This window comes from Rhinoderma darwinii, chromosome 2 (genome assembly GCF_050947455.1).
Source record: "Rhinoderma darwinii isolate aRhiDar2 chromosome 2, aRhiDar2.hap1, whole genome shotgun sequence".
In the NCBI taxonomy this organism is placed as follows: Eukaryota; Metazoa; Chordata; class Amphibia; order Anura; family Rhinodermatidae; genus Rhinoderma; species Rhinoderma darwinii.
This window is the reverse complement of record NC_134688.1, coordinates 366,586,793-366,730,971: the sequence shown is the minus strand read 5'-3', so window position 1 is coordinate 366,730,971 and position 144,179 is coordinate 366,586,793. Positions and strand designations below refer to the sequence as shown.

Here is a 144,179-nt window from a genome sequence, read left to right as displayed (position 1 = left end):
TCGTCAACTAGACATGAGCCATTGTTACCGTAGGTTACCATCAGATCCTACGCTAGCCTTTAAAGCAGAACTAGATAGTCTATTGCAACGAGGTGTGGATTCCAATATTATCAACTCCAAACTAAGAGATGGTCTTTCCGTGGACTTTCCCATCAAGCCCACTTTTTATTTACTGCCTAAAGTGCATAAAAATGTCATCTGCCCTCCCGGGCGCCCAATAGTGTCAGGGATTGGAGGCCTATGTGAGAACATCTGCAGATTCGTGGATTTTTATCTACAGAAATGTGTGGAAACCCTGCCGTCATATATCAGGGATACCACGGATATGTTACAACGTCTTGATGGGCTGTATCTTGAGGATGACATGCTTCTTGTTACATGTGACGTGGAGTCCCTGTATACATCTATATGCCATGACCACGGGATCCGAGCATCTAGACATTTTTTACAGATGACTAATCATGACCCGGATCTTGTTGAGTTTATTCTATGCCTTCTCGACTTTGCACTAACACACAATTTCTTTGTATTCAAGGACCGTCTCTTCCTACAGCTCCAGGGCACAGCAATGGGGGCCACTTGTGCGCCCTCATATGCTAATTTGTTCCTGGGGCTGTGGGAGTGGGAGACTGTGCAGCAGACTCCGGGTCATGATTCAGTGCTCCTGTGGTCACGGTATATAGATGATATTCTATTCATCTGGCAGGGCTCCACGTCTAGCTTGGAATCTTTCCTTGATTCCCTTAATAGGAATGATATCAACATCAAATTGACATGGAAGTTTAGCTTAACATGCGTTGATTTTCTGGATATCAAGATTTGCAGAGATAATAGCGGTTTTATTTCTACCGATATTTTCAGGAAAAAAACTTCCACAAATGCCCTCCTCCATGCTACGTCTGCCCACTACTCGAAGGTTACAACATCCATACCCGTGGGCCAGTTTTTGAGGGCAAAGCGTATCTGCTCCAGTGACAGCAACTTTGAGCGTCAAGCTTTGGATCTTACAGCAAGATTCAAGAGTCGTGGGTACAGTCAGAGGGTCATTAAGAAAGGCTATCTAAGAGCTAAAAACTCAACTCGCGATGGACTTCTGGTGAGTAGACCCAAGAGACACAAAATAGATCAGAATGTCAGATTTATCACTACTTTCAACCCTCATTGGACTGAGATTCGTGATATTTTGCAAAAGCACTGGCGGGTCCTCCTCACTGATCGCGACTTGGCAGGGGTCTTACCCAGTTACCCCTCCATTACCTGGAGGCGGTCTAAAAATCTTAAGGACCTTCTGACTGCGAGTCACTATATTCCTAGTGCTGCCCCCAACCCGTTTGGGAGTAGAGGCCCTCCTTGGGGCTCGTATAACTGCGGTCATTGTTCTGCCTGTAAATACATTCTACGTACCTCTAACTTTCATAGCTCAAGCGGAAGGAAAGATTATAAAATTGTCTACCACATCACGTGTAATACCGTAGCTGTGGTGTACTTTGCAACCTGTCCGTGTGGGCTCATTTATGTTGGTATGACTACCAGGCAATTGAAGGTGCGGGTGCTGGAACACGTGAGTAAGATCAAATCGGCACTCAATGTCGTGGATATTGATAAACTCCAGCCTGTTGCACGGCATTTTCGCGAGTTCCACTCCTGTAATCCAAAGGGGTTTGAGGTACGTGGAATTGATAAGATCTCTTTGGGTTGTAGAGGTGGGGATGTACGTGTGGCGTTATTGAGAAAAGAGATGAAGTGGATCACGTTACTTAATACTGTAGCTCCATCTGGCTTAAACGAAGCCACTAGTTTCAGGCCTTTTTTGTAAATTCTAACCATGCGTGAATTTTATTTTCTCTAGGGTTCTTTTCTTGTGTTTTATATCTACTTTTGTATATTGCAGTTTATCTTGTCCAGTGAGTGGGTTTATTTCTCTACATATCTACGATGATCGTATATGGCCTTTACCGCAAACCAGAAGTGGAGAAGTTATACACATATTGTAATTTTAATGTATTGTATATTTTGTGTATTTTTTCTGTCAATGTGTGTATTTTTCTAAATTTCTGGAGCGATTGCTGCGTTTTTCAACTAACTATATAATAACTATGTATTTTTCTAATATACATTGTGTAGTACTCTATATTTATTTATTGTATATTTGATGTTGCAGCATTTTGTACATCCACTAATGTATCTATATGTGTGTATTTATTGCCGATACTGTGGATTTCATTGTACTATATTTTGGGTTTCACATTATCGGCTTCCTATTTGCTGTATATAATAGGATATATGGGATGGAGTATATTGATTTATTTTAAACACACATTTTGGTGTATTCCACTTTTTGTTTCATGTATATCTATTTATATATATATATATATATATATGTACTCACTTGTCACTACTTTATTATTTATTTATTTATTTATTTTTTGTATTATATATATTTACTCTTATAGGATGTTTAGGAATTGCCCATTCACATTAATGTATATCACTTTTCATATTATATATTATATTCATTATTATATTAACATGCCCCTCCTTTTCTTCACTTGTTTCATATATTTATTGGATTATAGCTCATTTATTTTTCCATCTTTCTATTATTATTATTTTTTCTTTTGTGCACAGTCCTGTCATATGTGCACTTCCTCCGTTTTTCTTATCATATTTCATTACTTTTATTTTATTTTTTATATATCCTGCTCTATCTGCATTTAACCTCTATTACTAGATTCCGCTGTATGTATTCCATTCTCGTAGTTACGTCCCACTCCTAAACTGCCATTGTGTTAGTCCTGTCTTCTGTTGTCTCCCCTGTGGTGTCCACACAGACGCTCGGTTGCGCATGCGCAGTGGGGCCTACATCCGGGAGTGCCGCTTAGCGTCTTACGTCGCTATGGTGATTTTTCACCATGCGGCGTCTCCTCCATCTGACGCGCGGCGCGTCCCGTGATGTGGGCGTCACTGGGCATGTGTTCCGAGCGCCGATTTGCGCTCATCACAGGTGAGCCTAATTTTATGTTCTTTATTTATAACCCTGGAGTACCATTTTAAATTAGCCTCCTGACGAAGCCGGTCTATCGGGCGAAACGCGCGTCGAGGCGCTTGTTCACCCTGATCTTCTGATCCTCCACGCTCTCTCAACATGTCTCAGGGTATGTGTCTGTGTTTTTGCTAAACTTGTACTGACCTTTGGGCTACACTGTTCAACTATGGCAGCTGCCTCTTTCTATGGCTATCTTAGCTACACTATCTTTTGATATACGTCAACAGCTACACTCTTTTTTTGTGCTGACTTCTACCCAGCGGTATATGTGTATCTATTGAGTTATACTGCGCTGTCTTTAAACGCATTATTTTATGCATATCTATTTAGCTGCACCTTTTTTGTGTTGGCTCTGACGTATTATCATTATATGGATATCGCCATAAGTTATTCTGCCCTTCCCTATTTTGTATAGGCTTTGATATTATACAGGCCACCTTTACACTGTTTTGGCTACATGTGGGATTTATATTACACACCCCTGGGCTTGTGTCATTATTGGATATTATTTGAGCGTGTGAGCGATCATTAGTATATGGTTGATTCTGTTTGTCTTGGTCTTTTCTATCTGACCCTGCTGTACATGTCTCCGTATATGCTGTATTATTTCTCTTTTTCTATTATTGTGCTATTTTGTCATTATATTTAATAAAGATATTTTTTGTGCTTTTTATATTGAGTACAATATTCTCTTTAGGGATATGTCCCATTTGGTTCGTTTTTAGGTTTTATTAAAAGGATGAATGTAAACAGAAAAGCACCACGTGCTTTTCTGTTTCCGAACATCCAAACGGAGTGTCTTTGCGATGAGCGAAGCCGGACAAGCGAACCGAACTTCACCGGGTTCGGCCGAACTCGTTTTGGCCAAACCCGGCAAAAAAATTATCGGTACGCAACGTCAGGAGATAGTCACTGTCCATGGTGCTGAAAGAGTTAAACTGTTTCAGCACCATGGACAGTGACTTCCGATCCCAATATACATGAACCTGTAGAAAAAAAAACGAAGTTCTGACTTACCGATAACTCCCGGCTTCTTCCTCCAGTCTGACCTCCCGGGATGACAATTCAGTCCAAGTGAAAGCTCCAGCCAATCACAGGCCAAGCACAGGCTGCAGCGGTCACATGGACTGGCGCGTCATCCAGGGAGGTGGGCCCGATGTCGAGAGGCGCGTCACCAAGGACGCGTCACCAAGGACGCATCACCAAGGCAACGGCCGGGAAGTTCTCGGTAAGTACGAACTTTTTCTTTTTTTTCAACAGGTTTTTCGATATTGTGTTCGGCATTCACTGACACATGCAGCTGTCAAATGGTTTTTGCGCGCGCAAAACGCCGCGTTGTTTGCGCGCGCAAAAACGCAACGTCCGTCTGTATCTGCCCTAATAGAGTGGCCAGCACAGTCACCAGATCTCAACCCCATAGAGCTGTTGTGGGAGCAGCTTGACCGTATGGTACGCAAAAAGTGCCCATCAAGCCAATCCACCTTGTGGGACGGGCTTCTGAAAGCATGGGGTGAAATTTCTCCCGATTACCTCAGCAAATTAACAGCTAGAATGCCAAAGGTCTGCAATGCTGTAATTGCTGCAAATGGAGCATTCTTTGACGAAAGCAAAGTTTGAAGGAGAAAATTATTATTTGAAATAAAAATCATTATTTCTAACCTTATCAATGTCTTGACTATATTTTCTAGTCATTTTGCAACTCATTTGATAAATATAAGTGTGAGTTTTCATGGAAAACACAAAATTGTCTGGGTGACTCCAAACTTTTGAACGGTAGTGTACGTCTGAAAAAATGCGCCTAATGTGCCTACAAACATCTGCCCATTGCTTTCAATGAGAATTACGATGTTCTGTTCCCACAAGCCTTTATTTTACGTGTCACTGTCAAAATACGGCGCGTAAAATGACGGCTCGTCAAAAGAAGTGCAGGACACTTCTTGGGAGGTTTTTGGAGGTGTTTTTCATTGACGCCATTGAAAAACAGCTCCAAAAACGGCCGTAAATGACGTCGCAAAAAACGCGAGTTGTTACAAAAGCGTCTGAAAATCAGGAGCTGTTTTCACCTGAAAACAGCTCCGTATTTTCAGAAGTTTTTGGTCACTGCGTGTGAACATACCTTTAGTGTGTTTGTGTATATATATATATCTTAGCACCTGCAGTGTGCATCTGCATTTTCTTGTTACTGGTAATACATTAGTCATGGCAGATTAGCACCTGCATATCTATTTCTTGTTTTAGGAGGAGCTGACCAACTCTTTTTGTTTGTACTATATAATGTACCATCATTTTTTGTGGGGTGAAATTGAAAATTCCTCCATTGTTTTTCGGGTTTTAATTTTTACGGCATTCACTGTAAGGTAAAAATGACATGTTAACATTATGCTGCGGGTCAGTACGATTTCATCAATACCAATTTTAGATTGTTTTTTTATGTTTTATACTTACAAAATCAAAACAATTTGTAAAAAAATACTTTTGTGTCGCCATATTCTGAGACCTATAGCTTTTATTTATATATGGATAGAGCTGTGTGATGGCTTGTTTTTTGCAGGGCAAGCTGTAGTTTTTACTGATATTATTTTGGGTTACATATGAGTTTTTTATCACTTTTTATTTCATTTTATTTGGGCGTCATGGTGACAAAACCAGCAATTTTAGAATTTTTATTTTTGTGCTGTTCACAGTGCGGAATAAATAACATTATATTATAATAATTTGGAACGTTACAGACATGGGATACCAATTGTGTTTAATGTTTTTATTGATTTTATTATTTGACATAAAAAAAATGGGAAAAGGTTTTTTGTTTCTTTCTTCTAATGTTTTTCTTTTATATTTTCTTGAAAATTTTATCAACCTTCTTTTTAGATTTTATTTTTAGCCTCACAGGGGTACTTGAACATGTAATAGTTTGATAGCTTGGATAATATGCGCAATATTTCTGTATGGTATTATATTGTCCTTTGCGGAGACGAGTTAGGGATGCACGGAAGCCCCCCTCTCTGTCTAATGGCTTAGATACTATGGTCACTATTGACCTTGGCAGCTAAGAAGTTAAACAGCCAGGGTCAAAGCTATCTCAGATCCGGCCGTTAGATTAGGGTGTCAGCTATAATATATAGCCCACTCCATACTTAACCTTCCGCCTTACTGAGAAGGGGTTAAAAGTAATTTCATTATATTCATTTAACTTTATCCAAAGTCTTTTTTGTTGGGTGGCAACAGACTTTAATGTACATCTCCTGTTTAAAATAAAAAAATAAGTTTAGTCAGTGATTTTGCATTTTATTTATTATTTATTTTTATATTTATTTACTATACTTGGTAGTGAGATTCTTCTTTATTTATTAGATATTACTGCCAGACTGCTAATGCTGTGCCGTATAGGAAATCAGTAAAAATATAAACAGAGCCCACTGTTTTTGATGCGGAAACCACGCCAAAAAATGGTCAAAATTGCATCCCATTGATTTCAATGGGAAGCGGTGGCGTTTTTTCCCGTGAGCAAAAGAAAATGGTCACAGCAAAAAGAAGTGTCATGCTCTTTCTTCAGACATTTCCATCTCTGGCCTCCCACTGATATCAATGGGAGGCAGAGAAAGCAGTTTTTGTTGCGTTTTTTGCCCACGGTGCTCAATGACCGCAACCGAAAAACGCTGCAAAAAACGCCGCAAACGGAGTGCAAAAAACTCTATTTGAACATACCCTTATACTTGCATCAGAAACACAAATGGAGGAGGCAGGTGGAGGAGGTGTGGGACGGGGATGCCACTGGCATCAGCAGCAAGAGTTAATAAAATTTTAATTATAACAGGCAGAAATCGAATTTTGTCAGCAAACTTTCCTTTCATGCTGGTGGAGATCACCTAGCAGTAGCAGTGCCATAGCAGGGCAAACTGATAATTGCGCAATTGCATGTATTTAACTTGAAAGAACATGGGAGTACATGGGTGGGAGGGATGCCAAACTGAGTGTTTTCCTGTGTTGAAAGAAAGCATAAGTTCATCCATGACTTACATTGGTACAGTAGGTACCTCTTGAATCTACTAGGAGCCTTATAACTGTTTCTGAACAATATGATGTCATTTAGCAATGTGTTGTAATGTTGCGACTACCAGTCTAGAATGCAGTCCTGTATTTTCTGGTTTTATACAGAGGCAGGGCTGATCTATTTGGTAATATGGGCAATGCTGTATAGTCATTTTGGACAAATTATTTCTTCATTAAATGGTCATCATTTAGTGGATCATGCTAACATCACGAATCTCCATGAGGTTCTGTAATAATTCCAGAGATGAATAACAGTAAATCTATAACATCTCATTAAAACTTATCAACGATGATATAATGTGTCTTTAGGCCCCATGTACACGACCGTAGGTTTCATCCGTGATTACGGACCACAATTACGGATGAAATTGCGGACCCATTTATTTCTATGGGCCACGGACACCTTTCCGTATAGTTACGGATGGGTGTCCGTGTCCTGGAAATGTAACACAAATTATAGAACATGTCCTATTCTTGTCCGCAATTGCGGCACAACCTCCCCCATATTAGACTATGGGGGAATCAAATTTTCGGATAACTATGGAGGTGCATCCGTAACCGTCCATAATTGCGGATTTGTTGCTAAGCGACACAAGGGGATTTCCCAAAGTGCAGGCCACACACCAGAAACAACAGCACTTCAAGCAACATGCCTCTCACAAAATTACAAGTGGAACAGCTCATTTTGGCCCTCCAGGATCGCCCAGTCATATGGGACAAGCGTGTTGAAGACTACAAAGACACAATTTTGAAGAAGACCTGGATTGAAGTGGTCAAGGACCTTCACCCAAGGGAGTGGGATACAGCCTCAAAAAAACAGCGGAGCAAGTTTACACCCCACCCAAACTTTATTACCTTCAACAACCCTCATACCCTCCCTTAATTAATTTTTAATTGTAATCGTATTTTTTTTCTTTTTCTATAGGCAACGATGCAAAAATTCGATGGAAAACTTACAGAGACCAGTTCAGTAGGGAGCTTAAGTCAAAGGGCCACAGTGGGGATGGTCGTCTGAAGAAAAAGCCATATCTCTATAAAGAGCAACTGCGCTTCTTAAAAGACATTATAGATATTAGGCCGTAAGTATAAATGCATATTTTTAATAATTGTTTGGTTCTTTATGACACATAGGGCTATGCTATGTTGCACAGATACCTGTGCGACATCGCATACTTCCATGCGTCACACAATTCTTCGTAGTTAGGTGTGTAAGTAAGCCTCATGTGGACACATGTGGATACCTGTACAACATTGCATACTTCCATGCGTCACACAAATCTACGTAGTTAGATGTTTATGTAAGGCTCATGTGGACACATGGGTCTATGCTATGTTGCACAGATACCTGTGCAACATCGCATATTTCCATGCGTCACACAATTCTTCGTAGTTAGGTGTGTAAGTAAGCCTCATGTGGACACATGAGGCTATGCTATGTTACACAGATACCCATGCGACATCGCATACTTCCATGGATCCCACAATTCTACGTAGCTAGGTGTGTATATAGGGCTCATGTGGACACATAGGGCTATGCTATGTTACACAGATACCTGTGCGACATCTCATACTTCCATGCGTTCCACAATTCTATATAGCTAGGTGTGTATGTAGAGCTCATGTGGACACATGGGGCTATGATATGTTGCACAGATACCTGTGTGACATCGCATACTTTCATGCGTCAAACAATTCATTGTAGCTAGGTGTGTACGTAGGCCTCATGTGAACACATGGGGCTATGCTGTGTTGCACAGATACCTGTATGACATCACATACTTCCATGCGTCACACAATTCATTGTAGCTAGGTGTGTAAGTGGGCCTCATGTGGACACATGGGGCTATGCTGTGTTGCACAGATACCTGTGCAACATCGCATACTTCCATGCATCTCACATTCTTCGTAGCTGGGTGTGTAAGTACGCCTCATGTGGACACATGGGGCTATGCTGTGTTGCACAGATACCTGTGCGACATTGCATACTTCCATGTGTCACACAATAATACATAGCTAGGTGTGTATGTAGGGCTCATGTGAACACCTGGGGCTATGCTATGTTGAACAGATACCTGTGCGACATCACATACTTCCATGCGTCACACAACTCTACGTAGCTAGGTGTGTATGTAGGGCTCATGTGGACACATGGGGCTATGCTATGCTGCACAGATACCTGTGCGACATCACATACTTCCATGCTTCACACTATTCTAAGTAGCTAGGTGTGTAAGTAGGCCTCATGTGGACATATGGGGCTATGCTACGTTGCACAGATACCTGTGCGACATCACATACTTCCATGCGTTACACAATTCTACATAGCTAGGTGTGCTTGTAGGCCTCATGTTGGTGTGTATCAAGGAATATTTTTTTAATGATTTCTAAGTATATATCCAAATAGAGTCTCCAGATGTAAGACCCTCCCAAGCTACGCCGGATCTGGTAGCACAGAACCCAGAAGGCCCAGTTGACCCTCCTTCGGAACGACAACCATTGAGATGAAGAGGGCACAAGTATGGTCATGGAAAGGAGGACACCAGGGCCATTATTGACACCCACGTGCTGGTGCATTTGACAAGGCGTCAAGAGGAGAGCATGGAGGACACATTTACCTAGCTATGGCAACACATTTGAAGCAGGTGCCCCAGGAAACCTTTATTCAAGTGCGAGTCGGCCATTCTGGGGGTGATGGAGGCGTTTGCCAACAGTGCTAATCTGATGGAATTCTATAATGCCATAGAGTTCCATCGGAGCAGGCTGGGTGTATAAACACCATCCCCACTGCCAACCCCACCACGAGGCCTCCTCAATAGGTATGTTTGTTAATTATGGGTATTTGTTATGTATGTAGAATGTATGGATATGTGTGTTGTATGTTCAATCTATTGGTATGTGTGATGAATCTATAATGCATCGGTACGTGTTATGTATGTAGAATGTATGGGTAAGGGTTGGTTCACATGTAGCGTAAGTACTGCGGATTTTCCGCAATGGAATTCGTTGTGGAAAATCCTCAGGAAATACAGTAGCAGCAGAGAGGATGAGATAGAAGAAATCTCATCCACACTTGCGTAAATACTGAGCGGAAAAAATGCTCAGAATTTGACATGCGGTGCTGAGTTTCATTCAGCAGTATGTCAATAGTATTTGCGTAAATGCTGCTTGTTTGTTGCAGGATTTCCCCATTGAATTCAATGGGGAGGTAAAACGCACAACAAATAGAAGTTGTTGCGTATTTTGTGGCGGGATCGCAGCAATTCCGCCGCCAAAAATGCATTTCAGAAAAAATATATATATACGTACCCTGAAGTCTGTGTTTCTTCCTCCAGGGCATCCTCCTTGGATGACTATTCTACCCATGTGACCGCTGCAGGCAATCACAGTCTGTAGAGACGATCACATGGGATAAAAAGTAATCCCAGGAGGCCGGCCTGGATGACATCAGCAGGCCGGCCTGGATGACGTCAGCAGGCCGGCCTGGATGACGTCAGCAGGCCGGCCTGGATGACGTCAGCAGGCCGGCCTCCTGGGATGATGTTTCATCCCATGTGACCGCCACTGCAGCTCACAGGCTGCAGCGGCCTTCTCGGATGAAACGTCACCCCAGGAGGCCGGCCTGCTAGCAGGCAGGCTAAATGCTGACGTTTTACGCGGCGGACATTCTGGCTGAGAAACTGCACCACAGTTTGGTGCGGTTTTTCACCCTTAATTCCCTGTGGCGCATAGGGCAGATACGCTGCGTACTTTTACGCAGCGTATCCGCCCCGTGTGAACTCAGCCTATGTGTTATATATGTAGAATGTATGGGTATATCTTATGTATGTGTATGTGTGTTGTATGTACAAGCTGTTGGTTTCTGTGCTGTATGTAGGATGTATGCAGTCATGAACGTAAGTAAAACACACACAGATTTTTTTATTATAGTTAATATAATATATAGTTAGTATAATAAGGTATTTTTTGTATTTCTGCACAAAACATCTTTGTATTTTAAGGCTAAAAATTTTTGGGCCCATTTTAATAAAAAAAATATTTAAAAAAAATGTACAAATATTTAAAAAAAATGTTACATTTAGATCAAAACATTTAAAAAAAAGTATTTAGGTAGAAATACATTAGCTCACAACCCACGTCAAGGGTCCTCATTCTCTTGCGAGTCCCTAACTAATAACTAAAACCAGGAACAACTAACTAGCAAAAAGCAACAGTCCAGAACAAACACTGGAAAGACAATTGTCCGAATCCCACTATCTACCACCATGGATTGCATCCTTCTGCCAAGGTAGCGCCACAGCAGTGGAAACAAAGTAGTCCGCATAGAATTCCCGAGGTCTTCCATGCATGGAGTGGTCCACAGGGATGGTAGTAGTGGTAGGAAACTGCTACAGGTCACTGTCTTGCATAGACTCATGAATCCAGCAGAAATTGTGTAGAATGACACTGGATTGGATAACCAGCATCACATCACGTTCTGTGCATCCATTTGAAGAGGGCTCTGGAAAACCCACCATTTGCTGCTCAGAATTTCGAAGGCACACTCAACATACCATCACGCACAGGTGAGCCAGTAATTAAAAGTATGCCCCTTCTCATCCAAACCACCCTGGGGGAATGCTCGCAACACATGGGGGAAAAGTCCAAAATGTTCATTTGCCACGATGACAAATGGCGCTGTAGGTCCAGAAGATTCGGGGAGTTGTCTTGGTTCTGGAAGGGCGAGCTGGTTGGACTGAAACCGTGCACTCATTCTGGAAGCCCTAAATATGTCACCATCCGAAGAGCTCCCATAGGCCCCTATATCTACAATAACAAACCGGTGGTCGCTGTCAGCCAAGGCCAACAGCACCACCAAGAAATACTGCTTGTAATTGAAATATACGGACCCTGAGTGAGGCGGCTTCTTCACATGAATGTGTTTCCCATCCAGCATGCCGACACAAATGAGAAACTGTGCAGATTGGTAAAAGTCAATAGTAGACAATTTTCTGTCTTGGACTGTGGCATCACCGCCGCTCTCAAACGCTGCCAAATAAATTCGCAGGTCAGAAGGATGATCTGCGAAATGGTGGAGCAAACCAGCAAAAACTCAAAATGCAGTGATTCTAATGAGTTGCCGGTTGCAGGGAACCGGTAAAGAAAAAAACAATATTATTACTGCTGGCACAGGGTTGTAGGACAGCAGTAGACACAGGGGACAATTACGGTTATACTACTTGTAGCAGGGTGACATGGCAGAAATGGACACAGGGAACAACTATGGTTTTACTACCTGAAGCAGGGTGATATGGTGCCAAGGGGCACAGGGGAAAACTACGGTTATACCACCTGTAGCAGGGTGACATGGCAGCAATGGGCACTGGGAACAACTACGGTTATCCTACCTATAGCAGGGTGAAATGGCAGCAATGGGCACAGGGAACAACTACGGTTATACTACCTATAGCAGGGTGACATGGCGCAATGGGCACAGGGGACAACTACGGTTATACTACCTGTAGCAGGGTGTAACATGCCAGCAATGGGCACAAGGGACAACTACGGTTATACTACCTGTAGCAGGGTGTGACATGGCAGCAATGGGCACAGGGGACAAGTACGGTTATACTAGCGGTAGCAGGGTGACATTGCAGCAAGGGGCAAAGGGGATATTATGTGTTCTCACCTCAGGGTGACGATGAGCCTTCCTCCAGAGATATGCACAGTCGCATGTTGGTGTCCTGGAAGTTGATCCCGGGATGGAGGTCCGAGAGCAGACAGTCAAAGCTATGAAACTTCTCCGGGTGCTGCCACAGGTCAGCGTAGAGAGTGTGGAAATGCCCCTTCCTGGGCCGTTGGGAGACAATGGGGTGAAGCCAGTACCTCCTCCTCTTCCTCAACGGTTCTTTATCCAGCATAGCTTGTTGTCCGAATCGACGAGAAAGTAGTCAGTCCAGAAGAGCTTGATCCACACGTCTATAGGGCATCCTTGCAATAAAAGAAACGCCAGAAATCAAAGCTATATCAGCCGAGAAATCCAACAGAGATCTCACAAAGTACAAATGCCAGAGAAAATTGCTCCAGAGCGATCATGTAACCTTTTTAAGAGATTGTGACATGTTTGTGACATCATTTGCCGCCTCCCTCTTTTTTGGTGGATCCATATACACGAATGCATTACGGATGCACTACGGACCGTATTAGCGGACACAGTGCCGTATATGCGGATAATTTGCTGAGAACTTGCGGATGACTATGGATGACTACAGATCTGCAGTTGCAGACAGTAAAAATCACCACGGTCGTGTGCATGAGGCCTGAGGCCCCCTTCACATGGCCATGCCCATAATCACGTAACGTGATTACGGTCACTGCCGGCCGCAGACAGACGTCCGCATTTGCGGGCCGTGCTCCCATTATAAAGTATGGGAGCACGGTCCGTAAAAGCGGAGCCTTTCTACGGCATGGACACCTTCTTGCAAATATACGGGAAGGTGTACCTGGGCAATAGAAATAAATGGGTCCGTAATTACGGACGAATTCTACGGTCGTGTGCATGGGGCCTAACAGAGTGCAGTTGTTCACATACAGACCACCTAGATAAAACAATATGCTCTAAAATCAGTTGGAAATATTCCAGTAGTCTGAGCTGGACTGCCACTTGCTGGAGAATAATTGCACTTAACCTGTTTTAAAAATGAATATCACATCTCCTATTCCAGATATAGTAACACCACATTTGTCATCTTGGCATGCCTTCCATGTAGAAACATTCTTTAGAAAATATGCCATCAAATTATTGTATTTCCACCCTTCTTTGCACAAGAGGTATGTTTGGGAAAAATGCAGCCTCCCCCACACTGTGCTGTGTTCATCACTTATTGGACAATTGCTTTGGAATGATAACTAGATATGTAAGTATCTCACAGTAAAGGTCACGCTAAACACACAGAGAAATACCTTTCTTCTTTAGATGGTTTTAAAACATATTGTCTTCCACTCACAGTTGTGTTCTTTATCACAGCCCGAATGTATTCCACAGTCAGCTTGTTTTAGACTGACACCTTTAAATACACCAACAAAATTTTTCATTTGTGCGAAAAAAAATGTGCATACAGAGATTTGCTGGTGTTATTCCGTTTGAATTATTTTGTTACCTTAGCAGGAATTTATATTCACTTAGATGTGAGAAAGATCTATGATCAAGGGAAAGTGTTCACATGTCTGTGAAACCGCACTACTATATATGAACTGCACTACTATCTATGGTCCTTCTTCGTCAGGCTTGAGGGCTTTCTGACATAGACATCTAACCTGATGAAGGATCAGCTGTAGCTTGAAATGCATCATATTTGTTCTTTTGCAATGATCACTAAAGATTTCAATAAAAAAAAAAGTGACTGCATTTTCCTTGAGGTCTTGGAACATTAATTCATTGCATTGATATACTTGGTAACTCATTACTGGTTACAAGTTTACTGCTAGACTATGGAGGGTCAACTGGTCCACAATAGGGTACAAGAGGATCCTCCAGTAGGCTCAGGCTCTGACACAAAAGTGGGCACCAAGGGTCCAGAAGAAAACACCTCTTTAGAGCTGTCATGGAGCCAAACACTTGTCGCCAATGTGTGTGTTCAATGATAACAAATATTACAAAGCAGTGAAAAGTGGACACGCACATGTTCTGTATAGATGGACAGTGGGTGTTCAGAATTATTTTCTCTTGTGGGCCCGAGGAACCTCAGTTTGACACTGAGCCTAAGTCTTTAATAGTCTATTAAGAAGGAAAGTCATGAGAATATATGCTACACAGTACACTCACATTTTAGGATGTAAGTACATTCAAGATAGCAATTTGCCTTAAGCATATAATTGTAAGAGGGCCTTTGACCCTGACACGGGTCCACACCAAGGATGGTGCCGTAATGGAGTTGGACACGGTGGTTGACAACAGTAACGTAACTTTTACTCCACTTGGGGGCACTAATCTTAATGGTTACAGACAAAAATGTCTCTTAGTGGGCACAGGAGTTGGTGGTTACTGTCTCTTAACAGGCACAGCACTTGGCGGTTACAGAACTCTACAGTGGCGTAACTATAGGGGTCGCAGCGGTCGCAATTGCGACCGGGCCCCGAAGCCAGGGGGCCCGTGGCCACACCGCACCACATCAATGAAAAGTTACTATAGTAATAAATGACAAGGGCCCCCATTACTATAGTAACTGACAGTACTTACATTCTTCTTTCTGGAACGCTGCGCACAACATCCCGACCCTGGATGGAGTCAGGACCTCCGCTGCGGCCAAAGAGGAGGATAAGCTTAATATTACTGTCTGGAGCATATGTGTCAGGGTCCGACTCCCGGGACCCGCACCAATCAGCTGTTTTGAAGGGGGTGCAGAGCTTGTACGAGCGCTGCTTCGCCTTCATTCCGGTCACTTTCTCAAACTGAATCGCCGACACAGACGTGTCAGCGATTCAAAGTGTAAGAAAGTAAGGAACTTGAAGGGGAAGCAGCGCTCGTACGAGCAATGCACCCCCTTCAAAACAGCTGATTTGCTATCAGCTATTGATGGCCTATCGTGAGGATAGGCCATCAATGTTTAGGGACTGGGCAACCCCTTTTAAGCCTGCCATGTGGTAGGCTTAGATACAGGGCCCCAGCAGACAGTAATCTTATACTGTATAAGATTACTGTCTGCTGGACCCGATATCTAAGCCTACCTTAGGCTTAGATACAGGATCTAACAAACAGTATCACACATGCACTTGGGCCCTGTATCTAAGCCTACCACATGTATTAGGCTGTGTTCACATCAGTGTTACCCTTCCGTTGAGGGGATCTATCGGAGGTTTCTGTCGGGTAACTCCTCAATGGAACGGCAAACTGAATCCTCAGCTTCCGTTTCCCTCACCATTGATCTACATGGTGACGGAAACGTTGCTAAAGGTTTCCGTTTGTCAACTTTTTGACAGGGTTCCATTGTTCTTGACACAACCAACAGCGCAGTCGACTGCGCTATTGATTCCATCAAAACAACGGAACCCTGTCACGACAGTGACAGACAGAAACCTTTAGCAACGTTTCCGTCACAGTGATGTGAACAGGCCCTTACTAAGGTTTTTTTTTGTGTTTGTGTTTTTTTAAAGGTTCGGTCGTTGGACTACGTTGGATTCGAGGACTACTTCGATCAATAAAATGGTTAATGAGGGTTGCATGTTTTTTTTTATTTCAATATAATATTTTTCCTATGACCTTGTATTTATATTAACCCCTTTACAAAGAAGGATGGATATATCCACCCTGTGCAGTAGTTAGTTCCCGCAAAAGTCTTCTGATTGCGTGGGTACTGCCAGTGTAGCCACGCGATCAGCGGCAGGAGCACGGCTGTTATACACAGCCTGGCTCCTGCCGCAACTGCCGGAATCCAAACGCGCTCCGATTACAGCAGTTTAACCCATTAGATGCAGCTGTCAATAGCGACAGCAACATCTAATCTGTTTGACAGAGGGAGGGAGCTCTCTCTGTCACCCCATCAGCGCCCCCGCAAAGAAATCGCGGGGGCGCCGTCAGGTTTCCATGGCAGCCGGGGGCCTAACAAAGGCGCCCAGGTCTGCCTTCAGCAAATGCCTGTTAGGCAATAATGACAGGCAATAATGCTTTGGTATACTAAGTATACCAAAGCATTATATATGCGATCAGCAGATCGCAGAGTGAAGTCCCCTGGTGGGACTGAAAAAAATAAAATGTAAACCAGTTAAATAAAGTTAGTGAAAAAAAACAAACAAAAAAAACATTTACAGTCAAAATAAAATAAAACAAATAACACATACACGTATATGGTATCGCCGCGATAGTAACGACTTCAACAATAAGATTAACACATTAATTAAACCGCCGGATGAACGGCGTCCAAAAAAAACCAAAAAACAACGGTAAAATTCTCTCTTTTCTACCATTCCCCCCCATAAAAAAATTAAATAAAAGTTAATCTATAAGTTCTATGTACCCCAAAATAGTACTAATGAAAACTACACCTTGGCCCGCAAAAATAAGGCCACATACGGCCACTTTGACGGAAAAAAAAAAAGTTATGGCTCTTGGAATGCGGTGAATCAAAAACAAGTAATTTTTTTCTAAAAGGGTTTTTATTGTGCAAACGTAGGAAAACATATAAAACCTTTACATATTTTGTATCCTGGTAATCGTGCCAACCCATAGAATAAAGTTAACATGTTATTTACGCTGCATAGAAAACAGCGTGAAAATCAATGCTCGAATAGCTGCTTATTTTCAATTCTCTCCTAAAATAAAGTTAATAAAAGTTAATATATATATTATAAGCATCTAAAAATGGTGCAATTACAAAATACAACTCATCCTGCAAAAAACAAGCCCTTATACGGCTAAGTCGACGGAATAAAAAAAAAGTTACGACTCTTGGAATGTGACCGTGAAAAAACAAAAAATAATCCTTGGTCATTAACGCGCAAAATGGCCTGGTCATTAAGGGGTTAAACTTTATTACTACTGCCTTATTAATAGCTGCCGGCTGATTTACAGCGTCCATTACTAAGGCGGGGCTTAGTGTTAGCCGGTGCAGAGGCTAACAATAACCCCCATTATTACCCCGGTACCCACCTCCACTAGGGGTGACGGGAAGTGCCGGGTACGATCCAGTACCCGACCATCTGCAGTGATGGTCGGGCACTGGGGCGGCAGCAGGCTGGTATTATTGGGCTAGGGAAGGCCAAATGGACTGACCCTTTCCATCCTGGTAATGCTGGGCTGCTGCTACTGTGTTGTATCTGGCTGGTTATGAAAAATGGGGGGGACCCCACGTCATCTAAAAAAAAAATTATAATAATTGGAAAGAACGATGTGGGCTTCCCCTATTTTTATAACCAGGCAGATATAACATAGCAGCAGCCTAGCATTACCAGGGTGGGAAAGGCCATGGTTCCGAGCCTAATAATACCAGCCTGCGGCCACCCCAGTGCCCAACCATCACTACAGATGGTCATGTACCCGGTTGGGTACCGGGAAGAGCGTACCCAGCTCTTCCCGGTACCCCTGGTGGTAGTGGGTACCGGGGCAATAATGGGGGTTAGTGTTAGCCTCTTCATGTCTAACATTAAGCCTCGCCTAGTAATGGATGTTGTCAATCAGCCAGCAGCCATTACTAAGGTGGTAGTAATAAAGTTTAGAAAAATACAAAGATATAGGAAAAATATTTTATTGAAATAAAAATCCCTCACACAACCCTCGTTATCAATTTTATTGAGAATAAAAAAAAACCCCGCCATCGAAGTAGTCCTCGAATCTGACGTAGTCCAACAACCAAACCTGTAAAAAAACAAACACACAAAATAATTAGTAACTCATAAAAAGAAAAACAATTATTATTCTTACCTTTCCTGGGTCCAGCGCTGGAGCCGCATTGTCAGCGAGCTGAGCCCTGTATCTAATCCTATAATGTGTGATACTGTCTGCTGAGCCACAGTATCTAATCTTATCATGTGTGATACTGTCTGCTGAGCCACGGTATCTAATCCTATCCATAGCTATAGGGTTATAGTGCTATAGATATGCTGTCTCATATATATACACTACCTTTTAAAAGTTTGGGGTCACCCAGACAATTTTGTGTTTTCCATAAAAACTCACACTTATATTTATCAAATGAGTTGCAAAATGACTAGAAAATATAGTCAAGACAATGACAAGGTTAGAAATAATGATTTTTATTTGAAATATTAATTTTCTCCTTCAAACTTTGCTTTCGTCAAAGAATGCTCCATTTGCAGCAATTACAGCATTGCAGACCTTTGGCATTCTAGCTGTTAATTTGCTGAGGTAATCGGGAGAAATTTCATCTCATGCTACCAGAAGCCCCTCCCACAAGTTGGATTGGCTTGATGGGCACTTCTTGCGTACCATACGGTCAAGCTGCTCCCACAACAGCTCTATGGGGTTGAGATCTGGTGACTGCGCTGGCCACTCCATTACAGATAGAATACCAGCTGCCTGCTTCTTCCCTAAATAGTTCTTGCATAATTTGGAGGTGTGCTTTGGGTCATTGTCCTGTTGTAGGATGAAATTGGCTCCAATCAAGCGCTGTCCACAGGGTATGGCATGGTGTTGCAAAATGGAGTGATAGCCTTCCTTATTCAAAATCCCTTTTACCTTGTACAAATCTCCCACTTTACCAAAGCAACCCCAGACCATCACATTACCTCCACCATGCTTGACAGATGGCGTCAGGCACTCTTCCAGCATCTTTTCAGTTGTTCTGCGTCTCACAAATGTTCTTCTGTGTGATCCAAACACCTCAAACTTCGATTCGTCTGTCCATAACACTTTTTTCCAATCTTCCTCTGTCCAATGTCTGTGTGCTTTTGCCCATATTAATCTTTTCCTTTTATTAGCCAGTCTCAGATATGTCATTTTCTTTGCCACTCTGCCCTGAAGGCCAGCATCCCGGAGTCGCCTCTTCACTGTACATAATTGCACAAGGGTTTTCAAGTGTTTTCTAATCATCCATTAGCCTTCTAACACAGTTAGCAAACACATTGTACCATTAGAACACTGGAGTGATGGTTGCTGGAAATGGGCCTCTATACACCTATGTAGGTATTGCATTAAAAACCAGACGTTTGCAGCTAGAATAGTCATTTACCACATTAACAATGTATAGAATGTATTTCTGATTAATTTAATGTTATCTTCATTGAAAAAAACTGTGCTTTTCTTTACAAAAATAAGGAAATTTCTAAGTGACCCTAAACTTTTGAACGGTAGTGTATACACACACATATACATACAGGCACTCGCATTTTTGGCGGGGCATATGTATTGCGGCTATTTCCCCTGATGTTCCAAGACCTTAGTGATGCCCCTGTCTGCTAGTGTTGCATCGTTGGGTCACTCAGGAGACCCAGCAATGCAGCTGAAAGCTGCGGGTCATCGGCCATGAGAAGTTTGGGGAGGGGGGCCCAAGCAGAATCTTTGCATCGGGGCCCATGAGCCTTTAGCTACGCCCCTGGTATTCTAAACGTGTACAGCACAACTGAGGGCACTTTTTGTACATAGGGTCACATGTCTGTCCTTTGCTTAGGCTCTATTCACTCTTTCTGACAGGAATCCACAGCCTATACATGCCTCAATACAGGAGGTCTCTTCCTCTGGTAGTGGTCTATAACCACTTTGAGCAGACACTGTGCTTCCATCTCCTCCGAGCCAAAGTCACTTGCAACAGCTGTCTTTGGCAGTGGCGTAACTACCGCGGAAGCAGCCGTAGCGGCCGCTATGGGGCCCATGGCTTGAGTGGGCCCGTCCTGCCAGCCGACACGCCCCCCATATGCCCGTTATGGCTGATACAGTGGTAGAGCTGCTACTATGGGGCTCGCGCCGCCGAGTCTCCAACAAGTATGGGCCGGACGACAGGCCCACTCATGCCTGTAGGCGTCGCTAGCACCGGAGGGGGCCCCGATGCTAGCGACAGCCAAATACATGCATTAGCTCTGAATGCCCGACCATTCAGCGCCTTACAATAATGCTGATTGGCTAGCGGCACGTTGACGTCATCGCGCCGCTTCCGTGCTGGATAGGCGCTGATTGACGGAGCAAGTCATTCTTCCCCGCCAATCAGCGTCATTGGACGATGCTCGTTCAGCTCCAGCAGACCTACTCAGAAGAGAGCATGTCTGCATTGCCAGCGGACAGCGTGGGAATGGGATCATGTGAGTATGTTACGTTTTTGGGTTTTTTCTCATAAAACTGTGAGTGGCATTATCTATAGTGGGGGCTCTATCTACAGGGGGGGTCGTTTATATGTGGGCCACTATATACAGGGGGATCTATATGTGGGGATGTAGGGCACTAGCTACAGGGGTGGTCTGTATGTGGGGATGTGGGGTACAATCTACTGGGGGGTTTATATGTGGGGATGTGGGCCACTATATACAAGGGGGTCTATATTTGGGCCACTATATACAGGGGTGGTCTATATGTGGGCCACTATATACAGGGGGTCTATATGTGGGCCACTATCTACAGGGGGCGGTCTATATGTGGGAATGTGGGGCACTATCTACAGGGAAGTCTATATGTGGGGCACTATAGACAGGGGGAGCTATATGTGAGACACTATACAGGGGTGGGCTATATATAGAGCACTATCTATAGGGGAGCTATTTTTTAGGGCACTTTATATAGGGTGGGCTATATGTGGGACACTATATACAGGGGTGGGTTACCTGTGGGGCACTAGCTAAAGGGTGGCTATATGTAGGGCACTGTCTACAGCGGTGAACTATATGTGGGACACTATATACAGGGGGAGCTATATGTGAGACTATCTACAGAGGTGGGCTATACGTGGAGCACTGTCTATAGGGGAAGCTATACGTAGGGCAGCACGATGGCTCAGTGGTTAGCACTATTGCCGTGCAGCTCTGGAGTCCATGTGTGGCCTCTATCTACAGAGGGCTGTATGTGGGACACAATCCACAGGGGCTTCTATGTAGGTCACTATCCACAGAGGCTCTATGGTGGTCATTATCTACAGGGGGCTATGGGGGCACTATCTACAGGGGTCACGGTGTGTGTGTGTGTGTGACAGTGTATGGTACCATTATAATCAGGGACACAGTGTATGGCGCTTTATTATATTTAGAGGTGTTGAGAATTTTAACTTTGTTTATAGGTGCAGAAATGTTTTAAAAGTGAGAAGCTGAAGACATCTGAGCAGAAAACTGCAGAAATGGGTTGTGGCCGGAAGAAATCCATCATAGAGGTCTGGACCGGAGGGAGAAGAAAAGAACTAGAATCTCAGACGTCACCGGTGAGTCACTTAATGTAAATGTTTATTCTGTCTCTAATCAGCACTGTAGTCACTGTATGATCTGTAGCGAGATAATGGGTGGTATGATTTAGTTTTTTGTGAAACAGCATCTTCCAGCATATCCTTACCATTGTTCGGGCCATGCTGGGAGCTGCAGTTTTACGCCGTACAAACCTATACGGCAGGGGTTGCACTAAATTGAGCTGTATTTGTTCTGGTGTTGTATATATGTACTGATCTTTGTTCTGATGCTGTATGTAAGTACTGAGCTTGGTTCTGGTGCTGTATATACGTATGAGATTTGTTTTGGTGCTGTATATATGTAATGAGTTTTGTTCTGGTGCTGTATATATGTACTGAGCTTGGTTCTGGGTATGTATTTATGTACTGAGCTTGGTTTTAGTGCTGTATTTATGTACTGAGGTTGGTTCTGGTGCTGTATTTATGTACTGAGGTTGGTTCTGGTGCTGTATATATGTATGGGCTTGGTTCTAGCGCTGTATTTATGCACTGAGCTTTGTTTTAGTGCTGTATTTATGTGCTGAGCTTTGTTCTGGTACTGTATATATGACAGAGCTTGGTTCTGGATCTGTAATTATATAGGATATATTTATAATAACAAAATTGCAGTGCAGATGGAATTGTTCTCAATTCATTGTATATTTAATGGGAATCTGTCAGGTAGTTTTGACCCCTTGAACCGCCACCATGCAGTAAAAGACAGGACCTGACAATATTCCATTCTACGTTTTTTTCAGATGCAGCAAAATCCTTAAAATCCACTTTAAACGGCGCACTCTATATACTAATTACTCATTAGAGGGTCATGGGGCGGTGCCGCTATCCTGAAGAGTCACATAGTCCGGCCTCCAAACCCACATTTCCATGTTTGAGTGACATCTCCCTGGCTGATACAACTTTCTTGGATGCGCCATTGCCTTGTGGCACTATACACAAGGAGAGGCTGTATGGCACTATACATAAAGGGGGGCTGTGTGGCACTATACGCAAGGGGGAGCTGTGTGGCACTATACACAAGGTGGGCTGTGTGGCACTATACACATGGGGGAACTGTATGGAACTATTTACAAGGGAGAGGGCTGTGGCTCTATCTACAGGGGGCTGAGTGCGGCACTATACACAAGGGGGGGCTGTGTGGCACTATACATAAGGGGGAACTGTGTGGCACTATACACAAGGGTAAGCTGTGTGGCACTATACACAAGGGTAAGCTTTGTGGCAGTATACACATGGGGGAACTGTATGGAACTATTTACAAGGGGGAGGACTGTGGCTCTATCTACAGGGGGCTGAGTGTGGTGCAATCTACAGGGTTCTGTGTGTGCCACTTTCTACTAAGGGGGGCTGTGCTGCACTTTCTACTAAGGGGGGCTGTGTGGCACTATATACAAGGGAGGGGGGCTGTGTGGCACTATATACAGTGGGAGCTGTATAGGGCTATATACAGTGGGGGCTTTATTGCGATATCTACAGGGGGGCTGTATGGCACTATCTACAAGGGGGAGGTGGGGGCGCTATCTACAAATGACGTGTGACACTGTCTATAGGCGGCAGTGGCAGATTAAGTAGACCATGTGCCCTGGGCTGTTCCACACGCTTGGGCCCCCTTCTCCACCACCGCTCTGCCACGCCGTGTCTATATTAAACACCACCTTTCTGTGTGAGCATTGACAAATGAGTGCTACGATTCCCCTTATCAAAGGGCTGTGTCCCTATATTCTGACAAGTCTCCAACCATCACTGACAGTATCACACTGTGTAGGGACACATCCTCCTGACAAAGGGAATGGTAACACGCATTCGTCTATTAGTCCTGGGCACACATTAGTCCGATAACAGACATGTCAGGAGAGGTGACAGATCTATAAATGAAATGACTCACAGGTGATGTCTTCACTGATGGGTCGTTCTCTTTTCTTCTCCATCTGACATAGACCGTTATGGCGACTTCTCCTGATGACTGCAGAGTTTCCTAATGAGAAATCTTTTCCCCTCTATTCTGTAGCCATTTTCAGCGTCTATAGCAACATAAAAATTCAGAAATGAAACACCCTAAATTGTCTTATACCCCAGACCCCTAAGAAATTTAAGACCCCAGGCCCATACATTAACTCAACCCAATAAATTTAGTCCCCAAGGGGTAACTAAACTTTTAAAAAATATTTGGCATGTCATAGGGAGAGTGATATGTCAGAAGTTTTGATTGATGGGGGTCCCAGCATTGAGACCACCACCGATCACTAAAACAAAGCAGCAGGAGTGCTCGGGTGAGCGCTGTTCCACTTAATTTCTGATTGTCCTTTCTTGGCGCGGTGTACGGACTCATAGACTTTCTGTTGTGCCCATACACCGCTTACTCGGCTATCAGAGGACAGACGATCAGAAACAAAGTGGCACAGCACTCACCTAAGCACTTCTGCCACTTTGTTTCAGCGATTGGTGGGGTCTCAGTGCCCGGACCCCCACCAATTAGAACATTTGACATGTCACTATGACATGTAATTTTTTAAATAAGTTTATTTAGTTACCCTTTTAGCAGTCAGACACCCCTCCCCAGTGCATCTGACTGACTACTGAGTGCTCTATGGGAGGGTCTAAGCGTCTGACACTTATGGCTCTGGGAGGGGGGGGTTATCCCCCTATAGAACCCTCAGCAGTCAATTGGACGCTCTGACCCCCCCCCCCCTTGCAGTATAATAACTACTGAGGGATCTATGGGGGAGATTATAATGCAAGGGGGGGGGGAGTTCTGAGCATCTGACTTACTGCAGAGGGCTCTATGGGTGGGAAATAATTTACACACAAAAAATGTGAAACTAAACACCCTATGTACAATACACACTAACACCACACACTATATATTCAAACCACACACACTACACGCACACACTATATAGACTTACAATATAGACACTATAAACTCTATAGACAGAGCACACACTATATAGACTATACACACAGCACACACTATATACACAGCACACACTATATAGACTTACATTATGTTCCCTATATACACACACACACACACACACACACACACAAACACATACACATACACACACACACACACACACACACACACAGAAAAACACTTACCAGAACCTCTTCCTCTGCGGTGCTTGTGCTCTGGCAGCCTGCAGGACCTTAATCATGTGACTGTGACGTCACCACAGGTCCTTCACCTTCTAGTTGCAGTTTTGCCGTTATCAGGCAGCTGCTGGAGGTTTAGACAGGAGTGACAGTGTACAGCTGCACAGAGGAGCAGACTGTCATGGAGACTCCAGTACCTGCCCATCACTCTCTCTGACAGTCTGCTCTCTACAGCTGATGTGCTGTGCCCCTGTTCCCTGGCCACAATTGACTCCCCCTCCTCCTCTTCATCAGCACGTGGGACCGATGGCCGCTAGAATGCGGCCGGCAGCAGCCCTGGATAGTTTTTTTTAACTTGTGTGTGGTTTGGACGGCTATGGGCCCCCTGGGAGCCTTGGGCCCCGGGCGGCCACCCAAACCGCCCATATGAAGATCCGCCACTGATAGGCGTGGCTCTATAGCGCTGTCTAAAGGGGGGCTGTATGGCACATCCTACAGGGGGGCACTATTTATAAGGGGGGCTGCTTGTGGCACCCGGGGGGGGCCCCGGTCAAGAGTTTGCTATGGGGCCCAGTCATTCTTAGATACGCCCCTGGTCTTTGGTCAAGGTTACTAATAACTATCACCCGACAGGATCCACAGGGTCTGCTTAAGCAGCGACGAGCGCAAGCTCAACTCACTCCTCTCCCCAGACCTTCCATTAGTTTAAACTGCACTACCAGTTCTGTGTGGAATCTCTTCCTAGAAATCTGACAGCTTGCTCCACTGTACTCTCACGCTGTCTCACGGATCGTGACTCTCAAGTCAAGTGCTCTCTCTAAGCTAAAAGCGAACCACAGCACCTCTTTAAATAGAACCAGCTTTGCCTACTTACTTAACATGTGCGGTGCCATGCACCATAACCATAACTTGCCAACAACTCCAACATGCCCACCGTTTTGCCAACATATTCACATCATAACATATGCAAACATGTAAATACAGTGACACACAAGGCAGTCCTAAGTGCACTTTTTTTGTAAGGTGTGCTTGTCACAGTCCAAGTCCACTTTTGCGGAAGAACATCCTTACATAATCATTCACCTACGTTATCCATTACGGTGCCCGCAGCCAAATACAATATCTGAATAACTACAATCCAATATCTGTTGGATAAAAACTGTCCATAGCTTTATTAAATAACTATATCATATAATGCTGGTCACAGTACGCCTGCAAGCTTTGCTGGGCTAAACCTGTAGGATAATAGCCCTTGATTTGTTGTGACAGCTATGATCCAAATCATGCATAAAGTTTTACAATTTTTTAAATATAAATCAGATAAGAATCAGCAGAAGTACATACAATTAAAAATTATACCTACAATGATAGGGCAGATGGAACAATGTCTCTGTGATAGCATGTGATACGTAAGGTGGTAATGACTAAGTCATAACCTAGCCTTCTACATTACACCAAACACTCTTTAGTTGCTGGCCAGTCATCATACACCTGCCGACCATTACATATGTATGTGTTTTTTAATAGCTTATTTCCGCCAGTAGATGATTACCCATCTTTGTCATCTAGTGCTGTGGCCCTCAGCCCCATACTCTTTAAATAAATACACTCAAACATATATTGGTTGAGAAATTGGTCACAGCTTTTTTAATTAAGTTTGAGGGTCAAGTGCAGAATGTCTTTACATTTCAAACACTTTCTACCTGTAACCAAAGGGAAGAGCAATATCACTATAATGTTATCTGGGATGGTAGAAAGTGTGTTACCTGCTGTACCAAACATTCTTCTAGGAAATAACCAAGCAATTCATTACCAAACCAATCAGCCATTAAAGATTGGGTAGTCTTGGTAGGAATTATGGTTAACAGATATTTTTCTCATATTGTTGCATAATTACAAGAACAGTCTTTTCACTAGGATTTGGAGGGCTGTGTTTGCTTTTTTTTGTTTGTTTGTTTTTTCATATCAAAACACCCTAAGACCCCCTGATTTCCTGTTACACCACATATACTGCTATTTTTGCCTTTTATTTTGGTGCCTGAATGTATTGTCTTCACCTTTTAGTCCTTGAATAGACTTAGGAAATATCTAAAAAAAAAAATAGTACTCTTTAACTTTACAATCCCTTTCATGGGTAGTTCAGTGCTGGTTGTACCGATGGCACTGGTACCTATCTCGTGTCTGGCAAAGGCAGAGTTTACTATTGAGCACTAGATTGATGGTGGCACTAGATAAGCATGAGATCAGATGTGAACGTGTAATAGATACTGAATGCAACCGCGAATTAGTCATGTATTAATCATGTCCCAACTATTAGTTCACCTGTTTTATTGATGAAAAAAATATTATACTTTTATAAACTTTTTATTTTTTTACAAATTATCCTACTTGACCCACCTGAATCTATACTTACATGGGGTTTCTGATTCAATCTCTTTATACATACATACATACATACATACATATGAATAGGGAATGTTCTTTAGGTGTCTCTACTCGGCCATCAGAAATGTTAAAATATAGGCATTAAGCATAGGTCTTTTCCTGAGTCAGCAAATCAGCTGTGTATAGCCCTGAAACCTGAATCCGTCAGGTCAGCTGCACTGATGGGTTCAGTGTCAGCGGGTCCTGCGTGTCTCTGACATGCAGGATCCATTGGTTATCGATCACATCTAAGTTATGAACTTAGTTGTGATTGGTAACAGCTTGATTCTGAGACCCGCTGTCATGGAACCCGCCAGTGTCGCTGACCTGGCGGATATAGGTTTCAGCACTAGATACAGCTGCTCTGTATATAGAATACAAAGCAGCTGTATCTCAAAAAGTAAAAATAATTTGTAATAAAAAGTAGTTAGAAGGTTGCACCAAACACACTGATACACATTTTTATTAAAAAAAATTAAAAAAATTCAAAGGTGTACATAGCTTTTAAGTTTACATTGATGTTATATGACACATAAAATGTGTACTTCCTGTTTTTACTGTAATTTTATTTGAATTCAGTTTGCATATGTTTCGAAAATAAATCACTTTCAAGACATAACTGTATGGAAAAGTTAGTTAATGAATACTAAACTGCACACCCTTTTACAAATCCCATAAACGTGCCCCCTTATAACATTTTCAAGCTCTCTTATGGTCTCTTTAGTAAGTTATTACACCTAATTGAAAACTACACACCCCACCCATCTGCCTCTTGTGGTCAGCTTCCAAATATACCGCTAAGCCACAAAACTCAGTGATGTACAGTACAGTAAAACAACCAACCTCAGTTGATATTAAAAGCACATCCTGATGTATCAGTGTCACTGGGAATGTGAGACCATGTCCACAGGTTCCATTAGCAAACTCTTATGGTATTTTTTGTAAATTGCCCTAACCAGATCTCCTCAGATCTTATTAGAGATGGCACGTCATTCTGAGACATCTGAAATTTGGTTACCAGGTGCTGCTTGCATAAGCGAAATACAGTAATGTAATTTTGCATACAAAATTCAAAATATAAAATAAAACAGACCATCTCCTACAGCCAATTCCTATTAACATGCAAGGCATTAGGTTTCTCTTGAGCTTTTAGTGGTATGGTAAGAAGAGACAAGTACAAGAGATTAATCATAGGTCAATATTAGTAATACTCTATAATTACAGGGTGAGAATGCATTACTTTGAATACATTTCACATACATCACCATGATTTTATGAGAATGCACAAGATCACCGGAGAGTAAAAACATAACATGAAATAAATATTTCACTCTCTAAGCACTTCAACTCACTTAGTCTTTGCAGAAGGCTTCCCTTGGTTTGGAAATACGTGAAACCAAAAATCTTTATACTGAAAATAATGAAAAATCGAGTGTAGGGATAATATAAACTCTTGTTAAGCCTATATAGTACATGACCATAAATATAAATCAAATATATTTTATAGTAGCGCTAATTATATTGATAAGTGACTAGTTTAACCCCTTAAGGAGCATGCCATGTTTGGCCTTCAGGATCACACAACTTTTTTCTTTGTTGATGCTACCAGTGTTTCAACAGCCATAACTTTTTTTTTTGTTAAAAATTGCTACAATATTATTTTCTTACTTTTTATTTGTAATACCATATCCTGTTCACATAAAAAAAATATTCTAAATGTGTTGTACAGGTTGTTACAGTTTCAGGGATACCAAATATGTACAGACATAGCAAAGCTTAACTTGTTGCATCGTAATATCACACATCATAAACCATTAAAAATCCATTGAAGTTTCTTGCCACTTTGTTTTTAACGCGTTAAATGTAAAGTTAAAGATTGTTACATCTGTATGTGTTTTTATATTTTTTGTAAAATTAATTTGGTTTCTTTATTAAAAATTGTGTTTATTCTTTTATTTAACTTTGATTATTTTTATTTAATTTTATTTAACTTTTTTTCTTTAGTAGGGGACAATAAGGTAGTAGTCAGTTCGGCAGTCAGAATAAAAACCAACAGCACCAGCAATTGCAATTCTTAGGCTAAAACAAAGGGACCACTCTGGTTCACGGTGCCAGAGGAATTAAACATTAATTTCTCAGTTATGTAACTTTCATGACCGAGACAAAAGGTATATTTACAATGACCTCTCCTTCCCCTACATCGCCCTGTCAGCAGTTTTGAGACCTCAAAACTGCTGATAGGTTACTTTTAATTTGTTTAGCTTGTAAACCTAGCAAACATAATTCTACCATCTACGTATCTCTTGTAGGCGTGGAATGTGAGCACCTTGTTGAAACTGCACTCCATTCAGCTCCTCAAACCAGAGCTGATCTATGCACTCTAGCCAGTCCTGATGTGCCCATACAGTCCTCAATCTAGTGAGTGAAATCTTCAATCGTTTACACTACGTGGATCGGTTCGATACTTTCTTAGAAGTCCCCTAGATACTGTGGCGAATTGTTTTTTCTGAAGGTACATCAGTAACATCCTCTGTACCAGACTGCTTTCTGTTCTTGCCCACCACATGTTTTCAAGTCAACCTGGTGGCCAGCACCATGATATTCCTATCACTTCACATAAGGCACTCTCCTGCTACACACCAGGTGATTAGAAATATATATTATATATAATATAAAGTAAAGCTATGTTCACATTACCCTCAACCCCTCTTAAGGCCCAATGCAAACGGCCATGCCCGTAACCACGGGCTACGATTGCGGGCACGGCCGACCACCGACGGCCGCGGGCAGCCGCCCACATTTTCGACTTGTGCTTCCAGACAATGTATGGGAGCACGGACCGTATAAAGCAAAATATAGGACATGTCCTATCTTTTGCGGTACACTTTTATGGCCCGGACACCTTCCGTAAATAAATGGGAAGGTGTCTGTGAATAATGGGTCCGTAATTGCGCAATTACGGACGGTTTTTATGGTCGTGTGCCTGGGGCCTCACTGAGCCTTGACAGCTTTGATGGATCTGTTTTCTTGCAAATTCTTGACAGATCTCATTGGCTGATAATAGGTCCATCAGGTTTCTGTTAAGTATATGTTTTTTATTTAACTAGCTCTTTAGACTATTCTTTTCTTGACATCAAAAGCAATGGAAACCCAACAGTAACCAGAGCCAGTGTGTACAGAGCCTTATAATTATGTACAGGCTTGTGCTCGAGGCTTGGTGGAAATGTGAAGCTACTTGTATCATGGACTGTGTAATGGACAGTGACTCTTACAAACATTTGTGTGACAAAAGATTCTTCTGGCATTTTTGGAGATTGGAAAGAACAAAGGTGGAATCTATATTTGCCTAAACGCCCCATGCAGTAAGGGAAGGGTGCTGCCTGAGGAGAATTTCTAATTTTTTCCTGTGAACAAATCATTTGGGGTTAAAGGGAATCTATTGTTTTTTTTGTGTTCTTTTCCATGTCACTATCTATAGTAAAACAAAATATAGCAAATTTCACACAGGCCTCTGAGGCTGGGTTCACACGACCTATTTTCAGACGTAAACGAGGCGTATTATGCCTCGTTTTACGTCTGAAAATAGGGCTACAATACGTCGGCAAACATCTGCCCATTCATTTGAATGGGTTTGCCGACGTACTGTGCAGACGACCTGTCATTTATGCGTCGTCGTTTGACAGCTTTCAAACGACGACGCGTAAAATTACAGCCTCGGCAAAAGAAGTGCAGGACACTTCTTTGAGACGTAATTTGAGCCGTACTTCATTGAACTCAATGAAGCACAGCTCAAAATTTACGGCTATCAGAGAAGCCTCGCAAAATGCGAGGAGGAGCTTTTACGTCTGAAACGAGGCAGCTGTTTTCTCCTGAAAACAGTCTGTCATTTCAGCCGTAAAAGCCTGCTACCGTGTGCACATACCCTAAGCCACAAAATAGGCTGCATAGTTTTGGAGCAGATAGCACAAGATCACACCATTGACAATAGGTGAATAAGAGAGCTCATATCCTCTTCTACCTGCAGAGAGACCTCTACACATGTCGCAGAGCATGCCCACAACACTCTCCTATAGAAGTTAATGAGTAATTCCCCTATGCCTAAACTGCTGTTGCAGAGCAAATCTCTGGAGCTGCTGTTCATAGCTCAGAGCAGCAGCTGAGGCATGATGGCTGCCACATAATCATTAGAAGAAAACATTTACACACGTGTTTTAAAAATGTTATAGTTTTTTTCTTAACAAAAAAATAATACGTTTATACTTTTCATTTAATGCTGGCAAATCTAATGTTTTAATGTGATCTGTTTGTCTTCACCAACAACTACCTCTATGGATTTCCAGGGTTAGAAATTTTTTTCTTCGAAGTTGACGAACACAATATGTATAAGTTAATAAATATGTACAAGTTATTATCTCTTGGATACTACTAACAGACTCATGAGCTTAGCTATCTGCCCTTGTGCAATGGGATATGTTGTAATGTGTTCCTGGTTAGTCTTAAAGGACCTTACCTTAATGATGTGTCATTATTTTGCATTTATTTTTTATGTCATTCTGCTTTTTGGTTTCTTGTAATATGAAAATATTATTTCAACTTTGTTTTTAAATGGGTTGTCTGATTTAGAAATCCCATTTTTAAATTTCCTTTTAGGGCATATTAAGATAATATCTGGTGGTGTTTACCTCATTAGGATCATGAGGAACAACATCAATTAGCAAAGGAAGAGAGTGGCTACAAAAAATGTCTCTGTCTCTGGAGAACCTGGCACAGCCATGCATTACACACAGATTATTCATTGATTTCAATTGGCACATGTAACACTTCAATTCCCCTGTGGTGGCGCTGCAGGGAAATTAAACACTTGCTGTTGGGATTTTCCACAGATTACAATTGATCAATAAGAGTCAGAATAAACTGTGTTCAGCTCGTTTTCAGTGCACCCTTATAACAAAAGGCAGGCTACCCCTTTAAACTATCCTTGGTTGAAATAATCCAAATACATGTTATTTGGCAAATCCATTCCTTTATATGATTGTAGTTGTATAGTTAAAGGGAATGTGTTGCCAGAAAAACATGTTTGTTTTTTTTAAATTAAACATTTAGTGTGTAGGTGATTAAACATTGTTAAAATTTTTTTTATTTTTTTCACGAGTCAGGAAATATTATAAATTAGATTCTAATTTATAATATTTCCCATTGCTGGTCACTAGATGGAGCTATTCCCAAAATTGCAGCATTGCATGTGGTAAAGCAACCACATTGCTTTATGCTGCAAAATTGGGTAAAAAGCACTCGCTCTAGTGAGCTCTCAGCATCCCCCCCTCCTTTATCCTGGCTAGTGCCGTGATAAACGAGGGGTTTGAACGGTCTAACCTCCTACACTGTGTGTCGCCATTTTTTGAGCTAACACACAGTGTAGTAGGTTTACATACAGTAGTAAACGTACACAAACACGAACATACATTGAAATCTCTTACCTGCTCCTGCCGCCGCGGCTCCCTCCGGCCCGTCCGCTCCGTCTGCTGCCGCTGGTCCAAGTGCACAAGTCCGGAAGCCGCGACCGGAAGTAGTAATCTTACTGTCCGGCCGCGACTTCCGGTCCACAGGAAAATGGCGCCGGACGGCGCCAATTTCAAATTGGACTGTGTGGGAGCGGCGCATGCGCAGTTCCCACACAGACGGCGTACACAGAAGTGGATGAGACGGGAGCCGTTCGCAGTCCCTATGGGACTGTGGCTGCCGTATTCCATGTCTGTATGTGTCGTTAATCGACACATACAGAAATGGAACATAAAATGGCAGCCCCCATAGGGAAGAAAAAGTGTAAAAATAAGAAAAAGTAAAACACAAACACACAAATAAATATAAACGTTTTTAATAAAGCACTAACATCTTTAACATATGAAAACATTTTTTGTGATGACACTGTTCCTTTAAGATGTTAAACAGAGTAAATGATAGTTTTGAAAGCCCAGAGCACTTGTTAGACACATTTCCAATGACGGATAGAAGGAAGAAGGTACTTTGGAATTGTAAAAAAAAGAAGAAAAAAAAAAAGAATAGATATCGTAATCATACTTGTAAAAGAGTGGAATGCCTCAGTAAGTGGCTCCATTCTGATAATGTTTCTATTGTAAACATATTGTAAGGACTATATTTCCTTGGCCTTCTTCATACCATAAGCTTATATATATATTTTTTATAAAGTGTTACACACAAAGGACACAATTTGCAGCTCGTTTATCAGTCTAATAGAAAAATTCTGTTTATAACAGTCTATCAAAGGGTATGTTTCCCTTTTGGTTACTGTGTTAAAACTCTTTTAATGATGTGTTAGATTCGGCCAAAGTGTCTAAAGTGGGATGAGCCCTAAAGACCAGGAAAAGAGGCTTTACACCTGATGAATAAACCAGAGCATCTAAAAATCACCTTTGTAATGGAAACACATTTTATTTTCGGTAATTTATCAGTTCACTTAACTAAATAAAATGTGTTTTACCTGCTTGGCTGTGGCAATTATTACACATTTATATTTGTCAAACGAACGCCCCATATGTACGCAACTATAAGCTTACACCGTTTTACATGTCTGCTATTGACTCCCATTGAAAAATACCTACAATGTGCTATATTCTTATTTTGCATTGTCTAGTTGTATTAAAAAGCATATGCGGCTACGCTTTTCAATACAGTAGAAAAAAAGGAGGCATACAGTCTAGACGTGTCCAGAAAGGACACTCTTTTGTCATAATCTGACCGATAGAACTTTATAGGCATGTTAGACATATATGTCAGTAGAATTTCATGATATATATACAGAACATTAAGCCTATAGTTGGTGTGAATCTGTATTTTAATATGTGCTAGTTATATGCTATGGTTTTTGCTTGTCTTCGTACATGAGGAAACTCTCACCTATATTTAAAGGGGTTTTTTCACAAATTAAATTTTTATCACCTATGCACAGAATAGGTGATAAATGATAGATCAACGAAACCCCCACCCATTACTGGTACGGAGGTCAGTTGTTTTCCTCACTCCCATAGGGTTATATAGAGATGCCGGGCATATGCTCAACCACCTCTTGATACAAACTCTTCACCAAAGACATGCTATTAAGGGGGAACAGGGATTTGGGACCCCTTTAACACCTATGTAAATAATAAATATTAAATGACTAGTAAATGTTGATTGTAGGTGTAAACACCCTTTAAAGGGGTATTCCTAGAATGGACAATTATCACCTAACCACAGGATAGGTGATAATTGTCTGATCGCTGGGGGCTCCACCGCTGGGACTTCCACCGATCGCGAGAACGGTGGTCCCGAATCTCCTGTTCTAAATCACTGATTGGCCGCAGTGAGGGGGACATTTTATAGAGCGGCTGTCGAGGATGTGCGCTGCCATTCCATTCAAAGTCTATGGGAATGATGTAAGCAGCCAGGTACACCACTCATAGACATTGAATGGAGTTGCGGGCGCAAGCTCAACCCCCGCTCCATTGAAGTAAGTACAACCTTTTTTTCCTTTTTTTTTTCCTTTTTAAAGGGTGACACATGTATTTACTGATTATATAAGATGATCATTGTACTATTCTGCTCTCTTGGCCTGATGAAGACGCTAGTCAGCGTAGCCTCTTGCTTTTACCAATAAAGCTGTCAATATTACTTACTTGGATTCCTCTTTGATGTTAGCAGCGCTATTCTATGGTCCATATTTTTCTTCACATTACAATTTATGCCTAGCAGTTACCTTTGTGCTGACTGGCTTGGGACCTAGCTGCAGCTTCATCATATCCATTTACTTACCTACACCAGTGTCATGCCTGCTTTTGCACAACCTCAATAGGCAATTATTATCTCACTGTTATGTTTTGCTCCATTACCTTGGGTAACCTGCACCATGTTGCGCCATGTTTTTCTTCCTTTCCTTTAGGCTATCTATAGGGGGGCTGTATGTGATGTGATCTACAGGGGGGCTGCGTGTGATGCTATCTATAGGGGGCTGTGTGTGCTGCTAGCTACAGGAGGCTGTGTGTGATGCTAGCTATACGGGGCTGTGTGTGATGCTAGCTACAGGGGGTGTGTGTGATGCTATCTACAGGGGGTGTGTGTGATGCTAGCTACACGGGGCTGTGTGTGATGCTAGCTACAGGGGGTGTGTGGTGCTATCTACAGGGGGTGTGTGTGATGCTGTCTACAGGGGGATGTGTGTAGCGCTATCTACAGGGGCTGTGTGTGGCGCTATCTACAGGGGGCTGTATGTGGCGCTATCTACAGGGGCTGTGTGTGGAGCTACCTACAGTGGGCTGTGTGTGGCGCTATCTACAGGGGTCTGTGTGTGGCGCTATCTGCAGGGGCTGTATGTGGCGCTATCTACAGGGGCTGTGTGTGGCGCTACGTATCTACAGGGGGCTGTGTGTGTATCTTCGTTTATAGTCGTAGAAATGTTGCAAAAGGGGGTGGCAAATTCTGCATGAATGGGTCACTTCCAGGAGAAGTAGTCATGAGGTCTGGACCGGAAAGAGAAGAAAAGAGGACAAAAACTACTAGAATCAGTCATCACCTGTGAGTCGCTGGATTTATAGGGAATCTGTCACCTCTCCTGACATGTTTATTATAGGAAATCATTTTATTTCACAAAAAGTCTTTGTGCAGTCCAGGACACAGACAAATGCGTTTTACCATTTCCTTTGTCGAGAGGATGTGTCCCTGCACAGTGTGATACTGTCATGGTTGGAGACTGTCATTATGTAGGGACACAGCCCTTTGACTTGGGGAATTGTAACACCCATTTGTTAATGCTTGCACAAAAAGGTTGTGTTAACAATAGTTACGGCGTGGCAGGGTGGCGGTGGAGAAGGGGTGCCCGAGTTTGGGTAAAAGACCAGGGCCTATGGTCTACTTAATCCGCCACTGTTAATCATCCTGGGGCTTCCTCTGACATCATGAAACCAGGCTATCAATGGATGCCAGGATATCCAGCCCCAATATACTAGCAGGTAAGTTAGTGATCCTGTATTTGTATATGAATACTTGTTTGTGTAGATGCCTGTATGTTATTTTTAGGGCAATATTATTTGAACAATGTATGTAGTAGTGCTTGTATATGTGTGTTTATATTAGTTCTATATTATATAATGTTTTGGGTAGATATAGCAGTTTTATACTGATTTACATAGCATTTAGGATAGCAGCTTTCCGCTTTTCTAATTGTTTTCCAGTCCCTTCCATGTGTCAGGGTTTGTTGACACATTTGATGAAAAATAAAAAAATTATGGGAATGTGATGTGAGACCACCCTTATTTGGTTATAGTATGGCAACATTATTTATTGTGGTATTTTTCCAGTAATACTATTTGTGTATGGTATTATTTGAGCAATACATGGTGATATTATCTGGGTATATTGTGACAGTATTATTTAATCAGTGAATGGTGCTATTATTTGAACAGCATATGGTTCCATTATGTGAATGGCGTTTTTTATTAGTACTGTGTAAGGCTGAACTCCGTTACTGGCACGTCAGTGAATTTATATCTATATATATATATATATATATATATATATATATATATATATATATATATATATATAGTGTGGAGGTGGGGGCCCCAAGCTGAAATGTTGCATCAGGGCCCATGAGACTTTAGATGCGCCTCTGAAGAAAGCTCATGGTCAGCACAAATATCCAGGTATGCTTGGCATTCTAAAAATTTTCAATTCATATTATGGGAACTAATGTATGCTAAGAAAACATTCCCCACACTGTTATATCCTCACGACTAGCCTGAACTATTGACACAACGTAGGATAACTTCTACCAACTGTAACCTTAGTGTTATGTTTTTAGCTGATAGGAGTTAAACCTGGTGTGGTCTGATTCTGCTGTCAGAGGTCGGACAAGTTCTCATAGTAAACACTGCCATATGATGTTCATTCTTTCAATTATGCATTTCCCACAACCGGAAACCACTGATTGGTTACAGTTATCTGTCCCACAGTGTAAGTCTATTAGTGGATGACAGGTTTTTCCTCACCAATGCTCTAAAGGGAAAGGCTCATCATAGTCTGACACCTACAGTCAAATCGGCAGCAGTAGACACAACATTCAATTGGTTGTATTTAGAGAGTATTTTCTTTTTGTTTTGTTTTTAAATCCATAAATTGCTCTTTAATGGTGCCCTAGGTGGCTGCCTACTCTGGTTGATATAGCCCATCTACTTCAAAGTTTGATGTGCTCAGCATTTAGTTATGAATACCTATCAACTACCGGTTTATCAATCCTCCCCCGTCCTTTTTTTTTTAAGGTATTTTTGAGCTCACTAGATACTTTTTTGAATTTCAAACATTTTCCCATAAACTCTAGGCTGCGAAGCATGAAAATCCCAGGAGATCAGTAATGTCTGATGCTCAAACCAAACTGTAATGGAATGGAGAAAGAGAAGGCTGGCACTGCCCTATTTCAGACACAACACAATCACTGCACAAAGTTCCTTGTTTGGTTAGCACACGTGGAGTACATCTGTCAAGTTTCTGCTCACGAGGTGCTAATCGCTAGAAAACAGCACGTAAATAACTTGAATGAAGATAGTAGAAGTACGAGGCACTCACCGTCTGTGGCAATAAAAAAGATTTATTGAAAAAATTATCTCGGTCTGTTAGATGTGGAAAAGCCTATGACCGTTTCACGCTACAAACGCTTTATCATGGCCTAGATAAAGCGCTTGTAGCGTGAACCGGTCGTAGGCTTTTCCACATCTAGCAGACCGAGATAATTTTTTCAATAAATCTTTTTTATTGCCACAGACGGTGAGTGCCTCGTACTTCTACTGTCTTCATTCAAACCAAACTGTGCTCTAGGCAGTCATTTTAAAATGTAAGTCACTGTGGTCCCATTTCTTCTGCATTCTGGTGATTGATCTTAATAACATGAATAGCTAAGAACACATTTGCTTCTTAAGACAGGTGTAACTTATGTGACCCATTTATCTGTAGTCAAAACTTAAGCATGTTGGGGTATACTTCCATAATGAATATACAGTATACGAAATCCATACAAGCATTTTCCTTTTGATTGACTTAGAAAAGAAAATATATTTATTGTAGTTGTGCTGCCACGGCAGTAGTAGTGTGTGTATATCTCCCTCCTATTTTGGTTTAGTCCCTCCAGCAGTGTAAAAGAGAATCTGTCAGCAGTATTTAGACCTTAAAACTGCTGACACGCAATATAGTGGAGGGGGAAATTTTAAACACACCTTTTGTCTCTGCCATGCAAGTTGCATAACCGAGAAATCTATATTTAGAAAGTGGTTATAAGTGCCACTGAGGCAGGCAATTGATGGGCAAGTGCTCCTTGGCTCTCCTCACTGCACATTGCCAGCCTCTCCCCTCTATTCTGAGTAACGGCTCTAGTGGTCTGATAGGCCATTACAGCCGTCACTCAGTGCAAAGAGTGGCATTTTGTGCAGAGAGTGTCACGTTGGTTTCAAGTTACATGACCGAGACAAAAGGTATGGTTACTCTACCCTCCCCCTCCCCATAAGGCTTCAAAACAGATTTTCTTTAAGCGTGGGAAGAGATAACCAGGCTATACAAGAACAGTTTTATGACCTTCAGGAAACAGAGTTTATCCATTGTTTTACCATATGAACAAGTTTGAACCTCGATCTGAGTCATCCTGGTGAGTTCAATTGAGGAGATTGTTAATTCAGCAAGGTTGCACATGCTCTATACAGACTGGTTGTTACATAGTTACATAGTTACATAGTACGGTTGAAAAAAGACACATGTCCATCAAGTTCAACCAAGGGACGGGAAAAGGGAAGGAAAAAAATTCTACACATAGGAGCTAATATTTTTTTGTTCTAGGAAATTATCTAAGCCTTTTTTAAAGCCATCTACTGTCCCTGCTGTGACCAGCTCCTGCGGTAGACTATTCCATAGATTCACAGTTCTCACAGTAAAGAAGACTTGTCGCCTTTGCAGGTTGAACCTTTTTTTCTCCAGACGGAGGGAGTGCCCCCTTGTTTTTTGAGGGGGTTTTACATGGAACAGGATTTCACCATATTTTTGTATGTGCCATTCATATATTTATATAAGTTAATCATGTCCCCCCTTAGTCGTCTTTTTTCAAGGCTAAATAGGTTTAATTCTTTTAATCTTTCTTCATAACTTAGATTCTCCATGCCCCTTATTAGCTTCGTTGCTCTTCTTTGTATTTTTTCCAATTCCAGGGCATCTTTTCTATGAACTGGAGCCCAGAACTGAACTGCATATTCTAGATGAGGGATCACTAATGCTTTGTAAAGTGGTAATATTATATCCCTGTCCCGCGAGTCCATGCCTCTTTTAATACACGACAATATCTTGCTGGCCTTTGAAGCAGCTGATTGACATTGCATGCTGTTATTTAATTTATGATCTACAAGTACACCCAGATCCTTCTCAACAAGTGACTCCCCCAGTGTAGCTCCACGTAGGACATATGATGCATGCAGGTTGTTAGTACCAAGATGCATAACTTTACATTTATCAACATTAAACTTAATTTGCCAAGTGGACGCCCAAAAACTTAGTTTGTTTAAATCAGCTTGCAATTCACGAATATCTTCCATAGACTGAACTATATTACATAGCTTGGTGTCATCCGCAAAAATAGAAATAGTGTTATTAATCGCATCCTCTATATCATTAATAAATAATTTAAATAATAGTGGTCCCAGCACGGAACCCTGTGGTACACCACTTATAACCGGGGACCATTCAGAGTCCTTGCGCCAATTCTCAATTCAATTACAAACTATGCTTTCTAAACCTATAGTCCTTAACCCCTTAATGACCAGCCTATTTTAGACGTTAATGACCAAGCTATTTTTTAAGTTTTTCCATCGTCGCATTCCAAGAGCTATAACCTTTATATTTTTGCGTCGACATACCTGTATAAGGTCTTGTTTTTTGCGGGACAAGTTGTATTTTTTAATAGCACCATTTTGAGGTACATATTATTTATTGATTAACTTTTATTAACTTTTTTTGGGGGGGGAATAGAAAAAAATCTGAACTTTCGCCACTCTTTTTTGCGTCCTAAATCTACGCAGTTTACCGTGTGCTATAAATAACACAATAACTTTATTCAGCGGGTTGTTACGATTGCAACGATACCAAATTTGTATAGTTTTTGTATGTTTTACTACTTTTACACAGTAAAAACGCTTTTTTTTCAAAATTATTTGTTTTTGTGTCTCCATATTTGAAGAGCCGTAACGTTTTTATTTTTTCGCCGATGCAGTTGTATGAGGGCTTTTTTTTGCGGGACGACTTGTAGTTTTTATTGGTACCATTTTGGAGTAGATGCAACTTTTTGATCACTTTTTAATCACATTTTTTTAAAGTCAGGATTCACAGAAAACAGCAATTTTTCCATCTTTTTTTATTTAATTTTTTACAGTGTTCATTGTGCAGGTTAAGTAATGTAATAGATTTATAGTCGGGGTCAATACGGACGCGGCGATACCAAATATGTGTAACTTTTTTACTTTATTTTGGTTTTTTAATACTAAAGCAGTTTGTAAGGGGAAAAAGTGGGTTTTTCATTTTTTTTTCACATTTTTTTTTATTAACTTTATTAAACTTTTTTTTTTACTTTTTTACTAGTCCCATTAGGGGACTTTAATATGCAATTCTGCAATCGCTATTATAATACACTGCAATACTTCTGTATTGCAGTGTATTATGCCTGTCCGTTTAAAACGGACAGGCATCTGCTAGGTCATGCCTGCGGCATGATCTAGCAGGCATTCTCTCCAGGCAGACCTGGGGGCCTTTATTAGGCCCCCGGCTGCCATGGGAGACACTGACACTCGGCGATCGTATCGCCGGGTGTCGGTGGGAGAGAGAGGGAGCTCCCTCCCTCTCTCCAAAACCACTCAGATGCGGTGCTCGCTATTGAGCACCGCATCTGAGGGGTTAAACGGGTGAGATCGATACTAATATCGATCTCACACGGCAGAGCAGGGACGCCCCCAGCCCTCAGCTGCCTCTAGCAGCTGAGAGCAGGGAGATTTGACAGCTCCCTGCTCTGTTTACTTATTCCGATGCCGCGACGTAAAAAGTCTATGGCATCGGAATAAGGCCCGTTAGTGACCGACGTAAAAACACGATGGGCCGGTCACTAACGGGTTAAAGGGGTTGTCCAAGATACCATCGTATTTTCAAAAAAAACCTTTAATGCATGTAAGTTCTAAATACAAATACTTTTGTAATATACTTACGTTTTCCAAAGTGGCCCCGTTTCCAGATCCTGCCGTCGGGAACTTGATTGTTGACGTCTCTCTCTGCTCCGGCTCTGCCGCTTTGTTGCTCTTGAATTCTTTGCCGGGTATACGACACGTCACTTGTGACGTGGTGTATATCGGCTTGTTCTGTTGTAATGCGCATGCGCGGCCCGTGCTGTTATCTCGAGAACAGCAGGGACCGCGAGAACAGCAGTGACAGCGCATGCGCGTTACAGGCTGGGAAGCAGAAGAAGCCGATATACAGCACGTGACAAGTGACGTGTCGTATACCATCCGAGGTCTCTCTGGTTCGAGATCATGTGATCGGGATACGACAGTGGAGGCGGCTGAAAAGGTGACGTCAGAGCTCATGTGACCAGAAGGAAGAAAGAAGCCAGAGCAGAGAACAGAAGCAAGATTGCACAGGTAAGTCTATTATGCAATTGTAAATATGTGTAATGTGGTTTTACATGTAAAAAAAAACAAAAAACTCGGACAACCCCTTTAATTTACCCACTAGACGTCTATGAGGGACAGTGTCAAATGCCTTTGCAAAGTCCAAAAAACACTATATCCACAGCAGCCCTCCTCTGTCAAGGCTTCTGCTTACCTCTTCATAAAAACAAATCAGGTTGTTTTGACAACTTTAGTCCTTAGTAAAACCGTGCTGGCTGTCACTTATAATACAATTTTTTGTCACATAATCCTGTATATAGTGCCTCAATAGCCCCTCAAACTTTTTCCCCACGATGGATGTTAAGCTTACTGGTCTATAATTACTCGGAGAAGACTTAGAGCCCTTTTTGAAAATAGGCACCACATTTGCCCTGCGCCAGTCCCTTGGCACTATACCAGTCACTAGAAAATCTCTAAATATTAATAACTGAACTAAGCTCTTTAAGAACTCTAGGGTGTAACCCATCTGGACCAGGGGCCTTGTGTACATTTATTTTATTTAATTTAGCTTGGACCATATCTACATTCAGCCAATTCAGTATATCAACTGATATATTAAAAGCACTGGCACTGGCTACATCAGCTGCTCTTATTTCTGTTGCATATACAGAGCTAAAGAACCCATTTAGTAACTCTGCCTTCTCTTGATCCCCTGTGACCAACTCTCCGTTACCACTATTTAGGGGTCCTACATGTTCAGACCTTGACTTTTTTGCATTTACATACTTGAAGAATGTTTAGGGATTTGTTTTACTATCCTTGACCACCTGCCTTTCATTTTGTATTTTTGCTGATTTTTTAAACTTTTTACAGATTTTAATAAGCTCTTTATAATTTACAAAGGCTACAGCTGTACCCTCAGATTTGTATTTTTCAAATGCCCTTTTTTTGTCTTGTATTGCTCTTATTACAGAAGGTGTAAGCTATGTGGGGTTTAATTTTAGTCGTTTATACTTGTTACCTATAGGAATACATTTTGCACTATAATTACCCAAAATAGATTTTACAATCTCCCATTTATCAGTTGTATCGTTATTTAACATTAGTTCTTCGCAGTTATATATCCGGAATTAGAGCCCTCATCCTGGGGAAATCGGCCTTCTTAAAATTAAGTGTTTTTGCCCTCCCAGCCTGTGTTTGTTTTTTACAGTATAGGTAAAATCTAACTATATTATGATCACTGTTACCAAGGTTTTCACAAACATGGACATTCCCAAAAAGCTCTGCATTATTAGATATGACCAGATCCAACAGAGCTTCACCTCTAGTCGGGTCTTCCACAAACTGGCCCATAAAATTTGTCTGCAACAGGTTGAGGAAATTTTTCCCCTTTGCAGTTGAAGCCGAACCATGACCCCAATTAATATCCTGGTAATTAAAATCTCCCATTATTACTACAGTACCAGCCTCTGGAGCCCGCTCCATTTGTTTATATATTTGACCTTCTGTCTCTATCTTATATGGGGGGGTCTATAGATTACACAAAAAGTAATTTTTTCAGTGTTTACCCCCCTTTGTAATTTCACCCACAAGGTTTCAACCTCTTCACAATCTTCACCCACTATTGTCTCTTTCACACTCGCCTTCATATCACTTCTCACATACATACAGACATACACCACCGCCTTTCCTATTTGTCCTGTCTTTCCCAAACAGTGTAAAACCCTGTAGATTTACAGCCCAGTCATGTGAAGAGACTAGCCATGTTTCAGCAACACCAACTATATCTATATTTTCCTCCAGTACCAAGGCCTCCAGCTCCCCCATTTTGCTTGCTAGACTTCTGGCATTTGTGAACATACACTTTAACTTGCCTTTCAATTTTTCACTTTCAGTATCAGAAATGTGATTATTTGACATTATTTCGGCATTTTTATTTTCATTGCGGTTTTGTAACAAAAGGATCTACTTATCCTGTTGTCTAGTCCTCTCCCCACAGTCTGTTTCGCCCCCCACCAATATAGTCCAACCCCTCTCTAACCTAACTACCCCTTTATTTTCTACATTGAACTCCCTCCTCAGCCCTAGTTTAAATACTCCGCCATCCCAGCTAGAATTCTCTCCCCCAGCACCGCAGACCCTCTTCCATTTAGTGCAAATCATCAGCAGAATACAGTTTTTTATCCCAATGAAAAGTCAGCCCAGTGCTCTAGGAACCCAAAGCCTTCTCCTCTACACCAAGTCTTAAGCCATGCAATTAACTCCCTGAGCTCCCGCTGTCTTTCCTGTGATGCACATGGCACAGGTAGTATTCCTGAGAATACTACTTTGGAGGTCCTTCCCTTTAGCTTGTAGCCTGGTTCTTTAAAATTATTCTTAAGGCTCTTCCAACTACCATGTATTCTATCATTGGTACCCACATGGACCACGACAGCCCCTCCCAGTAATTTATCCACCCGTTCCACCTAATGCCGAACCCTGGCACCAGGGAGACTGCAAACAATTCGGTTGAGGCGGTCTTGGCGACAAATTATTCTATCCGTCTTCCTGATTATAGAATCCCCTACAACTACCAATTGTCTTGCCTTACCTGCATTACCATCCCGCCGACTACTAGCTGGGCTGTTCTCTCGGCTGTTAGGGAGATCAGTATCCACTAGGGCTGCCATTTCTGAGACCGACACCATCGCATCATCACCCAACTTGGCAATTTTGCTTGGAATATCAGAAACAGGATTGGCCTTTCTTTTCTTGGACCCCTTTCTACTGCCCCTAACTACATTAACCCAGCTACTTGCCTGGTCCTGCTCACCCATGTCTTCACACTCCAGTTCTACCTCCCTAACTGCTTGCTAAGTGAGCAGCATGCTCAGCTCAAGATTGTCTATCGCCCTCAGTGTTGCATTTTGCTCCTCCAGATCTCTAATGCGAGCTTCTAGTTGAACAACATGCTCACATCTGCCATCGAGGTATTCACCCTGGAAATCCGGCTCCTGTCGTGCATATATATGGCAAACTGTGCACTGAAGAAAACCTCCAATCTTGTTATCTATTATCCCAGTTACAAAAAAACAGTGAACAATTGAAAAAGTAAAAGAAAAGAAGAAGAGTACTTACAGGGACTTTAACTCCTCTTTTTAACTCAGGTTTAATAACTCCACTTATTTCACAAGCCACTTAATTCAGCTAGACCAAAAACAGAGCAAGCTCAACAGAGGCCTGCAGGCTAACTTATATCCCCTGAGAGCAGTTAACCCCTCCCCTAGTCAGCTGCTCAGCAGGAAAGAAGCTGCAAAGAAAAAAAGGGTTTTAAATTGTGTCAGTTTTTGCTGTCTTCTATTTGTAAGTGCTCAATTCAGTTATCTCGCACAGTATCACACACAGGAACAAAGTAACACAATCCGGTTTAATAACTCCACTTATATTACAAGTCACATAATTCAGCTAAACCAAAAACAGAGCAATCTCAACTGAGGCCTGCAGGCTAATTTATATCACCCTGGTTGTTCAGGGGTGTACTTTTGAATAAAGCGATTATTGAAACAGAATAGCAGTCAACTGTAGGCCAACATTGGTAGGTCAACTGTCAGTAATTTTAGTTTTGGAGAGACAGAAATGATAGACAATCTTACATTCAGAGTCAATACTTACATAGTAAGAAAAAAAAAAGAGAAAGGCATTTGCGATTGAAGTCATCTTATGCTTAGTGTGTTCTATATGTCACACACCGTAATAAATGCTATGCTCTTCTGGTATTACAGAATAAAAGTCTTAACACAAAAAACATGTGAAAATAAAACAAAATAAAGAAACGTATAAACAGGAAAAAACAGGTGATCTTCACATTGTATTAGTAATGTTTCTGTAATCATATACCGTTAGAAACATATCTGGCAAGGACACAACTTTGTTTCTAATTATGTGAGGGCCTGTTCACATCAGCGTTAGGTTCTGTTGATGAGTCCGTCAGGCCTTTCCATCAGGGGAACTCAACAACGGAAAAGCAAACGTAAACCATAGCTTTCCGTTCGTATTACCATTGATTTCATTGGTAATGCTTGCGTTGGAAAAGGTTTTTGTTTGTCTCCGTTCCGTAAAGGTTTCCGTTTTTTTACAGAATCAGTAAAGGTCCGATGGAAAGGTCTGACGGAACCCATCAACAGAAACAGAACACTGATGTGAACAGGTCCTAATATGGTTTTGTTATCGGAGGAGGTTAGCCATATAGTCAATTTTTTGAATGAACTGAGAGTATTTGTTAAGGGAAAAGAAAAAAATATACAATATACCCCATAAGGTTTTTTATTTTTCAAATACCTACAAATTAGATATGCAGTGTCCTCCCAACATCTCCCAATTTCTTGCACTTTATCTCCTCTCTCTAAACTGCTGCACAACCCATCCCTGCAAACGAAAAGATTTACCTACAAGCCACCACATACTATTAGAACCTAATGTTTCTTCTAATGTCGTTCCCCAAAAAAAGAGAAAAGAGATTTAGGGACCTCCATTTCCCCTAACCAATGGTAAGTCATTTGAATAATATTTATAACCAGTTCTACGTAATTTATCATGTCAAATATGATAACACTTGAACGTTAAGCTAATATACCATTTACAGTAGTAAGCCAGGAGTTTGCAAGGTATTGAAATCTCCAAGACTTAACTAGAAAAACCCATCTTATGGAAAAGGTTCCCATATTTCAACTCACCGTACGCTTTTTTGCTTTAGGAATTTGCTGGAGAGGCTTAGATTGTGGAATTTGATACTAATTTCAGGCTCCTGACGTACAGAACCAGACAGTTAAAAATAACCATCTCTCACCCATAAACAAAACAACCAATGATCAATTACATTCTCTTTCTTTCCACTCACATGTAACCATGGCCCAATGCCAAGAGAGGATCAAGTTTGATGTTTATACACCTACTAAGGAAGAACATGTGATGTGGAAGAATTTCAGTATAAGCTTTATCTTATGAAAATGTAGAGTCAAAGCATTTCAAAGATGTTCGTTTTTGATCATCTCGGACCAGTGATAATTGATGTAGGCAAGTTCTCTGCTGGCAGCCATATAAGGCAGTAGGAGACATTGTGTGGTCACATGATATTCACAATTACAATTCTACAAATCCGCAAGATAAATTACCAGAACCATCATTTGAAAAAGTTAAATGAATTTACGTATGTAATATTTATGTTTCATTTGGATTTTATAAGGGGCAATATAAACAAATGAAACATCCCCATGCGATAGTAAAAGTGGTGAATAGTTATAACATGTGGTTCTTGTTATATTGATGTTATAAACAGATTATAACATTCTGAGAATATATACACGCAAAACATGAAATTAGAAATACATGGAAGTTATAATGTTGCAATATATTTTACGTGAAGATTGCTTCAATGTCAGTATTACATGTTGTTAGCAGTACAGTATAAATATCATTAGCAGCATGCAAGTTTATAGTGATACAATAATGGGGCTTTGATTATTATTAATTGTTTCAGAATATGTTTTTTATTGCCTATCTATGCTGATATTGTGAAGTGAATAGACATTGAAAGACTATAATAGTGGGAGAAATTTCTATTTTTATGTGATGTATCCAGTTTTGTTGGAAAAGACCCCATAGCGGATCACAGGATGTCCTGCGGCTAGGATCACCAGTGATCAGGCATGATCTGTGGAAGGACCTGGCAGTAAGTATTTAATTACCTTACAGCACCACCACAGGGGAAATGAAGCATTACACTATTACCATTGAAAGGACTATCTGTGTATTGCATGGACATGTTGGGTTCTCCAGAGTGAGAGTTGTTTTTTGTAGCAGCTTTCCACACTAGCTAATAGATGAGGATCCTGAACAGGGGACATCCATCAATTACCTAGGCATTATTGTAAAGTAGACACTATGCTCATACATTGCAGCAAACCTTCAGAACATGAAAGAGATTTGTGCTGCTCATATTTTTTTTTTTAGCCCACTATCAATTTCCAAATTACTTTCAGTTAATAGAGCATTTTTACACAAATAATTGACTGCTCTGGAAATGTGACTTTCAAATTGAGAATGAAGAAGCATCATTTCAGATATAAATATGAATGACGAAAGTTTTACCTAATTCCTATATCCTGCACATGTTACTTGTTGACAACTGATGAATATCACTCACGTAATGTCTGCACAGAGACCTATTGACTGAATAACTTTGAGCTTCAAATAATCCTTGTGTATGCCAGCTGTTATGAATGGGTTTAGATATGGAAACCCTTATTGTAGTATGCACACATAGTGCTATGAAATAGAATGTGATAAATATTTAAAAAGATATACACAGCTTTATTTGATTCAAGTAAAAAGTGACAATTAAAAAACATTTTTATTCACCTTTCATAAATTATATGACTGTAACTATTCAGCAATTACAGCAAATACGGTGATTTGTTATCTGACATTGGATTTTCCTGTATAATAACAGTAGAAAATAATGTGTTTAATAGATTGGATTTTTCCTCATCCTCCTCCACCATTATACCCAGATTATTTCTCTGGGGGACAACACTTTCAGTTTTCAGTTTCTTATTATTTATTTATGAGTTATTTTTAGTTTATTTTTAGTTTATTTGGCAATGTGTTTCCCTGTTTTAGTCTTTGCTGTAATTATTTGTCTTTTACACAACTTATTTTTTATACATACTGTATATAAAATATTTATATATTATAATTATTTAATGCCACGTCACGACGGTCTAGCTTTAGCAATTTGAACGCTTTATTTTTATCATTTATTGCCCCCTTACTGTTTTATTTAACCACATCGGTTTCATCCAGTTTCTAGCTTGTTTATTAGCCTATGAAAATTGGCCTTTCTGAAGTTTAGTGTTTTTGTAGGTACTTTACCAAATATATTATTAAAGAATACATGAAAACTTATTATATTGTGGTCACTATTACATAGGTGACCCCCAACCTGTACTGTTGATATCCAGTCTGGCCTATTGGTTAAAATTAGGTCTAGAAGTGCCCTCCCCCCTCTTGTTGATTCCTGCACCAGTTGTGTAATTGTCTTTTATTATTGTCATAAACCGATTTCCTTTCTTGAACCTGTTGCTTTCTGCCTCATAGTTTATATCAGGATAGTTAAAGTCCCTCATAATAATTACTTCATTATGATCCGCTGCCTCATCAATTTGCTTTTCTATTGGATTTTCTTCTGCTTGCATTATACTTGAAGATTTATGACAAACCCCTATCAGTATTTTATTATTCTTTCTCCCTCCCCTTATTTCCACCCATAGGGACTCCAGATATTAATTTCCCTCACAGACATCATCAAGCAGAGAGGGCTTTAGGCAGGATTAAACATATGAGCAAACTCCGCTCCCTCTCTTATTACTATGATCATTTCTAAACAGACTGTAACCCTGCAAATTACCAACCGAGTCATAGCTATCGTCCAGCCATGCCTCACTTATCCCCACTATGTCACAATTCTCTTCCAGCATTATCAGCTGTAATTCCTTGATTTTTTTAGTGAGGCTTCTGGCATTAGTATACATGCATTTTATATATTTATCTGTATCGCTTGTCCTCTTATTCCTATTAACCATTCCCTCTATTTCACCCTCATTTTCATTTCCCTCTAATCCATACTCATGTTCATTAGCTACGCTGTCTTCCCATCCTATGCTCCCTAGTTTAAACATTCCTCCAATTTTCTAGCTCCCCCGAGCAAAAGTGCTCCCCATTCAGATGCAGCTCATCCCTATTGTAGAGTCTGCAGCCAACAGAGAAGTCGGTCAAGTTCTAGAAGGAACCTTAACACTCCTTCCTGCATCAATTCTTTAGCCACTTGTTTACATTCATAATCTCCCTCCCGCTCTGGTGTGGCACGTGGTACTGGTAATATTTCTGAAATGACTACATTTGAAGTCCCTGAAATCATGTTTTAGGACCTTCCACCTACCTCTAACTTTGTCATTGGTGCCAATGTGGACCATGATCGCTGGGTCATGTCCAGCCCCTCCCAATAATCTGTCGACCCGATCCACAATTTCGACTTTAGGACAAAGCTTTGTTGAAATTACTCTTACTTAAAGAGATGTGTCATGCATTTAAATTTAGTTTCATTTTCCCTAGGCAGCCATATTGAAAACACACACTTCCTTCCTGCATTTTACAAACAATAAAGCATGGAGTGTGCGCTTAATAGCAACTTCAATAAATGGGAGTTAATAGACATAAAAGTGCTCATAGACTTATAGTCCCCAGGAAAGGATAAAGCATTGCCTTTCTCCAAGAGACTAGGGAGTGGCAGGAGAGCTGCATACAGTGTATAGTGTTCCTATTCTACAGTAGCTTATCTAGGCCTCCAGCTGTACATTAGAGCTATCATCTGTCATTAATCTGCCCTGTAATGATAATGAGATGACTCTGCTAAGGCTGTTCCAATCTAAATAGCAAAGCTGAAAACAGAAAACATATCTATTTATTTTCTATATAAATATTCACATTAACCTGTTGCTAACACAGGACGAGAATGCTAGTCCTGAGCGGCGGGTACTTTGCGCATTAGGACGAGCATTCTCCTCCTGTGTGACAGCCGTCTCTGCGCGCGATTGAGAGCGGGCCATCGGCTGTAATACACAGCCACGGCCCCGCTCTGACAGCGGAGAGAAGAGAAACATCCTCTCTCCGCCGTTAACCCTTTGAATGCCGCGATGAAAGCTGATCGCGGTGTTCAAGAAGAGGGGACTGCACTTTGATCACGTCACAGAAAATAACTGTGATGCGATCAAAGCCCATAACTTGTATGGCCAGACAGCCCAGGATCCATGGAAGGACCCCAGTGCTGTCTGAACATATTTCCTGTTGTTAGGGCATACTGAGGTATGCCCTAACAACTGCCTGTGTACAATCAGTACACAGGCTAGTATACTAGCATATAGATCTATGTTACAGTTAAAAAATCTAAATCAAAATGAAAAATCCCTTGATGGGATTAAAAAAAAAGTTAAATGAATGTAAACAAAATTAATGATAAGTAAATATATAAAAAGTAACAAAAATACACAGAAACTCATGTTTATATAATAAATAAACTTTTTAAAATATAAGTCCCAAAACATGAAATAATATAGACATATTTGGTATCGCCACAACCGCAACAACCTGTACAACAAATGTATAACATTATTTATTATGATCGGTGTATGGTGTAAAAAAATAAATATTAAAACTGCAGCAGAACTGCTTTTTGTCTTCATTTTTGCCAAAATAAAAATGTCTATAAATTGAACGATAATGTACTTGTACCAAAAAATGGTACCTGCATAAAGTAAAACTAGTCCCGCAAAAAACAAAGTCTCATACAACTACGTCGTACAAAAAATAAAAAAGTTATTGGTGTCGGGATGTAAAGAGGGAAATATAAAAAAATTGTTCTGTCCTCAAGGCCAAAATTGTCCGTGTCCTTAAGGGGTTAAAAAACACCCATAATCCTAACCCCTTCACGCACACTGATGTGCCATTATGTGCTGGTGGGGGGGCGCTTTATATGCTGTGGGTGTCAGCTGTGTTTTACAGCTGACACCCGGAACTAACTAAAGGAACAGTGATCGCGCTGTTCCTGGCAGTTTAACCCCTCAAATGCTGAGGTCAATCGCGATAGCAGCTTCTGAGGCATTGAAAAGTGGGGGGGTGGCCCCTTCAGACAACTCATCGTCTCCCCCGCAACGAGATCGGGGGATGGTGATGGTTGTCATGGCAGCCCAGGGGCCTCTGTTAAGTCCCTCTGGTTCAAGTCCCCTAGGGGAACTAATAAAATGTGCAGAAAAAAAAAAATTTAGATACATTTTCAGGAGTGTAAAAAAAATTTAAAAAAACAAAAAACATTTCCTATTTTTCCCCAAGCACAATGTAAAAATAAAAAAATAATAAAAATATTGGCATCGCTGCATCCGTAACGTAAGTCCGAAACTATTACAATATGGCATTAATTGACTCACACATTGAACAGTGTAAAAAATAAATAAATGGTGTTAATAAAAACTACAGCTCGTCCCGCAAAAACTAAGCCCTCACACCACTCAAACGATGGAAAAATATAAGTGCGACCATTATATCTCAGTCGTGCACGGGCCGGGAGGTTGACTAAGCACAAAAGCGTGCGAGCCGGCAGAAACAATTGAAATAACAATAATCCCTGAGGATGCACCACAGATATCGGTGGTGCAGAAACGCGTTGGATTAGCGCAAGTTTTATTCAGCAAGCTGGTATCAGCGAGTATATAATGGAGAGACTGGTCTAAGGGTGAACAACTATATCACTGCAATAGACCTGTCTCTGCTGCTGACCATCTGACTGAGCCTGTTCGAATTTGGCTTTATGAGCCCATTTTTAACAAATATTCAATAAAACTTATTTTAATCGTTCTATCCAGGCAGTAAATTAAAAAATATAAGTTATGGCTTTCAGAATGTGGTGAAACTGAACAAATTATTTTTTTTAACCAGTAGTTTTTTCTTTGTAAAAGTAGTAAAATATTACATTTTTTCCTATTTTCTGTTGTCTAAAAGCTGGGTGCGTCTTATACTCAGGTGCGTCTTATATTCCGAAAAATACGGTATATGGTACTTTAAATTCTAGCCATAGAAACAACAACTCCTCTTGCAAAAAAAAAGCCCTCAAACCACTCTTTTGACGGAAAAATGCAAAAGTTTTGGCTCTTGAATGGCGGGGAGTGAAAAATGAAAATCTATAATCCAAAAAATGGCTTAGTCCTGAAGGGGTTAAAAATATATTTGTAATAAAAACCTGATTTAAATAATATGTAATTTTTTAATGATAACTACTCTTTAAAGTGGATTTACATTATATGATTGTCAGTGCGATCTGATTTTGATTTTTATTGCATCAAAACTTTCTGAAAATATTTTCATCCTATAAAGAAAATCTCTACATAGTCGTTCTAAAATCTTATCATAATAATCAGTTCTAAAGTCAGATGTTTGCTTTTTACATGTGTATTATCATGGTATCACATTGCATTATCCATGGTATTCCCAAGTCTTACGCATTTAGAGCGCTAAAAAGCTCTTAGTCGTAGCCTACGACTAAAACCATTTTAGCGCTCGAAAAGCATGACTAGGGAACCCCCCCCCCTTGCGTTAATATGTTTCAATAAAATCTGAAGTTTTATTTTTCAAGTGCATGATTTAACTATTTCTCTATTGGAGTTGCCCTACACCAGCCAGTCCAGCAGGTTCATCCGTGCACTGAAGTCCGGCAGTCTCAACAATTCCTTGATGTTGGTCTGGGTGAGCTCTTCAATTACTCTGTTTTGTTACTTATATTTTGTTATATTTTAGTAATCCGCACTGCCCAAAATCATCATATTCTTAATAATGCTGCTACAGTATATAATGTACACACTAACAATGCAACCATATAGAGTATTCACATGAATAATGTTATATATATACTGTACACAAAATTTCCCAATATACTAGACACATGAATAATACAACATATACTGTGTACACTGTACACAAAAATAATACTGCTATATTTGCTATACATATAAATAATACCGCCATACATATACTAAGTATACCTATAAACCAAGGTCAATTAACACTCAGATAATTGATAGAAAAATTACAAAACTTTATTAGGACATAAATACACATATAATGAATAATAAAAATAGAACCATGCTATGCAGAGAGTGTCCTGCAGTTGGAAGCAATATAGGAAGACTAGGATCCAAAAAAAAAATGTCGTGCGGTGCAGAAATCCGGCGTTTTATAATATATATTAATAACAAGAGTCAAGTGACACATGTATTATCGCCCAGTGTTGCCTGCATGTACCATTGTGGAGTCTAAACATGGGCCAGATGTAAGGTCAAGAGAAGACTTACCCATGAGTGATTGCTCCTGCAACTGCAGAGACACCAACCCGACGCGCGTTTCGGCAGAAATGCCTTCGTCCGGGGGTCATATACTGTACACATGAATAATGCAGCCAAATATACTATACACATGAATAATGCTGATCTATACTAAACATAAATAAAGTCGCATTACAATATATACTGTACACATAAATAATAGCATGATATGATGTAGACATGAATAATGTTGCCATATATACTGTATACACGAATAATGCTGCTATATATACACTATATGTGTAAATAATGCCGCCATGTATTCTGTACACATAAATAACCCAGGACACAAGCTGCACACATGCCACTAAAACCTATTACATTGATTTACGATAACGTTTGTCGGGTTGTGGCACTGTGTCAGCTATTTTGACAGGAAGGTTTTGACAGGAAAAATAACGCAGCATGTAGCGCTATTTTTCCTGTCAAATCTGATGGAAACTGCAACAGAGGCTCCAAAACAGATGTGAACCGAGCCTAACGTCTCCGTAGCTACTGGGGGAGTTGAATTATTGCAGACTGTAATAGATAGAGTGGCACTGCTCAGCAGCTACTGTATGACAGGTACAGTGACTGCTTATTGGCTCAGAATACAGCAGCCGCTCATCAGTGCCGATCTCCCTTTCTCTTATTTAATGAGGTCTGTGAAATCTGCTGCAGCCCCACCCTTACAGACCAAACTGAACTAGCAATGCTGGACTTGACGGCAGGCTCCTTACTTCTGGGGAGATAAAGCACTGCTTCCTATCTGCCACTTGAATGTTGCTCGATTATACAGAGGCAGACGACCTCATCCCCCTTACCATCTCTCTGAATGTCTGATCAGCGGCGACATACAAATAAGCTTAATCAGACATAAAGAGAGAATAAGCTTCGGACTATAGCTACAATTAATAAGAACTGCGTGGGTAGCAGCCAACCAGCCCATTTTATGGTGTTAATATCTATGGTCTCTATAACAGTACTTTAAGCAGTAAACAATCAAAGCATAATCCATCTGCACATATATACAAATAATTGACTTGGGTGCAGAAACCAAAAAAGAAATGTCCAGTTCTCCAAAATGAAGGGATGGTAATATTTGGTGTGCTATACCGGTTTCTTGAAGCATCGTTGGAAGATTAGCCTATTATCCTCCAATCCATTCAAATAATCGATAGCTCTGGCGTTCAAGCGATGAAGTACGATATCATCATTATGATTCTCACGCTATTAAATACTCACAAACCAAGAAGTACGTATTGGATTATCAAACAATTCAAAACAACATCGATTCCGTGTTTCTCCAACTGTCCGACTCCAGTTTGGCCCATTTTCGGCTTTTTCTGGGGCATGAAGAAGCCAAAAATGTTTGAAATTCTAGTCAAGTGTTTGGAGGAACACAAATTTCATATAGTTTCAAATAGTTTGATAAGTGATTATTAATTTTATATGCGATTATCGATTACATGCTTCTTGGCTTGAGTATTATTAAACCAGGATATCACACTTTGGTTTCTATGATATGCTGCACTGTGTTCTCCCATTTAATAGCTAGAGAATTGTAATGGACAAATGCACTGCCTCGCCTGAACCACAGAGCTAACAATTGTTTGACTGGAGGAGAATAGGCTGATTGTCCCAATAGACTCCAGCATACTGGTTGAGCTTACCAAATCTTAACAGATATTATTAAAGCACTGTTTGATTACTATATTATTTCTTCTATGGGAAGGTATTATTTGAGCACTGTATTTCAGTAGTAATTCAGTTCTGTAGGGTGAAATTATTTCAGCATTGTTTTACGCTGTTATTTTGACATATTTGTCTTTCCAGTATTACATGGTGCTGTAGGGCACATTAATTTGAGCATTCTGTAACAGTATTAACCCCTTCCCTCTTTGGCCGCTTTTGACCTTCCTGACAGAGCCTCATTTTTCAAATCTGACATGTTTCACTTTATGTGGTAATAACTCCGGAATGCTTTTACCTATCCAAGCGATTCTGAGATTGTTTTCTCGTGACACATTGGACTTTATGTTACTGCCAAAATTTGCCCGATACATTCAGTATTTAATTGTGAAAAACACCAAAATTTAGCGAAAAATTGCAAAAATTAGCATTTTTCTCAATTTAAATGTATCTGCTTGTAAGACAGGCAGTTATACCACACAAAAATGTTGCTAACTAACATCCCCCATATGTCTACTTTAGATTGGCATCGTTTTTTGATCATCATTTTATTTTTCTAGGACGTTACAAGGCTTAGAACTTTAGCAGCAATTTCTCACATTTTCAAGAAAATTTCAAAATGATATTTTTACAGGGGCCAGTTCAGTTGTGAAGTGGCTTTGAGGTCCTTAGATATTAGAAACCCCCAGTAAGTCACACCATTTTAAAAACTGCACCCCTCAAAGTATTCAAAACAGCATTTAGAAAGTTTCTTAACCCTTTAGACATTGCACAGGAATTAAGGCAAAGTAGAGGTGAAATTTACAAAGTTCATTATTTTTTTCCAGAAATTCATTTTGAATCCATTTTTTTTGTACCACAGAATGTTTTACCCAAGAAATGCAACTCAATATTTATTGCCCAGGTTCTGCAGTTTTAGGAAATATCCCACATATGGCCCTAGTGTGCTACTGGACTGAAGCACTGGCCTCAGAAGCAAAGGAGCACCTAGTGGATTTTGGGCCTCCTTTTTATTAGAATATATTTTAGGCACCATGTCAGCTTTGAACAGGTCTAGTGGAACTAAAACAGTGGAAACCCCCCAAAAGTGACCCCATTTGGGAAACTACACCCCTCGAGGAATTTATCTAGGGGTGTAGCAAGCATTTTGACCGGCCAGTTTTTTTGCAAAGATTTTTGGAACTAGGCCATGAAAATGAAAATCTACATTTTTTCAAATAAAATGTAGGTTTAGCTAATTATTTTTCATTTCCAAAAGAACTAAAGTAGAAAAAGCACCACAACATTTGAAGAGCAATTTCTCCCGAGTAAAACAATACCCCACATGTGGTAATAAACGGTTGTTTGGACACACGGCAGGGCTTAGAACGGAAAGAGCGCCATTTGGCTCTTGGAGCTCAAATTTAGCAGGAATGGTTTGTGGAGGCCATGTCGCATTTGCAAAGCCCCTGAGGTGACAAAACAGTGGAAACCCCCAACAAGTGACCCCATTTTGGAAACTATACCCCTCGAGGAATTTATCTAGGGGTATAGCAAGCATTTTGACCATCCAGTTTTTTTGCAAAGATTTTTGGAACTAGGTCATGAAAATGAAAATCTACATTTTTTCAAATAAAATGTAGGTTTAGCTTTTTTTTTTTTCATTTCCAAGAGAACTAAAGTAGAAAAAGCACCACAACATTTGTAGAGCAATTTCTCCCGAGTAAAACAATACCCCACATGTGGTAATAAACGGTTGTTTGGACACACGGCAGGGTTTAGAAGGGAAAGAGCGCCATTTGGCTCTTGGAGCTCAAATTTAGCAGGAATGGTTTGCGGAGGCCATGTCACATTTGCAAAGCCCCTGAGGTGACAAAACAGTGGAAACCCCCAACAAGTGACCCCATTTTGGAAACTATACCCCTTGTGGAAATAATCTAGGGGTATAGTGAGCATTTTGACCCCACAGGTTTTTTGCAGAAATTTTTGCAAGTAGGCTGTGAAAATGAAAATCTACATTTTTTCAAATAAAATGTAGGTTTAGCTAATTTCTTTTCATTTCCACAAGGACTAAAGGAGAAAAAGCACCATAAAATTTGTAAAGAAATTTCTCCCGAGTAAAACAATACCCCACATGTGGTAATAAACGGCTGTTTGGACACACGACGAGGCTGAGAAGGGAAAGAGCGCCATTTGGCTGTTGGAACTCAAATTTAGCAGGAATTTTTTTGCGGAGGCCATGTCGCATTTGCAAAGCTCCTGAGGGGACAAAACAGTGGAAACCCCCAACAAGTGACCCAATTTTGGAAACTACACCCCATGAGGAAATTATCTAGGGGTACAGTGAGCAGTTTGACCCCACAGGTGTTTTACAGAACTTATTGTAAGTAGGCCGTAAAAATGAAAATCTACATTTTTTCAAAGAAAATGTAGGTTTAGGTATTTTTTTTTTCATTTCCACAAGGACTGAAGGAGAAAAAGCACCGCAACATTTGTAAAGCAACTTCTCCCGAGTAAAACAATACCCCACATGTGGTCACAAACATCTGTTTGGACACACGGTAGGGCTCAGAATGGAAGGAGCACCATTTGGATTTTGGAATGGTTTCTGGGTGTCATGTCATATTTGCTGAGCCCCTGTAGTACTAGAACAGTGGAAACACCCCAAAAGTGACTCCATTTGGGAAACTGCACCCCCTGAGGAATCATCTAGGGGTATAGTGAAAATTTTGATCCCAAAGGTTTTTTGCTGAATTAATTAGAATTAAGCCATGAAAATGAAAAATATTTTTTTTTTCCAACAAGATGTAGTTTTAGATACACATTTTTCATTTTTACAAGGAATAGAGAAGAAAAAGCACCCCAACATTTGTAAAGTAATTTCTCCCGAGTACGGTAACACGGTAATGTGGTTATAATCAGCTGTTTACATATATGGGAGCATTCAGAAGAAAAGGAGCGGTATTTATCTTTTGGAGCGTAGATTTTTCTGGAATGGTTTGCGGACGCCATGTTGCATTTGCAAAACCCCTGATGTACCAAACAAAAGTGACCCCGTTTTAGAAACTACACCCCTAAAGGCATTTATCAAGGGGTGTAGTGAGAATTTAGACTCCACAGGTGTTTTGCAGAAATTAATACGCAGTGGATTGTGCAAAGTGAAAATTGCAATTTCTCCACTGATCTGCCCATTCACCGCACAAGATGTTGTGCCCCTAGAGAATCTTACCCCATAAATTGTTAAGCGGGTTCTCCCGGGTATGGTAATGCCTTACTTGTGGCCATAAATTGCTGTTTGGGCACACTGTAGGGCTAAGAAGGGAAAGACCGCCATTTTGAGCATGGATTTTGCTTGGTAGTTTTGTTTGAGTTTTGCTGGTATTTCAGTTTATAATGTGGTGGCATATGTAATCTGTGCGGAGTACATCAGGGCATAATAAGAGGGTATAATAATGGGGTAAATAATACAATTATCCATAGAAGTGTGTTACGCTGTGAAGCAATCCGTTATGCGCAGGCCGGTGTCACACTGATAAACAGTTTTCTTTCTTATCCCCCTTTTGTAACGCTCTGCACCTTTTGGGGACTTTTTCTCCTTCGTAGTTTGGGAAATATTGCTGGGAAAGTTTTGCGCTGGTATAATACGGGCACCCTCGCTTCCAGCGGATGTGCTATGTCCCTTCCCTTTCCTAGTTCCTAAATACTAGGGCCCTGAAACTGAAGGAATGTTCCCCTCCGGCCTGCGCATTGAGATGTTTTTTCATCACCGCATTACTAGTGCCGTAACTTTTTTGTTTTTCAGTTGATTGAGTGGTGTGCGGGCTTGTTTTTTGCTAGATGGGCTGTAGATTTTATTGGTACCATTTTGGAACACATACGACTTTTTGATCACTTTTTATTTCATTTTTTGGTAAAGGAAATTACCAAAAACAAGCAATTCTGGAATAGTTTTTTATTGGTTTTTTTATCGGCATCCACAGTGTGCCCTAAATTACATGTTAGCTTTATTCTGCGGGTCGATACGATTACGGCGATACCAAATTTATATAGTTTTTTTTATGTATTGCAGCTTTTGCACAATAAAATCACTTTTTTTATCAAATCATTTGTTTTCTGTGTCGACATTCTAAGACCCATAACTTTATTATTTTTGCGTGCAGAAAGCGGTGTCAGGGATTATTTTTTGCGGCACGGATTGTAATTTTTTATTAGTACTATTTTGGAGTAAATGTGACTTTTTGATCACTTTTTATAGCATTTTTTGGAAGGAGATGTGACCTAAAAACAAAGATTCTGGCGTTGTTTTTCATGTTTTTTTTTACCGCGTTCACCGTGCGGAATAAATTACATAATAGTTTTGTAGTTTGGGTCGTTACGGACGCGGCGATACCAATTATGTATAGTTTTTTTTATTTTTACGGTTTTTCCCATAATAAAAGACTTACTATGGGAAAAAAGTCAGTTTAGCTTTATTTTTATTTGAAATGTGTGTGTTTTTATTGTTTTACCACATTTTTATTATCTTTTTTTTACTTTTCTGACTTGTCCCACTAGGGGACATGAGGGCCTGATGCCCCGATCACTACTCTAATACACTGCACTACATACGTAGTGCAGTGTATTAGCGCTGTCAGTTATTCACTGACAGCAAGCCTATGAGGACTCGCCGCAGGCGGGTCCTCATCGGCTCCCGTACAAGGCAGACTCGGACGCCATTTTCTGGCGTCCGATTGCCACAGCAACCCAGCGATTGCATCACTGGGTTGCCGATCGGGTGAAAACCTCTATTGAGCGCAGCATCTGAGGGCAGCATCTGAGGGCATCTGAGCGCAGTTACAGGAGGGTGCCAGCTGTATAATACAGCTGTCACCCCGCGGTGATGGTGCCGGCTCTGCTTCTGAGCCTGCACCATCACTGCGCCGTACATATACGGCGCTTTGCGGGAAGCACCTCCCGACAGCGCCGTATATATACGGCGGATGTCGGGAAGGGGTTAAGCACTATAAAGCAACATTTGTTGACATTGTATGGCGGGATTATTTATTAAAGTCACCTGTGTGCGTGTATGCATGTTGATGAGCCTTGTAAGGAAGAGCGTTTTACCTGGGCCACATAGCACTCATAATCCAGACTCTGTAAACACTGTGTGTCTCCACAATGTATAAACTAATTTTCTGGTAGCAGTATGTGCTTTTTACCTGGCTGCCGTATGACACCATTTATTAGTTAGTAGCTGTATACACAATGTAGATGTAATACATTATTAGAGTCAATTGATTATTATTTTTAAAAGTGAGCTCAAGGTTCCACATTCTGATACTGGGTGGTGGCACAACCACCCCTCCCCCTCCTCACCCAAGAGAGCGTGAGTAATATCATCTTTATGGTAATATGGTTATGGGGGTAGTTTTAGCAGTATGGTCAGGGGGGTGACCTTCTAAAAATGTTGGTGTGCTGTATACCTGTGAAATATTTCTCCCCATGTGGTTCTTGGTCAGTGCCAGATCAAGAGGTATGTATTTTGTGAGTGTGTGTATTTACTGTATGTATGTACTGAATGTGTTCATATAAATATGTGTAATGTAGTTATTGTGCACAGATATGAATATGCTTATGTAAAAATATAATGTGGCTAACATTTTTGTTTGGAAGGGGCCCACATTTTTCAAACAGCCCAGGGCCCATGGTGTTCTTTATCCGCCTCTGCATAGTTTCCCATAATACCGGCTGTAATTCCTCCAGCTACAGTGCTATTAACTTATCTCATCCACACTGTCTTCTGACGTATGACTTTCTCTATTCAGAATTTGGCACAGGAGGAAGAGGCATCCACAGCACTGTACAGGATCAATATAAAAATCAAATACTCATTTGTATAATGAAAAATTGCTATATAGCGGGATTATATAACTGTGCAAGTACCATGATATGTCATTGTATCACCAAGCCACACGCATACAGTGTTGGTATTCTCTTGCGTAGCATTAGCGACCTATTGGCACCCTAGGGGTATGGGTCTGGTTGTGACTGCAACCTTTGGACCCCCTATAGCTATGCTATGACTCAGGATTTTGCCAGAGCAACAAACACCACTAACACAATCCTGCAATTGCATGAGAAGCTTCTTACAAATTCCATATAACTCATTAACCTCACAACCATTCATTTGTTTTGCTCTCAGAGAAATAAACTATATACAAATGGATTAAAACATTGATGTTTTGGCATTGGACATCAGTTTAAGAATTAGATTTATTGGCTGAACAGCAGGAAAAACGCAGCTTTTCTCATTTCCACACAAAGTTGTGTATATTCTCTTGAGTTTAATGTACAATAAGGGATAACACTTCCTGCATGGACTCTACAGTGATCACTGACAACACGCAATCCATGAAGAGACAGTTAATAAGCTGAGCTCTAATATTAAGTAAGAAGGATTGACCAGGTCTGTGATAGATGTCACACTGATTGAGCTGCACACTGTGCGGAAAATGTGGAATGGTCCTACTGGATGCCAAAGAAAAACAGCTTAGCCCACCCAGTCTGCCCATGTTCCTAAGCCACCATAAGCTCTAGACCCCATTTGATCCCTGGCGTATATAACTATATTTAGAATAGCCTTGTGTACATTTTAATTCCAAATTATTTCCAAGGTCCATTATAATATCATCTGGATCACTTGGATAAAATGACGGGCTATACCGTAGACAATCTGTAAAAAGAGGAAAATGTTGACGAATAAGTTCATCTGAGGTGGATTCCACCACAGACCATGTGACCCTCGCTTTACCAACAAAAAAGAACAAGATTTGAAATGAGCTGCATGAGACGTTAAAATGATTCGAGTGATATATGAGCAGACGAAACCGTTTTTAATGTCACACCAGGAAAAATAAATGCATACTAATACGGAATATTATATTACATGGTAAAAGAATATCTTATGCAATCAATTACAAACCAAAAACTGTGAACAGCCGTCACAATATAAGTGAAAGGTCCCCTTATGTAAAGTCTAAAGGTGCTTTATTCTATTTATCACTGCAAAATTTTAAAAAGATAGTTTTTATAAGTCTCCCCTTATAACCCTATGACAAGGATGGACTACCAATATACTGGAAAAAAATGAATAAAAGAAAAAGCTATGTAAACATTTTTTTACAGGGGAAATGTAGACTAAATCAAGGGCATAGTAGGGATGATTTGATAAAAGAGGTTGTCTCATATGGTGCCGCTCGGGACCCTTTGTCTGAGCTGGAGCGGAGAGCCGCTAACAAACAGCAGTTCTTCCTCTGAAAAACTCAGGGTGTCCTGTCTGCAGGGAAAATGGTAAGCCGACAGCAACTTTGGTCGCTAAAATCACCACAGTAGGTCTCATTTTTATATACGGTAGGTTGTCTGTGATGATATAACCCCTTTAATAGCAGCTTACCATCCAAGTGCTCTGCCAGTCTTTCCCGCAGTGCAGCATATGCTATGTTCTCCAACATGGTGCACATTTTAATGTTTGAAGCAAAGATTTAACAAATAAATGAGTTGCATAAAGTGCAAAGACGTAGTCCCCCTTTCCCGCACATTCAAACTTGCCTGAAAAAGCGGCTCAGGGACCCTAAAAATATGTCGGATGAATTCTGAATAGTGTTTGTCCAGTTGAGACATTGAGATACCAGTTTACGGCTGAATCTTGCCTTTCCCAAACAAACCGTAGTGAATTGCAATGTATGCAGATCCTTATTATATTCTGTAGGTCCACCAAAGTCAAACCTACACTTTATAGTAGAAGTAACTGGATATTATTCCCTTGAACTAGAAGCAGAATACCAGTTTAAAACTATATTAAACTCTTTGCAAGTTACATGTACTTCAATGAGATGTCCCTAAATTCCCACCAAGAATCACACATCACTGTCACAGCTATGAAACACTATCCACTAATAGCTAGTCTGAGCTAAATCTTATTGAATGGTCACATCTTTCAGTGAGACAAGTAAAATGTAAAATTATTCCAATCATTAGGCAATGTCTAAGGACTAAGCAGAAGGACGTGGGGGATTAAATGTACATTATTACATGTTTGACCCTCGATGGATCACTAAAATAGCATTTTGCAAGCTGTCTACTGTAAGCCGCTCTGTTGGAATGAACAGACAAAAGATAATCAAATGCACATGGTAAGGCTAATCTACAATACAGTAGTCATCCAAGTCACAACCATGCAATCTGATTTGTCCTTAATTTTGTGCAAGATTTTTCTCCTTCACTGACATAAGCGGTCATTCAAAAACATTATTATTGTTCAAAGCTTATAGCAATTATGTGAATAATGTGCCTTACCCATTTTAATAAGATAAAAAATTACTAAGGTTGAATTCAGACGCTGCAAAAAAAAGTAACAGATTTGCTGTGCAGATACTGCACTGAAAATAAACATCGATTTGCAATAAAATACATGTAGATAGAGGTTTTTTTTAAAAAAAAAAATCAGTGCAGAATAGAAGGCATGCTACAGATCTTCTAATCCGCAGCATTTCAATTCTGTCACGGATTAGTCCCTGATTTTCACAGGGGATTTCACCCTTTGCAATGCAAATCTGCACCAATATCCACGCCAGAATCTGCATGCAACACAAGATGCTGCCTGAGTCATACACTATATATCCAAAAGTATATAGACACCTGACCATCACACCTATATGAGAATGTTTGACATCCTATTTAAAAAACATTGGCGTTCATATGAAGTTGGGCCACCTTTTGCAGCTCATAACAGCCTCCACTCCTCTAGGAAGGCTTCCCACAAGATTTTGGAATGTGCTTATGGGAATTTGTGCCCATTCAACCAAAAGAGCATTTGTGAGGTCAGGCACTGATGTTGGATGAGAAGGTCTTTCTTTCAATAAGCATTCCAATTAAGACCAAAGATGTTCAATGGGGTTGAGGTCAGGGCTCTGTGCAGGCCACTCGAGTTCCTTCACACCAAACTTGTAAGTGTGGGGGTCCAGGATGTTGCACAGCTCTTGTAGGTTTGTCGCAGGAGAGATGGAATGGGACCAGGAGCTTGTTGGAATAAAAACTTTACCAAACTAATGTTAAGTCATAGAAAAAACAGACGTCAAAAAACTACACAATAAAAAGTAACTTTTACTTATTATTGATAAAAAAAAGGAGGTTGTCCTTTAAAAAAGATGGTTGGTCAAAAAATGCTATAGGGAAAACAAACTGACCCTGTTAAACCCTACCAGGTCACCCTGCCTAAACAGAGCAACGCCCATAATGAAGGAACGGCCCCAACCTCCAACCTATACCCTAGACGCTCTGTTATTGGCCTATCCGATTTGATAGTCTAGAGAATTGGTTGGGGTGTAAACACACAGTGAGATTTGGTGTGATACCAAATAGGTCAAAAGAAGAAGAAAAAAACAGCAGTGCAGTATTCAGATAAATAACTTACTGGCCTATATCCCTCAAGGATGGAAAAGATGTGTTGTAATAAGTGATAATATTCACGTGTTACATTCCAGATCTCATTGGCTGTATGTTTTTCTAATAGAGGGAGGGTACTGCACATAAATACCAAATAGGTAAAGATAATAAACACAGTTCCGACGCGTTTCGCCTGGAAAAATGACAGGCTCATCAGGGAACAACACAATCAAAAAACAAAAAACAGATTGCCACCAGAATAACTGGTGCAACCTGACAGAAAAGTCAAATCAAGGAGCTCTTATAATGTATAAGCTGCCCAATATACTTCACAGGTGAACAGAGGAAAAAAGAGAGAAGACTTTAATAGTCACAGTGTTGTTTGTGTCATTTGTATGTTGCTACTCACGACCCCTGTCACCATGTCAAGTCTGCCACAGACCGCTGGTAGGTCTGATCATGTCCAGTGGAGATAGTCCAGAGATGAGGATGGAGATCCCTCACTGTGGATGGTAATGGATGTGCTGATGATAAACCGATGTTAATAATAATAAAATGCAAATAAACACTAATCAATATAAGAGACATAGTCTCTTACTATTACCGGTTCAGGCTAGCGGATGATGGCTGGCTGGCAAACACTTTCATCGGATGGCACTACTCCTTTTTGCAGGGAATGTCACAACTTGCTGAGCTGCTCTACTGCCTCACATGGTGAGGCTCCTGTCCATCACGCTCCAATCACAGCTCACCCGACACTGCAGAAACTCTAGAAGTCTCGTGCCAGTTATCCGCAATCAGCACGAGAACCAACAGACTACAGTCAACCGGCTTGTGGTGTCACACCACGTTCTGTATTAGCAACTTTCTCAGCTCACACTCCAGCACATCTCACAGCAGCTCTCTCTTTGGTTAGGTTCCTCCTCTTCCACCCAAACACTGGACACTATTTGTGGGAACAGGAGCTGCTTTATACAAGAAGAGCCACACTCAGCATCAGGATGTGATGTAGTGACGCTGCGACATCCTGGACCTTTGATGGTGCAGCAATACAATAATCAAGATGGCATCCGGCCCATTTATCCTGGTGCCAGGTAATTAAGTCCACGAGCAAGCCAATCTGGCTCATCTGCCGCACCTGCCATAAACAAAAGTAACATTACAGTGCAATAGACAGCAGCACAACATAACATGACAGGCCAGACAGGCCACTTCTCCTGTGGAACGCTAACATATACAGCCCACACAAAGGGCCCAGTGCACAAATGCATAAACCACACTATGGCATATGTACACCTTGCTTTGTGTACTGGGGCACAGTCATGCTGGAACAGGAAGAGGCCTTCCCCCAAACTGTCCCTACAAAGTTGGAACCATACAATAGTCTAAAATGTCTTTGTATGCTGTAGCATAAACATTACTCTTTACTGGAAATAATGGGCCTAGCCGAAAACCTGAAAAAAAAGCTCCAAACCATTAACCATCCTCTACCTAATTGTACAGTAGCCACTATGCATTCCAGTAGGTAGTGTTCTCGTAGCACTTGCCAAAACTAGATTCATCCATCAGACTTTGTGATAGTGAAACTTGATTCAACACTCCAGAGAACACATTTTCCCTGCTCCTGTGGTGGCGTGCTTTACACTACCACATCCGAAGATTGGCATTCACATGGTGATCTTAGGCTTGTGTGCTGCTGCTCGACTATGGAAACCCTTTTCATGACTCTTCCGAAGCACAGTTCTTGTGGTGATGTCACTTATAGAGGCATTTTGAATCTCTGTAGTAAGTGATGCAAGAGTGGATAGGCGATTTTTACTCACTTTGCGCTTTAGCACTCAGCGGCCCTGCTCTGCGAGTTTGTGTGGTCTACCGCTTCATTGCTGAGCTGTTGTTGCTCCTAGAGGCTTCCACTTCATATAATAATAGCACTTCCAGTTCACTGGGGCAGGTCAAGCAGATAAGAAATGTCACGATCTTACTTGGCAAAGGTGGTATCCTATGACAGTGCAAGTTTTAAGGTCACTCAGTTCTTCAGCATGTTTGTACTACCAATGTTTGTCTATGGCAATTGCATGACTGTGTGCTTGATTTTATGTACCTGTTTGCAATGGTTTGCAATAATTAGTAGGGATCTCCACATACATACACTATATGGGCAAAAGTCTTTTACACTGCTATTAGATTCCAGTGATATGTTTTTTTACTCTACTGCCAAGCTTAACTAACTTTGGTCTCGGAGCGCCATAAGTAATTAAGGACCTTAATCTTAGACTCTGATAAAAAAAAGTTCTTTCTGCTGGTACTAAGGTATTTTTCAATCACATATAAAATTTCATGCCTACAGGCTAGCTCTCAGCTCCTGAGGATAACAAGCCTAGATTCAATTTATACAAAGTCCCCACAGTCCCTGGTTCAGTATGTAAAAGGCGCTCCTCCTCCTAAACTGCCCTACTATGTAAGCCTATGCTGGCCAGAAGTCCAAAGAAGTCACACCTTTCCCTGGACACCCGTTCAGTTGGCCCACTCCGTTCTAAACAAGAGGAACCAAGGAATGAAAAAGCAACAATGCGTGGGACTAGATTTAGGGTATGTGCACACAGGACGGATTAACCCCTTGGAGACACTGCCAATATACATTTTTTTCATTTTAGTTTTTTCCTCCCCGCCTTCCAAAAGCCATAACTTCTTTGTTTTTTTGTTGCCATAGCAGTATCAGGGCTTTTTTTTTGAGGGACAAGTTGTAGGTTTTCATGGCACCATTTATTGTACTGCATAATGTACTGGGAAGCTGAAAAAAATATATTTGTGGGGTGAAATGGGAAAAAAACTGCGATTATGCCATTTTTTCGGGGGTTTTGTTTTTACGGCGTCCATCAAGCGGTAAAGACGACATGTGCTGCTTATTCTACAGGTTTATACGATTATGGCAATACCAAATTTATATGTTTTGTTTTAAGTTTTACCACTTTTCTACCAAAAAACAACTATTTGTTAAAAAAAAAAAAGTATTGTGTCGCCATGTTCTGAGAGCCATAACTATTTTATTTTTCAGTCAATTTAGCGATATTAGGGCTTAATTTTTGCGATGCGAACTTTAGTTTTCATCAATATAATTTTGGGGTATATGCAACTTTTTGATCACTTTTTATTTCGTTTTTTGGGAGAGCTAAGGTGACCGAAAAAACAGCAATTTGCGTGTATTAGCAATTTTTTTTTTTTACGGTGTTCACCGAGCAGTTTAAACAATGCTATATTGTGATAGTTCGGACTTTTACAGACGTGGCGATACTAGTTATGTTAACTTTTATGTTTTTGAACTTTTAATAGTTTGTTTTTGTTTTTTTTAAACAAAAAAAAACTTTATTTAACTGTTCTTTACTTTTTTTTATTAGTCCCCCTAGGAGACTTAAACCAGGATCGCTTGCATGATATACTGCAATACTAATGTATTGCAGTATATCGTAATACGAACAGTCTCCTTTGAAGCCCTGCCAAAGGAGTACAAAGATGGCAGACCTGGGGGCCTTTATTAGGCCCCCAGGCTGTCATAACAACCAGTGTAAATGGCTGGCCTGGGGTGCCCGCTAGATAGCGTGTTTGAGGGGGCTCCCCCTGATTCTAACAATTTAAATGCCGCCGTCACGATTGACCACGGCATTTAAGGTTTTAAAACGGACGGAATCAAAGTGAACTTTGATTCCACCCGGTGGAGTGAGGTGTCGGCTGTGTAACGCAGCCATCACCCGCCGAGTATGGAGCGCGCTCAGCCCGTGAGCGCGCTCCATACTTCCCCTTGGCGACAGCAACGAAATAGTACGTGGCATATCGCCAAGGGGTTGAGTGCAGATTTTCCACAACCAATTTCAACAAATCTCATCGACATGCTGCGTAAAAAATATGTAGAAAGTATTGTGTAAATTGACTTGTGGTGCGGGTACTCAATCTGCAGCATGTCAATTTCTCTAGCGGAAACGCTGCAGAATTTCCGCAGCGAAAATCAGGTTGGAAATTCTGCTTAGTTTACGCTACATGTGAACATACCCTAAAACATACCCTAAAATAAATAAACATGCTGCTTTTAATTTACTTACAAGATCAAATCTTGCATAACAGCACAACAAATAAAAAAAAGCTTCTCACTAGAGATGAGAGCTACGTAATGGTAAGAGCAGAGTTCACAGCAGCACAAAATCTGCACGCTCCTCTCCTGAAATACTCTGTGCTGCTGTGAACTCTGCTCTTACCGTTACGTGGTGACTTGCCAATCATGTGAAGGTGTTATTGAGGACAGGAGTGGAGGAGAGGTAACAGACTGAGAGCTACGTATTGGTAAGAGCAGAGTTCACAGCAGCACTGAATCTGCACGCTCATCTCCTGAAATACTCTGTGCTGCCTTAAACTCTGTGGACAGGTCAGGATGCTGTTTCTTTTAAATGCTGCACTGTAGCACAGCCTTATATAGTGGATCGGGCGGGTTCCCCAGCAGCATTTAAAAGAAACAGGATCCTGACCTGTCCACAGAGTTTAAGGCAGCACAGAGTATTTCAGGAGATTAGCACGGCCGGCCACGGGCAGCCGGTCGTTTTTCCGAGCCGTGCTCCCATTATAAAGTATAGGAGCACGGCCCCTAAAATAAAAAAATAGAACATGTTCTATCTTTTTAACGGCACGGGCACCTTCCCGTGAGAAAACGGGAAGGTACCCGTGGCTAACAGAAGTCTATGGGTCCGCTATTTCGGGTCGTAATTACGACCCGTAATAACGGGTGTTTTTACGGTCGTGTGCATGAGGCCCCGTAATGAAGGGTGACTACGTGTGTGCACCCGTCATTACGGCAGCGTTGCTAGGCGACGTCAGTAAATAGTCACTGTCCAGGGTGCTGAAAGAGTTAACTGATCGGCAGTAACTGTTTCAGCACCCTGGACAGTGAATTCCGATCAGAATATAGAGTAACCTGTCAAAAAAAAAAGACGTTCATACTTACCGAGAACTTTCTGCTTCCTCCAGTCCGGTCTCCTGGCCGTTGCCTTGGTGACGCGTCCCTCTCGACATCCGGCCCGACATTCCTGGGTGACATTACAGCCCATGTGACCGCTGCAGCCAATCACAGGCTGCAGATGCCTCTGCAGCCAATCACAGGCTGCAGAGGCCTCTGCAGCCAATCACAGGCTGCCGCGTCAGAAAAGAAGGTCGGACTGGAGGAAGAAGAGGGACTCGTCACCAAGACAACGACCGGGTACGTATGAAATGCTTTTTATTTTATTTTTAATCAGCAGCCTCTTTTCTCTATCAGTGATTGATAGAGACAAGTGGCTGCCGATTTGTATAATATTTTTGACCGGGTTCGGTCAAAACGGGTTCGGCCGAACCCGGTGAAGTTTGGATTCGCTGTGAACCGAACTTTTCCTGATGTTCGGACCGAAACCGAGTTCGCTCATCTCTACTTCTCACACATGGTGCCTGACCGATTCCGCTTTCCGGAAAAAAAGATGTGCATGGATTATTTTTCCGTTGTGGAAAATTTTATGCAGCATAGTGTTGCGGATTTTGGATACAGTTTTTCTTCTTAGGGTATGTGCACACGATGAGAGGCTTTTACGTCTGAAAAGACAGACTGTTTTCAGGAGAAAACAGCTGCCTCGTTTCAGACGTAATTGTTCCTCCTCGCATTTTGCGAGGCGTCTTTGACGTTTGTAATCTTGAACTGCTCTTCATTGACTTCAATGAAGAACGGCTCAAATTACGTTGCAAAGAAGTGTCCTGCACTTCTTTGCCGAGGCAGACATTTTACGCGTCGTCGTTTGACAGCTGTCAAACGACGACGCGTAAATGACAGGTCATCGGCACAGTACGTCGGCAAACCCATTCAAATGAATGAGCAGATGTTTGCCGACGTATTGTAGCCATATTTTCAGGGGAGATGTGTTCCCCCTGAGGAAGCAATACCATAGCGAAACGCGCGTTGGGGCTGTTGTGCTGGAGCACACATCGTACTAATACTGCTATTACAATATGGGTAAGCCTTATCCAACACTCTTTATCTCATAGTAACAAACTTTGGGTAGTTTCTTGATACTTGGTATATAGATCCCCATACAATACCTCTTTGTACATTGGGCTGTTTGTAACGTGATCTTGCCCCACAAGAGGGATTTTTCTATTTTTGATAGATTCTCTGTTTATGGATAATATAGCCAAACCAATTTGTGCATATTGATATCTTCGATGTTTGCTCCTTGAAACTTCTTTCTAGAGTCTCGTCCTTTTTTATATTGTATTTTATACGTATGTATTTTTGTATATGTTAAATAATAAAAATTTTGTAATGTTTAAACAAAATGTCTTGGCTATAAGCTCTTGTTTCTCTGTGGTTTCCATACTTTATAATGGTAGCACAGCCCACAAATGAGGACGGCCGGCCGCGGCCAACCGTGCCCGTAATCACGGATCGTACTCACGGACCGCCTGTAATCACTACCTACTAATCATCGCTGCATCTAAGGTGTTAATGGCAGAGATCGGAGCTAGTTTCGGTACCTGCCGTTACAGCAGGGTGTCAGCTGTAACATACAGCTGACACCCCCCGCTGATGACGCAGGCTCAGCTTCTGAGCCCGCGCCATCTTGTCGTTGGTACTGGAAGCCTATTAGGCCCCCGCCTCCGGGCAAGGTCTAGGAGGCTTCTCTACTAGGCAGACTGGAAGGCCAGTGTTAGGCCTCCAGTTGCCTATCCAGCCATCGACACCCCAGCGATCTTGTTGCTGGGGTGGCGATTAGCCGCAAACACCATTAATGCAGCGGACGCTTTTGACCGCATCATTTAAGGGGTTAATAGCGGGGATTGGAGCTAACTTCAGTCCCCGCCATTATAGCAGGGTGTCAGCTGTAACATACAGCTGACCCTCGGGGATGATCGCACGGACTCAGCTTTTGTCGAAAAGGGGGTTAATATTTATTTTATATCATAGCAGAAAACATATGATCTTTGTGTACCCTCCATCCCCCATCTGACATATAAAGCTCACAGTGATATAATGGTAACAGCTCATCAGGTCAGAGATCTTAATATTAATATTGGTTGCTTGCTGTGTACACATGTTATGCACCTTTTGGACCTTGCTGACAAAGAGTGTTTCTTCACACAGTTTATTGGCTTTTTGCGGTCTAAACTTCATTTATGCCCGCTGGCCCGTGTGCTGCTAGCGTGGATGATTTCTTGCAGATTTGGCGAACGGCGTCCCATGCTACAGCCACAGCCACGTAGAAGAGGTAGGATTTGGGTTCATCCACTTGTGGCCCAACGCACCTCCAAAGGCCACTTTCATACCCTGTATGATGACCTCCGTCGTCACCCTGATAAATTTCGCTCCTTTTGCTGCCTGTCTGTCGGCACATTTGATATGCTGCTTGCGCTGATTCGGACAGGAATCACCTACCAGGACACAAACATATGGCGCTGTATTTCCCCAGAGGAGCGGCTCCTTGTGACCTTGCGATATCTGAGTTTTGGAAATACAGCTTACACAATGGTTTATGTGCTTCAGGTCCTACATAACATGTCTGCTTTGTTGTTTGTGTTTCTGACTTCATGTAGATTTTTGGCCACTGGCAATAGTTACCATTCTTTAGATTTCGAATTTCATCATTGAGTGGCCACTATTTCCTGCATTGTGACATCAACCTGTGTCGTGCTGTGGCAGAGATTAAAGAGCACGGTGATGCCTCAGCCCACGGCCCAACACTGGCTTAGAATATCCGAGGAGTTTTTTACAGACACCAAATTTCCTCATTGTATTGGTGCCCTAGACGGAAAGCACATTCGTGTGAAGAAGCCCCCCCCCCCACTCTGGCTCCAGATACTATAACTACAAGCAGTATTTTTTCATCGTCTTGTTGGCCTTGGCGGACAGTAATTATTGCTTTACCATAGTAGACATTGGGTCGTATGGAAGCTCTGCTGATCCATGCATATTTTGCTCATCCAGAATGGGCCAATGGCTTATGGCTAATCAACTTGCTCTGCCGGAACCTACCATCCTCCCTGGCTCCAGCAGCCCACCAATCCCATATGTCATAGTTGCAGATGAGGGTTTTGCCCTGACAAGCCAAGTAATGCGTCCATTTGCGAGGAGGGGCTTGGATGAGCGTAGGCGCATCTTCAATTACCGCCTATGCAGGGCACGAAGATGTGTCGAATGCACCTTTGGCATCATGTCAAAAAAGTGGAGGGTCTTTATGACAACCTTGCAAATGTCGCCGGTCTATGTGACACGTGTTATCCAAGCGTGTGTAGTTCTGCATAACTTTACCCGCATACATGATGTCAGTTTTGATGGCGAATATATGCTAACAAATACACGCACCACCAACATTGTGCAGCCTATTCTAGTAGGGCGGGCACAAACATCTGGACTACGAGTGTGTCAACGATTTGCAGAGTATTTTGACAGCCCTGCTGGAGCTGTACCATGGCAGCACGATGCCATTTAAAGGGTGGCGTAGTTATTAGTATTGTCTACAAAGGTCCTTACTGACCCGTGTACTTTATGATTTGTTGGGGCGTAGTTGTGTTAGGGACTCGCAATACATGAGGACCCTTGACGTGGGTTGCGAGCTTAAAAATCTTTAGGGGTTTGGAGGTAGCATTTATCCGGCAAACAAGTCAGTGGACCAAAATACCATTGCCTAGACAATGAGTTCTGATCCTATCCCAGCTGGCCTTTATGCGAGAACTATGATAGTTGTTCACGCCCACATAGTCACACCTTTCGCCTACTAAATCCAAACCCCTACAGATCAACTAATACCTCAATTATGCCGTAGAGCAATGTTGTGCCCTTTAAAACCGTGTGTAAATCTGAAATTAAACAGTGTGAAGCGAAAGCATTTCGAAAAACTAGAGTACAAAACAATGTCCACACTCAATTGTAAATAAATCTAGATAGTTTATGTTGTGCTCACACAAACCCAAACAACGATAAGTACATAGGTGAAGAACAACTACACTTTTGCACCAACATGATGCGCAACGAAACATAACCCAAAACACAGATGGGTTCACTAAAAGAATATCCAACGGCCTTCACCGCGCACACCTACAATTCGTGGTAGGAATGCGGCGGAGAGGTGTAGGCGGACATGTCAGCACCAATATGCTGTCCACGGCCCTGCAAAAGATGTTCCTGAACAGCATAGTGGTCCTGAAGCTGGGGCTGGTAGCCGTGAGCCTGTATGGGAGGCTGATAAGCTTGGGCGGGTCGGGAGTAGGTGGGAAAATGTCTCTCCTGGCCAGCCATTGGACCAGGGGAGAAGTGGCTAGGCATTGGCCTATATTGCGGCTGACGTGGGATGGGGGTGGCCAGTTGGGAGGGGCCTGGGATATTGTACCCCACCGAGGGCAGCGGTACTGTACACCACTGCTCTGTAGCGTCAAAGCAGTGGCGTGGACTATTTGTGGGTGTGGCACTGTCTTTGAGGGACAGCATTGCCGCCTGGAGGCGCACCAGCCTATGTTCCGGGACCCTGCGCAATAATGGGGCCATGCTGCGGTAGAAAAAGTCCAAACTGTCCTCATCGGCCGCGCGGCGCAGGTAGTCCAGGACCCTGGCGTCCACCTGTGCACCTGCAGAAGGGATGATTGGGCGTCTTCGTCGGGGTGCTGCAGGCTGTGGTGGTTCCACAGGTTCTGGCGCGGAGGCTAGTGGCGCAGGTTCCTCTGGTGTGGGATCCGGGGTTAGGGGCACTAGGGGAGTGGCGTGTTCGGACGCGTGGGAGGACTCGGGCCCAGCCTCCTCTTGCGAGTCATCCAGATTGTCGGTAGTTCTAGAATAGAAAAGGTTCATGAATAAACCATTTTCCACAAGGAACACACAGCCTCTTTTGAGTACATGACATTTGAGCAATGGAACAGTTTTCTTCTGGTGATAGGACGATTACTTACGGTCGCATCTCCATTATGTCTTTCAAGAACATTAGCTGGTCGGTGTACATGTATCTACGTTTTTTGGCACCACCATCACCGCTGCGCCCTCTGGAGCCATATTCCCTGCGGAACTGGTCCCTCATGCTACGCCACCATGTCTTGACATCATCTACTGTGGAATGAACCCAAAAACACATGGTTACTCATGATGTTATTGCACACACAGGCACTTTTCAAACTATTGGAATACACCTACACAACAAACACATACATTACACAAGTTGATAATGCTGCAACAGAACCGAAACGTTGGGCATGTGGGGAAATGTTACCACAGGGACACACTAGTGAATATGGATGACATTACATATACCTAAAGACATCTACTCACCAATACGCTTACGGTCACGTGTGCTGCTTTTGGACCAATTCTGCGGGAACATCGCCTCGGCTATCTGGTCCCATGCCACTTCTTTATATGTTCGGTCATGGTATGACTCCGCTCGGGTGTCCCATACCTCAGGCCTCTCCTGCACTAGACAGATCAACTGCTCGACATCCATGTGTCTTGGCATGTCTGCAGTTCTGGTGCTGTCGTGAGTAATGGATGCTTAACCAGGGCTATAAACCACTTCCTGGTTTGTTCTTGTTTGGACAAGTTTGCACCAACTCATTAACATACAGTCAACAACTCTTGCGTGAAAAACGAGCGTCCCACGGAGGTGCCTCCGTGTGGCATGCGTGATTTTCACACACCCATTGACTTCACTGGGTGCGTGATGCGCGAAAAGCGCAGAAATATAGGACCTGTCGTGAGTTTTACGCAGCGGACTCACGCTGCTCAAAAATCATGGACAGTCTGCACTACCCCATAGACTTGCATAGGTCCGTGCGACACGCGTGAAAATCACGCGGGTTGCACGGACGTATATCACGTTTGTGTAATTCCACCATCAGGCCTCATGCACACGAACGTAAAAACGCCCGTAATTACGGGCCGTAATCACAGCACGTTTTTACGGGCCCATGGACTTCTATTGGCCATGGGTACCTCCCCGTATGCTTACGGGAAGGTGCCCGTGCCATTGAAAAATATAGAACATGTCCTATTTCAGGCCATAATTACGGCACGGGCAGGCCCATAGAAGTCTATGGGGCTCACGTAATTACGGGTGACTACGTGTGTGCACCCGTAATTACGGGAGCGATGCTAGGCGACGTCAGTGAATAGTCACTGTCCAGGGAGCTGAAAGAGTTAAACAATCAGCAGTGACTCTTTCAGCACCCTGGACAGAAACTACCAATCACAATATAGAGCAACGTGTAAAAAAAAAAGACGTTCATACTTACCCAGAACTCCCTGCTTCTTCCTCCAGTCCGGCATCCCGGGATGACGTTTCAGCCCATGTGATCGCTGCAGCCAATCACAGGCCAATCACAGGCTGCAGCGGTCACATGGACTGCCGCGTCATACAGGGAGGTCGGGCTGGATGTCAAGAGAGGGACGCGTCACCAAGGCAACGGCTGGGTAAGTATGAATTTCTTTTACTTTTACCTCGGAAAGAGCTGCCCCTTCTCTCTATCCTGCACTGATAGAGAGAAGGGGCTGCCGATTAGTGCAGTGCAATTTTGCATCGAAAACGTGCCCGTAAATACGGGTGGAATACTGGTGATACCAGACCCGTATTTACGGGCACGGGTCCGTAAATACTGGTGCAATACGGGTCGAATACGTGTGACCAAGAACCCGTATTTACGCCAGTATTTACGGGAGGGAAAAAATACGTTTGTGTGCATGAGGCCTTACACTATAAAACATTCTCTGTATAGATAGATTTCTATCTATCTATACAATCTATCCATCTATCTTTTTTTCTATCTATCTACCTTTCTATCTTTTATTATATTAGAATAGGCAGGTAGGGAATATATAATTATATATATATCCACATATATATATATATATATATATATATATATATATATATAATATATATATATATAGCAATAGCGGTTTATTTTTTTTGTTAGCGGTAGTGTAGATAGATATATATATATATATATATATATATATACCAGTTAGTTTGTGTTTTATAAAAAAAAAAAGTTTCTTTAGTTAGTGTTAGTGACGTTATGGCGAGGAAGTTTTTTAGCGCTGAGGAGGCATACGCCATGCTGTGGTCTGAGTCTGAGACCGCATCAGAAATGGCGTCAGAGTTGGAACCTGTTTTAGGTAGTGACGATGATAGCGTCACTTCAGGTTAATCTTCAGGGGACGTTGTCCCTGATGCAGTTGAAACTGCAGAACATGGAAGCATGTTTGGACACGCAATGTCTGGGGCTTCCCCAGAGCCGGAGTCCAGTGCAGAGCTCTAGTATAGGCTCTGCTCCGGAACTCTGTGGCATTCCCCAGAGCAGGAGTCCCAGGAAGAGCCTACTAGCGCAGCATCTACGGAGGGCACTGTGGCAGCATCTACGGAGGGCACTGTGGCAGCATCTACAGAGGGCACTGTGGCAGCATCTACAGAGGGCACTGTGGCAGCATCTACAGAGGGCACTGTAGCAGCATCTACAGAGGGCACTGTGGCAGCATCTACAGAGGGCACTGTGGCAGCATCTACAGAGGGCACTGCGGCAGCATCCAAAGAGGGCACTGCGGCAGCATCCACAGAGGGCACTGCGGCAGCATCCACAGAAGGCTCTGCGGCAGCATCCACAGAGGACACTGCAGCAGCATCCACAGAGGGCACTGCGGCAGCATCCACAGAGGGCACTGCGGCAGCATCCACAGAGGGCACTGCGGCAGCATCCATCCATAATTATATAATTATACTGTATATTATAATTATTAGTAATTTATTAACAATAATTTTGTGTTGTATCAAATTTGAAAGTAATGCGGCCCGTCAACTTCCCATTTTTTCTATATCCGGCCCACTTACCCTGCCGAGTTTGAGACCCCTGCCCTAGATGAATATTTTGGGATGTCTGCTTCAAGAGCAGATATTTTGGAAGAGTTATAGAAACTTGCGATTTGTGAAATAAGCTTCTTCTATTGTCCGCCCTCCTACATCTCTATGTGATAAATAAAGCACACATATTTGGTATCCCCATGCACAGGAGAAGAATGTGGCAGAATGTGAAAGGAGATGAATTTTGTCCGTGGTCTATACTGTGTGTGAAAAATGCTAGCATAAACTGACGCACTTGCTAAAAAATTGCTAATTTTATTTTGTTCCATCTTACTCAAGAAACTTTCAGAAGAAAACTGGACTTTCTAAAAATATGATATACCCCTTGACAAAAACCTTGTGGGGTCTACTTGAGTGAATGAAGTCATTTATGGGGTGATTCTAATGTTTCAGCAGCATTAGGCCCCCCAGATAACAGTATGTTGCTATAAAATCAAGTGCAGAATTCCTGGAACGAAAAGGCCAAAAAGCCTCCTTTTATGCCAAGCCCTGGCACATGCCCGCACAGTGAATAAAGCACACATATTTGGTATCCCCATGCACGGGTGAAGTAGAAGAATGTGAAAGTAGATTAATTTTGTCCGTGGTCCATACTATGTGTGAAAAATGCTAGCATAAACTGACACAATTGCTAAATTCTTGAATTTTTTCCAATTTTGCCCACTTTAGAGAAAAAAATAAAAATGATATATACTGACAAATTCCACTAAAACAAAGCCATATCTGTCCTTTAAATACAGTGTAAAATTCAAAGATGAACTTTATTCATACGGACCCATAAGGTGCTGGAGTAATTGATAAGCGCCCACCCCGATGCACGTTTCAGCGCATTTGCCTTCGTCTGGGGTGGGGTCATACCAATACATACTGCCTTTTAAAGATGGAGCTAGCCAATTGGATTTGTCACAAAACAAGTGTATGTCTTCAAAGATTAGTAATCGTGCACTTACCTGTGTATTTATCGGACGCACGAACACAGTGTCCTGTCAGCCCGCCAGCCGGAAGTTGTGGGTGACCCACAACATGTGCACAGGGCACGCAAGCTCGTGTTAACGCGGTCACGTGCACCGTTGCCATGGTGCGGCGCAATCATCAATCCGGAGGTGGAGCAGACACTACACACTGCGTGTGCGTCACCGGAGGCGCATATAACAGTTAGAAGACAGCAGAAATTCCACGCCAGAGGACACAGCTAATTTCCCAAAAAATGTAATTTGGTGAAATTTATAGTCTAGTTCAAATGGCCATCATATACAAGGTACCAAAAACTCCTAAATGAAATAATAATAAGATCAGAACAAAAACAAAGGGGAGGGAGGGGGAAAGAATTTTTTTTTTAAACTTTTATTAAAGGGTAACTAAACGTTCAACAAACTTCAGACATGTCATAGTGACATGTCAGAAGTTGTGATTGGTGGGAGTCCGAGCACTGAGACCCCCACCAATAGCTAAAATGAGGCAGCAGAAGAGCTCGTGTGAGCGCTCAGCCGCTTCGTTTCTGTTCGGCTTTTTACGAAAATCAATGTATCGGAGGACAGGCTCAATAGAAAGTGTATGAACTCGTATACAACTACATCGGCTTTCCGGAAAAAGCTGAACAGAAACTAAGCAGCTGAGCGCTCACACAAGCGCATCTGCCGATTCATTTTAGCGATTGGTGGGGGTCTCAGTGCTCAGACCCCACCAACCAAAACTTCTGACAGGTCACTATGACATGTCAGAATTTTTGTCAAACGTTTAGTTACACTTTAACTACTGATAACTTTTTTTGTTTTAGTTCCACTAGGGGACTTAAAGGCTCTTACTTCTTATCGCTGTATAATACACTGCACTTCTTTTGTTTTTCTGTGCTCTCCTATTAAACTTTTACTTTTGATATCTTATCTGGTCTATTGGTTAAAATTAGGTCTAGTGCCCCCCCCCCCCTCTTGTTGGGTTCTGCACCAGTTGTAAAAGGTAATTGTCTTTTAATTTTTGGACCTGCAGCTTTCTGCTTCCCACTTAATTCATTAAGATTTGCTGCCTCATCTTTTTGCTTTTCTAGTAGATTTTCTTCTGCTTCCATTATACTTGGAGGTTTATGACAAACCCCTATCAGTATTTTATTATTCTTTCTCCCTCCCCTTATTTCCACCCATAGGGACTCCAGATTTTAATTTCCCTCACAAATATCATCATGCAGAATGGGCTTTAGACAGAATTTTACATACAAGCAAACCCCTCCCCCTTTCCTATTACTACGCTCATTTCTAAACAGACTGTATATTAACAGCCCAGTCATAGCTATCATCCAGCCATGTCTCACTTATCCCCACTATGTCAAATTTACTTCCAACACTATAAATTTTTATTCCACAATCTTGCTAGTGAGGCTTCTGGCATTAGTATAAATGCACTCTATGTGTTTTTCCATATCTATTTTCCTCTTGTCCCTATTAACTGCACTGACCCCTCCCCTCCATGCCACCCCCAGTTTCAATATTTAGCCTTAGGTCACTTTCTTTGATATCTTTCGCTCCTCTTCATTGATTGCCCTCCCTCTCAGTACCTAGTTGAAACACTCCTCTACCCTTGTAGCCATCTTTTCCCCCAGCAATGCTGCCCACTCTACATTCAGATCAAGCCCATTCCTACTGTAGAGCCTGTAGCCAACAGAGAAGCTGGGCCAGTTCTCCAAGAACCCAAAACCCTCCATCCTACACCAGTTCTTGCGCCACATGTTTTCTTCCCTAATCTCCCAATACTTCTCTAGTGTGGTATGTGGTACATGTAGCATTTCAGAAATTACTACATTTGAGGTCCTGAACCTGAGCTCACCTCTTACTTTTTGATCGGTGGAGTTGTGCACTGTGACCTCTGGTTCTTTACCAGCCTCTACCAATATACTGTCAACCCAATCCACAATACTGTATGTCGAACCCGAACACCCGAAAGACAACACTCTGTTCGGTATTTCTGGTATTAGTGACAGATTTTTCTATTCCCTTTATAATTGAGTCCCCCACTACCAGGACCTGTCTAGTCTTTCCTGTGCTCCAATTCCCCTGCAGAAATTCCCCTGGTTGCAAGAGGAAGTGTTCTTCTGCAGCAGGGCTACCCCTGAATTGATGTTCCCACCTTTCTCAAACTTGACAAACTTTTTGGGGTGCCCCAGATCAGGACTAGTTTCTGACATTTTCCTCTACCTCTCCTTCAATTGTTACCCAGCTAGCTACCACATTAATGTGTGTATGTCAGAGGTATAACTTAAAGAGACTCTGTCACCACATTATAAGTGCCCTATCTCCTACATAATCTGATCGGCGCTGTAATGTAGATAACAACACAATTATTTTTTAGCAGGTTATGAGCAATTTAAGGTTTATGCTAATTAGTTTCTTAATAGACAACTGGGCGTTTTTTTTTACCTTTTTACCAAGTGGGCGTTGTAAAGAGAAGTGTATGATGCTGACCAATCAGCGTCATACACTTCTCTCCATTCATGTCCATTTGTACTCAGCACAGCGTGATCTAGCAAGATCTAAATTCAGCCAGGACGCGATGTCTATTCACACTCCCGACACTTCAGTAAAGTTTGTGTGGGACTTAATCAAAGCACAGCGTGATCTTGCGAGATCACGCTGTTAATGACAGCACAGCGAGATCATGCTGTGCTGTGTGAGTAAGTCCCACACAAACTTTACCGAAGTGTCGGGAGTCTGAACGTCCTGGCTGGAGGTGGTGACAGAGCCTCTTTAAGGCTCATGAACCCTAATATAAAATCTGTAACAGGGCCCCTCACCTGTAATGTGCAATTTATAACATTAGTGTCTTCTAATGTCACAGAGAGGCCTGGGTGTGACTGCTACCGCTGCATCCAATATAGCTATGTAAATATCATGTGTCTCTATAATGTGTATGTATATATACACTACCGTTCAAAAGTTTAGGGTCACTTAGAAATTTCCTTATTTTTGCAAGAAAAGCACAGTTTTTTTTCAATGAAGATAACATTAAATTAATCAGAAATACACTCTATACATTGTTAATGTGCTAAATGACTATTCTAGCTGCAAACGTCTGGTTTTTAATGCAATATCTACATAGGTGTATAGAGGCCCATTTCCAGCAACCATCACTCCAGTGTTCTAATGGTAAATTGTGTTTGCTAACTGTGTTAGAAGGCTAATGGATGATTAGAAAACACTTGAAAACCCTTGTGCAATTATGTTAGCACCGCTGTAAACAGTTTTGCTGTTTAGAGGAGCTATAAAACTGACCTTCCTTTGAGCTAGTTGAGAATCTGGAGCATTACATTTGTGGGTTCGATTAAACTCTCAAAATGGCTAGAAAAAGAGAGCTTTCATGTGAAACTCGACAGTCTATTCTTGTTCTTAGAAATGAAGGCTATTCCATGCGAGTAATTGCCAAGAAACTGAAGATTTCCTACAACGGTGTGTACTACTCCCTTCAGAGAACAGCACACACAGGCTCTAACCAGAGTAGATAGAGAAGTGGGAGGCCCCGCTGCACAACTGAGCAACAAGACAAGTACATTAGAGTCTCTAGTTTGAGAAATAGACGCCTCACAGGTCCTCAACTGGCAGCTTCATTAAATACTACCCGCAAAACCCCAGTGTCAACATCTACAGTGAAGAGGCGACTCCGTGATGCTGGCCTTCAGGACAGAGTGGCAAAGAAAAAGCCATATCTGAGACTGGCTAATTAAAAGGAAAAGATTAATATGGGCAAAAGCACACAGACATTGGACAGAGGATGATTGGAAAAAGTGTTATGGACAGACGAATCGAAGTTTGAGGTGTTTGGATCACACAGAAGAACATTTGTGAGACGCAGAACAACTGAAAAGATGCTGGAATAGTGCCTGATGATCTGGGGTTGCTTTGGTGCTGATAAAGTGGGAGATTTGTACAAGGTAAAAGGGATTTTGAATAAGGAAGGCTATCACTCCATTTTGCAACGCCATGCCATACCCTGTGGACAGCGCTTGATTTGAGCCAATTTCATCCTACAATAGGACAATGACCCAAAGCACACCTCCAAATTATGCAAGAACTATTTAGGGAAAAAGCAGGCAGCTGGTATTCTATCTGTAATGGAGTGGCCAGCGCAGTCACCAGATCTCAACCCCATGGAGCTGTTGTGGGAGCAGCTTGACCGTATGGTACGCAAGAAGTGCCCATCAAGCCAATCCAACTTATGGGAGGGCCTTCTGGAAGCTTTGTGTGTAGACTGTGAGTTGGTCAGCTGCCTCTCCGCTACGGCGGAGCGGTCTAGTGGGTCCACATACCTCTGGATCGTGACAATAGCCACAATGTCTCCTGGATGGAAATGAGGAGGAATCCTGTGCTTCTTGTTAGCATTTTTCTTAACCCCTTAGTGACCAACAGTACGCCTTTTTACGTTCCTCACTAATGGGCTTTAGGCTAATGCGACGCCTTTTAACGTGATCGCATTAGCCTAAAGTAGCGCCGAAATTAAAGATCGGGGCTCCGTTCTCTCAGCTACCGGAGGTAGCTGAGAGTTCGGGGCAACAACCAGAGACCATAACGAGTGGTCTCTGGTCACGTGATCGCCGTGAATCGCTATTTCACGGCGTTCACGCTAAACCGGCGGATAATCGCCATTTCTCTCTCCTCTCATGGAATAACTCCTTAGAGAGGAGAGAGAACGGGTAAATAGTGCGCCCCCCCACTCCCACGTCCGATCCCCCCCGTCCGATTCCCCTTCATGTCCGATTCCCCCCCCCCCCGATCCGATTCCCCCCCCCCCCAAAATGGCGCCCGAGTGCGCTTTGCATAACTTACCTGTGTCGTCATCTAGCACAGCAACAATCAGGGACCGTTGTGACTGGTCCCTGATCAGGTGATCTCTGTGATAAAACCTATCACAGAGATCACTGACAGTTATTTTCAAAACACAGCCAGGACATGGGCTGTGTTTCTCTCTCCTCCCATTGTAGTTGTTCTGAGAGGAGAGAGAAATCAGTCTAAGTCCTGTGCTGTGAAGAAAGAAAGTGATAAAAAATCATAGTTCTTATACACACATATATATATATATATAATATATCAAATCTATATTAGCGTCAGCGCTAGATTAGCGTCAGCGCTAGTTTAGCGTTAGCGCTAGTTTACCGTTAGTTCTAGTTTAGCGTTAGTGCTAGTTTAGCGTTAGTTTAGCGTTACTTTAGGGTTAGGGCTAGTTTAGCGTTCGTGTTTAGGGCCGTTTAGAATTAATTTTACGTCTGTTATATAAAAAAAAAAAATATATAAAAAAAAAAAATATATAAAAAAAAAAAATAATAATTTGTGTCGTTTTTAGGATTTTAGGTTTACTTTAGGGTTAGGTCTTATAGGGCATATATATATATATATATATATATATACATACACATCTATAAATATGTCTCAGCGTATGTACAGCGCGGAGCAAGCCTACGCCTTGCTATGTTCCGACACTTCTGAAAGCGAAACAGACACTGCTTCAGAATTTGTTCCAGACAGTGACAGTGACGATTCTAATTCCACCGCTGAACCCCATAGTCCTATGGTGGTGGATACGTCAGTCGCTGTAGAGGTGTCAAGTGCAGGGCCGAGTGTTGCAGTCCCTCCCGTGATGTGGGATCCTGCACTATCATTTTCCCCCCAAGTACCCCAATTTGAAGCGACCCCAGGAATTAGTGTCGACGTCCAAAATTTTACCCCCTATAATTTTTTTAATTTATTTATATGTGATACGGTCCTAGACTTGATAGTCCAGCAGACTAATCTGTATGCTAGGCAGTTTGTTCTACAAAAGCCTGCGTCTATGTACTCCAGAATGTGGAGCCCCACAAGTGTCACAGAAATAAAAAAATTTTTAGGCATTACCCTCAATATGGGTTTGGTTAAAAAAAACCTCTGTCCGGTCCTACTGGACTTGTAGTGCTATCCACGCTACCCCTGTATTTGCAGCAGTGATGTCCAGAAACCGCTATGAGGCCCTAATGCGATTCATGCATTTTACTGATAATTCCCAAGTCCCCCCAAGAAGTGACCCAGCTTATGATCGGCTTAATAAATTAAGGCCATTAATCACCCTTCTAAATGATTTATTTTTAAAGTTGTACACCCCTGACAAAAATTTGTCAGTAGATGAATCGCTCATGAGCTTCAAAGGGCGTCTTTCCTTTCGTCAATTCATCCCTTCCAAACGAGCCAGATATGGGGTGAAATTGTACAAAGTTTGCGAGAGCACAACGGGTTACACCTGCAGTTTCAAAATCTATGAAGGCAGGGACTGCCAAATTTATACCCCAGGCTGCCCAGAAACTATTGGCACTTCTGGCAAAATTGTGTGGAACCTAATGGAGCCATTTCTGCACAAGGGGTACCACGTCTATACAGACAATTTTTATACCAGCGTTGCCCTTTATAAAGCCCTCCATGCTGCAAATACAGGGGCCTGTGGGACAGTACGGAAGAACAGAGTGGGACTCCCACAACAGTTGGTGTCCAGGCGTTTGGGAAAGGGAACATCCATGGCCCTTGCAAGTCAGGAATTGCTTGCAGTGAAGTGGGCCGACAAGAAGGATGTCTACATGCTGTCCACCGTACACACGGACACCACTGTGGCAATTACGGAGAGGGGGGCTACCACTACAAAGCAGAAACCTGTCTGTGTAACAGACTACAACAAATTTATGGGAGTGTAGACCTTTCCGACCAGGTGCTTCAGCCTTACCTGGTGAAGCGCAAAAATAAGGCCTGGTACAAAAAGGTAGCAATCTACCTCATCCAGGTTGCTACCTATAACAGTTTTGTTATTTTCAAAAAAGCCCAAGGAACGCTCACTTTCCTTCAATTTCAGGAGAAGGTCATTGAGCATCTCCTTTTTGAGTCCACTATACCGGCACAATCCTGCGAATCTGAGGATGTGCGCAGGCTTTCAGAGCGCCACTTTTTACACCTTATTCCCTCCACTGAGACCCAAAAATATCCCCAAAAAAGGTGTCGGGTATGTAGCAGGCATGGCAGGAGTAGGGATACCCGCTTTTATTGCCCCATGTGTCCATCAAAACCAGCCCTTTGTAACTACCCCTGTTTCGAAACCTTTCACACGGTTGCAAATTACTAGAATTTAACACAAAAAAAAAAAATGGGATGGGGGCCTTTTTAGGGAGTCAATTTCTTTATATTTTCTTTTTAGTTCGTGGGCTTTCCAAGTAGGGATTATTTCTTGTGGGAAAGGTTGTAGAGCACATTTTTTTCAGACCGTGAAACTAATTTTACCCCTTATGATTTTTTTAATTTATTTGTGGGTGATCAAGTGCTGGAATTAATTGTCCAGTACAAAATCCCACATCCACAATTTATTTATTTTGACTGTTCTTATGACTATGTCCTGCCACATACAGCTGTTACATTCCTAATTCTGTACCGTGATACGGGCATGATCTTTTTTTTTTATTTGGAGGATCTCTAATAATTGAGCTGTTCCTTATCAATACACCATGGGCTTTGTTACGGTTCTTCTGGAAATACTGACATCATTTTGGGGATTAGTGATCCTTTACTGTTCCTATAGATGGTTTTGGACACTGTCCTTTTATATATTCTGTAGGTGATTGGTTGTTTTGTGCACATAGCGGTTCCTACCTTGCCGGGCAGGGGTCTGTTATGGTGTACCGCGTCACTTGGCACATTCGTCCCTCATAAGGATTGATGGAGCTAAAGAGACGTTGTACAGCCAGTCACTGAAAAAAAAAATCCTTGTCATGACAGCCCTGCAGGTGTTCTTCTATCTAGTGAACAGACTCGAGTTTGCAACATAGTTGGATACATTTTCCTCCATTTGTTTGAAGATATTGCCCGTCACTCCAGTACAGTTTATTTTTTCCTCTCTGACTGATTTTATATTAGGACAGAATTCTGTCCACAATGACATCATAATGGCACCAACTGCTTCTTCAGCAAGACATAGTCATAAGTACAGGCAAATACGTCTATAGCAACATGTATCCATTATGAATACACGGCTTCACTTCTATTCTGTGCCGCACAAATTTATTAATGTGGCATATTTCTAACAAAATAACCTTCTACCACGTCTCCTCTATTTCATGTGGAAACGTAATAAAAGCTTGAAGAAAACATTATATACCCATAGTGTCTGAAATGATACCCATTATTTCCTCCTTTTTGGTCCGCATGCCCACTACACCACTAGATGAATACCTTTAGGGGTTTAGTTTTTAAAATAGGATCATTTCTGCGTGGTTTTTTTTTGTTCAGGCAGCTCAATGCCTCTAAATGCATGATATGGGGCCTAGAATTTATTCAATTGTGCCCTGAAAGCCAAAGGGTGCTCCCTCTCTTTTTGGCCCAGCCACACGTCTAATAAGCAGATTGGGGCAACAATGAGAGTATTTTTGAAAACAGGAGAAACGGGGTGATAGATTTTGGGGTGTGTTTCTTCATTTTCATGTTCGCTTTACAAAGAAATCGGTCTTCAAAGTGATACTTTTATATAAAAAGTGATTTTTTTATTTTATTTCACCAGCTATGCATTAAATTTAGCAAAAAACTGTGGGGTCAAAATCCTCACTACACCCCTAGATAAATACCTTAAGGGGTATAGTTTTCTAAATGGGGTCGTTTATGGGGAGTTTCTATCGTTCTGGTAGTTCAAAACCTCTCCAAATGTACAGTGGGGCCTAAAACATTTTCAAGCAAAATAGGAGTCCTGAAAGCCTCCAGGTGCTCCCTTTCTTTCGGGCCCTGCTGTGTGTCCAGGCAACACATTAGGGTCACAATGGGGGCATTTTTGAAAACAGTAGAAACAGGGTGATAGATTTTGGCATGTGTTTCTTCATTCTTATAGTCGCTTTACACAGAAATCGGTCTTCAAAGTGATACTTTTATTAAAAAAGTGAATTTTTATTTTTTTTCACCTGCTATGCATTAAATTTAGCAAAAAACTGTGGGGTCAAAATACTCACTACACCCCTAGATAAATACCTTAAGGGGTCTAGTTTTCTAAATGGGGTCGTTTATGGGGAGTTTCTATCGTTCTGGTAGTTCAAAACCTCTCCAAATATACAGTGGGGCCTAAAACATTTTCAAGCAAAATATGAGTCCTGAAAGGCTCCGGGTGCTCCCTTCCTTTCAAGCCCTGCTGTGTGTCCAGGCAATGCATTAGAGTCACAATGGGGGCATTTTTGAAAACAGGAGAAACAGGGTGATAGATTTTGGCGTGTGTTTCTTCATTCTTATGGTCGCTTTACACAGAAATCGGTCTTCAAAGTGATAATTTTATGAAAAAAGTGAATTTTTTTTTTTTTTTACCTGCTATGCATTAAATTTTGCAAAAAACTGTGGGGTCAAAATACTCACTACACCCCTAGATAAATACCTTAAGGGGTCTAGTTTTCTAAATGGGGTCGTTTATGGGGAGTTTCTATCGTTCTGGTAGTTCAAAACCTCTCCAAATATACAGTGGGGCCTAAAACATTTTCAAGCAAAATATGAGTCCTGAAAGGCTCCGGGTGCTCCCTTCCTTTCAAGCCCTGCTGTGTGTCCAGGCAATGCATTAGAGTCACAATGGGGGCATTTTTGAAAACAGGAGAAACAGGGTGATAGATTTTGGCGTGTGTTTCTTCATTCTTATGGTCGCTTTACACAGAAATCGGTCTTCAAAGTGATAATTTTATGAAAAAAGTGAATTTTTATTTTTTTTCACCTGCTATGCATTAAACTTAGCAAAAAACTGTGGGGTCAAAATACTCACTACACCCCTAGATAAATACCTTAAGGGGTTTAGTTTTCTAAATGGGGTCGTTTATGGGGAGTTTCTATCGTTCTGGTAGTTCAAAACCTCTCCAAATATACAGTGGGGCCTAAAACATTTTCAAGCAAAATATGAGTCCTGAAAGCCTCCGGGTGCTCCCTTCCTTTCAAGCCCTGCTGTGTGTCCAGGCAATGCATTAGAGTCACAATGGGGGCATTTTTGAAAACAGGAGAAACAGGGTGATAGATTTTGGCATGTGTTTCTTCATTCTTATGGTCGCTTTACACAGAAATCGGTCTTCAAATGGATAATTTTATGAAAAAAGTGAATTTTTTTTTTTTTTTACCTGCTATGCATTAAATTTAGCAAAAAACTGTGGGGTCAAAATACTCACTACACCCCTAGATAAATACCTTAAGGGGTTTAGTTTTCTAAATGGGGTCGTTTATGGGGAGTTTCTATCGTTCTGGTAGTTCAAAACCTCTCCAAATGCACAGTGGGGCCTAAAACATTTTCAAGCAAAATAGGAGTCCTGAAAGCCTCCGGGTGCTCCCTTTTTTTCGGGCCCTGCTGTGTGTCCAGGCAACACATTAGGGTCACAATGGGGGCATTTTTGAAAACAGGAGAAACAGGGTGATAGATTTTGGCGTGTGTTTCTTCATTCTTATGGTCGCTTTACACAGAAATCGGTCTTCAAAGTGATAATTTTATGAAAAAAGTTAATTTTTATTTTTTTTCACCTGCTATGCATTAAATTTAGCAAAAAACTGTGGGGTCAAAATACTCACTACACCCCTAGATAAATACCTTAAGGGGTTTAGTTTTCTAAATGGGGTCGTTTATGGGGAGTTTCTATCGTTCTGGTAGTTCAAAACCTCTCCAAATATACAGTGGGGCCTAAAACATTTTCAAGCAAAATATGAGTCCTGAAAGCCTCCGGGTGCTCCCTTCCTTTCAAGCCCTGCTGTGTGTCCAGGCAATGCATTAGAGTCACAATGGGGGCATTTTTGAAAACAGGAGAAACAGGGTGATAGATTTTGGCGTGTGTTTCTTCATTCTTATGGTCGCTTTACACAGAAATCGGTCTTCAAAGTGATAATTTTATGAAAAAAGTGAATTTTTTTTTTTTTTTACCTGCTATGCATTAAATTTTGCAAAAAACTGTGGGGTCAAAATACTCACTACACCCCTAGATAAATACCTTAAGGGGTCTAGTTTTCTAAATGGGGTCGTTTATGGGGAGTTTCTATCGTTCTGGTAGTTCAAAACCTCTCCAAATATACAGTGGGGCCTAAAACATTTTCAAGCAAAATATGAGTCCTGAAAGGCTCCGGGTGCTCCCTTCCTTTCAAGCCCTGCTGTGTGTCCAGGCAATGCATTAGAGTCACAATGGGGGCATTTTTGAAAACAGGAGAAACAGGGTGATAGATTTTGGCGTGTGTTTCTTCATTCTTATGGTCGCTTTACACAGAAATCGGTCTTCAAAGTGATAATTTTATGAAAAAAGTGAATTTTTATTTTTTTTCACCTGCTATGCATTAAACTTAGCAAAAAACTGTGGGGTCAAAATACTCACTACACCCCTAGATAAATACCTTAAGGGGTTTAGTTTTCTAAATGGGGTCGTTTATGGGGAGTTTCTATCGTTCTGGTAGTTCAAAACCTCTCCAAATATACAGTGGGGCCTAAAACATTTTCAAGCAAAATATGAGTCCTGAAAGCCTCCGGGTGCTCCCTTCCTTTCAAGCCCTGCTGTGTGTCCAGGCAATGCATTAGAGTCACAATGGGGGCATTTTTGAAAACAGGAGAAACAGGGTGATAGATTTTGGCATGTGTTTCTTCATTCTTATGGTCGCTTTACACAGAAATCGGTCTTCAAATGGATAATTTTATGAAAAAAGTGAATTTTTTTTTTTTTTTACCTGCTATGCATTAAATTTAGCAAAAAACTGTGGGGTCAAAATACTCACTACACCCCTAGATAAATACCTTAAGGGGTTTAGTTTTCTAAATGGGGTCGTTTATGGGGAGTTTCTATCGTTCTGGTAGTTCAAAACCTCTCCAAATGCACAGTGGGGCCTAAAACATTTTCAAGCAAAATAGGAGTCCTGAAAGCCTCCGGGTGCTCCCTTTTTTTCGGGCCCTGCTGTGTGTCCAGGCAACACATTAGGGTCACAATGGGGGCATTTTTGAAAACAGGAGAAACAGGGTGATAGATTTTGGCGTGTGTTTCTTCATTCTTATGGTCGCTTTACACAGAAATCGGTCTTCAAAGTGATAATTTTATGAAAAAAGTTAATTTTTATTTTTTTTCACCTGCTATGCATTAAATTTAGCAAAAAACTGTGGGGTCAAAATACTCACTACACCCCTAGATAAATACCTTAAGGGGTTTAGTTTTCTAAATGGGGTCGTTTATGGGGAGTTTCTATCGTTCTGGTAGTTCAAAACCTCTCCAAATATACAGTGGGGCCTAAAACATTTTCAAGCAAAATATGAGTCCTGAAAGCCTCCGGGTGCTCCCTTCCTTTCAAGCCCTGCTGTGTGTCCAGGCAATGCATTAGAGTCACAATGGGGGCATTTTTGAAAACAGGAGAAACAGGGTGATAGATTTTGGCGTGTGTTTCTTCATTCTTATGGTCGCTTTACACAGAAATCGGTCTTCAAAGTGATAATTTTATGAAAAAAGTGAATTTTTTTTTTTTTTTACCTGCTATGCATTAAATTTAGCAAAAAACTGTGGGGTCAAAATACTCACTACACCCCTAGATAAATACCTTAAGGGGTTTAGTTTTCTAAATGGGGTCGTTTATGGGGAGTTTCTATCGTTCTGGTAGTTCAAAACCTCTCCAAATGTACAGTGGGGCCTAAAACATTTTCAAGCAAAATAGGAGTCCTGAAAGCCTCCGGGTGCTCCCTTTTTTTCGGGCCCTGCTGTGTGTCCAGGCAACACATTAGGGTCACAATGGGGGCATTTTTGAAAACATGAGAAACAGGGTGATAGATTTTGGCGTGTGTTTCTTCATTCTTATAGTCGCTTTACACAGAAATCGGTCTTCAAATTGATACTTTTATTAAAAAAGTGAATTTTTATTTTTTTTCACCTGCTATGCATTAAATTTAGCAAAAAACTGTGGGGTCAAAATACTCACTACACCCCTAGATAAATACCTTAAGGGGTCTAGTTTTCTAAATGGGGTCGTTTATGGGGAGTTTCTATCGTTCTGGTAGTTCAAAACCTCTCCAAATGTACAGTGGGGCCTAAAACATTTTCAAGCAAAATATGAGTCTTGAAAGCCTCTGGGTGCTCCCTTCCTTTCAAGCCCTGCTGTGTGTCCAGGCAATGCATTAGAGTCACAATGGGGGCATTTTTGAAAACAGGAGAAACAGGGTGATAGATTTTGGGGTGTGTTTCTTCATTCTTATGGTCGCTTTACACAGAAATCGGTCTTCAAAGTGATACTTTTATGAAAAAAGTGATTTTTTTATTTTTTTTCACCTGCTATGCATTAAATTTAGCAAAAAACTGTGGGGTCAAAATACTTACAACACCCCTTAATAAATACCTTAAGGGGTCTAATTTTCAAAATGGGGTCACTTGTGGGGGTTTCCACCATTCTGACACCTATGAGCCTATGAAAACCTGGCTTGGTGCAGGAAAACAAAATGTACTACAAAATTTATAAAATTATTACTTAACTTGTAAGTCCTCTAAATTGCTCAAAAATTAATTTTTTTTTTCAAAAGTGCTGCCAAAATAGAGTAAAGAGATGGAAATATATATTTAATAAAAAAAATTGTACAGTATGTGTGTACATATGTGACATATTGCAGTTAAAAATAGGGAAAAATGATAATTTTTACAAAATTTCTTCAATTTTTCTATTTTTTAAGTTATTTCCGCAAATCATATCAGTCTACTTTTACCACTAAAATAAAGTACAACATGTGACGAAAAAACAATGTCAGAATTACTTGGATATTCAAAACTTTCACAGAGTTATTCTCTGATAAATTCACACATACCAGATTTGACAAATTTGGCTTGGTCATTAAGGTCCAAACAAGCTTGCTCACTAAGGGGTTAAAGCAAGTAACAGCTTTGTTTATAGACTTTGGATTCTTGCCAGTTTCGCAAGAAATCAGCATGTGAAATATTGGCCAATTTGACTTCAGCGAGTGTAGGACTTGGAAGGGAAACTCTTAGATGCTGCTCATTCACCCAAAAAAATGTGAAGACTGATTGAATTTATCTGTATTGTTATTATAGGCAAACTCTGCCCAGGGAAGAAGATTAGTCCAGTAATTTTGAAGAGGAGACACAAAGTTTTTGAGGAAGTTCTCTAGAACTTTATTGATGCATTCCACTTGACCATTGGATTGAGGGTGGTAGGCTGGTGAGAAGTTTAACTTAAATTCAAATAACTTACAAAGTGCTCTGTAGAACTTAGATGTGAATTGCACACCTCTGCCATTCATAATATGCTTAGGGAGTCAAGCAAAATATATGTTTAATTAAAGAAACTGCCAAATTGGTGGTGGAAGTGAGTCTAGGTAGTGGTATAAAGTGTGCCATCTTCTAGAAACGGTCAACAGTGACCCAGATAAAGGTACAGCCAGAGGAACTTGGTAAATCGGTAATAAAATCCATAGAGATGTGTGTCAAAGGGAAATCTGAGTAGTGAAAGAATGAATCACACCCAGCCATTTGATGTAAAGCTTTGTTCTATAAGCAAGGGGAACAAGCTGAGTGTCCTGAGACAACAAAAGCAACTAGTAGTAACAAGACTAGATCGAGAGTTTTCCGTATCTGGGTGTCCAGTGAACTTAGAAGAATGACCCTAATGGAAAAAGGTTAGAATAAACAAACGTTTTTCTGGGAGAAATATTAAGAAATTCAGCAGGGACCACAGGCAAAATCCAACTGTCATAGATAATATATTGTGGTTCAGGGACCTGTTCTTCAGAGTCAAAGGAACGAGATTCTAACATTCTTGTCTGCCAGGCGGTAATGAAGGAAGAAATTAAATCGAGGGAAGAATCAAGGGAAGAACAAAGCCGAACAAGCCTGACGAGTATTCAAACGATGTGCAAACTTCAGATAAAGTCCATTTTTATGGTCAGTGAGGATGGTAATGGGATGACTAGCTCCTTCCAACATATGTCTCCCTTCTTTGAGGGACAATTTAATGGCCAGGTCACCAGTCCCCAATGCCTTATTTTTTCTTGGCAGGGGAAAAAACTTTGAAGAAAAAAACACAGGAAAGGGATTTACCTTTGTTTCCTTTCTGAGAAAAAAAACTGCACCAACTCCCAACGATGAAGAATCCACTTCCAGAAGAAAAGGTTTGTTGGGGTCTGGTCTATGGAGAACTAAGACTGAAGAATAGGCTAGTTTTAATTTAAGAACAGCTGAGTCTGCTTTTGGAGTCCATTTCTTTGGATTAACACACTTTTTAGTAGGAGTAGAAATAGCCATCTCTAGCAAAGAAAAATGAGGAACGAATTGGCAATAATATTGCTGATTTCTAAAAACAATGTATGGCTTTGGATAACTTGGCTGGATCCATTTAAAGGCCTTGATCTGAAATCACATAACCTAAGAATGGCAAAGTGGATCTTTCGAAAATACACTTTTATAGTTTTGCGTAAAGGTGGAACCTCTGAAATACTGCAGAACAAGTCGTAATTGTTTACGATGATTGTACAGATCAGAGCAGAATACGAGGATATTATCCCAATACACCACCACACAACTATAAAGGAGATTTCAGAAATTGTCGTTAACAAATGTAAGTGCCATGTAAATCAAGCTTAGTGAAAACCTTTGCTCCCTGTAACCAGTCAAAAAGCTTAGATATTAGTGGCAGAGGATATTTGTTATTTATACTAATCTGTTTAAGCCCGTTATAAGCACGGTATAATCTATAGAGGGTGGTAAGGTGCTGTCTTTTTCTCTCCGAAATAGAAGAAAGCTCCAGGACGGGATTAGGATATGCGAATAAACCCTCGTTCAAAGTTTTGATATAGTGCGACATAGAATCAGTCTCAGGAAGAGAAAAAGGATATACCCTAACTCAGAGAGGGTGGGGTGAAATTGAGTAGCAATTCTATGGCCCAATCGTAAGGTCTGTTTGGAGGAAAAGTTTCAGCTTGGCGTTTAAAGAAGACGTCTGCAAAGCGGGTTTAAGGTTTCAGTAAACCGTCCACAACTTGGTCCACAGGCCGAGGATAAGGGGGTTGAATGTCAGGTAGACAATGTTGGTGACAAGTTCCTCCCCATCAGGTTATCTGACCAGAAGTACAATCAATAACAGGAGAATGCTTTCGTAACCAGGGGAGACCCAAGAGAAGAGGACGGAGGGAATTTTGACATAAATAGAAATAAATTAGTTTATTTGTGCTCCTACTTGCATGAAGATAGATCAACCTAATGCACGACCTCAGGCAGTAATTTACAATACAAGGAGGCTATAGTAGGAAGCTTGTCTCTCTGAACCACAGAAATCCGTTATCGAGAAATCAAAGACTGACAAAGAAATTTCCCAGCAGAGCCAGAATCTAGAAAGGCTTGGACAGTGAAGCAAGATCAAGGAATAGACAAGAGGACTGGTATGGTAATTTTTGGGAGGGAAAAATTCTGATCATGGTAGCCTCTCCTACTTGCCCTTGGCATTGGAGTTTCCCGGCCTCAATGGACAATCACTATGAAAGTGGCTTTTGCCGTCACAATACAAACTCAGATTACCGCCGTTCTTCTAGTTTTAGTCTTTAAACCTGCATAGGTGAGTAGGTGAGCATGAGCAGGGGTAAATAGAGGTTTCTGAAGTCAGTACAAGCCGAAATACTCCGTTGCGTGTTGCCTTTCTTAAAACTGGATGTCAATACGTTTGGCCAGAGAAATTAGATCATCCAACGAAGCTGGTAAATCCCAGCCATCTAATTCATTTTTGATGCGACCTGCCAGACCCTTCCAAAAGTGGCCACTAGGGCCTTGTTATTTCACTTTAATTGAGTAGCCAGGGTACCAAACTGGCTGAGAAGTTCCTTGGCGTAGCCTGAGTAAACTGAAAGTCGAATATGATGCCAGACCAGGTTCTTCATATACTTTTTTGAGGGTAGATAGAAAAACTTGAATATTAGACATTATAGGGTCATTACGTTTCCATAAAGGTGATGCCCAGGCCAATGTCTCTCCAAATATTTGTGACAAGATGTGGACCACCTTGGCCCTATCAGAAGAAAACTGATGCCCATTACTTCGAAGTGGATAGTGCACTCATTCAAAAAGCCTCTGCAGGACTTGGAGTTGCTATAATAGTGAGAAGGAATTGGTAGATGTAATCCAGGACTGTAGAAAAATACTTGCGGTGGCGGCGATCGTATTACAGGTGAGGGTGGAAGGGAACAAGGAATTCAAACGAGAAGAGACATTTTTCAACAACTGAAATAACTGATCCTGGTGGACACATTGCTGGGAGAGAGACCCTCTGCATTGTCAACAGATTTTACGTGGGGTTAAACTGGGGAGTTCATACTTTACCCTCTGTACAATGTGGACTTGGCCATTAGAATCCCAAGTTTTTCTACCCTCAGAGTAGCCTCCATTGGTAATGGCTGATGTAAACAGGTGAGGAATCAATAACAGAAGACCAGGTGCATGGTCCTTACTACCTTACTAACAAAGGTCAAGGCAGGCGGCAGATGGTCACTCGCGGTTAGTAGAGCCAGAGGTTAGGGCAGGTGGCACACAGTCGTCACAGTAATCAAGCAAAAGGTCAGGGCAGGCAACAGAAAAGACAGGTTCAAGCAAGGTCGGCAATAGATAATCCAATAGATAATCCAATAGTATCAACAGCAGAGAAAGAACTAGCAAGCTAGACTACATTACGTATAGATCAAGCCAAGAGCAGAGGGGGAGGATACCTATTATACCCTATATAGCAGGAAAGCTGGGTACATTTTAAAACAGGAGGGGTCCGTGCACGCACACTAGGAAACTAAATTAAATAAAATAAATGTACACAAGGCCCCGGGACCAGATGGGTTACACCCTAGAGTTCTTAAAGAGCTTAGTTCAGTTATTTCTGTCCCCCTCTTCATAATATTTAGAGAGTCTCTCATGAGTGGTATAGTGCCAAGGGACTGGCGCAGGGCAAATGTGGTGCCTATTTTCAAAAAGGGCTCTAGGTCTTCGCTGGGTAATTATAGACCAGTAAGCTTAACATCAATTGTGGGGAAAATGTTTGAGGGGCTATTGAGGGACTATATACAGAATTATGTGACAATAAATAGTATTATAAGTGACAGCCAGCATGGTTTTACAAAGGACAGAAGCTGTCAAACCAACCTGATTTGTTTTTATGAAGAGGTAAGCAGAAGCCTAGACAGAGGGGCCGCTGTGGATATAGTGTTTTTGAACTTTTCAAAGGCATTTGACACTGTCCCTCATAGACATCTAATGGGTAAATTAAGGACTATAGGTTTAGAAAGTATAGTTTGTAATTGGATTGAGAATTGGCTCAAGGACCATATCCAGAGAGTTGTGGTCAATGATTCCTACTCTGAATGGTCCCCAGTTATAAGTGGTGTACCCCAGGGTTCAATGCTGGGACCACTATTATTCAACTTATTTATTAATGATATAGAGGATGGGATTAATAGCACTATTTCTATTTTTGCAGATGACACCAAGCTATGCAATATAGTTCAGACTATGGAAGATGTTTGTGAATTGCAGGCAGATTTAAACAAACTAAGTGTTTGGGCGTCCACTTGGCAAATTAAGTTTAATGTAGATAAATGTAAAGTTATGCATCTGGGTACGAAAAACCTGCAAGCATCATATGTCCTAGGGGGAGCTACACTGGGGGAGTCAATTGTTGAGAAGGATCTGGGTGTACTAGTAAATCATAAACTAAATTTCAGCATGCAGTGTCAATCAGCTGCTTCAAAGGCCAGCAAAATATTGTCGTGTATCAAAAGAGGCATGGACTCGCGGGACAGGGATGTAATATTACCACTTTACAAAGCATTAGTGAGGCCTCATCTAGAATATGCAGTCCAGTTCTGGGCTCCAGTTCATAGAAAGGATGCCCTGGAGTTGGAAAAAATACAAAGAAGAGCAACGAAGCTAATAAGGGGCATGGAGAATCTAAGTTATGAGGAAAGATTAAAAGAACTAAACCTATTTAGCCTTGAGAAAAGACGACTAAGGGGGGACATGATTAACTTATATAAATATATGAATGGCGCATACAAAAAATATGGTGAAATCCTGTTCCATGTAAAACCCCCTCAAAAAACAAGGGGGCACTCCCTCCGTCTGGAGAAAAAAAGGTTCAACCTGCAGAGGCGACAAGCCTTCTTTACTGTGAGAACTGTGAATCTATGGAATAGCCTACCGCAGGAGCTGGTCGCAGCAGGGACAGTAGATGGCTTTAAAAAAGGCTTAGATAATTTCCTAGAACAAAAAAATATTAACTGCTATGTGTAGAAATTTTTAACTTCCCCTTTCCCATCCCACTTCCCCTTTCCCATCCCTTGGTTGAACTTGATGGACATGTGTCTTTTTTCAACCGTACAAACTATGTAACTATGTAACTATGTAACTAGAAGGAGAGCTGCCGCAGAAGAGTGTGTGTGCTAGACGGCCAGGAGCAGCCGTGTGGTATCGGCCCAGACAGAGGAGATGCCGTGGTCTGGTAAGTACTCGGAAAGATTTATGAGTGCAAGCACATCGTTTCCTGACTGCCTGTGGGTCGGTGTGTGCATCTCTGTGTGTGTGTGTGTGTGTGTGTGTGTGTGTGTGTGTGTGCCGACCATCTGTGTATATGTACGTTCATGTGTCCAGTGACTACATGTGTATACACTTATCTATGTGTGCAGTGACTATATGTGTTATGGCTGCGGAACAGTGTGATGTTGATATATCCTCAGCATAGTTACCCACCTATTGCTAGTCCCCAGCATGGCACCCCTCTCATTCCTGAACCCTAGCATGGCTCCCTTTAATGTCAAGTTCCCATCATGGCTCCCCTTTCATGCCTAGTTCCCAACATGACTTTCTTTTCATTCCTAGTCCCCAGCATGGCCCCTCTCACCTTCCTGGTCCCCAGAATGGTTCTCCTCTTGGTTCCCAGCATGGCTTCTCTCTCTTTCTAAGTCCACATTAGGGCTCCTCCTCTTATTCGTATACATTACAGTACACCAGCATGGCTCCCCACATTCTTAGATAAAAGTTAGCTTCCACTCACCATATCCCCCCTCACTGCTAACCTCAGAAAATCTGCGGGCCTTTCAGTTTAGCATGACACATGCTTCACCATCCCCTTCTCTGACAGCCTCCCTCCTCCTCCTTCTCCCTCCTCCCTCCTTTCATATGAAATGCTCCTGTAGCCAGTTGCGTAACTACCGCTGTAGCAGCCATAGCGGCTGCTACAGGGCCCACGGCATGAGGGGGCCGTGCCACCGGCCGTCACGGGCCCCCCATGCCCGGAGGCACCGCTAGCAGCCGCTAAGGCTGCTACATTGGTAGCGACGCCACATTCAATAGTGAATGCTATTGAAGACTATGACAAAGCAGGGAGTTATCTCCGTGCTCTGCCATAGGCTACTGTACTGGCGAAGCTCTAGGGATTGCAATGGTCGCAATTGCAAAGGTCCCTTAAGCATGGGGTGCCCACAATAGCCACACAACGTTGGTCCCGCTTCCTGAATGCTGGAGCAACAGTTCCTTGCTCCAGCATGCACTCTGCCGTGAGCAGCTCGGCGCGGGCAGGCGCAGTGACGTCATCGCGCCTGTCTGCTCTGAGTCATTCACAGCACAGAGCGGAGGAGAAGGATCCTCCACCCATCGTGGGAACGGGGATAGGTAAGTAAGTATGTTATTATTTTTCCATTAGGCACTATGGGCCATTATACTTGGTAGGGATGGGGGCTGATATGGTGGCTGCTATAGGAGCATTTTACTATACGGGGGGCATTATACTGTATGGGCGGCATTATACTGTGGGGTCAGCTATGTTGGGCATTATACTGTGTGGGGGCAGCTATGGAGAGCATTATACTGTGAGGCCGCTATGGGGAGCATCATACTGTGGTGCTCAGCTATGGGTGGCATTATACTGTGGGGGCAGCTATGGGGCATTATGCTGTATGGGGGAATTTGTTTGGGCATGGTACTGCATGGGGGCATTTGTGTGGGCATTATACTGTATGGGGGCACCTGTGTGGGCATTATACTGTATGGTGGCATCTGTGTGGGCATTATACTATATGGGGCATCTGTGTGGGCGTTATACTTTATGGGGCATCTATGGATCAGTATACCGTATGGGGAATTATACTTCATGGTGGCAGCTATGGGGGCATTATACTGTGTGGGGGGCACTATGGGAGCATGATACAGTGTGGGCTGAACCAGGTGTGTATGGGTGGGTATTGGGTAGGATTAGAGGCGTGGCTTAAAAGGAAAACAAAATGCCACTGTGTGCCGCTTCGATTGTCCCTCTTGGTGATACTTGAAAGTATAGTACTGTCTACAGCAGGGGTCTCAAGCACACGGCCCGCTGGCCGCATGCGACCCCTGGGGCTGTCATCTGCGGCCCGCGGGACACAGAGCCGCTAGTATAGGCTCTGCTCCGAGACTCTGGAATTCCCTGACATCGCTGTCCACATACGAACAGCGATGGCTGGGGCTTCCCCAGAGCGGAGTCTCGTGCAGAGAGCTAGTACAGGCTCTGCTCCGGGACTCTGTGGATTTCCCTTACATTGCTGTCCATATATGGACAGTGTGTCAGGGTCTTCCCCAGAGCGGAGTCCTGTGCAGAGCGCTAGTACAGGCTCTGCTCCGGGACTCTGTGGAATTCACTGACATCGCTGTCCATATATGGACAGTGTGTCAGGGTCTTCCCCAGAGCGGAGTCCAGGGCAGAGCGCTAGTATCGGCTCTGCTCCCGGACTCTGTGGAATTCCCTGACATCGGTGTCCATGTTTGGACACACGATGTCTGGGGCTTCCCCAGAGCTGGAGTCCCGTGCAGAGAGCGCTAGCATAGGCTCTGCTCCGGGACTCTGTGGAATTCCCTGACATCACTGTCCATATATGGGCAGTTTGTCAGGGTCTTCCCCAGAGGGGAGTCCCGGGCAGAGCGCTAGTATAGGCTCTGCTCCGGGACTCTGTGGAATTCCCTGACATCACTGTCAATATATGGACAGTTTGTCAGGGTCTGCCCCAGAACGGAGTCCCAGGCAGAGCGCTAGTATAGGCTCTGCTCCGGGACTCTGTGGAATTCCCCGACATCGGTGTCCATGTTTGGACACATGATGTCTGGGACTTCCCCAGAGCCGGAGTCCCGGGCAGAGCGCTAGTATAGGCTCCGCTCTGGGAATCTGGGGAAGCCTCTGACATTGCTGTCCATACATCGACAATTATGTCAGGGGCTTCCCCAGAGCAGGAGTCCCAGTGATGTCAGGAGCACAGCTAGAGTCCCAGGAAGAGCCTACTAGCGCTCTGCCCGGGATTCAAGCTCTGGGGTTGTCCCTAACATCTCTGTCCATATATGGACAGTGATGTCAGGAGCAGAGGTGGAATCCCAGGCAGAGTGCTAGAAGCGGCTCTGCTCCGGGACTCCAGCTCTGGGCAAGCCCCTGACATCACTGTGGCAGCATCTGTGGAGGGCACTGCGGCAGCATCTGCGAAGGGCACTGTGGCAGCATCTATGGAGGGCACTGTGGCAGCATCTACAGAGGGCACTGTGGCAGCATCTACAGAGGGCACTGTGGCAGCATCTACAGAGGGAACTGTGGCAGCATCTACAGAGGGAACTGTGGCAGCATCTACAGAGGGCACTGTGGCAGCATCTACAGAGGGCACTGTGGCAGTATGTACAGAGGACACTGTGGCATTATCTAGGGGTGTGTTGCATTATGTACAGAGGGCAAAGTGGCATTATCTACAGAGGGCACTGTGGCATTATCTAGGGGTCTGTTTAATTATCTACAGAGGGCACTGTGGCATTATCTACAGAGGGCACGGTGGCATTATCTAGGGGTGTGTTGCATTATCTACAGAGGGCACTGTGACAGCATCTACAGAGGACTCTGTGGCAGCATCTACACAGGGCACTGCAGCAGCATCCACAGAGGGCACTGCGGCAGCATCCACAAAGGGCACTCCGGCAGCATCCACAGAGGGCACTGCGGCAGCATCCACCGAGGGCACTGTGGCACTATCTAAAAAGGGGCTGCCCAATCTTGACATGTGTGTCTGCCAAACACTGCCAACTGAGCCGCCGGACTGCATTTAGCGACACCTAAACTGGAAAACTGGATTGTTGAAATAAGCACGTGGAGAAGTATCTAAAATTTTAAACCTAGCAGTATTATTAGAGTAATGTAGTATTATTATAGTAATATAGTGTTATAGTAGATCAAATAACTAACTGATTAACAATAATTTTGTATTGTATCAAATTTGAAAGTAATGCGGCGCGTCAACTTCCCATTTTTTCTATATGTGGCCCACTTACCCGGCCGAGTTTGAGACCCCTGGTCTACAGTGAGGGCTGTACAGTACTGTCTACAGGGGGGCTGTATAGCACTGTCTACTGAGGGGGACCTGTATAGCACTGTCTACAGGGGCTGTATAGCACCTTATACAGGAGGGGGCTATATGGCACTATTTACAGGGGGTACTATGTACAAGGACAGGCACTGTGTGGCACCCAGGGGAGGGGGGCCCAGTCAAAAGTTTGATATGGGGCCCAGTGTTTCTTGCCTGTAGCAATCCTTCTTCCTCCTCCCTCCTTTCATATGAAATGCTCAAATGTAAAAGTCATTTTCTTGACTCTGAAAACTTGCTGCAGCGTGATATCTTAACTTAAAGCGTATCTAACTTTTCAGGTGACTTTTCAGAATAAGCTACAATTTGTGTGTACATGAATAACACTACTTCTGCCCATTATATGACTTGTATTCTGCAGTTTTCCCTTCTAACCCTAATTCTCAGTTGTCTCTGAGCTAGTGGATGGAGCTTAACAGCCATGCACTCCGATCTCTATCACATATATATAGAAGTTGCAGGCGCATGGACGAAATTATACAGCCGTAATGAGCAACACTGGGGTGAGATAAAACACTTACCAGAGGTTGCAGCACATCTGTGTGTTTCTCTTTCCCTCTGCTCCTGCTACCCCTCTCCTCTCCTTAGACTTATATGGGCAGCGTGACTGTCTCTTTTTCGCTCTGCTCCCTTCTCCTGCTCCCTCCCCCTGCTCCAAAGCACACCTGTGACTGCAAAACAATTTACAAGAAATTGGTGACAGCACTCTGCGAACACCAATGCCACCTAAAACACTATATATAAATAAATATGCATTACTGCTGAATATCTTTACAATAGTGAGGTTCTTAGTGCACAACAATAACAGGACCCACCTGTTATCGATCACATCTAAGTTATGATGTGATCGGTAACTTAGATGTGATCGGTAACAGCTCGATCCTGCATGTCAGAGACATGCAGGACCCACTGACACTGAAAGCGTCAGTGCTGCTGACCTGACGGATACAGGTTTCAGCGCTAGATACAGCTGCTCTGTATACATGATACAAAGCAACTGTATCTCAAAAAGCTAAAATAATTTTTAATAAAAAGTAATTAGAAAGTTTCTCCAAACACACTGATACATATTTTTATTAAAAAATCCAAAATGTTTTCAAAGTTGTACATGCCCTTTAAAACATCCCTGGGTGCTGCAATACCAGCTCATGGACAAGAGTGGCGGTGCGTCTGGAAAAATCATAGCAGACAACTTTTTCTAATCTTGCTGATCTGCTGCTCTGCTGTGAACAGCAGTTCAGAAATTTCATGGACCAAAGAATCCTGTAGTCTGGAGATGACTCATTGGGGCATATTCACTATTCAAAATGCCCCAAAATTCTGGTTCAAATTGAGTTGGATATTTGGTGCATATGCTGTACGCCAGAGTTATTAACTATTTTAGACACTTTTTCAACATTTTTGGCAAGGGATTGTGGCTTATCGTCAAATGGGGCATGGTCATAAATGTAGGCATGGTTTAAATCCTCCACCAGGCTCCAAAAATGTGCCGCGGTATTAATTAAGTGTACTTTCTTTTCTTTTTAATTTTTTGATGCATAATTAATCTGGACATTTTTATTTTTTTTAATTTTATTTCATCTTTTTTCATTTGTACTTTTCGTATTAGATCTTTTTTTTTTTCATTTTCACTGTGCGATTGGTTGATCGCTAATATAATACACTGCAATATTTCTGTATTGCAATGTATTATGCCAGTCAGTGTAAGGCTAGTTTCACACAACAGTATTTTGGTCAGTATTTTGCATCAGTGTTTGGAAACCAAACGCGGAAGTTGAACATACTAAGAGATAAAGTATAATGGAAAGGTTTGTAGCTCTTCAACATCGTGGACCCACTGGTTTGGCTAACAAAAACTGATGTAAAATCAGCCTGATGGCGCATTTCGCCAAGGGGTTAAACAATATATGTCATTTTCTGATGATACATTCTCTTTAAGTACATGAATTACTACTATGGACAAGTATATTCATAAAATAATTATGTTGCTCAGTGTTAATGTAACCACCAAGCATTTCTAAAAAATTATTACAAAATATTCAATAAAACCTCCTATCTGAATATAAAGTTACCAGGTGCAGGAGTAACACAAAAAAAAAAAGAATCTTGGAGAGGGTTGAATATATGTCCATAAATCTTGTACAACAATGTGATACAATCTTTCTAGGTACACCCATGAGAATATGGTCAGTACATTTAGTTACAATTCAGTATAACAGAAAAAGTCAGAAAGAACATATTTTACGTGAATACATCCCTGATGTCAAACATCTTGTAGAAGTGATTACTATACAACAGGCCAGGTATACACTTGATGCTCATATGACTCAACTGCATCTTCCTACTTGACGATATCCAAGTTTACATCTTTTGGGGTTGTGTTTTTTTCCAGTAGGAAAACAGCTTCAAGTGTTTGGTGGCCAGTAAACATTCCAAAAGTTATAACTAGTTTAAGAATCCACTTAAGCTGTATTACATTCAGATGTGAAAGTGCATACAGCTGCGGTTGTGGTTAAAACCATTTTATTTGTACAGTAGATCATTGCGCTAATCTGTACCTTTCTACTTTGTCAATCAAGAAGCATACAAATTTAGTGTCCTTTTTTTTTTAAACACATAGTCTTTCATTTTATTGCCGACTAGAGGGATATACAAATGTAAAAATATAAACCAATGAATTTGCAATGCACCTTCAATTCTATCTGCTATCGTATGAACCAGTAAATTTTTTACTGTACAATAAAGCCCATCACCCCTTTCCATCTTAGAGGGGTTGTCTCGTAAAGGCAACCCTTGCCCATATATCCTATTAAGGCATATGTACATCATAGAGAGACTAGTAGTCCGTGTAGGGATTCGCTAGCTAAATAAAAGCAACTCCAGCTCTAGCGGATCTGGCCTGTCTATACACGAGTTGGTTGATTTCTCATTGGAGTGACCACCATATAATACTACATTTTTCCTGCAGCGACTGTTGCAGGGGAAATGTACGGCCAGCCAGAGATTCCCCTGGCAATGGCAGCTGAGGGTCCCAGGAGCTGAACCTGTGGCATTCCGTTTATGGCCAGGTCGGCTATCCTTAGAGGAAGGGTTGTCTTTGTGTGGCAACACCTTTGAAGGTACATTGAAACATAAGTTTTTCTCATCCGGACACATAGCTGTTATCATGGGGAAGTGGAAAGCATTTCACCTGCAGCATTACATGTCACCCATCGACATCAATATGCCATCTCTGTAATGCCCTGACAAATTTGGTCCTCCTAAAGGAAGAGACGCTTTCCGAACACCAGTAGAGTGTATCAGTCTAGGCAAGTCAAAAGGAGTCAGCTAAATACAGTAGCAACACATATTCCAATAGTCTCAAAACTAGCACCTTATCTACACTGAAATCCCTTAGGCCCCATGCACATGTCCATGATAAGGCTCCTTTATGATATTCTACCAACATGACAAAAACCACTATGGTGAGAAAACCCCTTTAATTAAACAGATATTAGAGTATAATGAACATTATAATTAACTGATAAATCCTGTATGCTGCCTCTGGTTAAGAATGGGTTAAAATCAGGATTTTTATAAATATTAGCATTCTGAGGCCGAGTGAATATGTAGCTTAAAGTGCAGGTTATATGAAAATAAACTGTATATGATTTATAGATAATGCCATATGGTAACTGTATCATGCAAGCAAAACAAAGGGCTGTAGGATTAGTTTTATAAACGTAAAGATTGTTTCAATTCCTTTTACAGATCTTAAAAGAATATCTGTGGGTTAGAGTACACTGGTCGAGCAATATTTTACTTCAGTATCTCCAAAGTATTTAAGACCAGTATATATTAAAAAGATTAAATGAGTTTTAAATACGCTAGCTAAAGGCTTGCAAAATGCTAACATAAAAATGGCAGTGGTTATAAAGTAGATAAAGAAAGTACAAGCACTAATATATATATGAATACAGTTAATATGAATTACATTACATTGAAGTCCTAAAGTATACCTAGAAATTCATATTTTTACCTAAATTAGTCAAAACTTTTCCACTAATTAATTATATATATATATATATATATATATATATATATATATATATATATATGTGTGTGTGTATATATATATATATACATATCTTTATTATTTATCAGGGTCGGAGCTCCATTTTTCTGTTTCAGAGCTCTAACGAGCCATACTGTTAAATGACAAAATTCTGACTGAAAGCAGCCACCACTAACCACTAAAAGGAGCTGGCTAAAAATTAGTTTATGATTGAGTTATATGGGAGTTATATAAAGCTCCTTTAGTGAACTTCCCTAGTGAATTTTTTTCATTTGTGTTTGTATTCTGTACATATACAGATGTAGCCAAGTTTATTTTGACTCCGATAACTTGCTGCAACGTGATATCACACATTAGCCATTGAAAAAGTCAAGTTAAAGTTTCTTGACACTGTGTATTTAATGCATCAAAAGTCAAGATACAGATGGCTACATGGCCTACCATATGCTGCAAAAAGACTAAATCCAAAATGCTGTGTGTGTAGAGAAATTCATATGTACCTGTAGACTAACAGCAAACATTTGACCGCAGTATTTTGGTCTTTTTTTTCAATATGCCACCCCAAAAAATACTACATGCTAAACGCACCGAAACATTTAAAAAAAATGCTTCAAAACTGCACTGTCTGAATGAGGCCTTGGACTCCATATATTTTACAGTGCAATAAATTAAATTCTCTCCACTACAGTAAGGCTATGTTCACACGGAGTATTTTGGGGGAGGAATATCTGCCTCAAAATTCCGTTTGGAACTTTGAGGCAGATATTCCTCTCCCTGCACGCCGATTTTCGCGGCGATTATCACGCCGTTTTTCGCCCTCGGCCATTGAGCGCCGCGGGCATGAAACAGCGAGAAATACGCTTTCTCCTGCCTCCCATTGAAGTCAATGGGAGGTCGGAGGCGGAAGCGCCCGAAGATAGGGCATGTCGCTTCTTTTTCCCGCGAGGCAGTTTTACTGCTCGCGGGAAAAAGACGCCGACGCCTCCCATTGAAATCAATGGGAGGCGTTCTCGGGCCGTTTTTGCCGAGTTTTGCGACGCGGCTTCCGCGTCAAAAAACTCGGCAAAATACCCCGTGTGAACATAGCCTTATAGTGCAGAAAAACATATAACAGGTTATAGCGAATAATACACATATAAATCTGCTATACATTGTCATTCATTAAAATGTATAAAATGCAACTCATATTCGAAAAGTATTCATGACTAAACAAACAATAAACCAACATATTTCATATGGTCCTAAAATTGTCTAAGTCTGTTGTTCTCAATCTTGTTATGTCTCTAAAATCTGTTGTAATTAAGATTATAAACCTGGAATAATACATACAAACATTTTCTGTATAGACTTGTTATTGTAGGCCTCTGGAAGCCTGTTGTATTACAGAAAATGTAATCAGTGCTTACGGAGTGTTTACCACTAAGGAAAAACAGAATCATTTATCACTAATGCAGCAATGCGTATTTGTGTCAAAAACAATGATAAACCTATTTATTTTAATCCGAGCCTTTGACTACGTAACGTAATGACTTAATGTGCCTCTTACAACCACAGTTGATTATGTACAGATATGATTTAAAGTGGCGTGCCTATTCTAATAAAAGGCAAAGCAAATAAATACAATTAATTTATTGCTGGTACATGCATAAACCGTGGAAAGCGTAGTACAAAACATAACAGTCTCAATACAAACAAAAAACAGCATGAATAGATCTTTCGTTAAGGTGATTTAGCTTATGGCACATTCTCTTATTGAAAGGATATAAAATACGCAACTAAGATGAAGTGCTGTGGAGTATGTATCAGAATTGTTCCCATGACCTCATGTGAGGGCATTAGACATTATTAATGCTTATTGCATGTTTGTTTTAATGGTTTACATACCATATTTTTCAGACTGATATTTTTTGTGTGTCATGAGACCACGGTGGCACCAGACCCCCCTGTTTCCTTATTGATAAGTCACAGCACACATGGTTGGAACCTAGGGAGGTAAGTAAACCCTCTACTACCCAAGACCACCAAGGAAGTGGGAATTACCCCAGATCACCAGGGGATCAAATATAAACAGCCTCTTCTAACCAAGAACACCAAGGAAGGGGGAATTACCCTAGACCACCAAGGAATCAAATATTAAACCATCCTCTACCCTAGGCCAACAAAGAAGTCCATTACCCTAGACCAACAGGAAAGTAAATATTAGCTTCTCTATTACACTAGACAACCAGGGTTAGTAGCAGTAACCTCTCTCCACTGCCCTAGACCACCAGGGCTGGTGGCATTTACACTGCCACTACCTTAGTCCACCAGGGCAGTCTAAATTTGTTTATATTATTATTCCTTATTTTCTGTTGTCTAATCTTATAATGCAGTGCATCTTATAGCCTGAAAATTATGGTAAATATAGATACTACAGATCATCAATACAGAGCATACGTTTTTGTTTTTTTTGTAAATTGCATGACATTGAAAGACAGTAAGTGTATTCAATATAATGACATTAATAATATAATAAAAATCATTATAATTATTTCTAGTATTATTACACTATTAAAACATTGCATTTGTTTACATTGACTCTGTTGCTCTGTTATGTGTCTTTATTTTGTACGTCTAAGTATGAAGAGCATAATCTGTGCATACAGCACATCGATGTTCTACCCTGCTGTCATTTGCTTGAGTGTTATACTTCAGTTAGCATGCACAATTCTGGGAAAATAATACTAGAACCAACAGGTCTACAAGTCATGATTATAGTAGCTTAAAGCAGCAAAAAAGATCAAGTCTACAAGAAACGTCAATAATTAAAATGATACAATAGACACAATAAATATGATAAAGGCTGGTAAAAGTAGCTACAATAGTAAAGGTAGAAAAGGTCCACGGCACTCACCATTCAGTAGAATTTTCATTTATTGTTGCGGCAGAACAGATGAAAGCAGTATGGATGTGGAGCTCAAGCCGTTTCGCGTGCACCTACGCTTTGTCAAGGCCTTGACAAAGCGTGGGGGCACGCTAAACAGTCGTATCTGAATAAATTATTGAACTTGTTTAATACATGCAGCAATCCAACGTAAACCATCAGTGGAGTCATTCACAAGAATATAAACATGTGCCAAATAAAAGAGAACATCCTGGCAAATTTTCACTCATAATCTATCTAGAATAGGAATACCTGAAGCTCGGTTGATCCTACCGGATGTACTTCAGTCAATCCATTTACCATGTTTTACTGCCTACAACTCCACCCCCTTGCAAAGTCTGCAGTGAAAGTTCTCATTGATCATGAAAGATCTGCCCATACACTTAAAGGGGTTGTCCGTTTTCCTGAAATTGGTGTTGTTTGTATAGTGAAAAGTTATAAAATTTTCTAATATACTTTTTGTATTAATTCCTCACCGTTCACAAGATCTCTGCTTGAGGCTATTCAGTAGGAACATTCATTGTTGACTTCCAGTAGATACATTTCTGTCCATGGTCTTATAATTAGAGTATGTGTGTAAAGGATCTGCCAGACACAGCTTCTGTGTCGACGTCCGTGGTTAATCAGTCTGCACCTGCTCCTAAGTCTGATAGAGTGACTCGATCTGCTACCACTCAGGCTGGTCGGCTCAGGAGTGGGAGAACCTATCACAGCCTGGCCAGACGGTACTAGCTCCCGCCCTCAGTCTATTTATACCTTCATTTCCTGCTTGTCTTTGCCTGTGATTGTTTCCTGGCTCTGCTGCTCCTGCTATCATTATTGACCTTGCTTCATTTTGACCCTGGCTTTACTGACTACGCTCCTGCTCTGCGTTTGGTACCTCGTACACTCCTGGTTTGACTCGGCTCGTTCACTACGCCTGTTGCTCATGGTGTTGCCGTGGGCAACTGCCCCATTTCCCTTAGCTTCTGTGTACCCTTGTCTGTTTGTCTGTCATGCACATATTGAGCGTAGGGACCGTCGCCCAGTTGTAGGCCGTCACCTAGGATGGGCCGTGCAAGTAGGCAGGGACTGAGTGGCGGGTAGATTAGGGCTCACCTGTCTGTCTCCCTACCCCGTCATTACAATGTGTTTCAGAGCTGTGTCTTCTAATAATCCCAGCACCTGTGTGTCCAACTGGAATTAAACAATGAATGTTCCTATGGAATAACAACAAGCAGAGACGGTTAAAACGGTGACGGATTAATACAGAAACTATATTGGAAGAATGTATAACTTTTAATTATACAAATAATGACATTAATTTACTGAAACCGCTTTAAGACAGATGTCAGCCAAATCCCAGTTTGAGTGGGCCTGTGTAATCAATGGGGTGAGGATTGCACAATTCTCCTGTACTCTAGGTCCCCCTTTCTTGTGGCTTCAGTTAGGGTCTTGGCATTTTGCTGCCTCTAGGACTTTGGTGAGTTGAGATCAAATGAGCGGCAAGAGTCATGGTCATGTAAGGAAGGTGTCAGAACCAGAGTTAGGTCAACTTAAGAATCAGAATCCAAAATGTCAGAGATCAGAAAGATAAACACAGAGAATGCTAGATAAAGTGATAAAAGTCTATTGCTGGCACTACAGTAGCTTACATGGAAAACAGGGGGCACAATAGCAAAGATCAAAATGAGCCACCCATTATAGTGCCAGATTTTGTCACTCAGTACAAAAGGTCCTGGTGTTTTTTTTTCTCTCCGTGTCCTTTGTGAAAAGTAACTAAAGGAATGGGACCAACCACCGTTGGGCTCCTAACTCCAAGGACCCCATGGGAACTGCATGGTCTGGCCATGTTTGCCTATGGTCATTAAAATACATATTAAATAAGGCTGAGTATATTTTGATTGTCTAAGAACTGTGTGTACTGCATCCAGCATCCTGGCCAGCCCAGTGTCTCAGATTGTAAAGCCCAGTGCGATAGTGGCCAGGGCTTATAGTACAACGCTGGATTACAGCCAGGTCAAATTCTTTACATTACTACAGCATAAGGGGATGCAATATTGTAAAATTATTGTGAGTCTCTTGAGAGGAATTTTTAAACTATATACAGTATTTTTTATATTTATATCGACATATGACATTTTAGGGAGATGAGGAAAGTCCCAAAAACTTAATAGTAAAATGAATCTGTCTTTTTCCTAAATATATTGCTACACATTGGAAGTTATAACAATCCTCAAGTCTGCATTTAAATCATAATTGGTGGAAAAATCTTATACCAAAACATCAGCTTGGTGCTTCTTATTTATTTCTCTATAGTGACATAAATTCAGTAGGACCAATGAGGTAGAATATAAAACATACACCAGAGTATGATCCCAGCTGTCTATCATGAGCACCAAAGATCCTTTTTTATAATAAAAATATTGATTACCAGTGGTTGTAAAGATAGTTTTTTATGAGATTTTTTTTTGCTGTAACTCAGCCTCCACAAAAACAGCACCAAACATTTGTCATATAGAAGAAAGATATCGGAATAATGTTAGCTGATAGAGAATAATGTTAATCTTTCATCCTCTACATACATACCAACTGCATATGACCTACTGTTTAGTTGCAGCCAGGACTTAAAGGGGTTGGCCCACAAAAATGCATTCATTACCTATCCATGAATGGAGTGGTGGTCATACCTGTGCACTACCGCTCCATTCAGTGTCTATGGGACTGACGAAGACAGCTGAGTGCTGTGCTTGGCTATCTCTGTCAGCCCCATAGACATTGAATGAAAAAGGGGACCTTTGCTCTTGTGATTGGTAGGGGGTCCCAGCGGTGGAATCCCCAGTTATAATACATTTATCACCTATCCAGTGGATAGGTAAAGAATTTGTGGGCCAACTAATTTAATCACACTGTCACCTGCCCTAACATAAACTATACTCTAGTTGCACTAATCTTTTGTATACCATTTAAATATTTTTATATTGTAACAACTGTTTTCAATGTAATTATTTTATACAATTGTTAAAAAAAATTCTTTTAAAAAAGCAAATATATCTATGAGGTTCTTTATTTAGGGACGGTAAAACCAAAAACTGAACATTAAGGATGCTGCCAAACATTTGTGAATTTTCTAAAATTCGTATCTGGACTGAATCTATTAAATCGGCCCCACATTTGGTTCGGTACGAATAAATTTGCCACCAATCGCAAGTGCCGTGATTGCCTGCTGGATACAGACCTAGAAGACATCAGAGTCAGACACGGACACGCGCTACAATAAAAAAAATACCATACTATGATGGGCTGCAGCAATCACATGGAACAAAACAATGTAACCCCAGGAGGCCAGCAGGGACATGTAACTAAGGAAGACCACGGAAGGTGATAAGTATGGTCATTTTTTAATTAATCGATCACCATTTTGCCGATTAGTCTGCGGTGAACCACAAATGTTTCGGATTTCGGCAAATCTGAAACTTTTGTTAAATTCTGACCTAAATTGATTCACTCATCTCTAGATGCGGCCAAGGAATTAAAAAAAAGTGAAGGTGAAATTTAAAAATGTCTTTTTTTTTATTTAAAAAATGTGCAGGTATTAACAGGAAACCCAACAAAATTTTTTTATCTCAGAAATATTCCATATGTGGCCCTATTGTGCTACATATACAGGTCTCAGAATTGAATGAGCACCTTGTGAACTTTGGGGCTTTCTTTAATGAGGTAGTTTTCCAGGCACCATTTTATGTTTGAAGAGGCCTTGAGGTGCCAAAACATAAGAAATTATACCCCTCAAGCAATGTACCTAGGGGTGTAGTGAGCATTCTGATCCTATAGGTGTTTTATAGAATTTATTAGAATTGGGCCATGAAAATAAAAAATAAAAATTTCCAGTAATAACTTTTAACCCCTTCAGGACTGAGCCTGTTTTGGCCTTCAGGACGAAGCCGATTTTTCAAATCTGACATGTGTCAGTTTATGTGGTAATAACTCCGGAATGCTTTTACCTATCCAAGTGATTCTGAGATTGTTTTCTCGTGACATATTGTACTTTATGTTAGGGAAAAAATTTGGCCGATAAATTCAATATTTATTTGTAAAAAAACACCAAGATTTAGAGAAAATTAGCAAAAATTTGCATTTTTCTAAATTTAAATGTATCTACTTGTAAAACAGATAGTAATACCACACAAAATACTTACTAGTTTATATTTCCCATATGTCTACTTTATGTTTGCATCATTTTTTGAACATTCTTTTATTTTTGTAGGACGTTACAAGGCTTAGAACTTTAGCAGCAATTTCTCATATTTTCAAGAAAATTTGAAAAGCCTATTTTTTCAGGGACCAGTCCAGTTCTGAAGTGGCTTTGAGGGCCTTATATATTAGAAAGTCCCCATAAATCACCCCATTTTGAAAACTGCACCCTCAAAGTATTCAAAACAGCATTCAGAAAGTGTTTTAACCCTTTAGGCGTTTCACAGGAATTGAAGCAATGTAGAGGTGAAATGTACAAATTTCATTTTTTTTGGGCAAAATTCATTTGTAATACATTTTTTTCTATACCACAGAAGGTTTTACCCAAGAAATGCAGCTCAATATTTATTTCCCAGATTCTGAAGTTTTTAGAAATATCCCACATGTGGTCCTAGTGTGATAATGAACTGAAACACAGGCCTTAGAAGCAAAGGAGCACCTGGTGTATTTTGGGGCCTCCTTTTTTTAGAATATATTTTAGGCACCATGTCAGGTTTGAATAGGTCTTGTGGTACCAAAACAGTAAAGACCCCCCAAAAGTGACCCCATTTTGGAAACTACACCCCTCAAGGAATTTATCTAGGGGTATAGTTAGCATTTTGAACCCACAGTTTTTTTGCTCAATTTATTTGAATTAGTATGTGAAGATGAAAATCTACTTTTTTTGTGAAAAAACGTAGAAATTCTAAATTTTTACAAGGAATAAAATAGAAAAAACACCCCAACATATGTAAAGCAATTTCTTCCAATTATAGCAATACCCCATATGTGGTAATAAACTGCTGTTTGGACCCACAGCAGGGCTCAGAAGAGAAGGAGCACCATTTGGATTTTGGATTTCTGGTTTTGCTTTAATAGTTTTCAGTGCCGTGTTGCGTTTGCAATGCACTGGAGGGATGAAAACAGAGGAAACCCCCCAAAAGTGACCCCATTTTGAAAACTACACCCCTCAAGGAATTTTTCTAGGAATAAAGTTAGCATTTTGACCCCACAGTTGTTTTGCTGAATTCATTGAAATTAGTCTGTAAAGGTAAAAATCTACTTTTTTTCTGTAAAAACTTAGACATTTTTAATTTTTATAAGGAATAAAGGAGAAAAAGCACCCTAACATTTGTCGAACAATTTCTCTCGATTACGGAAATATGCCATATGAGGTAATAAAGTGATGTTTGGACCCATACCGGGTCATAGAAGGGAAGGAGCGCTATTTGGCTTCTGGAGCTCAAATTTAGCTGGAATAGTTTTTGGGTGTCACGTTGAATTTGCAAAGCCGCCGAGGGACCAAAACAGTGGAAGCCCCCCAAAAGTAACCCCATTTTGGAAACTACACCACTTAAGAAATCTATCTAGGGGAATAGTGAGCATTTAGACCCCACACGTCTTTTGCAGAATTTATAAGAATTAGGCCGTGAAAATTAATATCAACATTATTTCCACTAAAAAGTTGAATTTTTTCAATTTCACAAGGGATAAAGCAGGAAAAAGCACCCCAACATTTGTAAAGCAATATCTCCCGAGTACGGCTATACCCCACATGTGGTCATAGATGTTTTTTCATTAGAAAGTAATTAACCTACCGCAGGAGCTGGTCACAGCAGGGACAGTAGATGGCTTTAAAAGAGGGTTAGATGATTTCCTAGAACAAAAAAATATTAGCTCCTATGTGTAGAAATTTTTCCTTCCCTTTTCCCTTCCCTTGGTTGAACTTGATGGACATGTGTCTTTTTTCAGCCGTACTAACTATGTAACTATGTAACTATGTAACCCTTTCCGAACTGATCCATGTTTTGCTTTTTCTTTTTTGTGTTTCCTCCCCGCTTTCCGAGAGCCACAACTTTTTTTATTTTTCGGTCAATAGAGTGGTGTGAGGGCTTATTTTTTGCGGGACGAGCTGTAGTTTTTATTGGTACCTTTTTTGGTACATACGACTTTTTGAGCACTTTTTATTACATATTTTGTTAGAGCCAAGGTGACCAAAAAACAGCGATTTTGGCGTTTAAAATTCTTTATTTTTCATGGTGTTCACTGTGCGAGTTCAATAATGGTATATTGTAATAGTTTGGACTTTTACGGACGCAGCGATACCAATTTTGTGTATTTTTTATTTTTTTTTACATTACTTTAGAGAAAAAATGTGAAAAAGGTTTCTTTTTGGACTTTAAATATTTATTTAATTTTTTCCACTAATAATAACTATTTACTTTTTACACATTTTATTAGTCCCCCTAGAGTACTTGAACCAGCAATTGTTAGATCACTGGTAGAATAAACTGCAATACTAATGTATTGCAGTATATTGTGATTTTTACAGGCTGTTTCTGTCCGTTAGTCCCAGGGATCAGCTGTAATACACAGCTGACACCTGCAGCGTATGGCGCGGGCTCAACGCGTGAGACGCTCCATGTATCACCCCCCACACCACGACATGCTATTAAGTCATGGTGCACGAAGGGTTTAATGCGCAGCGGATGGTACAGAGTGAAAATTACAATTTTCCACTGATGTGCCATTTTAGTGCACTATATGTTGTGCCCAGTTTGTGCCACAAATACCTCATAAAATATTAACCGGGTTCTCCCAGGTATGGCGATGCCATATCGGTGGACGTAAACGGCTGTTTGGGCACGCTGTAGGGCTCAGAAGGGAGGGAGCGGCATTTGGCTTTTGGAGCGCAGATTTTGCTTGGTAGTAGCTCTGGCGTTTTGCTGGTATTTCAGTTTATAATGTGGGGGCATATGTAGGCTGGGCAGAGTACATCAGGGGCATAATAAGAGGGTATAATAATGGGGTAAATAAATAATAATCCTGCACATATTGCATCGCTATATTCTGGGAGCCGGAACTTTTTTTATTTTTTCACCACTGGAGCTGCGTGAGGGCTTATTTGTTGCAGGACAATCTATTATTTTCATTGGTACCATTTTGGGGTACATGCGATTTTTTTTGATCACTTTTTATTCCATTTTTCGGCAAGCAAGGTGACCAAAAACCATCAATTCTGACAATGATTTTTATTTATTTTTTACGGCGTTCACCCTGGGCTATAAATGACCATTATATTTTATTCTGCGGGTCGGTACGATTACGGCGATACCATATGTATAAAGTTTTTTTTACATTTTGCAGTGTTTGCGCAATAAAATGACTTATTTAGAGAATAAATTATTTTTTGTGTCACCATATTCTTACAGCCATAACTTTTTTATAGTTGGGGTCGTTACGAACGCGGTGATACCAAATATGTGTACTTTTTTTTTACGTGTTCATTTTTTCCTATAATAAAAGACTTACTATAGGATAAAAAGCAGTTCTTGTTTATGTCACTTATAACTTTTATTTGTACACTTTTTTTAAAACATTTTTATTTATTTTTTCACTTTTTTTACTTGTCCCAATAGGGGACACTTAGACTTGCAGCTCTGATCGCTGCTAGAACACATGACACTACGATGGGCCGCTGATCAGTAACGGGGAATGCTGGGCAGACACTCTGCACAGTTAACCGCCGCTGCGGTGTAGCGCCGCTCGGCGGTTAACTGTCAAAGCACTGACGTAACTGCATGTCGAGGTGCACAAAGTTACTGCTCACATCGACGTGCAGCTACGTCAAGGTGCGGGAAGGGGTTAATATTCACAAGGGATACAGGACAAAAAGTTATTGCAGTTTTACTCCATTGAATTGAATGGGGCTGGGCTGCAATACCATACACAATCTATGGGCAGGTGTGGTGCTGTTTTTGGAAGAAAGCAGCCATTGTTTTCTAATCCTGTACAACAACTTTACATTTTTTCCAATAATATTAATTTTCACAAGGAATATTGGAGAAAAATAAACCCACGATTTGTTTTGAAGTTTCTCTTAAGTATGGAAATACCCCATATGTGCTCAAACTGCTTTTTGGGCACATGGCAGGGCTCAGAAGGGAAGGAGCGTAATTTTGTTTTTAGAGTGCAGATTTTGCTGGAATTTGGACGCCATGTCGCATTTGAGGAGCCTGTAAGGTGATACCTTCTTTTAAAGAGGTGACCTTCTTTTAAAAACTACACCCTCAAGAAATTCTTATGGAGGTGTGGTGAGTATTTTGACCCCAGAGGTGTTTTGCAGAAATTAGTGTGCAATGGATGTTGCAGAGTGAACTTTGCAATTTTTCCACAGATATGCCATTTCAGTGACCGGCTTGTGCCACTGTGAAAAGACAGCTCTCTGATTATTATGCTGGGCTTACAACTATACTCAACAGTCAAAAGGCACCATGCACATTTGAGGCCTAATTTGGTGATTTACACAGCATTGGCCCACAATTACAGAGACTTCTGATCGCTGATATAACACACTCAGTATCAGTATTATAACTGTCAGTTATCAGTGCCTTGCCTAATAGACTTCCATATGTGGCAGATCAAGAGGCCATTGTTAGGCTTTCTGGATGCCATATCAACCAATCGGCACCCCGCGATAGCTTCAGGGGTGCGATGGGTACCGATGGAGCCCCCTCCCTCTTTCAACCAATTGGATGTGCAGCATCTAAGGAGTTAAATGGCAGCAATCTAGGCTAGCGCCGATCCTGGCCGTTGCAGGGGGAGCCCGGCTGTACAGTACAGTCAGCTCTTACTGTGAATAGTGCAGGCTCAACTTCTAAGCATGCAACACCGTGTTCCGTAAGTACATGGCATTTCACAAAAACCACTTCCCACCCATGACTTAACTGTACGTCATGGGGCAGAATTAGGTTAATAGTGACATTTGAAATTAGTAATACATATTAGTAAATAGAAAGAATGATCAGCTCACCGGGCTTCAGTAACTGGATGTTCTGTGGCTCACAGTTTGGCATTAGGGGGTGCACATATCACCTCCGTAGGTGCAGATAAAATATTCAGGAGAACTGTCCAGCACTCAAACTAGTATTCATTTTTTGTATGTAACTCTAATGGAAAGACAACACAAGATAAATTTGAGAAAAAAACAGCAGCTGGTTTTTATATTTGTCTTGTGATATCTTTCTATTGGAGTTACTTACAATAAATGAACACTTGCTATAGCAAATCTGAGTTCTAAACTGTTCTTTGCTGAATAATATAAATTAAATACATCCTGCTTCATGTCTATTATATAAATGAAAGGTATATATACAATGTGTGTGTGTGTGTGTGTGTGTGTGTGTGTGTGTGTGTGTGTGTGTGTGTGTTTGCGTGTGTGTGTTTGCGTGTGTGTGTAAAAAAAATACATATGGATAGATAGGTAGTTGTATTATGCTTTTTTAAATTAGTCCAGTATTATTTTTTTAGGTAGTGAGAGAGCACACTATAACTACATAATTTTGAAATGGTTTAAGTTAATGTCTAGTTGTGAGCTCAACAAAGATTTGAAGGTCAGTAAAGATGTGTCCACCTTTAACTTTTTATTGAATTACGTCAAGTCTCTGTTCACACCTCTGGCTTTAGTTGCTTTTTTACGCTCAGAGTAGCATAGCATGCTGCATTATTGTATCCAGCAAAAAATAACTGATACCTAATAGAAACATGACTGACCCATTATAAGTCAAAAGATAAATAAACGAATTCGTCATATCCATCATGACTCCATTAAAAACGAAAATCATGATGCATGTGTGAACAAGTTAGACAATAAGTCATGATACCAATTCAATACCATCTCGCACCATCCAGTAAAAAAAAGTATATGTTAACGTATTCGGTTTTTCAACATGGTAGTCTATAAGTGACGGATGTCCGACATCCATCACAGCCATCCAGTAAAATACTGTACATGTTAAATGTATGCGTTATTTTAACATAGGATTCTAGGGGTTGACGAATGGCTGATGGATGGTATACGTCATAGGCATCCGTTGGAGGTATATGTTTTTTTACATGTTTTTTTAAGATCTTGCAATGTTTTGGGTTTAGAGATAAGTTAAGGGATGACACATCTCTAGCTATAAGTGATTCTTACCTGCTATTTATTTTCCTCATTGCTTGTTGCTTGGCTGTTTTTCAGCTCAGTTTCATTAGGACATAGCTGTGATCTATGACTACAGCTTAGCTACAGTGCCCAGGGAGTCTAAGGTAGTCTAAAATCCACCTCCTCATCTGAGCTTTCCCTAAACTTACTATTTCAGTGCTTCTAGGGGGAAACTCGGTCTGTAATAAAGCCCCCACTAAGAAAAATGTAGCCCCAAATTTTGGTTAATATGGTTGTGTGCATGAATCCTTAGTGTGTAGTCACTAGAAACTTTCACCCCTAAACAAGATGATGAGTTGCATCTTAACTAATAGTAATTACACATCAAAGGATTACCCAATCCTGCTCTTAACCCCTTTGCTGCAAATCAGTATACAGTTACGTAGTTTACGCTGTTTAGCACAAATTAGCATAAATGTATGTTGTGGTGATGGTGCAGGCTCAGAAGCTGGGTCTGCGCCATCAACGCCGGGTGTCAACTGTATATTTTTCCAATCTGGCAAATTAACCCCTTAGATGCCGCGGTCAATAGCAACCGCGACATCTAAGGGCTTTGTAGCCGATCAGCTATCTCAACTGGAGGCCTAACAATGGCCTCCTGGTCTGGCAAATACGGAATCTGTTTAATAAAAATGTTGTAAAAAATAACAGTTTAAAGTTAAAAAAACAAAAATCCCACAATAAATCTTTTATTAGAGGAAAAAAATGAAAACATATCGCAGCATCCATAACGACCCGAACTATGAATCTATCATGTTATTTTTCCTGCACGTGAAGGCCATAAAAAAAAAATGATAAAAACCAATGCCAGAATCGCTGGTTTTTGGTCACATCCCATCCCAAAAAAATAAATTTAAAGTGATCAATAAAAAGTGACCAAAATGGTACCAATAAAAACGTCTTCCCATACCGCAAATAACAAGCCCTTACACAGGTTTGCCAATGCAAAAAGTTATGGCTCTTAGAATATGGCGACACAAAAAGGAAATGATTTTCAAAAAGTGATTTTTATTGTGAAGATGCTGTAAAAAGTAAAAAAAATATATATAAGTTTGGTATCGCCGTAATCATATAGATCTGGTAGAATTAAGTTAATATGTAATTTATAGTGCACGGTGAACATTGTTTAAAAAAATAATAATTCAGAATTGCTGGTTTTTGGCCACCTTGCTAGCCAAAAAAAGTAGCAAAAAGTGATCAAAAAGTTGCAAGTACCCCAAAATAGTGCCAATGAAAACTACAGCTTCACCCGCAAAAAAGCCCTCACACATCTCCATTGGTGAAAGAATAAAAAAGTTCTGGCTCTCAGTACATGGCGACACAAAATATGCAGAGTGTGTCCCAAAAGGGGGATAAGATTGGGCACCATTTATTAGTGTGACACTGGCCACACATCTATGAATTATTATTTATTTACATTATTATACCCTCTTATTATGCCTTGTACACCGCACAGTTTACATATGCCCCCACATTATAAACTGAAATACATGTAAAACCCCAAACAGAACTACTACCAAGCAAAATCTGCGCTCCAAAAACCAAATGGTGCTTCCTCTATTCTGAGCATTATACTGTGCCCAAAAAGTGGTTTACTTCCACATATATGGCATTCCCATAGCCGTGAGAACCTGCTTAACAGTTTATGAAGTATTTGTCTTCAGTGGCACAAACTGGGAATAACATATAGTGCACTACAATGGCATATCAGTGGAAATAACACATGTGGGTCAAAATGCTCACTACACCCCTTAAAATGTCTTAAGAGGTGTAGTTTCCAAAATGGGGTCACTACTTGGTGGTTTGCTTTACTATTTTACCGCAGGGCCCTGCAATTATGGGCCATTTCTGAGAAAATCATTAAAATAGGCCTCAAATTGTGCACTGTGCTCTTTCACTCCTGAGCCCTGTCATATATCCAGGCAAATGATAAATGCCTTGAGGGTTGTAGTTTCCAAAATGGGGTCAATTCTTGGGGACTTTCAAAATGCGACATGGCGCCCGAACACCAATCCAGCAAAATCTGCGCTCCAAAAGCCAGATTGCTCTCCTTCCAATTTGAGCCCTGTCATGTGCCCAAACAGCAGTTTATTGTTACATATGGGATAGAGCCATATTCAAAAGAAATTGAGTAACAAATTTGTGGTGTTTTTTCTCCTATTACCCTAATTCTAATAAAATCTATGAAACACCAGTGGGGTCAAAATCCTCACTACGCCCCTAGATGAATGCCCTGATGGGTGTAGTTTCCAAAATGGAATCCTTTACTGCTATCTCAGGGACTCTGCAAATGCGAAATGGCGCCCAAAAACCAATCCAGCAAAATCTGCCAAATAGCGCTCCTGCCGTGTTTCCAAAAAGCAGTTTATGACCATATATGTGGTATTGCTGTACTCGGGAAAAATTGCTTTACAAATGTTAGGGTGCTTTTTCTTCCTTATTCTTTGTGAAAATGAAAAAAATTCCACATTTTTGTGGAAAAATTTAGATTTTCATTTTCAAATGGGGTAGCTTTTGGGAAGTTTCCACTGTTTTGGTCCTTCAGGGTATTGACATAATAGAAAGAAATTGCTTTTCAAATGTAGGGATGCTTTTTATCCTTTATTTCTTCTTAAATGTGAAAATTTCAACATTTTATTTGAAAAAAATTTGATTTTAATTTTCACTGCCAAATTCCATTAAATTCAGCAAAAAAATCTGTGGGGTCAAAATGCTCACTATCTCCCTCAATAAATTCCTTGAGGGGTGTAGTTTGCCAAATAGTGTATTTTGGGGGGTGTTTGCACTGTTTTGGCACCACAAAACCTCTTCAAACCTGACATGGTTCCGAAAATATATTCTAATAAAAAGTAGGCCCCAAAATCCTCTCGGTTCTCCTTTGCTTCCGAGGCCTGTGCTTCAGTCCATTAGCACATTAGGGCAACATGTGGGATATTTCTAAAAACTGCAGAATTTGGGCAATAAATTTTGAGTTGCGTTTCTTGTCTTTGTTAAGGGGAAAAATTTATTAAAATGGATTTTGTGCAAAAAAAAAATTAATTTGTCAATTTCACCTCCACTTTGCTTTAATTCCTATGATACGCCTAAAGGGTTAAGAAACTTTCTAAATGCTGTTTTTAATACATTGAGGGTGCTGTTTTTAAAATGGGGTGATTTATGGGGGGGTTCTAATATATAAGGCCCTCAAAGCCACGTCAGAACTGAACTGGTCAATAAAAAAATAGAAATTTTCAACAAAATTTGAGAAATTGCTGCTAAAGTTATAAGCCTCGTAACGTCCTAGAAAAATAAAAGGACGTTCAAAAAATGATGCCAACTTAAAGTAGACATATAAGAATTGTTAATTAGTTACTATTTTGTGTGGTATTGCTGTCTGCCTTAGGGCAGATTCAGACAAACGTTGCGTTTTTGCGCGCGCAAACAACGCGGCGTTTTGCGCGCGCAAAAACCACTTGACAGCTGCGTGTGTCATCCGTGTATGATGCGCGGCTGCATGATTTTCGCGCAGCCGCCATCATAGAGATGAGGCTAGTCGACGCCCGTCACTGTCCAAGGTGCTGAAAGAGCTAACTGATCGGCAGTAACTCTTTCAGCACCCTCGACAATGAATGCCGAACACAATATCGAGAAACCTGTTAAAAAAAACAAAAAGTTCGTACTTACCGAGAACTTCCCTCCCGGCCGTTGCCTTGGTGACGCGTCCTTGGTGACGCGCCTCTCTTGACATCGGGCCCCACCTCCCTGGATGACGCAGCAGTCCATGTGACCGCTGCAGCCTGTGCTTGGCCTGTGATTGGCTGGAGCTGTCACTTGGACTGAATTGTCATCCCAGGAGGTCAGACTGGAGGAAGAAGCCGGGAGTTATCGGTAAGTCAGAACTTTGTTTTTTTTTTTACAGGTTCATATATATTGGGATCGGAAGTCACTGTCCATGGTGCTGAAACAGTTTAACTCTTTCAGCACCCTGGACAGTGACTATCTCCTGACGTCGCGTACCGGAATTTTTTTTGCCGGGTTCGGCCAAAACTAGTTCGGCCGAACCCGGTGAAGTTCGGTTCAGTTGTCCGGGTTCGCTCATCTCAAAGACACTCCGTTTGGATGTTTGGAAACAGAAAAGCACGTGGTGCTTTTCTGTTTACATTCATCCTTTTGACAGCTGGTGCGCTGTTTCAGTCGGTTCGCACGGAAGTGCTTCCGTGCGACCTGCGTGGTTTTAACGCACCCATTGACTTCAATGGGTGCGTGATGCGCGAAATACGCGGAGATATTGAACCTGTCGCGTTTTGTACGCAGCGAACAAACGCTGCGCAAAAATCACGCACTGTTTGAACTGCCCCATTGACTTCTATAGGGCTGTGCGTGGCGCGCGAAAAAAACGCGGCCTGCACGCACGAAAATCACGCTCGTGTGAATCCCCCCTTACAAGCAGATGGATTTAAATTTAGAAAAAATTCTAATTGTATTGACCAAATTTTATCACTAAAATAAAATACAATTTCTCACAAAAAACAATCTCAGAATCGCATTCAAAAATAAAAACATTCCAAAGTTATTACCACATAAAGTGACACATCAGTTTTGAAAAAAATTGGCCTGGTTCAAAAGGCCAAAATAGGCTGTGTCCTCAAGGGGTTAATTACCTACTGTATTCTCAGTGACAGAATATTGCTCTTTGTTACATGGAAATTCTACTGAAAGGAACTTATCTACATCAATGGAGTACATTATAATACAATAGCGTAATGTAATTTTCTTGTATAGCAGCCTAAGGGCCTGTTCACATTACCGTTCGCTTTCCGTTCCGGGGTTCCGTCGGAGGTTTCCGTCGGGTGAACCCCGCAATGGAAAGTGAAACTAAAACCACAGCTTCCATTTCAGTCACCATTGATATCAATGGTGATGGAAACATCGCTAAGCTGTGGTTTCAGTTTCACTTTCCCCGGAACAGAAAGCGAACGGTGATGTGAACAGGCCCTAATATATAATTTTTATGAGTCACTAAAACTAATACCAAAATAAAAAAAACTCTGTTCTTGTTAAAGAGGCTCTGTCACCAGATTTTGCAACCCCTATCTGCTATTGCAGCAGATAGGCGCTGCAATATAGATTACAGTAACGTTTTTATTTTTTAAAAACAAGCATTTTTGGCCAAGTTATGGCCATTTTTGTATTTATGCAAATGAGGCTTGCAAAAGTACAACTGGGCGTGTTGAAAAGTAAAAGTACAACTGGGCGTGTATTATGTGCGTACATCGGGGCGTTTTTACTACTTTTACTAGCTGGGCATTCTGACGAGAAGTATCATCCACTTCTCTTCAGAACGCCCAGCTTCTGGCAGTGCAGATCTGTGACGTCACTCACAGGTCCTGCATCGTGCCGGCCACATCGGCACCAGAGGCTACAGATGATTCTGCAGCAGCATCGGCGTTTGCAGGTAAATCGATGTAGCTACTTAAATGGCTACTGAAATGGATTTCAGCTTGCAGATACCTATTTTTAATGTCGTTTTTCTTTTTCTTTTGATACTCAGTTCTACTCCCTGTGAAAATAGAATATTCACTCTTTGCCTTTGGCTCTATCTTATCTTAAAATAGCTCTGTAAAACATTTGTTAACTAAATTATACAGTTTAAATTTTTGTACAATTATTTATACAGTTATCATGGTCAGAAATATACAGTGCTCACTCAAGTTAAAATATTAATTCATTCGGGAATGACCTTTGTAACTTGAAAACATTGAAAACTTAAGACCATAACTCTTTGTTTGCAAAACCCCCAAAGTGTCAACCCAAAATAAAAAATGAAGATTTAAGAAAATTATGCACAAAATGAATACAGATAAACAAGTCTGTTCATGTTAGAAGTCAAAAGGGCTACTGAAAGCTGGTGCATCAGTTTCCATATTGAGGACAGTAGCTTCTTCCTGGTCATGTACTTCCTCCTGGAGTGGAATCCCCAGCCAGAGCGTTGCCAACACGCTCGCCAGGGATTCTGCTCCTGGAGGAGCCCCTGGCATCACTATCCATATATGGACAGTGACATCAGGAGACCCTCCCAGAGGGAGCCCCAATGGCGCTATCTACAGGGGAAGGGGATGTAGCGCTATCCACAGAGTGGGGTGTGTGTGGCGCTATCTACAGGGGGGAAGTGTGGCACTGTCTAAAGGGGGAAAATGTGGCGCTATCTACAGGGGGAATGTGTGCCACTATCTGCAGGGGGGAAGTGTGGTGCTATCTACAGGGGGGAAAGTGTGGCGCTATCTAGTGAACTACAGTAATGACGCTGATTAGCCGTAAGATATAACCCCTGCAAACACTGATTGACTGAAAGGTAACATCCAATCAGCGCTTGTCCTGCTTGTACTGTACTCTACAAGGCACAAGCCGAATGGCTGGATGCTCCAGCCAATAGCATGTGGCGCTGCCCAATCATAGCACCGCTTGCTTGCCTGTTGTCGCTGACCAATGCATCGTAACCTGAGGCTGCATTCAACCTACGATAATTAGAGACCATCATATGTTGAATCCATCGCAAGTTGATGCAAACGTAAGTCAGGGGACCACTTTACTTGTAACACGCAGAGAGCACTACAATACATGTAGTACAGATATAAAGCAGTACAGTACATGTAGAACAAGTAGAGAGCAGTGCAGTGCATGTAGTACAGGGAAAGAGCAGTACATGTAGAACAGGTAGATACCAGTACAGTACATGTAGTACAGGTAGAGATCAGTGCAGTACATGTAGAATAGGTAGAGATCAGTACAGTACACTGTGGTACAGGTAGAGAGCAGTACACTACATATAGAAAAGGTAGAGAGCAGTACAGTACATGAAGAACATGTAGAAAGCAGTACAGTACATGTAGAGAGCTGTACAGAGTATGCAGTACAGGTAGGGAGCAGTACCGTACATGTAGAAAAGGTAGAGAGCACTACAGTATATGCAGTACATGTAGAACAGGTAGAGAGCAGTACAGTACATGAGGAGCAGGTAAAGACCATTACAGTACATATTGGACAGAAAGAGAGCACTATAGTATATGCAATACATGTAGAACAGGTACAGATCAGTTCAGTACATATAGCACAGGTAGAGAGCACTACAGTATATGCAGCACAGGACATGTAGAACAGGTAGAGATCAGTACAGTACATGTAGTACAGGTACAGAGCAGTACAGTACATAAAGAACAGGTACAGAGCAGTACAGTACATGTAGAACAGGTACAGAGCAGTACATTACACTGTGGCACAGGTAGAGAGCAGAACAGTACTTGCAGTACAGGTAGAGAGCAGTACAGTACATGTAGAACAGGTAGAGATCAGTACAGTACATCTAGAACAGGTAGAGAGCAGTACAGTACATGTAGAAAAGGTAGAGATAAATACACTGTACAGTACATGTAGCACAGGTACAGAGCAGTACAGTACATGTAGAACAGGAAGAGATCAGTACAGTTCATGTAGTACAGGTAGAGAGCAGTACAGTACATGGAGAACAGGTTAAGAGCAGTACAGTTCATGTAGAGGAGGTACAGAGCTGTACAATATATAAAGAACAGGTAGAGAGCAGCGCAGTACATGTAGAATATGTAGGGAGCACTACAGGACATGTAGAAAAGGTAGAGAGCAGTACAGTACATGTAGAACAGGTAGAGATCAGTACAGTACATGTAGAACAGGTAGAGATCAGTACAGTACATGTAGAACAGGTTGAGAGAAGTACAGTACATGTAGTACTGGTAGAGAGCCGCACAGTACATGTAGAACAGGTAGAGATCAGTACAGTACATGTTGTACAGGTACAGAGCAGTACAGTACATGAACAGGTAGAGAGCAGCACAGGACATGTAGTACAGGTAAAGATCAGTACAGTACATGTAAAACAGGTAGAGAGTAGTACAGTACATGTAGAACAGGTAGAGAGCAGAGCAGTACATGTGGTACAGGGAGAGAGCAGTACATACAGAACAGGAAGAGAGCAGTACGGTACATGTAGAACAGGTAGAGAGCAGCAGTACAGTACATGTAGTACAGGTAGAGAGCAGTACAGTACATGAAGAACAAGTAGAGAGCAGTACAGTACATGTAGTACAGGTAGAAAGCAGTATAGTACATGTAGAGATCAGTACATTACACTGTGGCACAGGTAGAGTTCAGCACAGTACATATAGAAGAGGTAGAGATCAGTACAGTACATGTAGAACAGGTAGAGATCAGTACAGTACATGTAGAACAGGTAGAGAGCAGTACAGTACATCTAGTACAGGTAGAATACAGTACATGTAGACCAGGTTGAGAGCAGCACAGTACATGTAGAACAGGTACAGATCAGTACAGAACACTGTGGCACAGGTAGGGAGCAGCACAGTACTTGTAGTACAGATACAAAACAGTACAGTACATAGAGAACAGGTAGAGAGCAGTGCAGTACATGTAGAACAGGTAGAGAGCAGTACAGTACATGCAGAACAGTTATAGAGGAGCACAGTACATGTAGAAAAGGTAGAGATCAGTACAGGTCACTGTGGCACAGGTAGAGAGCAGCACAGTACTTGTAGTACAGGTAGAGAGCAGTACAGTACATGTAGAACAGGTAGAGATCAGTACAATACACTGTGGCACAGCTAGAGAGCAGCACAGTACTTGTAGAACAGGTAGAGATCAGTACAGTACATGTAGAACAGGTACAGGAACAGGTAGAGGTAGAGATCAGGTACAGGAACAGGTACAGGTAGAAATCAGTACAATACACTGTGGCACAGGTAGAGATCAGTGTAGTACACTGTGGCACAGGTAGAGAGCAGTACAGTACATATAGTGCAGGTACAGATCAGTACAGTACATGCAGTGCAGGTAGAGATCAGTACAGTACATGTAGAACAGGTAGAAAGCAGTATAGTAATTGTAAAACAGGTAGATATCGGTACAGTAGATGTAGTATAGATACAGATCAGTCAGTGGCGCAACTACCGCCGTAGCAGCCGTAGCGGCTGCTACGGGGCCCACGGCATGAGGGGGCCCGTGTCGCCTGCCGGCACGGGCCCCCACAGTGGCCGGAGGCTCCGCTAGCAGCCGCTATGGCTGCTACAGCGCGACGCCACTGAACACTACGGCAGAACAGGGAGGCTATCTCCCCGCTCTGCCATTAAACAAAAGACATGTATCCCCTATCCACAGGATAGGGGATACATGTGTGATCGCTGGCATTGATAGGGAGAACGGGGGACTGAAAGTCCCCTGAAGTTCTCCATCACAAACCTCTGACTTCCGGGGTCTGTGTCGGCAGCTCTGTAGAAATGAATGGAGCGCCGGTTGCGCTTGTGCGCATGCGTGACCAGCGCTCCTTTCATTTTTATTGAGCTGCGCAGACGCCGGAAGTCAGAGGTTAGTCATGGAGAACTTCAGGGGACTTTCGGTCCCCCGTTCTCCCTATCGCTGCCAGCAATCACACATGTATCCCCCCCCCCCTGTAGGGAACGCCATACAGCCCCCCTGTAGATAACGCCATACAGTCCCCCTGTAGATAACGCCATACAGTCCCGCCTGTATATAACGCCATACAGCCCCCTCTGTAGATAACTCCATACAGCCCCCTCTGTAGATAACTCCATACAGCCCCTTCTGTAGATAACTCCATACAGCCCCCTCTGTAGATAACTCCATACAGCCCCTTCTGTAGATAACTCCATACAGCCCCCCCTGTAGATAACTCCATACAGCCCCCTCTGTAGATAACTCCATACAGCCCCCTCTGTAGATAACTCCATACAGCCCCCTCTGTAGATAACTCCATACAGCCCCCTCTGTAGATAACTCCATACAGCCCCCTCTGTAGATAACTCCATACAGCCCCCTCTGTAGATAACTCCATACAGCCCCCTCTGTAGATAACTCTATACAGCCCCCCTGTAGATAACCCCATACAGTCCCCCCTGTAGATAACACCATACAGTCTCCCCTGTAGATAACGCCATACAGCCCCCTCTGTAGATATCTACAAAGGGGGCTGTATGGCGTTATCTACAGAGGGGGCTGTATGGCACTATCTACAGAGGGGGCTGTATGGCGCTATCTACAGAGGGTGCTGTATGGCGTTATCTACAGGGGGGACTCTGTATGGCGTTATCTACATGGGGTCTCTGTATGGCGTTATTTACAGGGGGGGCTGTATGGCACTATCTACAGGGGGCTGTATGGCGCTATCTACAGGGGGGCTGTATGGCGCTATCTACAGGGGGGGCTGTATGGCGTTATCTACAGGGGGCTGTATGGCGTTATCTACAGGGGGGGCTGTAAAAAAGGCACTATCTACAAATGGGGGGTTGTGTGACACCCAGGGGAGGGGGGGCCCAGTTAAAAGTTTGCTATGGGGCCCAGTCTTTCCTAGTTACGCCCCTGAGATCAGTACAGTATATGTAGAACAGGTAGATTGCAGTACAGTACATGAAGAACAGGTAGAGAACAGTACAGTACTTGTAGAACAGGTAGAGATCAGTACAGTACATGTAGTACAGGTGCAGATGAGTACAGTACATGTAGTACAGGTATAAATCAGTACAGTACATGTAGTACAGTATATGTAGTACAGGTAGAGATCAGTACAGTACATGTAGAACAGGTAGAGAGCAGTACAGTTTATGTAGTACTTGTAGAGAGCAGTACAGTATATGTAGTACAGGTACAGATAAGTACAGTACATGTAGAACAGGTAGAGAGCAGTACAATACATATAGTACAGGTAGAGAGCAGTACAGTACATGTAGAACAGGTAGAGAGCAGTACAGTAGATAAAGTACAGGTAGAGAGCAGTACATTACATGTAGCACATGTAGACGTCAGTACAGTACATGTGGAACAGGTAGAGAGCAGTACAATGCATGTAGCACAGGTAGAGAGCAGTAAATTACATGTAGCACTGGTAGAGATCAGTACAGTAAATGTGGAACAGGTAGAGAGCAGTACAGTATATGTAGTACAGGTAGAGAGCAGTACAGTACATGTAGTACAGGTAGAGATCAGTACAATACACTGTGGCACAGGTAGAGATCAGTGTAGTACACTGTGGCACAGGTAGAGAGCAGTACAGTACATGTAGAACAGGTAGAGAGTAGTACAGTGAAAGTTCATTATATTATGGTAACTATTTTGTACTGTAGGTTCCCCCAGCTGCACCTTTGTTATTCTGTCAGGTCTATAGGTTAATATCCAGTAAAAAAGTGCCCTCTTTCTAGCTAGGTCCTGCTCCAGTTGGGATATTTATTGTTCATTATTGACAAAAACCCGTTTTCTTTATGAGATACACAGTGTAAAGGATCTGCCAGGCACAGCTTCTGTGTCGACGCCTGTGGGTAATCAGTCTGCCCCTGCTCCTAAGTCTGAGAGAGTGACACGATCTTCTACCAGTCAGGCTGGGAGGCTGAGGAGTGGGAGAGCCTATCACAGCCTGGCCAGACGGAGCTAGCTCCCGCCCTCTGTCTATTTATACTTGCTTTTCCTGCTCCTCCTTTGCCTGTGATTCTGTTTCCTGGCTCTGCTGCTGCTGCTTTAACATTTTGTCCTCTGCTTCATTTTGACCCTGGCTTTACTGACAATTCTCCTGCTCTGCGTTTGGTACCTCGTACACTCCTGGTTTGACTCGGCTCGTTCACTACTCTCGTTGCTCATGGTGCTGCCGTGGGCAACTGCCCCATTTCCCTAACTTCTGTGTACCCTTGTCTGTTTGTCTGTCGTGCACTTATTGAGCGTAGGGACCGTCGCCCAGTTGTACGCCGTCGCCTAGGACGGGCCGTTGCAAGTAGGCAGGGACTGAGTGGCGGGTAGATTAGGGCTCACCTGTCTGTCTCCCTACGCTGTCATTACACACAGGTTTCAGTTTCCCAATATATATCAGGGTAATTGAAGTCGTCCCCCCCACCCATAATATTGACATCATTGTTATTTTCTGCCTCATCTGTTTGCCTTGTAGTAAATTTTCTGTGGATTCTGTTATGTTTGGTGGCTTTTAGCAAAGTCCTAGCAGTATTTTATTATTGTTTTTCTCTTCCTGTATTTATACCCATAGAGCCTGCACATGTTAATTTCCCTCACATTAATCGTCCCGTAGTGAGGGCTTTACATATAGGCAAACCCCTTCCCCATTTTAAATTTCATGGTCCTTTCTGAAGAAATTGTAACCATGTAAGTTAACCGCCCAGTCATAGCTGTTATCTGTGAGCTGCATAATACATACCTCCCAACTTTTGAATTCGGAAAAGAGGGACATTTTAAGCCACACCCCTAACCACGCCCAATAACCCGCATCAACACATCAAATCACGGCCAGATCCTTCTGCAAATAACAAGCGCACATTGTCACTGCGGATCTCTAGACTGTCTGGATATCACAGATATTATGGATCCGGTTACTTTTCCTATCTTGGGTATAACATTTGCTCATCACGGCGGCAGCAGCTGCAGGACAAACCAAAAGGAGAACAATGAAAGTCAAGAGGGAGAGCCTGTGGTGGATGACTTTCAATTGACAGGTAGCAGTGTTACATGATGGGGATTTTTTTTTTTCCCAGTTGTGTAACTCTGCTACCGGTCAATGGAAAAATCATCCACCAGAACCCCCCTGTAGATTGCTCCACACACAGCCTCCCTGTACATACCTCTAGACACAGCCCCCCTGTAGATAGCTCCAGATACATCCCCCCTGTAGATAGCTCCACCCATAGCCCCCTGTAGATAGCTCCACACACAGCCCCCCTGTAGATTGCTCCACACAGCCCCCCTGTACATAGCTCCAGATACATCCCCCTGTAGCCGGCCCTACTGCTGCCACTCTCCGCTCTGCTTTCACTCACCGTCAGAAGGAAGCAGGAGTCTTGCAGCGGCGTTCTCACTGGTGTCGATGCCGGCCCGGGAGTGGACCAGTCCAGTCACCTGACCTGTCACCTGACCGGTGAGGTGAGATGACAGGTCATGTGACTGGACTCGTCCACTCCCGTGCCAGCATCGATCCCAGTGAGAACACCGCCGCAAGACTCTTGCCTTCTCTCGATCACTGCTGCAGTTGTCTGGCATGCAGGGCGCCTATCAGCAGCGATCAGCTGTTTTGATACAGCTGCAGCGCCCAGCAGGACATTTTGCAGACCGCCCAAGACGGCAGGACGGTGGTGAGAAACCGGGACTGTCCCACCGGATCCGGGACGGTCGGGAGGTATGATAATATACTGTATATATATATGTGCGTGAATATTCCTTAGAGAGGGATATTCATGGCTTTGATAAAACCCAGTCAGCTGGTTAACAAGGCCCAGTCAGTCAGTTACTTGCCTCTTCTGCATCCCATTTTCAGTTTGTTTTTTTTGTTTACAGCCTTTTAGGCGAAATTCAGACGAACGTGTGCGTTTTGCGGAGGTGCTTTAATTTTTTGCCTTCGTTTCTTGAACAACTGTTGTGCGAATCACGCGCAGCACACGGAAGTGCATCCGTGTGCCGCGCGTGATTTTCATCATTAATGGGTGCATGATGCGCAAAAACTGCTCAAGTATAGGACATGTCGTGAGTTTTACGCAGCGGACACACGCTGCGTGAAAATCACGGACTGTCTGAACGACCCCATTGAGTTACATAGGGCCGTGCGACGCGCGTGATTTTCACGCGCGTATCACGGACATTAACTACGCTCGTGTAAATAAGGCCTTATACTAATATTACTTGTCGATTTTTCACAATAATCGACCTCAAATAAACAGATTATGCAACCATAACTTATATTATAGGCATATTTATAGCAGCGCAATGGCTCTGTAGTAAGCAATGTTGCAGCACTGGGATTCTGGGGTTAAATCTGACCAAGAACTACATCTGCACAGAGTTTGCATGTTCTCGCTGTGTTTCTGTGGGTTTTTTCCCACACTCTTAAAAAGTACCTATGGGTTAATTGGTTTCCTACGAAAATAGTCCTCGTATGTGTGTCTACAATTTTCTTCCTTCTGGAGGAGAGCTATATTACATAACAATGTGTATAATTATATGCTCGACAGTGCCCAGGTTAACTCAGGGCATCCCATCTAAATGTTAATGTGCCTGTTTCAAGTCAATACAATATTTGTGTTAAAGGCACACTATAGTAATATACCTTGGTTGCCTTGTAGGTAATATTTTCCGGCTTCTCATATCTTTAGATAGATATTCAGCAATTTATAACTTTTATTATATCACAAAATCAAACAAATCGAACAAAAGAAGCAGAAAATACAATAAGGGTATGTTAACACGTGGTAGCAAAATACGTCTGAAATTTTACGGACGTTATTGGAGCTGTTTTTCAATGGAGTCAATGAAAAACGGCTCCAAAAACGTCACAAGAAGTGACATGAACTTCTTTGATGCGGGTGTCTTTTTACGCGCCGTCTTTTGACGGCGACGCGTAAAATTACACCTCGTGGGAACAGAACATCGTAAAACCCATTGAAAGCAATGGGCAGATGTTTGTAGGCGTAATGGAGCTGTTTTTTCAGGCGTAATTCTAAACATAATAAGCCAGAATTATGTCTGAAAACAGTGCGTGTGAACATACCCTAACACTGCATTAAGTTCCCACTACTCAGCCTCCATTTTCTGTGAGTTTCTATCTTTTCTTGGACATTACTGCACTATTAGCTCTGTAAATAGTTTTTTTTCTAACTTGCCTTCATTTACTACATTTCCTCTACTGGCTGATTGTGATCTACAAATTACCAGCCAATATACTAAAAAAAAAAATAGCCAAATTACAGTAGTTTCCACTGAATAAACATGCTTAGTATCTAGAGTCCCACTAAAAGTAATTACAGTCATTTATCATAAGAAAGCCCACTGGGTCAATGGGAACATATGTTCATGTTGGGATGCAAAGAGAGTGTCTACATCCTATTTCCAGGAGAGCTTAGGATCCAAAGACATTGCTATATATAGACAGAGTCAATGGACTGATTTAATTTAAATTGTTGGTTTTGGAGCCTCATTTTATTGTCCTCTGAAAGAATATTTCACCATTGAAGCCTAACCTAGATATGCATCATAATTCCAACCAGAAGGAGAAGACTGCTCAATGATTCACCACTAATCACACAAAGTTCCAGACAAGAACTGGACCTGTGATAATGTTTTTCTAAGGGCAACACCCTTCCCTATGTTCCATGCCTCCTTCACAGTTGTGTCACTTTTATGGAATTTTAATTTTCGGAAATGTAAAACCAGAAATTTTGTTCACTGCTGTTTAATATTGGTAACTATTGTGAACGCCATGTTTCTTTCAGTACTATAAAAATGTTGCCCTCTTTATGTCACTAAACTACCGTGTTTCCCCGAAAGTAAGACAGTGTCTTACTTTCTTTTTATCCCCAAAAGCCCCACTATGTCTTACTTTCGGGGTATGTCTTATATTGTAAAAAAATTGTCGAATTTATTTATTTTTTTTTTTCACAAACTTTATTTAACTGTTTTACATTTTTTTTTTTAGTCCCACCAGGGGACTTCACTATGCGATGTGCCGATCGCATATATAATGCTTTGGTATACTTAGTATACCGAAGCATTATTGCCTGTCAGTGTAAAACTGACAGGCAACCTATTAGGTCATGCCTCCGGCATCGCCTAACAGGCAGATGCTGAAGGCAGACCTGGGGGTCTTTGTTAGACCCCCGGCTGTCATGGAAACCCGACGGCGACCCGCGATTTGTTTGCGGGGGCGCCGATCGGGTGACAGAGGGAGCTCCCCCCTCTGTCAAACACATTAAATGCCGCTGTCACTATTGACAGCGGCATTTAATGGGTTAAACTGCCGGAATCGGCGAGCGCTTCGATTCCGGCAGTTGCAGCAGGAGCAAGTGCAGGGGACGGCGCGGTGACGTATGGAGAGGGGGGCGGCGCGGAAGTGGGCAGGAGGCCGCAATACCCCCGTGTTTCCCCGAAAGTAAGACATATGTCTTACTTTCGGGGTACGGCTTATATTAGCCGACCCCCCTGAAACCCCCGATACGTCTTACAATCGGGGGTGTCTTACTATCGGGGAAACACGGTAGGTCAAACTTTTTGCATTACGTGAATCATAGATAATATTATTTTGTGAGATCTATATAGAAAACACTAGGGAGCTTACAGTTGGCTGTAAAACACTGTGAATCAAACACTAGAGGTGTGGAAATAAAACCTAAACCAACTGAGACTACTATAAAATTATAACCAATATGCCTCATCATTTCAAATTGTGCAATATTTCAATGCAGAAATTTAATTAGAACAGACACCAAAATGGGCAAAATTCGGGGAGGATTAACTTGGTACCTGGGTCACAAATATTAGGTATTCAATATGCCCTTGATTATCAATACTACAAAGGTTATTTACAGGAAAAACAGCAAGTCGGTGTATCGGTAAATGTGTCTGATAGGTGTCACGATCTATGGGTATGTGGACCCACTAGGCCGCTCTGCCGTAGCAGAGTGGCAGCTGGCCAAGTCACAGTCTATACAAAGTTCGTAGCACAAGGGTACCTGAAATAGTCCAGGTAGTAGTAGAGGCTTTGGCATGTATGGAACTTGATGTGGCAGGTAGTGCCAGATGTAGTGGATGATACCAGAAGTGGCAGTATACACCGGGCGTGGGTTATAACAACAGGTGTGGCAGGTGACACCAAATGTGGTGTATAACAGCAGGCGTGGCAGGTAACACGACTCCAACACTAGAAAGTCTCAATAAATTAGGGAACTTTAACATGTGAGCGCGCTGGCACTTTAAGGCCGGGATAAAGTGCGCACGCGCACCCTATCATTGAGAGCCGGGCCGGATGGCCGCGAGTGCCAGCATCTCCTAGGAGGAAGACACTGGCATGATCTGTCTGTCTTTGGTCGCGGCCGTCGCAAGGTAAGGAACGGCGGCGGTCCGCAACCACGGCCGTGACAATAGGTCCCATTTAGTTCTCAATTAATTATTAATAGAATTTTAGAATTTTTTAGTCAGTCTCTTATTTAAGCAATGTTTGCAGTGTCTTGAGTTCCAAAATACTAATTGGCATCTTAAATGTTCCTTCTTTTGTGTTTGAGAACCTGGTGGCCATTAACTGAGAGTAAAAGGTTTTCCAGGAATAAAAAAAATTAAAATTGCCAAAATTTTAAGATTTAAAAATTCTCAACATAATTTTTCACCATCCCCTCATTGTTGATGTTCAGGTAACCTTCCGCAACTCTGTTTATGCCTCTTGTTTGATGACATATTATCCATAGGGACGATATCTCGCAAGAGGGCCAGCCATTATTAGCCCCCTGTAGTCAGACACTATGGTTGACACGTCACTTTAGTGACCTGTCATTTGCCAGCCTACTCACATGATGGAGATCCGAACAGTCAAGGGAATCGTAAAGAATTCTAAGCAAGTATTTTCAGAAGTTTATTATTTTACCAACTTGGCCAGTATTAAATGTTCTCTAATTTTTCCAGATCATTCTTTTAAGTTAAGTTGTTTTATTTTTTATTTGTGTGTTGTTATTGATTAATTAATTTGATTTCTAATTCTGTCCTCAATTAATTAGACTATCATCAAAAAGTTAATTTATTTCAGTAAATTAATTAAAAAAGTGAAACTCATATATTATATAGAATTATTTCACACAGAGTGATTTATTCCCAGCATCTTTTTTTCTTTTAATGTTGAAGATTATGGCTAACAATTAATGAAAACCCAAAATTTAGTCTCTCAGAAAATTAGAATATTGGGTAAAAGTTGAAAACTGAAGACTCATGGTGTCACACTCTAATCAGCTAATCAACACAAAACACCCCTTCAAAGGTTTCCTAAGCCTTTAAATGGTCCAACAGTCTGGTTTAGTAGGCTACACAATCATGGGTGAAGACTGCTGACTTGACAGTTGTCCAGAAGACAGTCATTGACACCCTCCACAAGGAGGGTAAGCCACAAAAGGACATTGCTAAATAAGCTGGCTGTTCACAGAGTGCTGTATCCAAGCATATTAATGGAAAATTTAGAGGAAGGAAAAAGTGTGGTAGAAAAAGGTGCACAAGCAACAGGGATAACCGCAACCTGGAAACGATTGTCACGAAAAGGCCATTCCAGAATCTGGGGGAGATTCACAAGGAGTGGAAAGCAGCTGGAGTCAGTGCTTCAAGAGCCACCACACACAGACTTATCCAGGACATGGGCTACAACTGTCACATTCCTTGTGTCAGGCCACTCATGACCTAGAGACAACGTCAAAAGCGTCTTACCTGGGCTAAGGAGAAAAAGGACTTGTCTGTTGCTCAGTGGTCCAAAGTCCTGTTTTCAGATGAAAGTAAATTTTGCATTTCATTTGGAAATCCAGGAACCCAGAGTCTGGAGGAAGAGTGGAGAGGCATCAATCCAAGTTGCTTGTGGTCCAGTGTGAAGTTTCCACAGTTAGCGATGGTTTGGGAAAACATGTCATCTGCTGGTGTTGGTCCACTGTGTTATATTAAGTCCAGAGTCAATGCAGCCGTCTACCAGGAAATTTTAGAGCACTTCATGCTTCCCTCTGCTGACAAGCTTTAAGGAAATGCTGATTTCATTTTCCAGCAGGACTTGGCACCTGCCCACACTGCCAAACATACCAATACCTAGTTTAATAACCACAGTATCACTGTGCTTGATTGGCCAGCAAACTCGCCTGACCTAAACCCCATAGAGAATCTATAGAGTATTGTCAAGAGGAAGATGAGACACCAGACCCAACAATGCAGACGAGCTGAAGGCCGCTATCAAAGCAAACTGTGCTTCGATAACACCTCACAGTGCCACAGGCTGATCGCCTCCATGCCACGCTGCATTGATGCAGTAATTCATGCAAGAGGAGTACCGACCAAGTACTGAGTGCATATATGTGCATATTTTTCAGTAGGCCTACATTTCGGTATTAAAAATCATTTTTGATATTGGGCTTATTTAATATTCTAATTTTCTGAAAGACTAAATTTTGAGTTTTCATTAACTATTAGCCATAATCATCAACATTAAAAGAAAAAAAAATGCTGGAAATAGATCACTCTGTGTGAAATGAATCTATATAATATAGGAGTTTCACTTTTTGAATTGAATTACTGAAATAAATATTTTTTTTTATGATATTCTAATTCATTGAGAAGGACCTGTAATGTCTGTAGAGGTAGTGAACAAGGAAACTATCCAATTTGCGTAATATTTTTGGGAATAAATGGCGTAGTTATGTAAATAGGGAATGTGACAAGGTATTGCAATATTTCTAGGCTGCTTTACAACTTTGTTTATAAGAGAAACAAGTGGGACTCATGCAAAAAGGTAGTAAACAGATTTAAAATGGTTAGAAGAAAATAAAATTATTTTTTCATGCTGATTAGTAATAACTGTTAAATATTACATCTATGCACAAAATTAAATGGCACGGCCCAATAAGGTAGAAAATGGCAGACCTTTGCCTGTTGGTATCTCTTTCGTGTGTGTGGTTCGTGAAGTGGTCCATAAAGTATGAGATGAAGTCCAGCGCTTCCTCAGATAAAATGTTTTACTTTATTCCTCATTTAGAATAGTTTTGAGATTCTTAACAACGCTTATGTGTTTTGCGCCACATTGTCTTCAGGACCACCTAAGCTGTATGTGCACTCTCATGTATACAGAAGCCTACGCTAATGGTGAAAGTATTTAACTGGGTGAGCTAACTATAATTTATTTATCTCCATGCTAAGGGGACCATAAACTGCTTTTAATGGCACAGAGGGTCAGCCTGCTTTGCCCTACCTGAATTATTTTTTTTGTGGTAAAGATAAGTACAAACGCTGGGATATCTATTTTATAATCTGCAGTTAAACACAACAGTCTATCTACACAGAGAATACAAGCTCAGACAACAATAAGCTTTACTGAAAAAATTTAATGTCTTATTTTTTACATTTGTTTAAAAAAAGCAAAACTTTATGATACAAATTTAGGTTGGCAGTTTGGTTGTTGGATTATTAGCAGAAAATATGGGAAACTGATGGAAGATAAAGGGAACTTTGGCCCACAGTCTACAGCTGTCATTGTTTAAGTGATGCATTGCGAATATTGTCCAAGAATCTTTCCTTTCTAATAGTGAGATTTTAACAACTAATATTATCCTTTGATTTGTTTGGTTTCACTGGGTTTGATTATATCAGTCACATAAAAATGTGCCTTGATGTGAATTGCACAGTAAGTTTAGCTTATATGCTGAGACACATGAATTATCCATGATCCTAAATGGCTCCATTGGTACCAGGAACATACTGTACTACAAAATTTATTATTATCCGGTTTGGAGACAAACAAATCTTTGCTAGAGGACAGGACTAGAATGAAGGATATACAAAGTAAACTGCCTTTGATGGAGGAGGGAGCAATTATTGGATAAACACAAAAATAGCGCTCTGCCTCTAAACTTCTTTGTGCAACCAATTGGTTGTCTGAGCAACTGATAATTCTTTAGGTCCCAAGATCTGATGAATGCTACCCTATAGTGCAATAAAATGAATAACTGTCAACCAACATGCTGAGGACTGAAACTCCTGCTTTGGGCACTAACTGAGCTGGTCCCATCCCTACTATGGGAACCACAACATAAATTGTGTTTCCAGACTAAATATCCCCAGTCACTGCATGAAAAATTAAGCATTACATAGCACTTTTTGAAATCAGGGAAACCCTACTTAAATGCGAGTTATATGACAGTGTTAAATGGGTGCATTTTTGTGCCAGTATTATGGCCACATATCCTGGCCCAACTATGAGTCTAGTGACCCGAAATAAGTGCATTATAGGGATATAGGGATGTGTTTTTCATAAAGCACTTCAATCTACTGACATTGCTTTTGGGAGACACTACTTTTAATGGCATGACATTCAATGGTGGCATTCAGTAAAAGTTTTTTTGAAAATTATACAGTATATATATTTCTTTAGGTTACTAGAAGGCAAGGCCCAAGATCACCAATACATAATCCCATTAATGTATATTTAAATTCCTACGTGGAATACCTAAATCTACTCAAATAATGACTGTTGTAATTGTTTTACAAAATATCTAACATAGTAAGTAAAAAAAAAGAAACAACAAACTCCGGTGTCACCTTAGAATTCTAACATTAAATTTCAATCCTTGTGTGTATAATACTTAATTAAATTACATATTTATTATTTATTGTGCTTAGTTACCCTATTATTATTGGAAAGACATTATTTGACTTGAGATTCATTTTGACGATCACCACCAAGTAATATGCAAAATAATTATTTCAGGAAGAGCTTGACCCAACTAGTTCCTTAGTAATAATCTGTGCTTGCTACATCTGGGTTCTTTTTTTCCTTGTTTGATTTTCTACTTCGTCTTGGTTTGTATTAGTACTTTTCCAACCCACAAATTGTTTATCTGTTTTACTGAATTTCCATGTGTCTTCTTTTTCAAGCCCAGCCTGAACGTCCGTACTGTCAGCTGCGTTGTTTCTTGGCTCACTTCTCACACAGTAATTTACACTCTACAGTTACTCTGACCTCAATCTCAAACAAACCATAGTATGTCTAAGGAACTTTCAAGCTTATCAAAGCTCATAGTTGTGATTGGAAATGGGAATTGTATTGTGCGTGGTAAATGGCTTCCTACTCTGTACAGATTGGGTGTTTTTAAACAAATACTTTGTCACCATGTTTTCAAGCAATACATTTCCCTTAGTGCAGAATCACACATGCTTATGTCATAAGTTCAAGTATTGTTGGGAAACAAAAGTTTCAAAAAGATCTCAAAGAGAAATCTTGAGTAACATAAGACACCAAACCAAGGTACTAACAGGAAAGTAAATAGTAGGCCGGCATTGTAAAAATGTAGACTTTAACCGGTTTGTGAGTGTTGTGGATCTCATGAAAGCCAAAATGTATACGAAATCAAAATATCATAAGTAATAGAGGACTAAACTGGCTGGAGTCACACTTAAAGCGCACCAGCTCACCCTCTTTGGTGAAGTAGTCTGCTGTTTTCATTGGATACATGATTATACCCCCCCCATGCTTGTGATTGACAGTCCCCCCCCCATTAGTACTTATATGGTGCCGAATTTGGCCACCATTTTCCTACTAACATATTTCCCTATGGTTTGTATGTCCCTGTAGGCCAGCTTTGCACCACCGGTTAATAGCGCTGCAGATGCATTCAAATTATAATTTTATTTTACTATAAGTTATGAATCATGCGTTAATGATGATTTATATGTACTTTCTGCTTTACATTACTTATCTCTTTTATCTTGTATACTTGTCAATCTCTTTATATCTTACACGTCTTCCCTCTGTTTGAAAAGTGAACTATTTTTCAAAGCCTTTCCCCAAACACCATTATCATAATGGACATGGTAGAGCAACCAACAAGGAATAATGGAGTGGCTTTGGAGAACAGTAATTGTATTTGAAAATAAAATCTTATAATAACAATCACTTTTCTTCGCCGCATAGCACATTGAAAGAATAATAATTTCTATTTTATGTTAGCTTTAAACAATGTACATTTTGCAAATTTCCACCTCCATTCATACAGACTAGAAGAGCCCTAATTTAAAGCATTTGAGCCTCTAAGCAAAATCATTATATGAGCACCCCACCTACCATGTGCCATTTATAATACTGGTCTTATAAGGCAGAGGCAGGGCCCGGTTGCGACTGCCACCTCTGCACCCACTATTGCTACACCCCTATGGACTACAGACTTAACATTACTTAGAAGGTAATCACTATAATCCTGGGCCATTTATAATAAAATCATGGCATGTTATGCAAATTATAAAGTTAACAGCTTTGACAGACTTATGCTTCTGCTACCTGGTAATCTGTGATATGTTTAAGGGTTCAGTCGGGATGTCCTATTGTATGTCTTGTTATGTTGGTATCTTATATTTTTCCTGCTGTCCAGTGGGGAGGAACATGTAGGTTACATATCTTGGTATCCAATAGAGAGAATGAGGTAGGTTATACTCTAGTCTACTAAACCTAAAGCAGAGATAAACTAAAAAAAAAACTGTACCATAAATACCATATTTGTAACCAATATGTAGGGGGAGGTAGGTATATTCCTAATATTAGGCAAAAATAACAAATAATGTCATTTAGCACAAATAGAGAATAATAATCTATAACGAAACAGAGACTATGACACTCCAATAATTATAAAAGTATACATTTTTATTAAAGTGTAGCTAAATGTTCGACAAACTTCTGACATGTCATAGTGACATGTCAGAAGTTTTTATTGGTGGGGGTCCGAGCATGGAGACCCCCACCAACCGCTAGAACGAAGCAGCTGAAGCATTCGTGTGAGTGCTCAGCTGCTTCGTTTCTGTTCAGCTTTTTCCGGAAAGCCAATGTATCGGAGAACGGGCTCATAGACTTTCTATTGAGTCCGTACACCGATACATTTATTTACGGGAAAAGCCGAACAGAAACAAAGCAGCTGAGCGCTCACACGAACTCTCGGACCCCCTCCAATACAAACTTCTGACATGTCACTATGACATTTAATAAGTTTGTCGAACGTTTAGCTACACTTTAAGTCCAAAAATATAAAAAACACATATATCTCAATCTAAAATTCAGAGATGACTAGCCACAGTGTGATAGTGGACACCAAATAGCAGTAATCAATAATACACAAAGGTACAAAAACCTGTCACAACATGTGTAAAGAAAGATGAAGTTTAAATGTCATTTAAATATAATTTAGTCAACTACAACCGTGTATGGATGGCATATGTAGTTACATAATGGTAACTTACCCATAAGAGTAAAGATGGCTACCTGGCGACACACCTCGACGCGCGTTTCGGCTCCAAGCCTTTGTCCTGGGGTATACTCTGTAGTCTCCAATAAGGCAGAAGAGGTTGGTTATATTCCCTAGAATGCAGCAGGCAGTAGGTTGGTTATATTATCAGCCTTACTTTGCTAAAAAGTCTGTTGGATGCTTGTCTAGCGATAAATATTATTTAACTTTTTATTATCATAGATTAGTAAGTATTATCATTTCTGTATGTTACTGCAACAATGTTACATACTCCATTTACACAATTATGGTAGAGTGACAATTAGAAATATTTTCAAAAAAACAGGAGGAAAGTCAAAGTAAGCTAAGAATTAAACTTGCAATTCAGCCTTGTATTCAGAATGAACCTCTGAAATACAAGCGTTTGTACGGCACAATAGTTGAAGAGTTAATGCTATGAATGCTATGGTATTAATCACAGTTGCCTATATAGTCTACATTTACAGCATTTTCTTGCCAAGCATTGTGTTAAATTCGTCCTTTTGAAATTTATTAAGCAGAAGTCGATATTCGATGTATCATCTCAATGTCACATCCAAAAATAAGCAGTTAATAACAGTATATTTATTCAAAGCTTTGTCACCTTGGAAAATGCAAGAATATGAGATCATTCTGCCTGTGAAGATTATTTAAGTCCAAAAGTTTCAAATGAACAGTGCTTTGTTTTATTATACTGAGGGGGGAAAAAATCAGCAGTGT

At 41.4% G+C, this 144,179-nt stretch overlaps 1 protein-coding gene across 1 annotated transcript; it reads right to left on the bottom strand.

Annotated features, from left to right (window-relative positions):
• Positions 1-74,174: 74,174 nt before the first annotated feature.
• On the bottom strand, positions 74,175-143,730 carry LOC142741355 (uncharacterized). Its single transcript, XM_075850734.1, has 3 exons — positions 143,437-143,730; positions 75,110-75,263; positions 74,175-74,991 (listed from the first exon to the last, which is right to left on the bottom strand). The coding sequence occupies exons 1-3, from the start codon at positions 143,438-143,440 to the stop codon at positions 74,265-74,267; spliced, it is 885 nt and encodes a 294-aa protein (XP_075706849.1). The 5' UTR covers positions 143,441-143,730; the 3' UTR covers positions 74,175-74,264.
• Positions 143,731-144,179: the final 449 nt, after the last annotated feature.

What these genes read in the sequence shown, in the direction of transcription:
- LOC142741355 (XM_075850734.1), bottom strand. An exon ending in GACATAATGGAGATGCGACC is followed by an intron (nt 74,992 to 75,109) that starts GTAAGTAATCGT and finishes TTTCTATTCTAG; the next exon opens with AACTACCGACAATCTGGATG.